Here is a 135,540-nt window from a genome sequence, read left to right on the forward strand (position 1 = left end):
ACAACAACAACTACTACTACTGCCACTAATAAATCAGTGAAACCAAAGAAGAAAGTAAATAAATAAATCAATAAGTAATTAAATAAATAAAGTGGCCAAATTTCCAATGTTAAATTAATGTTTTGGCTGATTAAGATAGCTTTAGGTTTTATTACTATGTGGTCTATTTGCTTTTTATTTTTTACATATTCTGCATACAAGGTTAACTATTATTTAAAAAATTAGTTCTTCACAAAGTGCTATTTCCTGCAAAAGAAGTAGACCTCCTTTTTTGTTTCTTTTTCCTTTTTTAAATCCGTGCAGCAGATGAAGTGATTTTTTTTCCATGTGCTGAATCCTCAGCAGGCGACAGCAGGGGGAGACAGCACAACCTTCCCATCAACTCTGCGTCAACTCGCGCCCTGATTGGCCCAGCAGCAAGACATGAAGAAGGGGAGGGGAAAAGAGAGAGGTGACAAGCTCAAAACCCGTGGAAAAAAAGGAAAAGTGCTTGTTGGAAGCTGAAGGGTGTTCGTGCGTGGGTTATTTCAGGGCCAAGGCGCGCACAGGTGCAGAAGAGGAGAATCTACTGCTCTGGAGGAAGAATGCACTGCAGGTAGGAGGAGGGACATTCTCCCACCAACTCCTGACTATGTATGTACAGCCAGTAGAGTAGAGAAACAATGTGAGAAATTTTAAGGAGATTAAACTACAAAGTGCCTCCAGGTTTGTTGGAGCTGTTTCTGCTTGTGCCAGAGTTCTCAGATGGTGGAAAGAAAAACATTTCTGCTTCTTTCAGGTTTGCTTAAATGTCCCTAAAGTCTGGCATTGCAAGATTTTCATCTAATAATGATCAATTAAATTGACTGTTGCTCAAACAGAAGTGAGCTGGACAACAAAACCTGAACAAAGAACGTCTTGGGATTGATTATTTGTGTGTGTTGGCTGTGCAGGAGTGCATGCTGCAACCACTGGTCATCTGAAGAGAGGCTTGATGGGAAAACAGTCATCATCACTGGAGCCAACACTGGCATAGGCAAGGAAACTGCCAGGGACTTGGCAAGGAGAGGTACAGTCCAGCTGCAATTTTGTGTTTACTTCAATTTAACGCCTTGACCCCTGAATTTATTTCCAGATATAAAAAAATAACTTTTTGCTTTCAAGTAAATGTTAATTAATGTGTATAGTTGCATCAATAAGCATTCAGAACATCTGTTTGTAGCTCTTTTGGTGACTTTAAAAGTATAAAAAGTCTTGAATTATTATCCCACTTTATGGTTTTTAAAGTTTTCAGATAAATGAAGGCGTCAAACATCAACAGTTTATGGCTTTTACCTAAATGTACCACCATGGAGATGTAAAATATGAGATGCTGTGTGGACAGAGGGGAGCATTGTAAGGAGGGGTGCTCCCCTCCTGAGATAGACATGCAAGAAAGCCATTTGGGAGGGGGAAGCCACACATGATCACACACACACACACACACACACACACACACACACACACACACACAGCAATATAGAAACTTGGCTCATTTACGTGATTCAGTTTGCCTATTCATCCATGGCGCAGCATGATGCATATAGCCCTCCAACTATATGAAAGCAGTTAATTTCTCTGTGATGTTGTTCAGTAAATTACTGTTTGTGTGCGTATGTGTGTGTGTAAAATCAAATAAAAGCAAAATGCATTGTGGGAGGTGAAAAAAAAAGGAAAAAAGGCAGTTGCACTTCTCTCTGGTGAACTCAAACAATAGTGTCATCTTTCAGTAAATGGGATTTCGTCCTGACACGATGACAGCGTGATCCGATTTGCACAGATTCATAACAGGCTGCATGTTACCCCCCCCCCCCCCCCCCAACAACACTGTCTAGTATCTCGAAAAAGTGACATCATACTACAACCTAAGTAGAAAGAATGATGACGCAATGATTGATTGCTTTCTTGCTGTTTGTACAATGCGACCTATACGGTTTATCTGCTATCTCACTGAAGAAAATGAACTTGAATACCCTGAAAATGTGTGTGTGTGGGGGGGTGGGGGGTGGCCATTAACGTCCTCTCTCATGAGTGAAGGAAGGAAGGCAGAAACAAAACATAGAAGCTGGGCTCCAACTAATTAATGGCCCTGCCTTAATTGCTAAGCAAAGCAGCGTATTTGGTGTGTGTTTGTGGTGCAGGAAGTGTTCTCTCTCTATATGTTGGGTTTTTTGTGCCTGTTTGTGAATGGCTCGGCGAGTGGGTGTGCGTGTGTCCTCAAAACCCCTTTCTGGGCTCATCAAGACAAATGCGTAGTAATTTGTGTGAGAGGCGATTGAAAATGACACAGTTGACAAGGTCTTGTGTTGGTAGCAGTGGAGTGGTGGGCTAAATGTGATTCTGAGTGGGAGCTTAGAAATCATTAAAGGGGTGATCAAAAGTACGCAGAGATTTAAGGACTTTTTTTTATACTAGAAGGTTTTCATGCCTTCATAGGAGGAAAACTTTGAAGGATTTGAACCTCTCTGGTGCCTCATTTGACCTTTTTGTTCTTTTATTGCATCGGTTTATGCGATCTGTGAAGTCTAAAAAGCCTGAATTCACACATTTACACAAACGAGCAGCTTTTTAAAGTACAATTTCTTGCTAAGCTGCTAAGCGTGTGGGTGGGAAACACAAACATTTTTCTTAGTTTGTTTTGCTTGTTTTCATAGGTGCTCGTATTATCATGGCGTGCAGAGACCTGGAAAGGGCAGAGGAGGCACGGACCGACATTTTTGAGGACACAGGAAATGAGAACATGGTCATCAGGAAGTTGGATCTGTCTGACACCAAGTCAATAAAGGCCTTTGCTGAACTCATCAACAAAGGTATAACCTTCAAAACACATAAGTTAAACCAGGGGGATCCAGACTTTCTTTAAAGAGGTGAAAATGGACGAAGGCCAAACAAATGGCCTGTTTTCTTTGAACCCTTAAGATATAACTAAATGCAAATGAATTATTTTTTTAATGGGATACTTTTCATTTCTTCATAGACCAGAAATGCATCTAAATACATGTTTACCAAATGACTGTAAAGTTGGTATTTGAAGACCTGAAATAAAATGAAGAAAATGTCAACGTTAAATCTGGCTTCACAATAAATGTAACGTATTATTCATTATTAAATGCTAACTTTAAACTTCTAAATCATGTAAAGGAGAAAATAACACAAATATTTATTTATTTAGGAGTATAAAACTCTGGATTTTATCAGACAAATACTAATTTTGTTTAGAAAGTGTCACAGAATGGTCCTGTGACTGTTTTGCCACAGAATTTAGCCAACCACAATCAAGAAATCCTCCACATAATTTTTTTAGAAAGTGTTGGGGGCTGCATTTTATTGATTTGAATGACAGAAACCTTTAGGCCAGGTAGAAATTTGAATGCAAGCTGCTTATAGCCCAGAACCGGGCAAGGGACATGCCTGAGATTAAAAATAGAGGTGATGAAATATATTTGGATTTTGAAAAATATATATATATATTATAGTATTATGACTGAGGAAGAAATTTCTGAGGTTGTAAGTAGCAAAGGAAAATTAAGAAGTATGAGTAATCAAAAAAAAAAGGGAACAATGTATTGAAGTAAGAAAATAAATGTTACCCAAAGGGCAAAGGGATGCTAGTCTGAATCTTACTGGGTCATTTTTTTAACTTTTTTTTTTTTATGTTGACTCTACATATTAATTCATTGCATCTCTGTTGAATGACTCAGTCCTTACAAGATCATTATTTTTCGCCCATCTTTTAACCGTCAGCCTTTTGTACATATTTTTGTGTTTGCAGAAGAGAAACAAGTGAATGTCCTAATAAACAATGCAGGCATCATGATGTGCCCCTACTCCAAGACAGCTGATGGATTTGAGATGCAGCTGGGCGTCAATCATTTGGGTAAGCTGCTCTGCACTATACAGTTTTCTCTATTTCTTGCTGTGGATCGGACAACACCTATGGTGATTATTTTTTGTAAAATCTGGTTAATTTTTTTTATTTTTTTTATTACTGCCCGAATAAACTGTTTAAAAATTGCATCAGCCAGAACACAAAGTGGAGTTGAAGCCTTTTCATTCTAACCTTTAGCACTTTCCCCTCTGCGTCAGACTGTGCCTCCTTACCAGGTGAAATTTTCAACCGAGTTATTTTTGTCAAAAAGCTGTCACTGTGAACAGTCTGTCCTAGAACACGGTCGCCCACATGCATATGGACTCCTGAACAGATACAGAGCACACAAACCTACTTGCATTTATAAAGGGCCTTTGTGCATTTGTTAAGAGTAAAGCAGCAACTGAAAATCATTTTTAAGTGCATTAAGAGAACTCAATCCTATTACATGGGATGCTCACATGAGAACAGCCTATTTGTGCTTTAAGCAGACATTCCATATCTCCGCTTTACTCCGTTGTTGGCTTTACTTTTAAAGTCCCACTTTGATCATCTTTCAATCTTTTGTAAAAGTGTTTTTCAATTATGATTAGGTCATTTTTAGCCAAAATAAAACAAAAAACTGTTGTTTTCTAAGACTTGGTTTTTGCAGAGTGGCAATAGCTTTTTAGGAATTGCCTCTAAATTTTGTGTGGGAATGTTGACGCAGAGCAACCCCCCCCCCACACAAACACTTTTCCCATTACCCTTAACTGAGCTATCTGTTTACACTCTTTCCCGCTAGCTTACAGCCACTTAGACCCCAACCTAACATTACCGGTGCAACAGAAAAAAAAAAAAAATGGCGAGCAATATTGGAGCCATGCAGACGTACAGACGTGCCCGCTCGGACGAGGAAAACAGAGACGTACATGGATCTATGTATGTAATGAACCGGAGCAGGGCGCCGCCGATTGTAGCTTCTACGTCACATCTACAAAATTTTTTTTACACATTTTTTTGTGTCCTCCTGATTCACAATAATCTGAAAAACGAAATAGTCAATTTTCCTGATATGTCCTCTGCAATTGTACAAAATTTTAGCCAAATGCCTCCAACTTTTGTCACGAGAAAAAGTGCTGCAAGAACATGTTCAAAACACTAAAAACATTTGTTCTCCATTTTCATGTGGGTTCTTAAAGTACTATATTTTGACTTGTGTATGGGTGATATTGTGTTTATTGCATCAACAGAAATACTTAAGCAGTTTTCAAGCTGAATAAGTGACTAACTAGGTTGTATCTGAGTGTCTTCAGATCACAAACTGTATGTGGGTGTGTGTATGTAATGTCAACTGGAGAAAATTATTTTTAGTTGTCACTGTAATGTGCAATCCCAGAGAATAAAAATAAAAATCCAGACCATGTTGTTTAGACATCAAAGCAGTAGCTACAACATTTTTGTATGATGACTTTTCTCAGGTCACTTCCTCCTGACCTATTTGCTGCTGGATCTCATGAAGCGCTCTGCTCCCGCTCGGATCGTCGTCGTGGCGTCGGTGGCCCACACCTGGACTGGACTTCGACTAGATGACATTAACAGTGCGAAGAGTTATGATACCATGAAGGCCTACGGACAGAGCAAACTAGCTAACGTGATGTTTGCACGCTCTCTCGCCAAGCGGTTAAAAGGTAAGCTTCTCAAGAAAGGACACAAAACATAAAGAAATATGAAACTTATTTTCCCCTAAGCATTTCCATTTTAATGAAGGATTTCGCCTTCAGAATTGAAGTTAAAAGAAGTTTGGATTGCGTCCTTTTATTTAAGTGAGTACCTGTGTTGCAGCAACAGGAGTAAGTGTGTTCTCTCTGCACCCGGGGGTGGTGCAGTCCGACCTGTGGCGGCACCAGCATCAGTGTATCCAGGTAGCTGTGAAGATCTTCAGGGTTTTTACCAAGACGCCAGTGGAAGGAGCTCAGACCACTATCTACTGTGCCGTGGAGCCAGGCCTGGAGATTCTTAGTGGAGAGTACTTCAGGTGATTTTAAGCCAATTAATATTTATTCTGCATAGTAAAGGTTCACCACTCATGGTTTCTATCTTCTAAAAATGAGTATGAAGCAAAGAAAAAAACACTGATAAAGCAACATGTAAATGACCCTCAATGTCTGTTTGTGTTCAGTGACTGCGCCCCTGCAAGGTGCTCAAGGGCGGCTGCTGATGACGCTCTGGCAGAGAGGCTATGGGAGATCAGCTGCGAGTTGCTTGGCATCGTTTGGCAGTGAGCGACTGGAAATCACCCGGGAAACAAAATCAATTATTTTCTGTACAAACAGGATCTTTGAAAAGCACTGTCAAGCACTTTCATAGACATTTCAAAAATACTTCAGTGACATTTCGGTATTGTATGACCTAATTTAATAGAATCTAAAAGTATTATGACCTTTAGTATATTGATTTATTTTTATTATTGCAACACCAATCAAGGGTTTAAGACAAATATTAGCCATACCTGTATGAAGTTCATTCTTGCATTAAAATGTTTTTTTTTTTTTTTTTTTTGCTTTTAGTAACAAAATCTAAATTTGTCACAAAGGTTTAACAGCATTAAAGCATTACATTTTTTTTAATTCATACACTTTGATTTTCATCCTTTCTTTGTGTGTTGACATGACCATAGTCATAGTTTGAAATGAAATTCTACCTTTAGGTTATTGTGATCTATATCATAATGAATGATGTTCTAACTTGTTACATTTTAGCCTTTTTTAAATGAAGAAAGGTTTTTAATATAAAACTTGTTTTTTTGTTATTTTAAATTAGATGTAAAGTGATCCCCCCCCTTATCATTCCGGTAGTGTTTCCCTGGGTTTTAATCTATTTTTAAAGTTTAGAAAAGCCCTTTAGAAACCAATTCTGGCTTGGTGTGTTTATAAGGAGTGTTGCAGGACTATTGTATTTGCCCTGAATGTGTTATTGATTACATTTCTACAGTTTCTGTAGTGTTTTGAATATTAGCTCAACGTTTAGGAGATTGAAGCCTTAAAGATAATATTTCTTTGTGTACATGAGAAAAGAGGTCAAAACTCTCTCTCCTGTGTTTTATTTTTAAATCCATTTGTGTAAATAAATACATTTAATTGGTTTTATTGAGTTTGGTTGGGTTATATGTTCTGCTGTGTGCTATGTTCAGATGCCTTTCCTCTTTACCTGGGAAAAAATAGCAACACTTAATGTGATGTTATAAGGTCACAAATTACAAAAAGTGATTAGATTTTGTTTATTGCATCTTTGGAAATGTGTTCTTTAACAGACTAATATCACAATTCTGCTTGTTTGAAACCTTACTGTGGCTATTTAAGGCATTCTCTATGTTTTCCTTCATGCAGTCTGCCTCGTGTGAAAGAACGTTCTGCTGCTTGGTCAGGTTAGACACCATTAAGTCTGTCTGGAATCAGAATAATGGATGAATAGGATGTATTAAAGTATTAGCCAATGCCACCCAAAGAGATGACTGAATTTTATGAATTAAATTTTAGTGACAAGCGTGAAATCTTGCTATCAAATCCTTTTGCTGGCTAACTTATCAGTGGGCAAATCAATTCAATGCCAAAGAAAGAAATGCCATAAGAAACAATCTTCATCACATGTTAATCTTCATCACATGGAAAGCATTTACCACCTAAAGAATGTGCTTTGACCAAATAAGGTCTAAAGAGGTGCAATATGTCAAACTTCATCTCATTTGCAATATTATTGTAATTTATTGCAACACAAAAAAATACATTTGTTTAACACAGGTTTCACACTTTTGGAAAACTTCATAGATGGATCAATGTTAATTTGCAGCATTGGTTTATTACCCTTTTGGGAAAACAAATTCTCCCAAACTCTTAATATAATAATGAATATTTTTACCTCAAGACTTAGTGTTCATCATGTATTTTTAATAGAATTTCAGTATTGCTAGACATGGTAAATATGTTACCTTGTAGTGAATACTGAACACATTACTTTCAAGACTAAAAGGATTCTACTCAACTTTTGTACTAAAATGTTAGCACATTTGTTATAATCCCTATTAGATTGTGAAAGGAGATTATATATGTAAAAATAAACTCAGATATACCAGTGAAAGAAAATACTGTGAAAATCCATCAATCTAATCCCACTTTTAATCTTATAATAAAACGCTGTTCAACCTCCGAACCTGACGGTGGCGCTGCAGACAATGCAAGCCATAATAGGAATAGGAAACAACACTTGACGCATGCGCCCTTTAAATCTACGTCAGCTCTGGGTTTTCTTCTCCGCAGCGTAAAGGCGACGTGTCCTCTTTTCTTCTGACTTCTCGTCGACTCCCCGTCGAAAAAAAGGTACAAATGAAATGATTTCGTTTTGTATTTATATGTTTTGGACTTTAAAAAGTAAGCTTTTGTCGAATAGTACTAAAGTATTTCAGATTTAATTTTTACTTGTTTGTTGAACAGAGCTACGTACGTCGGCAGTACATTTTGCTCTAAGATTATAGCATTGGCTAGATTTTATGAAAATAAAAACACGATAAATATATCTATTTATGTTTTAGATGAAATATTTCTACTGTATATTATCATCAACTCGCCAGTTTATTATGAATGAGTGTTTTGGAGTTGCTGTCAACACCAGAAGAGAAGTTTAAAGAAAACTTTCATCATCATCAAGATTATGTTCGTTGTTTTTATTGTCCGCAGATTGAACATCATGGATCAGGTTATGCAGTTTGTTGAACCCAGCCGGCAATTCGTCAAAGACTCTATAAGGCTGGTGAAAAGGTGCACAAAACCCGACCGAAAAGGTAGTTTTACCTCCCTATCTCCTTCGTCTCCCTCGTTTTTTTTAAATATTTTATTTCATTAATTTTTTTTTAGAATTGTTATATTGAAGTTTGACATGGATTATTTTTTTCCTAGAATTCCAGAAGATTGCAATGGCCACGGCGATCGGGTTTGCCATCATGGGCTTCATTGGTTTCTTTGTCAAGCTCATCCACATCCCCATCAACAACATCATTGTGTAAGTGAGCTTTACCTAGAACGACTTCTGAGCTGTTCGGAGTTCAGTTTAGTGTCATTGTTAAAACAATCTCATTAGATCTGATATCGGTGCTAAGAAAATAAAGCAAAAACAAGCCATTTTTGCCTTTTTTACCTCACTACTTGTAGCACACATTGGCAATTTGAAATTTAAGATTAACCCTTGTGCTATCTTAGATGACCCCACCCTAACATTGACGTGTTCTCCCTACCCTGACAAAGGTGGAAAGATTTCATGTAATCCATGGACACCAGTGAAGATCACAAATCATTGAAGAAAAAAGGTTCAGAGCACTGTCTAGTGGGTCTAGATGACCCAACTCCCAATGTTAAAGTGCCTAGGATAGCACAAGGGTTACAGTCTAAAATATTTAACTAATTTTTGGTTTGTATTATTTACATTTACCAAACATTCATTAACTTTTAGAAATGATCGTGTGCCATAGATCTTTATTGCAACTCCTGTACAGTATTCAAGTGTTGCTCATTTCCCTTTCAGATATCTTTTTTTACTTCAAACTGTCAGATTTTTATAGCAAATTCAATGAATTTGTCATCCTACTCCCAAAGGGATATTATTATAACTTTTGTTGTCTTGTTGTTTTCATGCTTTTTTTTGTGGGAGATGACAAAGAAAAGAAAATATCACCAAAAAAGAGGCAAAGTGTTTTTTATAATGGCGAGGAAGATCAGGCAGCTGTGATGACAATATAGAAGATGTTTACTTTGATTTATTATATTTCTTTACTATGCTCGTCTTTCTTTTGCTCATATTGTGACATGTTGTTGTGCTTGTCTTTCTTCTAGTGGTGGTTAAATCCTGGACAAGTAAAGACGTGATTCGGTTTCTATGGCAAAAGGACAAGTGTGACGGCATTTTTACATTCTGAGCTCAACATTTCTATTTTGATGTGTAAATAAATCAGTTGAAGCCAAACATCTGGGTTTTTTTTATTAAATTTTATTAGTAAAACATTCATTTCAAACCATAAAAGTGTAACTTTAAACTCTTTAAAGGATGTGGGTTGTTAGTTTTATTGGCATGCTTTTTTTATTCCTAAAATCAAGTTTATACTATTTCTTTTAAAAAAAAGTGGATGTCTAAGGCACACAGGAGGCTGGAAGGTAAAGCATAATTACATTCAAGTAATGTTTCAATTCTGATTCTATTTCATCAATTTAATTGTGACAAAGTACAAATTTTGGCCCAGCATATCCACACCAGTCCTCTCGTACCCCATAATGATCTAGTTAATATTGACCAGGGCGTGTTCAAAATCATTCTCCCTTTTTCTGGATGGCCATGGTCCAGAGCAAAGGCTGGTCTGTGGTCACAGTAACCAGATTCCTGCGCTTTCCGGGGGCAGTCGGCTCAAAGGAGTTGGAGGTGCTGACCAGGGTCCCAAATTTCAGGATCTGGTTATCTGGAGAGATGAAAAACCAGTTCAACACAACAATGCAATTCTATGCAAAACAATGAACGACTTTTTGGAAGCTTTATGTGGCTTGGTAACTTTTTAAGTCAAACTCCAGATTAAATGTTTGACATTTTGTGCCTTTTCCATTGCTGCAATGAGCTAAAGGGTGACACCATGTGGAGAAAATCCAAGACCACAAGACAAATTCTGCCATCTGCCGTTCTCCTGTGGGAGACGAGCCGGTTGTAAGGGATCCTGGCTTTATGCAACAGCGGGTTGAAAAGCAGCATTCAGAGCTCATACAGGATGCTTATTCAGTTGTTTTGTTTTTCTTAACCCAACTGTGCTTTCTAACAGAACATTGTTTTTCCTGTTGTACTGATTAAAACAGAAGAAATCATTTTTCTTACAAAATCCTGGGGAAACGGCACTATCAATTTCCTTTTCCGTGACTTCAAATTGCAGCTGAACCTTCCTTTGAACTCTAAAACTCCAAATGTACCAAAAAGGTCAGTTTTAGCTGCTTCGTAAATGTGTCGCTTCATGTTTTTTGCAGCAGTTCTTTGTACAGTTTGAGCTCACAAGATGACTTCACTATCACCAAAGCTCATGTAGGACACGCGAACATTTGCCCCCCCTTTTCTAAGTTAATTTTTTGTTTTCCAAATCACCATTTAAATGTCTTGGATTTTATTGGAAGTTCTATTTTCTTTCACTTTTCTCTATGGTGTCTCACAGGTGTCTTTCTTGTGTTTCATGATTAAAGAAAAGAGTATTGCTTAAATATTATGTTAAATGATTGCAGTATGCAGTGAAGAAATGCTTACCCCATTACAAAAGTATTGAGTAGAATTTGTCCTGTAAAGTGGCAAAAGAGTCACTGTGAGCTAAACTGTTGAAACAGAAATGAGTTGTGTTGGGTTAGCAATAATCCATATCCATGACTATATTGTTTAGAAGACTGTAAAGCTTTTGTACACACTAACTGATCTCCATACAGACCAGAATGATTCAAATGATTCAAGGATTCAAACGTGCAACTCAAATGGTCTTGTTGGACAATAATAAATTAAAAAATCATGTTTGAACGGCCGCAAATAACACAAGACTATACATGTCACCTTTTTCAGTTACTGTTTCCATTTCTTCATGTATCATTAGCTCTGGATAAACCTCCAGATGATGGGTCTGTACATTTGTGACTCATAAGAAAAGATCAAATTCAACAAGAATATTTTTTCTGGGCTTCTTTTTCATCTTCATGGTTTAACCCTTGTGCTATCTTAGATGACCCCACTCTTAAATTCACGTGTTCTATCTACCATGACAAAGGTGGATAGATTTCATGTAATCCATGGACACCAGTGAAGATCACAAATCATTGAAGAAAAAAGGTCCAGTGCACTGTCCAGTGGGTCTAGATGACCCAACTCCCAACCTTAAAGTGCCTAGGATAGCACAAGGGTTATTATCAGCACCAGTTGCAAACCAAACACTCGATCTGTGATTGAACATGTAAGCAAATCTGTAAAAGTCTGCTTCAATAGACTCACATCCCATCAGCTTTGCTTTATTGAATTCAAGTTTTCTGGAAGCCACTCTGTTTATGCTGAATTATTTCAACAAACTAAGAAGCTTCTTTTTTTTCCCGTCATATCTTTGAACTCTAATGATCTATTCTGGTTGTTTAGTGTCAGTGGGCCAGGTCAGGTTTAAACCCGTGTTAGAGACTATTTGTGTTCAGAACATCACCTTCTCAACCTCCACCCAAAAACCACAGGGAGCCTGTCGTGCAATCTGTTAATCACTTTATCATTAAAAAACTCTCCTTTTTGGTTTGAAATATTTAACAGACTGCAGTAACCAGGTGAATGTAAGGACAGTGAAAATAAGCCATCCCCTTGTTAATTAGTTTATAATTGTTTAATTTTAAAACTCTTTCAAGTGGTTGAGGGTTCATTACAAATCGTGTAGTACTGTAGATGGCCAGCAAGTGGAACGAGCGCTGTCGAGCTAGAATGACGTCATGCTAGAGCGCGCAGAGCAGCATGAATGAGAGGGAAGAGGTTGTTGCAATTGTTCAATAAAAAAAAAAAAAAATAGAATGAGAGGGAAGAGAAAAGAGATCTGAGGAGTGCTGAGAGTTCGTTTTCTAAAAAAAAAAAAAAAAACACATGTATGAGCTTGCATACGCTGCTGTACTTGGAAGAACCCGTGAATAAAACTCACAAAATGTTCAGTGGTCGGCTGTTCATTTAAAGTGTGCAACATGAACTTAGGTAACATGTCACTAGAGTATGTCACACAAACATTAACATCCACGAAGTCCAAAAATAAAGATCTAAATTATTAGGAAGATAAATTGCCTTAAATCAGACTGCCGTCTTCAACCAACATTGTAGAAAAATGCCCTAAAAACAAGAGAGAGAAATCCTTTTTTACTTTAACATCAAATGAGAAGAATACCAAAACAGATGCAAATAGATAAGAAAATGACAAAAAAAAGTCACCCCTAGACGAAGCCACTGTAGCTTTGCATAGGCAAAACAGTAGGGCCGGGTTTCTAAAAAAGAAAGAGCAGGACGCCGGCCTTTGAGGCCTGGAGCCCGACACCCCTGATCTAGATGGTCTCTGTAAAACTCTAGAGTGGCCTGGACATACGCTAGCTTTAGCAGGTGGACCTTTGGAGCTCTGCAGGATTTGAATTCATAAAGATGCGGTTTGGCCCCTACTCTCTTCAGGTCATTGACCACTTCCTCTGTTCTTACCATTCTCAAAATCATTTGTGCATCACAAGGTGAGATTTTACATAGAGCCCAATAGAAAACACATTTTCTTTGTGAACTCTCTCATTAAAATGCAAATAAAGTAGGCAAAAAAAAAGAAAAATCACAAAGGCAAAAATGAGCACAGAACAACAAAGATGGTAGGGAATGAAGTGAATCATTTGTCTACAGGCGCCTGCGTTCACATCAAACAAGGACAAAGAAAAAATCCTATTTTGCTTCAAAGACTCTCAAACAAGCAAGGTATTAGAGCAGTTTGACTCATAATGGGGAGGAAAAGAATTCTTCTGTGAAGTTTGGTTACTTAATCCTGGAGCACAGAGCTGCAATCGCTGTGACACAGGCGCCTGAGAATGAAGTGGGGCAGTACACAGTATGTTTTCACCGTGTTTTAGCTGTGTTTTTACCAGTGTGACACTATTAGCTATAGGTAGTACTGCATGTGTGAGAAAGCTTGAGCACTCTATGGCACTATTCCAGTGGGTCAAAAGTCTTTGACAAGGGTATAACAAAACAAGAGGGACATAAAAATGGGAAATTCAAAGTCATCTTAAATATATCATACTGATACTGAGAACATCAGGGTCCAAAGACAGCATATGATTTTCTGTTGAGATACGTCTCCACGTGTTCTCTGTACTGTTCCTAGTGCCAGGGGAACTGAAAAGCTCCACAGATGTGAAATTATCCAGAGATTGCTTCCTGTGAACACAGCAGTTATGATAATCAGAAGAGAGTCTACATGTCAAACTGAAGAAATCATACAAGGACTGAGCCAGGTTGGAACAATTCCCAGAACTACCACTAGAGGCACCCCAGCACAGCAAGAAGAGGAGCCGGTCTTTGCAGGATAGGAGAGTGTTATTTAGGTTCACACACATGCATACAAAATCTGTTTCCACATCCGTTTACAAACCTACACACACTCACCCACAAACGCCTGCTAACTTACCTCATCACAAAAGGCTTTCAGATAGCTTCATTAGTAATCCCCTCCTAAAAGCTGATAGTGATCAATAATGGCCCCCCGTAGCAGAGGGGACCGCGATGTGCGTCGCACCCTCCAGTGATAACAATGGAGATGTTTGCTGCCTGTAATTGCATTTCCAGCTCCACGGCTGAAAGAGCCCGTCAGCTGTAAGTAGGACCATATTTACACAGCAAATTACCCAGGAGAGAGGCAGGGCGAGCAGAAGAGAGACTTGCACACTCTCATGTTTCTGCGGACAGGTAGAGAGGGGAATTATGGGTGTTTGGGGCATTTTTGAGAGATGGAGAAGACTGTTGCAGCTCTATTTTTGCCTACTCTCAGTGTTGTGTTAAGAGGCTTTCAGAGAATGTGTTAAAGGTGCTGGCTGAAGCATTTCGAGGCACTGAAATATCAAGAACAAACAGGGCAATAGTTGAGACAGCTGCTGCCTATCTAAACCTTTTGCATTACACACAAAATAAAATGCAGACACTTTTGTGAATCTGTCTAACAGCATGCGCAAGAATGGTTCACATACTTTTAAAGATGGAATTAAAGTACTGTATTGTGAATATTTCGATGAGTAAAAAAAGAAATGCGTTTCTCCATCCGAACATTCAAGTAATTTACACTAATTGCCAATAATAGAGAACTAATAGTAAAGAAAATGTTCCGAATTATGTATTACTTTTTGATCTTCATAACCACAGCCTAATATTACCAATGCAAGAAAAATGACAAGCAATATTGGAGCTATCCACCCGTACAGTTTAGAGCCAGATGCCAGCTCAGGCGAGGAAAACAAAGACGTTCATGGATCTAGTCATCTAGAAGTTGATGCAAGGGACCGGAATGGAGCAGGGAGCTTGTGGTCTGCCCATTTTATGCCACAGAAACACTCTTTTCCAAACTGCATTTTTTTGTCTGCTCCTGATTCACAACAATTTGAATAAATGAAATACTCAGACAAACGATTTTATGTCCTGCATCATGAGAAAAAGGCTACCAGAACATTTTCAAAACACCATTTTCATTGCAGTGGGTCTTTATTAACACTAATCACTAAACATTTTCACATGAGTAAAACTAAAAAAGATTTATAATAAACTTAGGGATGGATTCTTGCATCCTGACTCTTCCCTATGATCAACAGTCACTACCAAACCCCCAATGTAAGTTGTATTTTTGGGCCTAAATGAATGAAAGTTGTCTTACAGCTCCCTGCCTAGAACATGTCAGATTTGATGGGTAGATAGTTCTGACCTGAATAACTTCTAACATGTTTCTTATTTGTTAAAGAAGCAGCTCAGCTGCAGGAAATTTAATAGACATTTAAGATTATATTGAGGCTGTTGAACTATTGAATGGGATCAGATCCCTCCTTAGTACTAAAAAACAGGAAACCTCTGTGAAATTGAACTCTAAAAAATGTGTCTAATTAAATTGGATAAACTCAGCCACCAAGTCTGCAGTAAAAATAATAAAATTCAAATAATATTTGTGTCCTTTGATGCAGAAGGATCATGTTCTACTTTCTGAATTTAATAAGCATCACAACCTCCAAGATATGTTACCGGGGTTCTATGACTCTGGAGTCAGCCTAGTGCTACCTCAAAAACATTTTTGTTGTTCTCTATTTTGAAAAAATTTTATTTATAGCTCTAAAAATATACATATTTAAACAAGTTATATATATTTTTAAAAGTCATGACCCAACCGAAAAGGATCTCTTTTTATTTTTATATAAGTGAACATGCTTATTCACACACGTCTAATCAATATAGCTAGTCACAAAAAGACAATTTATACTTCTATCAATTAAGTGGAAGTCCTTCCTTTTTGTCAGATGATGTTACTGACAATATTGATGGTACTGTCAAAATGCATAACAATTTCTGCTTTGTCTTTTAGCTGTTCCCTTTTTGGGGGTCACCGTACGCCACTACCCTCTGCATTCGACTCGCTCACACCAACCACCCTCATGTCCTCCTTGACCACATCCATGAACCTCCTCTTTGGTCTTCTTCTAGGCGTCTTTCCTGTTTTGTCCAACCTCTGCATCTTTTTGTTATGCTATGTCCACACTATGCTATGTTGGACTGTCGCTTCCTGATACTAACGCCTGCAGCTACTGTTGGAAGGGGCTTGGTGTAAACTCTCAATGGAGTGGAAATTTCGCCAATCCCTTTCATGATCATTTTTCAAATGGTTCTTAGAATTAAAGATGACACTATCCATATCTATTAACCAAACCTGAGTCCCTGATTGGTCAAAGTTCAACCCCTTCAATGCGCGTTAAATGGCTGTGTATTTTGTACGTGGAATCCGAAAACGGATTTGAACACTTGTGGGGCTATGCGTGAATGTAAGAGTTTTGAATGAGGAAGCCCGAACTACGTATTTACGCCTGTTTACATGGACTTTTTATAGGAAATGGTCGCTTGTACGCGTGTTGCCTAGGCCGGTGTGAATGTCACATTGGTTATCCTACACACCACTATTCTATGCTGTCTAGCTATGCTCTTCCCAGCCATGACTTTGCAGTCACTAATCTTTTTCATATTAAATCTGCACAAGATATAATAAACTTGTATGTTCCTCCCTCCCCTGTATGCCTCTCTGGTCCTCCCTTGTAGAAAAATGTGTTTGTCACAGTCATTCCTTTAGCAAATCACTGTTTGTCCTTATGCATTCCTGTCTTGAACACCAGACTTACAAATCGAGTCCTTGTTTCCTCTTTTCCTTCAACCACATGCCTGTTAATGTCTGCCCCGATCCCCATTCTCTCCCCTCTAGGGTTACCCTAACTCCCCTCATCCATCTCCCTTTAGAATTTCTCCCTCACCTCTAGCATTCTAACTGTGGGGCACAACCACTGATAACACTCAACATCACACCTTCAACTTCCTGCATCAGATTCATCACCCTATTTAAAACACTCTTCACCTTCCGAAAATTCCTGCTTTTGGTTTTCCATCCATGCCATAAGAAAACAGCTTGAATCTGCTCCTAATCGATAAGCCTTTCTTTCTATATTTGTCTCTTGAACACACAGGACAACCTCCTTACTTCAATTCATCAACTCTAGTTTAACCTCTCAAAGCCCCTACTTTTAAAAATTTCAACTGTTAATTCTACACTCCTGCCTTTCCTCTTCCCTCTCTGCGTATCAACACACTTTCTCCTCTCCTTCTTTAATCAACAGTGGTTGATTAAAGAAGGGGTTGTGTCCTTGATTTCAGTTGTAAGTTTTTATTTCTGAGGACATTATAAACTAAAACATTAACAGAATAAAAGTTAAGACAAAAAGCAGGCAGTGATTTTTTTAAAGCACGTGTGTTACAATAAACCGACCTGTGATTTTAACCTGTAGAGTCTGACTCATTTTATCCTCCTGACATTCCCTTTATATTCAAGGCTCTTTATTGGCCCTGACACGAGTTGTAATGAACTGAAGCCGTGTTGGCACCATCTGCTGTGGAATGATAGCTGCTTCCATTAAATTCTGTGGGGTTTTTTATAGTGTGAGTTGGCAAACCTTGTTCTGGCTGAAGACAACCTTCAGATAAGAAAAGTTCTGACTGCAGAGACACGGTGACAATCAGCTGGGAGACGAGCATAGAGACAGACTGCATTGCCTTTTAATGTTAGGGAGTGATTGCTGGAGACAAGTCATTGTTCTTGTGTTTTGCTCAGGAAGGATAAACAGACAGCAAATATGCTGGTATGGGGTGTCTTTAGTCTACTAAAATGACGAGCTTCAAATCTCTGGGGTTGTGTCCTTGGGCAAGAGACTTAATGCCCCATCACTATTTTTAATAAACTTTTAGGTCATTTTGCATAGAAAAATTAAGGCTGCAAACTCACATTTTGTTGGTTTTTCTGCCACATGGACAGTATTTTTAGTTTTAGTTAATCAGGGTATTTCTTTTGAGTAAAAATCACATGTTTGAATGCAATTATTAATTGTATATTGGGAAGTTAGATCCTTGTGCCGATGGTCTGATCAGTCAGTTGAAATCCTATTGATATGTTTATTTCTTGTTGGGTTATGATCATCATTAAGTAGCCTTGGGTGAGTTATGCTTTGTCGAACCCCTTTATGAGCTCAATACACTGTCATTTTGAAAGAATGTTTCAATTTAGATGAGATATGAAACACTCTATGCTTCATCTTAGTGCCTAACAAAATTTTTTTTTTCTCCTTTTTTTTTGAAACTCACTCCAATTTTTTTTCAGGATTCAAATGTTTGGATAAATTACATGCTGGTTAAGCATTGTTGACTTCTTTTAGGTAAATGATTATTTACCCAATATTTTATGTTTAAAACAGTTTTTTAAACTGTGGTGCATTCATAAACACACAATCCATCATATATCTACTTTAATTTCTATTCATGGCAATTATTACACAGATCATCATTCTGTTGTCTTTGCAATGTGGGTTTAGTTTCTATTAGTCTAACAGCACACTCTGCCTCCTTGCTACTGTATTTTGTTACTCCACTGGGAGTACTAGCACTAGTTAATATTATCCTCTTCATTTCCTATCACGCCTCCTGTTTGTGATGAGCACAGAGGCAGAAATCCTGTCCAAAAAAAACTGAAAAAAATTCAAAGTGAAGTATTTTTTCCCTCCAGCTGCTACACTATGCAACAGAAAACATACACATTTCATTTCCCCTGTCTAGAAACTTGCTGAGCTGGGGTGAAGGTGAAAGAGGAAATGAAAGACACAACATAATGTAAAAGGTGGCAACACTATGGAGAAAGGTACAGGAGAGGACGGCAAAGACATGGGTGGAATATGTTAAAGAAAGCAAGGCAGCTAAAGGATACAAAAAAAAAAATCTCGAGACTGAATCCTTTACAGAAAAAAACAATTAAAAAGAGTACATGCATAAAAACCCTGGGGAAATAGAAATAAAAGGATAACAAGAGAAGGTCAGAGTACATAACTCCATTATAGGAACCTGCAGGTTCCTATAACATCTGGCAGGAACACTGGATTAGACTTCATTGGCTAAACTCCATTTGTCACAAACTGGTGCAATATAAATTGCCCTTCTTTAAAACCAGTCTGTTAAAGTATTTAGAATGTTTCCAGGCTGCTTAAATATACAGATGCACAAAATATGTCATGCTTCATCAAATAAACCAAAGACTGTTCAGAAAAACAGTCTCAGATTTCTTTCTTTTAAACTCATCATCTGCTTTCTTAAATATTCTTTTTAGGATTCAAGTGTCTGGTAGTTCTTCTTGATAAAGACTTGACTTAACTTTTTTCAGAGCTGGGTCAAATGTCTGCATTAGATGAAGATAATTATCCATGAAGGCATCAGGGAATCCATTAGGAAATACCATCAATGCTCATCACAATATATGTGACAACAACAATTACACTAATTGGGCACATATCAACTTTTGCTGCTTGCGGAAATTGTCCAAAGTTTGCATCTCTATGTCATGTTTTTAGTGCAACAAAAAAATATGGAATGTGTAATGAAGCTCCTATTAAAACACTGTCTCATTTACATTCTGATGTGTTTTGAAAGTTTCCATTTCATAAACACCGTGAACTCATTAACAGTAGGGCCTGGCTTTCTAATCTAGCCCAAAGTTTACTTTTAATTAAGATTTTTCAATTGCTTTGGCTCTCTGAGAGACTTTGCTGCAGAAATCCATCTGTGTTTATGAATTGATTTGATCAAAAGCAGCACCTGTGGACACCGGATTGGTGTTCCATGATCTGTATCTGTGTGTGCTTTTAGTTGTGGGTCTCCTCATTTTTTTTTTCCAGAAGTCACCTTAACTATGTTGTGACTTGAGAAAGAAACGAGTACAGATAGAATATTGTAAATTACGGATGGGCGGTATCAGTGCCAGTATCGGTATCAGCCGATATTTGCATAATTTGAATTTATCTGTATCGGCCCGATATTAAAAAAAATCGACAGATATTGTTCTGACTGTTTTTAAATACACTTGTTTTTTAAATGTGTACTGCTTTCTAATAGATCCATGGCAATTGGAAGTGTATGGTTTACAGTTATGTCCGATAGTTAATAAATGGTCTGACTGTTTTGAGATCTATTTTCAAAGTTTTAAGACATACTTGTTCCTATGAGATCCCTTACTGTATATTTAAAACATGTGATTGTAAAGAAAATTGCATTTCTAATAAAGTAACAAAGGAAATATAAACTTTGGGTTATTCTAGATACTTAAATATTGGTATCGGCAAATATTGGAGTTATGGTATCGGCCTGAACAAAATGATATGGGCACATCCCTATTTCAAACGGTGAGTTTGAAGAGTTCAGTATTCTTAAAAGTAACAACATTATGACACATTTTTGCAAGTACAGAGTTTTGTTGCTATTTCTTGGTTCACCTTGTATGACATCTGTCCTTTTTTAACAGTGCAATTTTGCATGCTTTTTTTTTTAACAGCACATCATTCTGCGTCATGATTGGCTGTTGACCTTGTCAATCATTCTCCTCTGTGTCATTTCTCCTGTACAGAATGCGTGCAGCTAGCCAGAGTTACATGAATCTTTGATCGAGAGCACATCCTCGTTTTCATTCTATAATATTGGATTTATTTTTCTATGACGCTTTGAAATCCAACTTAGTGGATTTTAACTATGGCGTATTATTTAATGTAACCCCTGTGATGAAATAGTGAACACTTTATACAGCTTTGTCTTTTTTTGTCATTTAAAACGGAAAAAAAAAAGTTTTTCATGTTTTTCCCCTCAGCCACTGACATTTGCAACATCTATTTTAGTGTGCAAATTAGTCAAGGTAAATTATACAATAACTACATGATTTAAAAGGATGCTGTCTGTGTCCAATTAGATTAATTATCAGCCTCTTAAGACTGCCATCCAAATGATTGCCTTCTTTGCTATAACTTTGACTTTTTTCATTTTGAACCTTGACCAAGCTGACACTTGAACTGCAAACTGCTAACAAGCTGAACAGAAAAAAACAAAAAACAAAAAAATATTATTTTTTTTCATTTTGCTACCTCAACTCGGTAGTTTCTACAACTTAAAATGCATGTTTGTCATATCGGAATTTCTCTGCTGTTCCCACCTTCTACTAATGTGCAATGGGGAGAATGGAATAGTTCCAGTTCTTAAAAACAGTTTGGATGCTACTGAGCCATTACAGGACTACATTACTCAAATATGTTAAATGCTCATGTCAAAGTCTTGCTATATAGTTTATTTAAAACAATACGTTACTTTGTTTATTTATTTATTTTTAGAAGAAGGGTTTTAAACCTTGTGGAAACAATGCAAAACATGTATTAAGAAACATATATATGCTTAAAAACCAGATTAAATATACTAAATAAATAAATAAATAAAAAGCTTGGTTGAATATGAATAGGAGGATAGGAGCTATAAAGAACACATGTATTATTTGCACCTCAGCTTGAATGGAAACCCTTTTTTTCCCAGAGGTTTGGTCATTGGTTATTCATGAATAAAAGGGGGGTAAGCCACCTAAGTAAATACAAGGAAAAATAAGGAATTTTGCACATTCACTACAGCAACACACAGGAATATGTTTCTACATACCCATATTTTGTGCTGAGGAAAAACAGTTTGTTCAAATAAACTGTTAGAATTTGCAGTTCATCCTAATCATCCCAAAGTTTCACACCATTTCTTAATACTGCTGCTAACTTGTGCTTTTGCTCGTCAGTTCACTAGTCTGTAGTCACATGCAATGCAAGGTTACAAATGCTTTCTGTGAACATGCATTTAAATGCAGTTGAGAGTGAATAGGCCAGCTTGTCCGCAGTAATTTTTAAAAATAAACACAATATATCTCATCTTTTTATTGAATTCCAAAAACAAGACACATCTTCAAGTATACTTCCCATCAATAATGGATGAGCACTGAATAATTCTACTAGAATAATGCCCACTAAAGACAACAAAAGGATGACTAAAAAAGCCAATACTTGCCTCTTTAATTATTAAATAATTGTAATCACAATTATAATGCATTCTTTCTTTGTTTAATGACCTCAGCATGATAGCTTAGTTTTGTCTATTTGAAAATGATTGTTTATTTCCCTGGATATTTTGCATCATGGTGTTGGTTTACATGAAGTAATGGAGCATATTTTCAGTGTGTTTACTGCACATGTGGAGGTCTATGTTTGAGCTATGAGATGCACAAGCTGCTGTGGAAAATAGCACCTGGCTGTAAAATTGTGTGTCAGGGAACGTAATGTCCCTAGCTTAATCAGTTTGCTTCCCTTGTTTCTCATGGAAACGAAAGTGAATAAATAACACAGCCAACATTTTTGCTATTATACGCATTGCACAAAAATAAATAAGAAATTCCATCAACAAAAAACTTGTGAAGATGAACATTTCTAATCAGTGCAATTAAATTGATTAGACTGGAGAGTTGGTATGAAAATTGTAAGATTGTATTTGAGCATGCACATTATAGGAGAGTGTGTGCGCTGTGTGAGAGCTGAGTGTGGCAGAGGTTTCCAGTGGGTAAAGACATCTGCTGTTATCATTGCTGTGGTGACTGGATGATACTTCTCTGTGTCACACTAATGCTGGAGTACGTGTTTGCAGTGGTACTTGTTTCTGTGGGGTGAAGCAAAGTGTTGCACTGCAGGACAGAAAAAGAGGGGATAAAATTGCAGGCTATAGAACTTGATGCAAACAAAAATGTAATATATTGTCTGTTTATGTGTGCAGGTACGACTTGAGCTACGTTCACACTGCCGTCCAACACGTTCATGCAACCACTTCCAATAAAAAGTCTATGTAAATGCGTGGCAATGCACGTTTCAGGCTTCTGCATTCAAAACTCGTACTTTTCATGTATAGCTACGGACATTTTAACACAATTTTTGGGCTCAAAATACAAAACGTACGGCCATTAGACTCTTGTTGAGTTATACCAGGTCGAAGTTTGACTAATCAGGGAGTCGTAGTTGGTAATGACGGATGGATGGCGTCCACCTCTTTTTCATGGAAGTGCCAATCATTTGAAAATTGATCATGGAGGAGGAAATAATAATTGCGGTTGTGCCCAGCCGGAATTATACGACGTGAAAGCTTTCATATCTGAATAGAGCTGTGAAAGACAAAGCCTGGTACAAGATTAGCGAGATTTGCACCCCTTCAATATTTCGCACCAAGCCTCTTCCAACTGTAGATGGCAGACATGTGCTAGTAAAACAGTTGGAAAAGAAAAAGAAGAAGAATCCCCTTCCTGTGAGCCCAATGTAAACACAAAAGAAAAATAAACAGCAAACAGGTGACAAAAAAGCTTTTAACCCTAAACAGTACACCTGGGGTCCAAGCAGACCCCAGCACTACATTGTTTGCATTTTTTTGATGTGTATGTAAATATTTTTCTCTTGTATTTTAGGTAGTTGTCACACATCAAGTTGTCATCCTGCATACCAAATACTATTGCTTTCCTGTGTTTCATTATTATTTTATTACAATTTTTTTATTTGGGGTCCAAGCGGACCCCATCCAAACTGCTAAATAATCTTATATTTCTGGATGTTATATTTCTCACTTTTGTCAACTTTTTTAGTTTTTTTTCTCAGACATGTTTTTTTACATTGATGCACTGATTGCCAGTTGATAGATTTCCTTCCCATGTATTTTTTTTGTTCTGGTTCTAAATGAAACATAGCAAGGAACCAAGCAAGATATTCTGCAATTCAGGCTTTAGAGAGAATCCTTCAAAGTGACTCGGAACCTTCAGATTTAGACAATTCTGATCATGAAGATGACAATGATTATATACCTGGTTCTGATCACAATTCTGAAATTGAAGATCATGTGTCTGGTTCAGACTTGGAGGGAAGTGATGTTGATGCTAAAGACCAGGTTGAATAGCAGAATGTAGGCAGGACAGGTCTTCAACAACAGACGGTAAATATTGTACCAGTGAGAGATGAAGAGCACAGGGAGTATAGAGAAAGAGACCTCAAATGATTAATGACAGAAATAGCAAAGCTTGGAACATCACCCCACCAGCAATCTACAGAAGAGGTCCCCAAGATGTTATACACCACCATGTCGGTGTAACAGCAGGGGAAAGAGTGGACAACATCAAAAATGCCTTTGGATTATTCCTGACTAATGAAATCTTAGACATTATCATGAGGGAGACAAACAGAGAAGCTAGTCGCGTATTTGCTGAGTGGAATGCTGCCCATCCTGACCAAGTGAAGACTTGGAGAACTCTCAATCAGACTAAAAATTGTGCGCCTGGATGGCTTTTTCCTTTCAATTTCCTAAATTGGATAACCACAGATTTTTTCTGACACTGGAAAAACATCCATAGAAAGTTTTTTTGTTGAAATTCCCTCAAAAAATAAAAAAGTTGATTATTATCATTATTTTTTTTAACCTGTTTTTTTGAAATGAAACTACAAAAACTGTTTGATTATATTTTTTGCCTTCTGCTATTAACAAATTTAGCCAGTTACACCATCAAAACAAATTTGAACCAACCTTGCATCGATGACAGCAACAAAGCTCACAATAAAGTGTTGGGGTCCATATGGACCCCACGTGTACAGATTAGTCAGTCTTGGCACGTGTACGGATGAGGGTTAATGTGACATTTCTTTAAGATCACAGAAATTGAAATGGTTTAAAATTCCAGTAGAATCATACAAAAACAAATTTTTTAAGCAACATTTCTGTGAAGGAAAATAAAAAATTGAATATTTTAAAGAAAAACATGAGAATCAGGACTTTAATTAAAGTTGGAAAAAAAAACAGACGTTTTTCACTTTTTAAAAAATCTATTCTGGAATAAATTCATTTTCACTTTTTGTCACTTATCTGCCTTTTTCCTTATTTTATTCCTTTGGCTAAAGCAGTAATACACCGTGCTTACCCTCGCATATACAATTAAGAAATGAATCAAAACATGTGGGTAAACTTGCCAAACCTGAACAGCTTAACCCAGGGGTCGGGAACCTATGGCTCGCGAGCCATATATGGCTCTTTTGATGGTCACATGTGGCTCGCAGACAAATCTTTAATTATAGTTTTTTTTTTCATTAGACCAGTCCTTCTCGGACGCGATGCGATGCCAGAGGCGCGCAGTAGTAGCAGTGCTTAGAGAGAGAAATCTGCGCCAGCGCTATCAGTTACTATTATCTATTATTTCACAGAGTTTGTACCAGCCGTAAACCTGTGAATTGCCGTGCCTAAAACTGCGCCCTCCCGTCTCTGAGAAAGAGCGCGCAGATGCGGGGACGGGATGTGTGAGGGAGAAAGCAGAGGGTGGGGCTGAGGTGTTGTGGGGACAGCAGGTGAATCGCGCAGGGATTGTAAAAACGTAAAACCCGCTGCCCGTCACTCACTGCAGCGTGTGAGTGTGTGTTTGGCTCCCCGTCTGCATGTGATCAGTCTTTGTCACATCTACAGAACATTCAGACCTACGATGACGTTTAAAGTCTCAACGCCTGAACGAAGCAGAAACTCACCACGTATAATCAACCAGACTAGACCATCAGCAAAACTACCACGAGAAATACTCATCATTTATTAGCAACAGAATAACAATGTTATTAAAAAAGAATCCACAGACTTATTGTACTTTAAAAATGTTGAAATTAAATCAAATGCACACATTCATTTGTATATTTAGTTTTAAACAAATTGTCGCGGACTGAGTTGGACTTGGCTGTTGGGCAGCGTTAAAAGTTCTGGAGTTCATTGAACGCGTCAAGCAGAGATCTGATTGGCTCTCAGTTCTGTCGCTCAGGTGGTTGTTAGGTAGTTTGGACCAATGGGGTTCAGCTATGGGCCGAATAAGGGAAATGGGAGGGCTGCAGCGGGAGCAGGGGAATATAAAGTTGGGAGAAGCGCTCTCGTGTCGGCGGGAGAGATTCAGGAGTTGCTGAATTAATTGAACGGCGTTTGTTGCGGTCTGCAGTAATCGGAATAAAGAACTTTAAAAGAGGTTAAGTCTCCGTGCCTCAGTGTGGGGAAGGGACACTACATTATTGTATGGCTCTTTCGAAATTACATTTCAAAATATGTGGCATTTATGGCTCTCTTGGCCAAAAAGGTTCCCGACCCCTGGCTTAACCCTTTATAGGTTAAACACCTCTCACATTCTCAGCTTCTACTGACAACTGAGCTGTTTTCTATAGAAATTTTCCAATTCTTTTTGAAACTTTGGAGGTTGCTTGGAATATTTGCATGAATCGTTGTACGTTAACAACAAAGCACTTGACAAAATTTCAAATTCTGTGTCTGTTTTTTCAAGTCTACTGAACACGTCTCCGGGACTAAACTCTGTAGAAGCAATAAGCATGTAAGACCCAAAAACAAACCACAACCACAAACCTCTCTGTCAGTGGCAGAAAAAGAGTTTGTCCAAAACAACTAAGCATCCTGTCCTAGATTTTCAGATAAAACAAACAACAAATACACAAAAGAATACTCCTCAGCATAACCTCTGAGTTCCACTTTGTTCCCGGTAATTGAATAAAATTCACTAAAACGTACAAGTAGAGGTAAAACAGAGAAGCATCAGAGTCAAAGGGAGAGTGTCTCTCCCTCTTTTCCAGGTTTACCCCATTAGATAAAGCCTGGAGAGGGCTGTAGACCACAGCAGATGAGCCAAAGCCAAAAACAGTCCCTGAAGCGTATCAAGGCAGATGTCACAGGCCAGAAGAAAAGTGCTGCCATAGTCAAACCAGGGCAGCAGAGGCAGCACTGAGAAGAAACCATCCTTGACCAGAAGTAATCGTCTCATTTGTCTCATTTGAAAGTGGGGGATGGGGGCAACAGTGGTAGTCACAAAAAGGCATGTAGAGATTTAATATCCTTCAAAACATGAAAGTAGCCAAGATGTAATGTAATCTAATTAGCTTATCAGCTCCCAGCACTTTCAAGAACTATTTTCTTCGAAGTACGTACCATTGACTGGATTGAGTGACCCCACCCCCATTGCATTCCAAGTAGAAATAACCAGCTATTACTCAGTCATTCTATTCGTCAGTATCACCATTATTGGTCTTTTTTAACATGTTCTTGCTAACCCCAATTATTTTTCTTTTTTTTTCTCTATTGCAAATTATTTAAGTTATAAGCTGACCAATCAGATGACTCAAAAAAAAATCTAGGGTCCCACATTGAAAGTTCAAATGTTTTGATTGACAGATTGTCACAAGCCTGCTATCAGTGGGAGGGGTGTGGATTATTAAAAAGGTCACAGTGGTTGTTATAGAAATGGTGACTCAGACCCACTAGGACCAACCACAGTTAATGAACGCCCTAAGTTAGTGTCCAACATGGTCCATTTGAATGAATTGACTTCATTTGCTTGGAGCCAGAAGTAAGCCATTTTCTATCGGTGACGTCACTCTCACTTGGTCCAGTTCTCTTATACAGTCAATGGTACATACCAACTATGTTTGACTAAATTGCAGTGATTGTTAGTTACATTAAGTATATGAAGTTAATCTTACCAGAAATTAGGCAAAGATTTTGAGTTTTGGAAAATTGTGCATAAAACAGTTGTAGATTCAATGTGAAAAGCACATTTTTCATCAAAGGTTTGCAACGTATCTTGTTTAAAGATTAAAAAACCCAAATAAAATCTGTTCACATAACTGTACAGAAATAGATGGGCACTTTAAGCCAAGAAGAAAATGAACTCTGCTGTATAAGTCTTTTCAACTGCAAAATCACTTTCCCTGTAACAGCTACTGTAATCTAATACCAAATGATGGATCAGTAAAAATAATGAGCACAGAGGAACAGAGGTGAGGGATTAGAAAGAGGATATAAAATAGTGACGTTCAAAAAGAAGAAAAAAAACTTTATTTCACACTGACATAATTACAGCTACAATTGAATTTGTCTGTGCTCCAGTTTACAACCTCAACAGGCTTTGCAATAGCTTCGATAATCTGTCATCTCCTGCTGTGTTAGCATCCGGAAACATCAAATGAATAAGACACCTGGCAGGTCTCATTCTCTCCCTCTCATATGTCATCCCATCACAGCCTTTTTTTTCCTCTCCCTGCTCCGACGTCTTTGCCCAAATCCTTCTTTTATCTTGACATATTTCCTCTGACTCAGCTGCTGCTATGCCATCACCTCACCGTTTGTCTCGCACGCTGCCACATCCTTTTTAGATTTCCCTTCCGGACGCTCTGGAAGCTGCATTTTTATGAATGAAATTGGGTTGTTGCATGGCCTTTGCTGAGGGTGCAATACTGGATTACCAACTACTATCAGCTACATCATTTTTACGGCTATAGTCAGGAGTCATTTTCACTCTCTTTATCTACTAGATGTACATATTTATAAGGTAAATTCAGTTCACCAAAATCATTTCTTTCTAGAAATATAAAGTACTAAAAACACAAATGTGTGGCAAAATAACAATTTTTTAAAAGACTGATTAAAAAAACAGTAAGAACGTGATTTTTTAAATTTGCACCTCTAAAACGATATTATTTCAATAACTTTTAGTTTTAGATCCACACAGTAAATCTATTCTCAATCAAATTTACCACAAGCAGAAAAACACAAACTTAATTTAATTGGTTTTCTGTCTTTCCTCCCTATAAATCTTGACTAAAAAGTCTTCAGTAAAAGGTAAATCCCCATTGGTGCGGATCAATTTATACTTGGAGCCTTCCAAATGTGCATAACCATCATGACTTTACTGAATCCTGTGGTCCTGAGTCGATTCTCAGTCAATCTAAATGCATAAATTGTCCATGGTAATCTGGATGCTGGAATAAAATGACCTGAATTATCATAAATTGTAGATTGAGATTAAATCTGCTCTGTAAAGGACTGGTGAAAGTGTCTACGGTGTCCTCCACCTTCCCCCAACAGAACCTGGTTATGCTACAAGCCACCCTGTGACCCCAAAGGGGAATACAGTGAGTTAGGTGGATGGATGGATGGATGGATGGATGGAAACCAAATGGAAAAAATACTCTAATGCCCACACTTTTAAGCTTGTAAAGGCAACAGCAAAAAACAAAAAAGACTACACATGTCATAAGGCTTCAGTTGCAACACTGAATTCAAAGGATGAAACAAAGAAGAAGAAAAAAAGATTTTTGTGTGCTTTTTCTGTCTTTTATTATGACATAGTCTTCTGCTTGGCCAGAACACATAAAACTAGCATACTGCAGACTACTTTCATTCCATAAAAAAATATATAGAGGACTAAAATAACTTGGTATAACACAAGCATGATTTTTAAAAATAGAAACAAAGTCATTATGTGACATCGCCTGAAGCTAGCACATGAATCCCAGAGACCATCTTAGTATGCAGAAGTCAAAATACAAGAATATGAATGATGAATAGATCAGCCAACAGTACAACAGTTTACTGCATTATGGACATATAGAGATGATATTTCCTAGAGGGGAAGTATCATTGATAATTGAAAAATAATACAGTGCAGAATGTGATGAGCATTTAAACTGTCACCGTGTCCCTTAATGAGGGAAAAATGTTAGTAAGAATTTGAGAAGAGGACGAGAAGAGACTAAGTTGGACAGTGGTAAAAAAAAAAAAAAAAGGGTGGGAAATTTGACAGTTTCAATTATAGCAGTGTCAGTGAAAGCAAAAATAACAAATGCTAGATCCCTGCTAATTGACTCCCATCTATCTTTCTAATCAATGTACGTAACACACAATAATTACAGAAGTTACAACACTGTAAAATTGTTTCTTTACTGCAGTTGTATCATTATTTAGCAGCACTCACCTTTTTTTTTGTGTCATTTCCGCAATGCAGATGGGTCATTAAGCAGCAGCCACTACAGAGAGGCTTTCTCCTTTGCATCTGTTATCCTAGAGATGAATGCTCTGATTCTGTCTTGGTTTCCTCACTGCACAGCAAGCTTATGGCACTCCTGAACTGTCTGCACACAACCGGGATTTTCTGCCTTCTTTTATGATCCACATACATTGAAAGATTTACAACATATTTTTGTCACATTCAGTAAATATCCCTTCCTGAAGCCTTTACTATTAATGTTTTTTTTTTTTTTTTGCAGTAACAAGAGAAGTATCAGTAGACTGGTCTGGCCCTTTAGAGTTAAATACCTCACAGGGATCCAGTCATGAGAGCACCCGTGCTTGACACAGACTACAAGCATGGACAGCCTAATGAATCCCTAAATTCTGTCAGGATCCTTCTTTTTAACATCCCTTCTTTTTTCCTCCAGAGGACAGATCTCCTGCAGCACTAAAACTAAAAAAAAAGAGAGCTTGACAGATGGCAACTCTCCTCTCTTTGCTTTAGTTACCTAGGTCATGGTGGGGGTGACTCCTGTCACTTTGGCCAGCGATGTCCAAATGAAAGTTCACTCCATTAAAGAAATAATACATAGAATAGTGCAGATGAAGCTGAACTTCGCCACAAAAAGTGTTAGAAAAAAGCCTGTTCTGGCAGTGGATCCAACTTCTTTCATTCCATTCTCTTTTAGGCAATAATCAATGTAATGCATGAATGCAGTTTGTTTCTTTACCCGCCTAAATACAGTGGGTAAACCATTTGTTACAGGGTAAAGCATAGTCTAACATACAGATAAAAGACAGCTCTTTTCAACATAAAAACATTACAAATGATGAATAGAAATATGAAATATCAAGTGATGTTTCAGTAATCTTGGATCTAGTAGTTCATCGTGGGCCCATATGAAGCTCTGATATAATGTTACCAATCCTTAGACATGACCGGTTAACTGGGTGAACTGCTCTAACTACACTTTTATTTATTTTTGAACCTGCGCCAAGAAGAAAGTCGCAAGATTTCCCCTTTGTTGAGCACTCAGTTGAGACATCTAATGTGATCGGCAAAGCTGCAAGACTTGAAATATTCAGGAAAGTGGAAGTACATTCAATTTGATTAGCAGTTCTGCCAATTGTCCAATAAAGCTGTGTAGCATCACAAGAAATGGGTAGTATAGGTATACAAAAAACAAATGCTTTCCACACAATTGCAGTACAAGCCTAAAAGAGCAAAAACCTTTCCTTAATATGACATCTAATTAAAGTTCTGTTTTTAGTAATTAAATTCACACATGAGGGGATAGAGAATGCTACGTGTGGTCAGAGTGTTGGAAGTGTAATTATGTAATCTCCACTGATACATTGCATCAAGAGAAATCAGAATTAGATAGCATAGATGTCGTTTTGTTGGTTTCTTCCCCATTAATACCCATCCTACGCACCAGCTCATTAATCTTAACAACCCATGACATTAAGCTTATTGTACATAGCTAAAAGAAATTAAAACCTTATTTAAACATATGGAAAATACACCTCATCAGGATACTGACACAGAGATTTCACAGTAGATTTGTTCAGGCCAGACATTTGTGACCTGGATTATCCCATTGTGTCTGAAACAATTAAAGACTAAGATATGTTTCTCGCTTCATTTAGAATAGTTTGTGTCTAAGCCTGCCCTTTACTAATACAGTTTTGAAAAAAATGTATAAACTGTGTTCTTTTTTGTTGTTGTTTCATTTGTTTGTTATATACCCTAGTTTGAGGTTTATTCTGGGTTTTGATGTCGTTTATAGTATTTCTATAGTTTTTAGTTGACTTTCTGCTTTGTTCAGCCCTAACCTGGTTTTTCTGACACACCTGCTCCTTGTACCGTCATTCTCTCAGTCAGTCTGTTGGTGGCTGAATATGGCTCTTAAATAGTGGTAAATTCTCATTTTACACATGAAGTATTTTTTCCTGTGAAATGGAAAGATCATTGGAACTCTGCATTATTGCATCCACACACATGTTGTAAAAATTATGAGCTTGTCACCACTGACCAAAGCTATTTTTGTTATTGAATATAAAATAAATAATAGCCAGAAACTAAAAGTTTTTTTTAATTTTATTTTTAAATGTGATAATTTATCTTTCTACTTTTACCCAAATAAAAGTAATATGAGAAAAATACATTGATTATTTATAAAATGGCACCATTTTATCACGTCCCTCAGTTTTGTTCAACCATGTTACAGCTTATCAATCCTCCCCAGTTTATTAACAATGGTTTAGTTCAAATGTGTCAAACTCAAGGCCCGGGGGCCAAATGTGGCCCTCCATGTCCTTTTATGTGGCCCACGAGAGCATAAAAGCTTTTGATTTCTTAAAATAAAAATAAAAAAATGGTGTGTATCTATTCATATCTAGGGGGAATCAGACTTGAAATATCGAATTGGGCAACTATACATTTGGACTTAAACACTGTCAATATCACCTAACCTGACAGAATCAAATTTAAATGGATTTTTGCGAGAGTAACAAGCAAACACATGTTTTCTATGCAACTGCAATTGTCATGTAAAACAGTTATATAAATAAATAATGAATTATTTAACAGTATTTAACATGAATTCATTACATTTAGTTACATGTATAAGTTATACCTGGCTCTTCGAAGACAGCCACTATGCTGATGTGGCCCTCAGTGAAAAAGAGTTTGACACCCCTGGTTTAGTCCAACTTTCTAAGTACCCTGGAACTGACATCACTAAATATTTTTCCCACTCACACTGTAAAGACAGGTAAGTGTTTGCATATTTGCAAAATGTATATTTACTATTGTTTGGGGAACATAAACAATTGTCTTAGAAAAATATATTGATTTCTTGTTTTTTCTCCTTAGTTAACTCTCCCCCACTCCGATTCTCTGCTCCATTCACACAGTCCTGTATCATGTATATTATTTATCCATTGTAGCAGATTTGCTCATACACAAACTGTAAATATACCTTTTTTTTGGTAAACTTTATCTGTAAATTCATACATGTCTTCTTTCTCTTTCGGCTGTTTCCCATCAGGGGTCGCCACAGCGAACAAGTCGCATGGTAAACTTGGCAATGTTTTACGCCGGATGCCCTTCCTGACGCAACCTTGTCAAAGCAACCGGGCATGGGACCGGCACAGAAGTAGAGAAGGGAACAGGGAGCAGCCCGGATTCGAACCCTACATGTACATTGTGTAAATAACTTTGTATATTGACAACAATTTGTATATCATGTTCTTATTATTCAATGTCACATCTACTGTATGTATTGTACTTTTTTTTAACAACTATAGAACGCACATTACTGCTAATGCACTCTGGTTAGACCAGTAATGCATTTCATTGCCTTGTACAATGTAATAATAGAACAGATACATTGAATCAAATAGAATCGAATGGGATCTAATCAAATACCAGTCTATCAAAGCATTTAAGATAAATCTAACTTTCATTTTCCATCTCAGTTGTTAAACTTAGCAGTTACAAAATTTGGAAAAAACAAAACCAGGCCAGCTCAACAACTTCCTTTAAAATTGAAGCTTAGATTTAAACATTGTCAATTTCAACAGAATATCCCTATTTGAAAGCAGAATTGAATACAACCTCTGGAAGCAAGAAATGAAAAGGTGTCTTCTGGGCCAGAAAGTCGCTGCATTGGTCCACAGCCTACAACTTTTTCTATAGAAAAAGATATAGGCTTCAGAAAAGCTTTGAAACCCAAGTGAAGGGTATCATTTCAATGAACTTCTAAAAAGCTTTAGTGTCACTTGAATGGCTCTGCTCTGACTTTTTCAAGTAAGTTGGATTTAAATTGCTGCACATATTCGAATTTAAACAATCAAAGCTAACACAAAAACTAGTAGAAGGTGGTTTGGCACTATAGTTACACCAAAACAGATACTGTGCGTGCAGAAGTCAGATATGAGAGAAGAAAAAGAGATATTCCTCATTTTTTGTTTCAGATTCTGGTCCTTCCTTCAACCCAGAGGGAAATCATTACTCCAAGCCAACTAAATATGCATGTGGTTAATTATGCATCTTGTTATCACTGGCTAATCTCCATAAGATTCTCGTGTGTTCAGTCCCACTCATTACTATTCACAAGGCCATAGCACAGGTGGGGAAAGTAAACATACTATACAACACATTTTATCTCAACACATACACAAACAACAAGCTGATCAGCAGAGTTGGAAGTGCACGGACATGCGCGTCATTAAACACACACAACAACATGATCAAACAAGCGTGCTTGTGCTCGCTCAGGCGCACAGATTCCAAGGAACATGCAGAAACTGACAGGAGACATCCACACATTATACAGTTCCACTGACAGAAGGTCCAGGTTTGCTGCGTGTGGGTGGCAGCCTGGTCTGTGCCAACTCATTAAGAGCACAGCTGGCCTTATGGGCTAAAGTAGGGTGAAACCTCAGGGGCCCTCAGATTAGCGTCCGATAGGATTACCTCATAACGCTTAAGAATACGGGGAGCTCCTTGGGGTATGTAATGTATCTTCAACAAATAATACTCAATTTTTTTGGATTTCATTGGGAAACATTTGTTAAAGCAGTTGAAATGCTTCACTAAGGTAATAAAATCACTGCGGTCTTCAAACCTCTGCGAGAATATCAGACTTGTAACACCTCACTGCATCTCTAGATACTGTAAGATTATGTATAATGAGTCTGCAAAAGAAGTGTAGCAAAAGAAGCTGGAGACTAATAACTGGCTGTGAAGGGACTTACTCAGGTTCCATTTGAGCCCCGTGGTGACTGTTTGGCAGGGACCACCCACCGGAATGAGGCCACACCAGTCTCCTTCAAGACCTGTGTTCACTGCCAGTCTGTGGCTGCCCTGCTGGCACAAAGGATGAAGGTGTGAATGGATTAGTGAGGGTGTGCTCGTGTGAAAGTGGTGTGATAAATGAATGGGAAAGAGTGCAGAAATAAAAGTTTAAGCAAGGAGTCTTAAACTTTTTCTGTCCTCGGTGAAGAAACTGAGCCTCTGCAAACAGGGAACAAGGCTCATTTGATTAAATTATTGCTCTTGTCAAAACACCAGCCCATTTTCAGGACCCTGCTCTAACAAAACAAAAATAAATAAATAAATAAAACCTGTTGTCTTGAATTATAGTCCACTGTAGTGTGTGTGACAGAAAGTCGAAGGAATTTTTGTTCTGACACAAAGAGCTACACTGACAACCGGGTTTAATGCAAAAACACTGTTAAAAATATCACATATTAAGAGTATATTGTCACATATTCCAGTGTCTTAAAAAGAATAGAAGTAACAATATAATAAATAGCTGCAAGTATGCATGATTCCCGGTGGTGTCTGAAAGGCAGATGAGCAAATCTCTCTGGAGGAAGATGCCATATATCAAGAAATGATCTACACAGAAAGCAAATACTAACAAGCTTCTGAAATGCCACATTTGCTTCGGAGAAACTAGGCCTAGGAAACAAAAAGCAAAAGCAAGTATCTGATGCATTAAGCTACAAAATTACTTTAATCTGCTAACACCAGAAGAGATAAATGACATTGTTTTGACCAAAAAAAGGCCAAGGCACAATTTCCCTATTTCACAATACACTGAAAAAAGAAAAGAAAAGAAAACAAAAAGAAATCTTGAAAATCTTAACTTGGGAACCATTGTGGCCGCAAATAACCTGGAAAGAGCATCAGTGCCATCTGCTATGCCGACTAATGCAGATATCCACAAGATGCATCCCAATATTGAGCTAGAAACATCCTGACAGATAAATACTGGGTAACATTTAGGTCTTGTGTTGTGTTCTATACTTTTGAATAGTAGTTTATCCTTCTAATGTCAAACTAAAAAGAAAACAAAAACAAAAGTACAAACCATGAAATATAAAAATGTCTTTAATTTGCTTTTTGCTACCATATATAAAAAAATAAAGCTTTACAAAACGCATACCTTTTAAACACTGTAAAGTTATAGAAATTTTACCATTTTTATTTTATTCAGTAGAATTAACATTTTACGGATTTGCAGCAAGTTGCCAGTCATGGTAATGTGCATTTATGTAGCCATAAATGTTTAACAAAAACAGAAAACAAAAAACAAGGAAAATAGAAAAATAAAGAAAAAAAGTACACTTTAAGATCTATTATAGGCATGAATGCAAATCAGCATCCATTTATTATTTATTCTTTAGCTAGAGTTAAAAATATTTGCTATCAGTTTGCTGGTCTCAAGCATTTAGGTACAAGTTAACACAATATCAAGGACGAAATGCACACTCAATGATTTTAGATGAGCAAACGTTTAAATGCATTACAAAATGGATTCTTTACTGTCAAACAAAACAACCCATCTATACAAAAGACAGTGAAAACATACAGCATATTTAATTTTTCCATTCTTGATCATTTATTTATCATTTAGTACTCAAAGCCTCTGTTTGGGCGGCCGTGGTGCAGCGGTAGGGCGGTCGTCCCATGATCGTAAGGTTGCAGGTTCGATTCCCGCCTTGCACGCCCATGAGTCGAAGTGTCCTTGGGCAAGACACTGAACCCCACCTTGCCTCTGGTGGTAGGCGGGCGCCTGTGTTTGGCAGCGGAGCGACCACCAGTGTGTGACTGTGTGTGTGAATGTGTGTGTGACTGGGTGAATGGGTCTGTGACTGTAAAGCGCTTTGTCCTTGTAGGAAGAAAGGCGCTATATAAGTATACGCCATTTACGCCATGTTTGGTGCATGGCATTCATGTGGTGTCCCTGCCGCTCCCCCGGAAGGGAGTGGGAGTGATTCCAGATTCCAGTTGTTTCGTCTTTGCTCCTGTCCTGGCCGTGAACCTCGCCTCTCGTCTCACACCCCCAGCCATCCCCAAGTTCCATCCTGATGAAGCTCATCTGCTGTACTATTCAAACATGTAGTTGTAGAGTTAGATAAGCTAACTCCTATTTAACAGTCCTGGTACATCGCCTGTCTGTCCTGGGAGAGGATCCCTCCTTCTTGTTGACATCCCTGAGTTTTCTTCTTTATTTCCTGGAATCTGTTTTTTTTAGGGTTTTACTTACCAAGAAGGAGGATCTAAGGGAAGGGATGCCCAGTTTAGCTTAGTCTGTTTAGTTAAGTTTAGCCATTACCTATTGAATTCTATGACTTCTTGATTTCATGTTCCTATCCAATTACCAGTATGAAGCCCATTGAGCCAACTATTGTTGTAATATTGGGCTATATAAATATAATTGAAATGAAACTGAATTGAATTATTGCACATTTAAAAACAGGAAGAAAAAGAATGAACTTTTTAAACCTCCCTTTTCTTCTGAGTTATTTAAATCAAGGTCAGATCAAAGGAAACCACAGTGCAGCAATTTAGTTTCTTAGTCTCTGTAAATTTAGCATTGCTTGTGCTAAAAAGATGAAATTATTGAAGTTACTAAAAATGTTTAAACTGTAGGAGTGAAGAACAACGATTTCCTGGTTATTAAGTCTATTTCAGATGTCAACAGGTGACAAGGACCCCAAATGCGAATGACTATGCAGTCAGTTAAGAATAATTTAATAGCCTAACATGCATTTTTGAATCAATTCCACATCAATGTGGTGTTTAGCTAGGAAAACCTCTGCAACCTATTGTTTTTTTTAAATGTTATTTACCCAATCTTTTGCAGAAATTAATCTGTATCATTTTTTAAAACTAATTTGTTTAGGCCAATTCATTATCTAAATTAAATGGGAATTGATTTGCGCTGCTGTGAAACAGGTGTCAAAGCATGTTAGGTGGAACCGTGGCTACCATTTCTGTAACCCTGCTATAATAAAGCATCTAGAGAGCCCGGGGATGTCTCTTTGACCCTCTGGAGTTGCTTGCAAATGAAAAGTTGATGAACTCCTTACAGTTCCTTTCCTGTCTTTTTTAGGATTCAAATTGAGTAAATTTAGCACTTCCCAGGGACTCAAACTGATTAAAACATTCTTTTGTTGAGCGGGGACTCTAAATCAAAAGAACTGCAGTCTTTAAAGTGTCTCTACTAAAAATTTAAATAAGAGATTTGAGAGTCATGCAGATCCCTGAGCCAGGTATAGAAAATACATGACTTCTGTGAATCTCCCCGAGATGCCACATTAATGCTTTGACATCTTATGCGAGAAACACGCAGTAGAACAAACAGCTGATTTAATCAGAGCTTATTTAGATTTAGACACGCTACAGTTCATTCAAAATGAGGAAAAAATATCCTATTCATTTCAGTAAAATGAGCAGGTCTAAAGGAAAATTAAAATGTTAATTCTTTAAGGCTTAAAGCAAATTTTGAGAGACTCTTGTTTTAGATTAACCTATCTCCCAATGCCACTTTTGACAAATCTACGGAAAAAGATGATTATTTGAGCTTTAGTTTTATTTTGTTAACTCTGACTGTTTACACTAGAGCATATGCTCTGTTTGTGCCAATAAATCCTGAAACAAATAGGTAAAGAGCCTGTGATTGGATGCAATACAAGTGGTGGTGAAATCCACCAAAGTTGTCAACACTTTAATTACAGATGTAACTTACACAAACAGCACCGGGCTTTTCGAAGGTTGCACTCACCTTCATGTACAAGTGTCTGCGCTCATCAGTCGCCGGCGTATTGCAGCTGCATTGACAAATGAGCTTAATTTACCCTCACTGAAGTAAGATTAATTGGAGGTGTCGAAGTATGAAGCAGCAAATGACAGCACGCTTTTGGAATAATGACAAGATGTATGTAGAGGATGCAGGAGAGAGGTGTGCCTATGGTACAACAAGGCGTTGTCAAGACTGTGACAGTCAGTTCCTTGCAAAAGACGCACCATAGGTAGAAGGTAGTACGTGTTCTTAATGAAGGACGTTCCGTTTACTTGTAAACTCAATCAACAGAGTGCAAAGAGAAAGTGGCTGGCATAGAGGAAAAACAATCTGGCAGCTCTGAAAGAGAAACTCCAACATTCACGGCAGCAAATTGGGGCATCATAAGAGCAGAGAAGTGTGTGTGCTCCTGAAGTGATTACTTTATAGGAACAGAGTCTTCAACACTCCAATCAAGGTGAAAGTAAGGGGAAAAAACAGTTCAAAGTGAGAGAAGAAATGAAAAACTGAGATAAGGAAATATGGGTTTAGCAAAGAAACAAGAAGGTGCTGGTCTGCTGGAATACTTCAGAATACTTCAAAACTAACACTATTAGAAATTAAATTTATTTTCCGTTTTTGTTTACGTTTTTGAGTTTTACAGGGGTTTATCCAAATGTTTTTACTTGAAAACATTGATGATTTTAGTAATGAACTACACTGAAATCCATTGAGTTAGATGTGACATTCTTTGATGTTTGATGCCTTAATCTGCTTTTCATGGTTTTAATTTGATAAAACGCATTTACCAGGTAATATGGCAACCCATCAATCAGAGATCTCTTCTTTTCAAGCCATAAATTAAGCTCTACGTGACTTTAGTTAAAGATCACTATATTTAATTAAGCAAATGTGACTTAAGTGTGTCTTTGTTCCCCCCCCCCATTTTTTTAACTATGCATTTCATCATTTCTGTAATGAGTTTAATAAATCTGTGTGAATTCTTTATTGTTTTGACTACAATGCTTGAAATCAACCAATCAATCAATCAATCAATCAATCAATCAATCAATCAATCAATCAATCAATCAATCAATCAATCAATCAATCAATCAATCAATCAATCAATCAATCAATCAATCAATCTCTTCTTGGATTGCTCATAACATTCTTTTACATAATAGACAAGTTCATTAACCTCCTCCAAGACATTGTCCCAGCAGAAATGACCTTGGATCAAAACAGTTTTTTTGTTTTGTTTTAAACCCTAATTTGATAATGTCAAAGGGTGATAGAAACAAATTAGTTTAATTCAGCTAATATCATATGGTTACAATATTTTGTGTGCCATTATTTCCACATGTTGGGAAATAACTAACATTTTCCTGAACATGTATCTGCGGCCACTAATGAGGAGTTGAGTTATTGAGTTTTTTATTTACTCACAGGTCTTAGTAGATATGCCAAGCTTGTTCCCTGTATGACCAAAACTGGGAGTTGTGTCATGTAAAGAGCATGGTGAAGGGTTTCCACAGAAGCCATGATCTGGTCAATTCTTCCTGCCAAACCTCCAAGAGTCACAATTGTGTCCACCTGAAATGATAAACAGATTTCAATAAGGTACAGAGACGTACCGCAGGGCTCAGGTGCTGCTCTTTGGTTTACTATAAAAATGACAGACATCTGAAAACAAAGAGAAATCATCATGTAAATCAATAAATATAAGAAGAATAAATGTTCCAGATGAATAATGCCTAGACTATAAGGAAATAAAGCTAAGATTTCCTGACAAATGGAGCTTTTGTTATTAAACTGTAGTAAAATGCATCTCAATAGTGTACAGGGAAAAATAGTTGTTTAATGCAAGCACATAAAAAGACCAGGTAGAAAAGTACAATGAAACTTATTAAATTGCTCTCAGGCTCACCGAGTTCAATAAACCTTTAAATGTCAACATACTTCTGTTAATATCTTTATGTTGGCATTAATATGAGTAGTGCAGTTTATCTTTTGAATTAGGAGTTTCCCTTTAAAATTAAGCAGTAGCTACTTAACTTTTGTCTCGAGACACAAAAGTATGAACAGTAAATCTAATGTCACAAAGCTATATTGACATATCAAGAACAGCGAACTAAAAAAGCTTATCTGCATTAACGGAAGCACGAACGCACTCTATTAAATTTAGAGTAAACAAAATTATGTCTCCAAAAATGAAGGTGAAAATAATAAATGTAAATCAAGTGAGCTTAATGGATAACTCAGAATAGAAGTATTTCCCAAGACTTTGCAGATGAATTTAAGACTGGCTAAACTTTCATCCCACCCGGTACAATATTTACAGCTCTCAGCTGTTATTTCTTTTTAAGTCCCCAAGCAGCAAAGTTGCTGACAGCATTAAACTCTTTTAACAGGGACTCCAGAGCAAAAGTGCTGTCACACACTGAGGACTGTCAATCACACAGATGCTGAAATTCCAATTTTATATTATTATTACTTAGGTAACCTGTATTTAAGCTGCAACAAATATTTACATTACCTATGTTTAATAAGATTCACTGTGCCGCAGTATTGAATTAAAACACAATCATATCGAATTTTGCAAAAACAACTGATATTCCCCTTATACCTTGATAGTTCTGGCATAACTTTAAGTGTAAGATCTGCTAATGTAATTATATTTTTAACATAAAATACACACCATCACACATATTAAGATTTTTCCCACACAGATACCTTTTTGAGTTCTTCCATGTGTCACAGGATGCAATGTCAATTCAGATTGGTTCATTCCCTAACCCTTTAAAGTTTTGAGTTATTTGTCAGTGGATGTGTTTGTGCACAGAGGGCGTGCAGAGAGGTTCATTATCCTGCTAAGGAGCCGTCTACCCGCTTGAGTTCGACCTACAGACAGATGTTGTGGCATCATCTTCAAGATCTCTTCGATAAACTGCAAAATTCATGGTTGAACCAATAGAAGCGGCTCGGAACCCGAGGCAACAAAGAAAACTGGAGCATTTCCACTGCAAAGCTTCACTACTCAAGTGAGTTTTTTTTTTTTTTGAATCTGTAAAATGTTGCTTAGAATCAAACACATATACCAGGATGAATATTCTGTCCTGTGCAAATAATTTCAAACAGCTGGTTTTTGCATATAAGATTAGGTCACCTTTTCTGTAGTTATTGTTCTATAACCGAAAATTTTGTGTTTTTGGAGACGTTCTTCACATCAAACCAACTGATCTGAAAATTGTCACATCTTTTCCCATCCTTTCTCCATGGGCATTAAAAATTATTTTGAGGGTGTCAGAGAGCTTCTTGGATGAAAGCATAATGGCACAGACATTTCAGCAGCAAAGTATTAAATATGTCAAACGTTTGGATAAGGACAGGTTGCAATTAGTGTCATAAAACTTTAAATTTTATAGATAACAAATTCAAAGATCTTTTTTTTTCTTTTAAATGAATAGGGTATAAAAAAATGTTAGCTCTATGCATTACTTCTCTATGCATGCCATCATTATAAAAAAGCAAAGATCATCAGGCAGTTGTAAACAATAAAATACTATTCTTCCTTTAATTTACCAGCACAGTTAACTGTAATAAAGCTGTTTTTCTTTGTAATGACAAATGTTAATTTCCGTTTTTATGCCTTGCCATCTTTCAAACCATTTTAAATAACTGAATAGCAACCTCCTGTGGTGTTCATTTGTCACAGTTATTTCTATTTCCTGTTGACTTAACTTCTCTGAGCTACACTTCAGTGTATTCAACTTCTTCCAGTTCATAAAAGCTCAAAGTAAACCTATTCTTACTTCCTTAGAACAGAAATAATTCTCTCAAGTAAATGTGTTACAACTTCCTGTCTCTGGAGATGAAGGTGGAAGAAAACTGGAATGATTTACTTTAACATCTAAATGACATCCCTTTAAGCAGAGACTGATCTGTAAACAACAACAGTTCATAAACAAACTCACATCAGTGAGAGACAGACTTTGACAGAGTCAGATGGGTTTTAAAGTTTGAAATATGCAAATCTTGTCATAGGTTGATTTAATCCTATAGAAAGCTATGTGAAATGTTCTTTACTCTTTATACTGTAGTTTTCAATATTTGTCCTTTAAGTACAACTGCCTAGGTGTTGTTCCAATTATCTTGCTTCATCACTCCAGATTCTGCACATCAGCCCCGCAGAGGCCTGATAGTAAGTCAGTCAAACACGCACTCGTGTTGAACTTGTTGACCAGGACTGAGAAGATTGGTATGATATGTAGCAAAATGTGACAGGAGGCTAAAGTGAGGGAGGTTGTGGCCACCGGAGAAGAGTTCAATAGAAGATCTCTGAGTAAGATACACCTTCATCGCCCACTATTCTACAGAGAAAGCAGGACCATTGAAGCCCACATAATGCTGTCTGTCTTGTCTTCCAAGGACTGAACCTTAATAGTTCTTTTAAGAGCTATCCACAAAACCATTTGGAGGTTGATGGACTTTTGTCTATCTATTCTTCAAAGTTCATAGTCATAACTTTTAAAGTATTACATCAGTGTAGCAGTTAAACCTTGGCTTCAGGAACAACTGTGTGGTTTTTGTCCTTGTCGTGGAACCGTGGACCAGCTGTACACTGTCTTCTATTTCTGCTTCTTTTCATCATTTTTATGGACCAGAGACAGACTGGGGTTGGGGCAGCGGGGTCTGGTTTAGGGACCACAGCATGTTATCACAGTTTTTGGCAGACACAGTTGTTCTGTCATGTTGACTTGATAAAACCAGGACAACCACTTTGCATTGGGGCAGATCACAACTGATTACGAAGTGGCTAAATGAATGTCAGAAAGGTCAGAAGTATGTCCTGGATGGAGGAGTTTATGTATTTTGGGGTTAAAGGTAGACTTGAGAAAGAGATAGACAGGTAGATTGGGATGCTTCTGCTGTCTAATGGTCATTTCACCGGACAGTTGTTGTGAAAAGGGAACAAAAAAAGTGGAAATTTCAATTTAGTGGTCAGTCTTTTTTTCTACCCCCATATATGGTCTTTAGTTCTGGGTTAGCAGTTTTAGCTCAATTCATTTTAAATACAGACCATATAAACCCTAAAATCCAGCAGAAAAAAATCTTTAGCATAAAATTCAACAATCAGGCAATTATGTTATACTATCCCAATAACAGGTAAGATTAGACCAAAAATAATTGTAGGTAGAATTTTCAAAACAGGATAAGACTTTGTTTCCTATATGTAAATGACAGTTATCTGGTTCTAGTTTTTCAACATTTGTTGGAAATAATAAGATAATATCTCTTTCTTTAATAGAGGCAGTGTTATATTCATTCGCCCACACACGCAGTTACATACAGTCAGACATTTCTGACCTCAGAGTACCTCGTAAAGCACCTGAAGAATAAACGCCTTTGTAGAAAACACTAAAGACTAAGACAGCAGATGAGAACTTACTTCAAGCTACTTTTAATGACTATTGTTCTAGTACTGAATATTATGATTTAGATTAGGAGCATTTTTATGACATTTATATCCAGATATGAACAAGAAGGAGAAAAAAAAAAGGTTTATTGTTGTAGAAATGATTCTTTCCCTTTCTATCAAAACTGCTGAAAGGATTATTACCTTATTTATGCCAAACATTGTTAAAGTAAAAGCCAAAGGACAGTCGGCAAAGCAAGTTAGGTTCATAAATGAGCTTTAAAATTCATGGAAACCTATATTACAATCCAATAAAGATGGTATGGTACTGTTTTCCATCAGACAAATATATATGTTTGTTCTTAAACGAATTTCAGGAAACACTAGATACTCAAATGGTGTCAAATAAAGCAATGACTAAATATTATTTTTTATGACATGGTTTGGTCAAAATTTTCGGATACAGATTTGCCTTTTAGTGTCAATCAAAATTTTTAAGAATTATTGTTTTTTTTGTGTTTTTTGCACCCTGTCAAGCATTTGTTAATGATTTGTGTGTTTCGGGACATCTTATTACAAATTACCTATTATAACTCTAAGTAAAGCAAAACCCACTGACTTTTGCAGCTATACACAAATCACTCCTGAACCAAAAAGGAGATGCCATGGAAGGAAAGCAGCAGTTAAAAAGAGAGATAAAGAGAATACTAGGTTTGCAACATATCTTCCTGCAAACATTATGTGAATAAACAAATCTGTGAAGACATTCATTTAGCTGTTGAAGAGATTGACAGCATCGGCATGGTGACATTATGCGTTTCGCAGAGACAAGAAGAACATGTTCCTAATCTAAGTGTCTTTCGAACTTGTCTTTGGACTGTACACGTAGCCAGAAATGTGGTGCTGGTAGTTTAAAAAAAAAGGGGGGGGGGGGGGGGTATTATACTTTTCCTAACAAACGGACAATGCTATCCTCAACATAAGGGGTGGGATTAAATAAGTCTGCTTCCTCCCACTGCTTTTAAAGAAAATATTGAATCTATTTTTGCCAAACTGCACATTTGATGGATTTAATGTGTCAGGTCTGGTAGGTACAAGTACAAATACATCTGTTTACAGTTAAGTGTAATTATAATGCCGTCTTTTACATGTGGATGCCTAAACAGGTATATGAAGATGTATCTTCATTAACTTTTATTTGTATTTTTTTTCCCAATCAAGTCATGACTAATCATCTGAAGTTTGATATATGCATGTATAGATATATATATATATATATATGGTGAGGTTCAAAGAAGCCAAACAAGCAGATAATCATGAATGCTTCTGAGAGGAAATGAGTTTGAAATTTTTAGAACAAATTTTAAGAAAAAAAGTTACATAAAATACTTGTTGACATTATAAAACCTCTGCATAACTGAATAAGATGCTTCCTTTCTGCAGAAAATATAAGCTCTTACAAATAAGAGCTTACATTTTCTGAGCAATTAATACAAGATTTTAATGACTTACTAAAACAAAAAACTGAAAACAAATGCTTCTTTAATGAATTTTAAGATGAAAACAGGCAAAAAGGGTTATGAAGCACCACAAAAACAGAAAATTAGGCAAAATCAGAAAACCTTTGCAAAAACAAGGCAACACAACCCTTTTCCGTGTCCAAAATAAGCCTCAAAGAGTTGTTGGAGTTGGATGACTCCAACGTTGCAGGACTTTTATTCTGAAAGTAAGCCAGCAGCAACAAACTATCCAGACAAAAGAAAAAAAACACTAGACATGTGCAGGTTCCTGCAGAGGTATTGGAACATTTTATCTGTTCCCTATTGGCTTAATAACCACACCAGCCATCCAAAATCAAATTGCTCCTCATTTGCATGCATGAGAAGAAATTAAACACAATTTATCACTCTACTTTTTGACAAAAACACTTCATTCTATACACACTGTTGTGTGGTGTATGCTCACTAACAAGATCGTTCTTGGACACTCTGCTGCTAAACCAGTAACTGTCTCTATTGTCAATCTTCAGATTATTTTAAGAAACCTGCAGCTTTTCTTTTTTGTGACACAGTTGGAGCATGTTGTGCAATTTGTAGTATGTTTTCCTCTTTATCTGTAATTATCTCTTTATTTCCTTTTTTATTCAAAGAATATTTGAACTAAATGATTCTTATGCTACGTTCACACCGGGCTCGGCAAAACGCATTTAAGCAACCCATTTCAATGATGGGTCTATGCAAACGTGCATTTCGTGATTCCGTGATCAAAACTCTGGCGATGATGCATAGCTATTTAAGTTTTTAAGGCATGCATGCTCACTGAATGCTCATTGAAAGGTAAGCCAGCTGAACTTTAACCAATTAGGGACTCCGATTTCGTGGTGACAAATGGATAGTGTACTTTTAAATTCACGGAAGTGCCAACCGTTTCAAAGTTGATCATAAAAGGGGAAATTTTTAATTATGGTTTGTGTCTGGCCAGAATTCCTTGACACCAAGTCTTTCATATATCTGTATAGAGCTGTGAAAGGAAAAGCTGGGAGCAAGATTCGGAAGATTTTCACCCCAATGACATTTGGCACCGAGACTCTTCCAACTGTGAGTTCATGCCAAGTATCAGGTCCAGTGTGAACATCGTACACATGTTCAAGAACCCAGGTACACACATGCCCAGTGTGTACATTAGAGCTGGATCTTGCATAGTGGTACTAAATGGTCATGCTTTATAGAGACACTGTATGAAAAGAAATGCTATGATGCATTTTAAATGCAATGTTTTCGTTTATTAAACCAAACAAATGATGAGACTTCTTCAGAAACAAATATTTTAGTTTTTCATTGTAGGTCAAACTGTCTGGTTCAATGACTAAAGCATAGTTTACCTGTAACTGTTGGTCCTTAATCTTCTCCAGCATAACCGCAAGACATTTGGTGAAGTCTGTTAGATCCTGGTCTGCTGTTTCTATTAGCGGGCAACCCTATGCACACAAAGAAAGGTAAAAAAAAAAAAAAACATCATGCAACAGCAACAAACACAATACAGCATTTGTTCATGTTCAGAGATAGCAAAGCAAAAACCCAGGCTGAGATAAGGATTAGAAGGACAAAAGAATAGCGGGATGGAGACATAAAGAGAGGCTAAATCAGTGCTTTAGTGTTGTCTAGCTGCCTGCAGGTTGTGTTTTTGAATAATGCAGAGTTTCAAGCCAGTGGCCCCAAACCGCAACATGTAGGTAAACAAGGACGCTCTGGCTTTCTCGCCCTTTATCTCTTTCTTTTTTCAGTGTCACTTTCCTCCTAAAACACACAGACTTCCCTTCATCAATGACACACACACACAAAAAGGAACAGTGAGTTCCCACAAACTTGTTCGCTCTGCTCCGTTTGATCGCATCCATTCGTTTCCGCTTTATCCTTCTCTTCCATCATCTCTCCATCCCTTTTTCTCCTTCTCTCTCTCTCTGTCCCTTGTGAATGCTTTGCAGTTCTCTCGATTTTCCATTTATGCAGAATTATTCACCGTTTGCAGCAAATCTCTGAAGGAACGCCTCAAAACTTTCCCTATTGTTCTCATTCAAAAGAATTACCATAGTAGTCCTTTCTCTCCCACAGAAAAAAGGATTTGCTGCCCCCCCCCCCCCCCCACCCCAACAACCTGTGTAATATTTATGAAAAAAATTAGGATGACAAAGAAAGATATGCAATGAGAACATAAAAAAATAAATAAAAGTAACAAAACTGATGGCACTCTGCAATCTGTGATGTCTGTGCCTCATTGTGGTTAGGCGTGATAACATTATGGGAATAGTGGTAATATCACATAGTTGTACAAGATACAAAACCCCTCAAGCTTTATACACACATGGGCCTTTTTAAAAGGTGGTCCTACAAAATACCGAGCGTTTGATGCAGGAGCTGACTATTTTTTTAGTTTTTTTATAGGCATTTATTAATTGGTTTTTAATTTAAAATAAAATAAAAACATGATGTTATGCTGATTAAATTAAATTAGTGTCTTGGGAACATTATTTTTTTCCTCTGTGTTGTGTGGGTGTGCACATGAGCAGCAATTTTAATTTAAAAAAATCACTACTTTGGCTTCAAATAAATGAAAGGATTAAAAAAATCATGCAAAATGTATTAATCTTTTTCAGTCATAATTGGTAGCTATTTAAACTTTGAATTTATTTATGTTGAAGTTAAATTAGAAATATTTTATAAAAAATATTGTACAATGAGAACTATGAGCAGATCTGTTGGGAACATACAAGCCTTCAATGAATTGCTAGGATCATGTCCTGTTTGCCATCCATTTCTCCATCTTTTAAACCTGTCTAATCCCTTTTTGGGTCACAGGGTTGCTGGAGCCCATCCCAGTCACCATTGGGCAAAAACGGGGTAGGCCCCAACAGTTCGCCAGACTGTCACAGGGTCCCACAACTACACACTCTTAGATTCCCACTTTGGGAGAATTTAGAGTCATAAGATCCCTGTTTTTGGAGCGTGCAGGAAGCTGGAGTGCCCAGAGAAAAAATAAAATAAACATGAATGGGAGGAAAACACGCCATCTTCACACAGCTGGGATCTCAACCAGGGCCTTCTTGCTGTGATGCAAGATCCCTAACCACTACACAGCCCCATAGTGGAATTTTGTGGGGCTTCAAGTACTGTTGTTATGTTTAATGCGGCAAAATGTCAAAAGAAAGGTGGATTAAAGAAATTTTATTCATAGATAACACTAGATGGAGTTTTGGGTGATTGTGTCTCAATGTTCTTTTGAAAGAGTGCAAAAAGCTGAATCTAGTTTATAACTGAAATTCTGTTTCACTCACAGCTATTCAGCACGACTCAGCTTCTAACAAAATGCTTGAAAAGTTGCTTTCAGATGTGACATTTAGCTTTTTCCAGAAATCTTTCTTGTTTGCTCATGGGTGAGCCAGCATAGGATCACAACATCCCTTGTGTGCAATGTGTTCTGACAACTGAAAACGCAACACACTGGCACCTGGGTAAAACTCTAAGGGTAAAATAACAGTGCAAGAGAATGTGGAAAGGGCTTTGCTTTGCTAACATGGCTGACAAGACTGTCACCTATCCATAATATTGATGGATTTTATAAAATGACATCAATACACACTCATCTGAATGACAGCACAAAGCGCCAATTAATAGGAACAGATCTGCAGGGAACATGCAAAATCTCAATAAATGCCTCAGAAATGTTCCTGTTTTGACATAATTTGGTCATTTTTGGGACTTAATAATAGCAAACTGTTCAAGTAGACAAAACGTTGAATGTCAGTTTTTGCACTCTTACATACAGCCACAAAAAAAACAAGAAAAAGGTAAAGAATTCACTGATACACTGCATCTAAAAAACAGTTTCAAAAACAATAAAGTGAATTGTGTTGTGAGAAACTTATAACTTTGCTGGATACCAGTGACAGTTATTGGCACATATCTATATTAAAACTTTCAATCATGACATTTCAGTCAACATAATCGTTCCAGCTCTTGATTACAACATCCCCTTGAATAAATCCAGCCGCCCCAACTGGTATAGTTACATTAGATGGCTGCAGGTAATTGAAAAAGCTTTGCACAGATATCGGTATTGTCTGCTTTCTAAGTGGCATTTGGTAGAACAAAAGCTGACAAAATGGAAAACAAACCTAAATTCCTCCTCCCTTTCTTGGAATGCAATTTAAAAAGAAAGTCTACATTGTAGAAGTTGGGAAGAAAGTAAAGTTTCTGACAAGGAGCACATTTGTTCATTTGAGTCTTTTGACTTATTTTTAGATTGAGTTTGACAAGATGTTGAAGCCCCTGGCTCTTTAGTAGTTACAGTGCTCACCTATGTGTGTAAGTTTAGCTCCACTCACCTTGTCTGCATAAAAAGCCTTGACCTCAGCAGTAATGGAATCAAAATCCCCGCTGATATAGTCAGGCAGGAAGCTGGATATGAGGATAGAGTGACAGAAGGAGAGGGTTCAGATTGAAAGAGAGGTAGAGATGGAAGAAAGAAGGAAAAAAAGAGAGACGACATTGAGGCATGTGGCAGTTCTTTGATCTATGGAGCAGGGGAGAAGAGTGACGCCGCAGGGGAAGACGAAGAGACATGGAAACTGACAGGGTGATCCTCTGTGGCGCTGATCTCTGCCCTGTCACACTCACATGGCAGACTGCAGACACACACAGACTGATAGGGAAGCAAACACTGCAGCATACATAAACAAAGCATCATGTTTTTTTGCTCCGATAATTAGCTACAGCCTAATGAACTCAAACATCAACATGGTAGATTAATTAAGGCTGTGGGTTGGATCGCTGTCAGTTGCTATGTGTCTAAAGGCACAGACACAAAGCACATGGTTGCAATATGGTAGCTTAAGCAACTGTGAACAGAACTAACTCTAGGTGCAATATGATGAGTCATTTCAAAAAGACAGTGTTTAGAATTACTCTGTAACACGGCTGATAAAAATTGTAGACTAAAATAAATTAGCTTTAAGTATACAAGATGGGAATCTATGTGCAGTATTTCTGGATAGTAAAGCACAAACATTCAGGCCCAGTTGATGTTGATCTGGTATTGATTTGTTTCAGTTCCTCAAGTTGGTGCTTTCCCAATTAAAACCAAGCATCAGAAACTGTTATGTGTTTTTAAGAAAGTATGGGCATAAAGAAAATCAATACCTATTTTGACACAGTTCAGGAGAACAACAAATTCTATAGTAAAAAAAAAAAAACAGAAAGTAGGATTGCATTTAAATTACTCACTGTATACGAGAACTAAAGAAAGTGACCCTCCTTCTAAATAGGACATACATGCTGGATCCAAGAGGCCAAACTCCCATTGACTTCAATTGAGAAACAAACAGCTATTATAATTGACAGAATAACCAATCTTTCTCTGATATATTTTTTATCATGTTCTTGCTATACCTGATTTTTTCCCCCCATATTTTTTCTGTGGTGCAAGTTATTCTAGTTATAAACTGGCCAATCTGATTCCTCGATAAAAGTATGGCAGCATCTGTTTTGTGAAAAAGTGGCGAGTGAATTTACTTCATTTCGGTTGAAACAAAAATATCTTCAATCATTAAAATGAAATATCCATTGATAAAGAAGCAGAGAAAGAAATGTGTTATTGGTATTGCAACTTTTTCAAGAATAACTACAGCGGCTAAAAGTATAAAAAACAACAAAAACAAGAGAAGAAAACAGAAAGATTTATGTAACCATTCGTTGTGCCCTGTCTACTCCCTTATGGCGCTAGATGAGTGTGTTATTGTATGTCTTTATGATTTTAATAAGTGTAGTTATTGCTATCTGGTGGAGGCTGTGTCTAAATTGCTTTGTCCTTGAATGTATTCACTTGCACTTATAAGAGCTTTAAAGGGGTTGTCAGACAGTGATTTTTTTTTCAACTTTCCTTTTAGACCTTTTTAAATAGATGAAAAAATGAAGTTCTTCCAGAAGTAGGAGTGGGGACCAGACTGCTGTTAAGCCTGTCCAAGTGGGCTTTGATTCTTCTCCTGGAATCAGAAGTGTCCACTCTCTGACTCCTTTTTTTTTTTTTCAGGTTAGGTTGAGCCGTGCTGTAAAGATTTTTGCTTGATCTATGATGTTCCCGGACTCTTTGGGGTTTGGGGTCTTTCAGCCTCATTCCTTCTGATGCAGATCATCCACTGAGGATTGATCAAGTCCTAGATCACATTTACTAAGTACACTAGCAGTTGCTTATGTAAAGCTGCTGAAGATGACTCACTGTGTTTTAGAATCTAAAAAAGGTCCTTTAAAAATACATTCCTTGAGAAAGAAAATTTTTTTTTTTAAAACCTACGTTATAAAAAACGTTGCAGAATTGGGGTTATCATTTCTGCTGCAAGTAAAACTGATAAAATGATGGTTGAGATTTTTTTTAAAAGAGATGAACACATTTATGTCCCCTGCCTTTTTAGTTTTGTGTGTGTGTTCTTGTATAAGAGGCTGGGCCGTGTGTGGTTGTTGCTATCTAGCGGCATTACAGGTTTGACATTATGATTTTATGGTTGACCAGGTGTTCTGCTTGTGTGTTTGCTTGCATGTGTGTGTGTGTGTGTGTGTGCATTCCCCAGAAAGGTGCCAAGCCTGCGTTCCTGTCAGTTTAAAAGTATATGTATAGGGAATATTTGATCCCTCTCTGTGTGTTCCCATTAGCACCAACACGAAGCGTAAAGACCAACAGAAGAAAAAAATGCACATCATCTGTAACTACATGTGCCCACAGAAACAGACCCCACAAGACTCATTCAAAACAAAAACAAAAAAAAACTACCACCTGAAATAAACAAAAACGTAAGCATTTTAGTCTAATGCTGGCACACATTTTAGGGCAGTTTGCACAAAAAAGCAAATATACTGGAGCAGAAGCACTGGTGCATTTTGCTCCACTTAAAAAAAAAAAAAAAAACAGACTGCCACATTTGCATCTCCATCCTTTCTTGGTTTTGTGACCTGTGAGCGTGACACTATTGGCATCAAGTAATCGACCAAGCCTGAGTTTAAATTTTGGTTGGTGTTTGCAGCTGTGACTTCCGTTCTGTTTGTGTGTCTGAATGTTGTGTGTCTGACAGTCCTCACTTCCACATTAATATTAACTGACACTTTAATTTGAATGGGAAATGGAGCATTTTACTACCAGTAGGTCTGAGTAGCAATGGTGGGAATGGCAGTGTGACCTTTGTTGGTGTTTGCATGATTGCTTATGTGTGTATGTGTGTCTAAAAGCTGCCTGCTTGTCTGCATCCTTTTACTCTGCTTTCCTTCACGTTATCCACCAGTTTACCATACTTTTCTCCATTATAGCTTTTATTTGAAAATGTTTTCCAATTTGTCTAAATTGCTGCGATTTCCTACTTTTTCATACATCGTTTGGAGAGGAAATTTGCTCTTTCCTATGTGCTTTTGCTTTAAACATCTATTTCTAATATGCAGAAGACCCATATATCCATTTAATTCAAAGCAATTCCCTAAAATGCTCAATTCTCCTACTTGTGTCAGCAATTTCAGCCTTACAAAAGCATTTCTTATTGCTTCTCCTGTCTTTTTTTCTCAATAGGAGAAACACCTCTGATTATTTCTTTCATCCATCTCCTCTTTCAATGTAATCAAGAGAGAAGAACCTGTAAAAGTGGAGAAAGAGTTTAGGATAATGCAATTACAGCTCATACACATAACATAAAGTTTAACTCTTGCTCATAACAGCTTATTTGAGCACCAGGTACCAGGACTAATCACAAAATCATTTGTCTTTCATATTTTTGTGTGAAACATCCCAATAACTGCAAATAATGCTTTTCATCACGTCTCTTTAATTTATTTTCTTGTTTCTGGGCTGTGAAGAGCAATGACACAAAGCAAAGGACAAAAAAGTTAAATCTTCTGCATTGTGCATTTCTTCATTCGAAGCCCCTCTAGGGGGCTGCCCTTTTCAAATCTCCATGCATTTAAAAAAGCAAAAAATATACTGCAAAATTGCAAAACCAAAGACTTCCATGCTGTGAGGAGAGAAATGACATGAAGTTGCAAAAGTTTGCAAAATGAAAAGCACCTCATGTAGTCGCGCCAGCATGGACAAGTAGGGTAAACAGCATATTAATGTTTGACTTAAAATACAACTTGCACAACTCCTCGTACGCAAAATGTTAGCTTTTATGCAATTCTTTTGTTGAACCGCATAGTGCTGTGTTCATTTGATCAAACCGTTTAAAAAAAAATGGGATCCTGAGAAAGACATCTTCAATGACAACTATTTACAAGATTCACACAGACAATGTTGCTACCAGTTTGCATTTGATCAGTGATCATATCTAAACAACAAAAAGCATGGGCACTTTTTATGATTTACAATTAAATTATAGTCTGAATAACATAACTATGCTTTTACACAAACTAAATTGTACAACAGATAATGCAAAATAGATTGTGTGTTTTAGTACTATGTTCCACATTCTGAAACAGTAACACATTGCTTAAATCTGACTCTTCAATATTTGTCTCATGACTCAGCTTTCTTCAAAACATCCAAGTGTAGTTGGTAAAAGTGGGACTGCGAGGATCAGCTTTGAACTTCTTGTTTACTGCGGTCATGGACAGACTGACAGATGAAGTTAGACAGGACTCTCTGTGGACCATGATGTTTGCAGATGACATTGTCTTTTTTTGTAAAAGCAGGGAGTAGGCTGAACAACATCTAGAGGTGGAGGTTTACTCTGGAATGAACAGGACTGAAGGTCAGTCACAGCAAGACAGAGTATGTCTGTGTAAATGCGAGGAACAGTGAGGTAACAGGGAGTAGAGGGGGGGGGTCGAGGACTTTAAGTACTTAGGATTAACAGTCCAAAACAACAGAGAGTATGGGAAAGAGATGAAGAAGTGTGTGTAAGCATTTGGGAATAGGTGGAGGAAAGTTCCAGGTGTGATTTGTGACAAGAGTGTCAACAAAACTGAAAGAAAAGTTGTAGAAGGCTGTGGTGACAGCAGCCATGGTTTAGAGACTGTTAGAGCAAGAGACCAGAAGAGGAAGTGGAGGCAGGAGAGATGAAGATGTCGAAGTCCTCTTTGGATAGAATCAGGAATAAAAACATTATGTTTTTACGATTATGTTGGTAAAATGATGCTGAGGTTGGAGATACCAGGAAAGAGACTTAGAGGAAGACCAAAGAGGAGGTTAATAGATGAAAATACTGAGGGCATGAGGGTGATTGGTGTAAGCAAGGAATATACAGAGGATTGGGTTAGATAGAGAAGAATGATTTAGTCTGGTGGCCCATAGAGAGAGCAGCTGAAAGACAAAGAAGAGTAGGTTTGGGTTTAATTGATTAAGCAAATTTAGTCTAATGTTTAATGTATACATTTTTGAATAAGCACCTGACACAAAGACTCAAAGATTGACACTCAACTCCCACATCATAGGATGAATGCCAGTGCATTGGCTGATGCAACAGAGCAACACAGAGCAGCAAATTTGAGGGTTTCACTCATTTAAAGGAAAAGTGAGAAATATTCAGAAAAACAGTGTCGTAATGTATCACCATGCACAATGCACAGGGTTCACTGGTTCTTACATCTTCATACTTTGCCTGTGCTGAAAGCTAGAGTTTGAGAAACACTTTGCTAAGGGAAAAATCCATTATATTTTGGTTGCCACTAACAGCTCTTTCTATTCCTCAGATTATTGTGGCACAGTAGCTTCACTGCCTTGCTATTGTTGAATTAAAAAAACAAACAAATACTAATTTAATTTAAATATATATACACATATATTGTCTATACACCATTTTGTGAAACAACGGCAACAGGAAACCATCAACTTTACTGAGCTACAAAAAAAAAAAAAACACATCACACATCCTAGTACTTTGTGGGATACATCCAACATATATGAAAATGTGTGTATTTTCTGTTTAGTTACTAAATCACTCCGTGTCTGATCAAACAATGTCTAATTCCCCACTTAATCAGGTACCTTTGATTAGTACCGTAAGAGCCACATATCGTCAATATTCCACTCACCTCCCACAGGCAAAACACATTTGCTAAGTTTATTAAGCCTCTATTATGCTTTGGCCTACAAGGCTCACCACTGAGAGCAAGGGAGAAGAAAAGAAAAAGACATGAATGTAATTTTAATTTTTTAATTAGGCCAATTTTAATAAAGGAAATTTAAACACAAAAAAAGTTGCAACATGTTACGAGAATTCAAAAGTGCAAAGCCTTAATGGAAATTGGCAGACCCCAGTTCCCCATGCTCATCAACTACACTTTGCATGTCACTTTCAAACACAAAAGCACTAAAGAAAAATATTTAAACAATAATTTTCCAAAGTACAAAATTTATCCGACGTGTGTTACAATTTCATGTTGGAAAAACACAAGAAATATTAAAAATAATGATTAAACAAAAGGACAAGAAAAAAGCACAACTTTTAGAGGTATTTCCTTTAGTTCTTCTTTGGAAAATTGCCCTTGAAAATGATGTTTACTGAGGGTTGACAGCATTCTCTCCTCCAAACCAGGATACAGACAATAATATGCTGACACAACTGTACTCTAAAAGCCTCTTCTGCATAAGTACACCACAGCTTAGTCAAACACTGACACAATCACATTTGCTTATGTTTGCATCTCCCTCAAATCATACACTGTAAATGTTATAAGACCTGCTTGAATAAAATTACCTCCTCCCACATTTCCCACCCTCTTATCCATCTCCTCACCCTCTCGACTTCTCAGAGGACTTGATTAAGAGTGATAATGAGGCGAAATACAGTTTTGATTTGAAGAAAGAAAAATGTAGGTCCAGTTAAAAGTAGGATGATAAAATGAAAGGCCATGTGAGACATAAGTCACTCTGACCCTCTCACGCACTTAGACTCTCACTCTGACATACGTATAACCTATAATTTTCACACTTATTGCAAATACATACTGTTTCTTTACATAGACATGCATTGTCCTCACACATAGACATTTTTTCTATTTACAAATAGTAACAATTGGTTCTGATATTTTCATGTTGTTTTCTTTTATTGTTTTTATTAACTATATGAGAGGGTTAGAATAAAGTCATAAGATTATTCAGGAACACGAGTTCTAACATCGTTCTTACAATCCAATCTCCTTGTAGATTTGGCTACTGCATAATAGGACAAAGGAAACGTCAGAAAAATGATGATAGAAGCAGCAGTTTTGAATGCTAAAAACATCCTGATGCCTGAAAATTCTACAAGACATGAAAGAAAAACTCAAAACAAGTTGAAGCTGAAACTTGGAATTGCAAAACTGGAAGAGTGGGTCCAGCAGATTCCAGAAACAACATCAGAAATCTTCTTCCAGCAGAACTACTTAAGAACAGTTAAAGAAAGGTGCAAACATTCTGGCTCCCAAGCTTCTAGCAAAGCAAACATAAAAGAGGAGTCCTTTCCTTATTTTGTTTTGATGTTTCTCAGGAATACTAATTAAGGAAAATGTCTTGTGTGAGACAACTGGCTTTGGATTTCTATTTGCTAATGGATGGTTCACTTCAAAGTCTCAAAATAAATAAAATATACTTAGCAATTCTTAAGAAACAGACAATAATATTATAAATATTTACAATTAGCTCAGTTTCTGAATTTATTGCAACCTTGTTGACGATATAACCTAGTAACATAATGTCTTAAGAAATTATGACTGTATGTGATCACTGTAAAAAGGGGGGGAAAAAAGAAATACTCATCTACATATGACTAACACTGCTATAGAGCTCAAAATACATAAAACTCCCTTCTGATACTTGGATATCAGGCACAAACATCACTCTGCTGCTTAGTGGTTCCAAGTCAAAGAGTTATTTAATACAGAGAGTAAAAATGAATCAACAAAACCTAAAGCACAAAGAAAGAAGGGTTGGAGCCATAAATGGGTGCATTCATTAGAATTCACCAGAAAAAGAAGCAAAAACAGCATTCGGAAAGAAATAAGTAAATCCTAAAAGAATGCAGTGTTCAAGCTTAAAATGGCATAGATTCAAGCGGCGTATCATCAAAGAGCAGAATACTCTAGAAGTATTAAGGTCTGAACAGGGCGGCGAGAGAACAACATACACACAAACCGAAAAACAAGCAGACACTCAATAACTTCTGCATTAGATGATTATGTCACTGCTTTAAAAAGGGGTCTTTTTTTTGCAAAGAAAAAGGATGAAGCTTTTATCAGGATCAGAGAGATAAACTGTGTTTTCCTTAGCACACCTCATGGAGAAGTGGAATCACTGTCACTTGACTTGTAGTAGGAAGCAAAAAGCCTTTCCCCTGAAGCGCCCTTTCCGCTCCACATACTCTATATCTACTATTAAGGGTGTTTTGACAGAAAATTATGTGGCACCTTTCTTTTAACAGCAGGAAGCCAACCACCCACTCTGTTCTTGTGACAGCACCAGTGAGTGTGGAGGCTGAGCAGAAATTTTTATTATCCTCATTATTTTTTGATGCACGCAGTGACAGGCAAACATGAACAATTTTACACTGCACCTAGTACCGGCATGCTTTTTTTTCTTCCCCAAATTCTTGTCATTATTTACATGATTTCCTTTGAATGGAACCGAAGCTACACTAGATATTTTTAGGAAATAACATAGCTTATCTTCACGAAACACATATTAAAAACGAGGTTTGAATGACGACAGGATGTGTGGCATTTTCTTGACTTTAGGTATTCAACTGATCCTGGACTTCATGTATATAGTAAGGCAGTGGATCATTACTTAGGTGGCTATCTCTATTGACAAATTCAGAGACTATTTAATATAAATATATCACAAATGTACCTTCATTTATATCATTATTTAGAAAAGTAGATCAGAGTCAGCAAAACATAACAGGTAAAAACAAAGTTTTTTTAAGAAAGAAATGGTATTAGTCACTAAATAATTTCACTCAAAAGATTCTTTGTCAACGTCCGGGTTAACCTAAGCAATAAAAAAAACATAAATATCCCTATAACATCTTACAACGAATCCTGAAAATGTTCTCACTGTCCTTTAATCTAAACTGACAACAGTGTTTGCAACCAACATGTTTTAAAAACTGATTTTATCCATTATTAGTGGAAATACCAAAAACGTTTGAGTATCATTTACAGGAACATTCTGGTACAACTTCTCCACCATGCTAGCAGAGAGTCAAAGATGTCACATTATAGATCACAAGATTTTAAATATGTTTAAATTTGTCAACTATATTTAAAGCTATTTTTTTCAGAAATTATTTCAGTAAACAAAACTGTAGTCTCAGTTTTCTGTGTACAAGAAACACTTGATACCTTTGAAGATTTATTGACATCCCGTTAGAGAAGCACATTTGGTCTGTTTAGTTTATGGATATAAAATAATTCAGCATTTAAGAGCAATAATTACAGCACCTCGACTGTGTGTATTTATAAAGATCTCGGACATTGAAAATATTTGTCCTCAAATGTACAAATCCCAAATATCCAAGTATTCAGATACCTGTTACAGCCTTTATGTATCAAACATCAATTTAAAACACAAAGAGTCCCTCCAACCAAATCTAATTGTTAAGAGAATGCCAAATAACTTCTTACAACCCATTATATTGCTTTTAAGCATCTGTAAAAACATTTAAGTGCAGCATCTAAAAATGTTAAAAGTATACTAAACCGTGAAAAAAACAGTCTTATAGTTTTAAGAAAAAGAGCTCTGGAAAAAATATAAATGTCCCTGAGCACTGAGGCCTAACATCTTTTTGAAACACTGTGCACTGATGAGATCTTTATTGTAGCCAATACCAATTAGACTGTATAGAAATGATGGATGTAGCAATCATTGTGTCATCAACTTGTTTGTCAACTCCAAATTTGCATCTTGGAGTTCCTTGATTGGTCCATCAATATCATTGTGCTATTTTAAAAAAAGAACATTAACAGCAGAGCATAGATGGCATTTTTGGAGACGATCCATTCCCATGTAGCAACATGTCAGCCAGAATGATGCCCGACCCCACAACAGTACCGTTTCTATGGTTTATGTTAGTATCAATATTTGTTATTGTAACATAGCTTATCATCTGCTTTCATTTGATTTGATTTTCTATTTGTGTGTTCAAAGCTGCAATGAAGTTGCACGGATTAGCACTGCCACAGGTGAGAAAGCGTCTAGTTTTTAATCAGACACTTTTTAGGGGCCGAAAATCACAATTATAGATGGATAACTAAAATCCTGGTCCATCCTGCATATCTTACAGTCAGCGATTCCGATTGTTTTTCAGGATCGACTGATCACAAATCAGCTACGAAAGGCAGCGTTTCAAAAATCACTGCTCTGTTTTATAAAATGAAGAAACTGTTAATTAACGCCCAATCACTGATGTCTCGTACTTTTCATGACACAGATTTGTTGCAGTATACGGACCAAACCGTGTAGCTTTCTCATTTGTTCAGGTGAATACGCAAATCCCCTTTAAAGCATTTGTAACACAAAATGGCAACAACGTCATTTGTTTCTGTCCGATTGGAGAAGCCTGTGCCCGTTTTTAGATGAAAATATAGGTGAAGCGTAAGAAACCACATCTATGTGAGAGTAATAACTGAGAACAGCAACTCGTAACTTCATGCTGTCAGTGGCATCAGCCTGCTAACTCTGCCAGGGCACAGATGTAAGAGACTGAGGGATTTACAATGACAGACTACTGAAATTCCCTGTTCAACCGTGAGCTACACTGTGAACCAGCTCTAACACCTTTCTTTCATTTCTCCCCTGACTTACTTAACTTCTTTTGAGCCCAGATCACACAACAGCTTCAAGTGTATTGTTTAGCTCATAAACTCAATGTTTTTAAAGGGTCTATGCCATGCATGATCATTTTTGAGCTTTTAACTGTATTATAATGTTCATTTCTCAAAAGAGAACCCCCAAAGTAGTATTTTGATGGGTTCACGCATTTCTAAGGATTCTACTAAAAACCTGCGCTCTCAGCCCCCCCAAACCCAACTCACGAGCCTGATGATGTTGATGTTTGTTTTCAAATAAAAGACAAACCAAGGCTACTGTCCTGAATTGATGGTAATCCATATCCAGCATTGCACAGACATTGGTAATGAACCGAACCGTTTCCGTTTGGTGCCCAAATCGTGAGATTTGCACCGCATCGAAATTATTCACCAACCCTCTTCATACTGTAGGTGGCAAACATGTGCTACTAAATAGTAGAAGAAGAAGAAGAAGAAGAAAGCCCTCCCTGCTTTTCCAGTGTGAACACCATGGGCATTCTTGAACGTGCCTCAAATCCCCGGTGTGAGCGAAGCTTAAGGCCAAAATAGGCTTTGTGCGCAATATTTAACTACTACTGTTATTTTACAGTTTTAATGAAATCTGTGTTCCCAAAGAAGATATAATCCTTTGGTAAGATTGCCTATCTCAAAATGACACCAGCAACACAATAAAAACCACAAACGTTCAGCAAACAGTCCAGCAGAACATTTTTTGACTTATTTGTCTTGCTTTTTTAAGAAATATTTCATGCAAATTACCCTCCCTTTTGTTGTAGTCTTGCTGTTTTTGAATTCTTTCTTCTCTATTTCCACATTACCAGTAGTCTTCAATTCTTCAATTGTATTGAGGTGAAGAGGTACTGTTTTGTTCTTGTTTCTGCTCCAATCTTATCAAACTTGATAAGAGTTGATTGATTACTTGAAGCACTTTCCTGCTTTTCTGTATCCATTATTTCTCTTTGGCCCATTAATATTATCATTTGTGGTTAAACACGTTTTGGCTTGTTGATATATTAGAACATCCCCACCCTTTTGTGTTTCCTTTCCCCTTCTCCTTCCTCTCCTCAAGCCTCAAATTGTTATACAGAACATTTTAGAACATGTTTGATTTTGGAGTTTAAAGAAAGAGCTGGCCTGACAGCTCCACTGTGCAGACTGCTGACAGAGCTCAGACTACAGAGGTCACAGGATGAATCTACAGTGTCACACAGCATATGAAAAATGCCTCTACCATCAGACCAAAACTTATCCGTGGTATATATGCTCAGTTCATTTGACAGGCTAAAATGTATTATCTACTTTAGTTTTAAACCATCACTGAAAATACACATGCTCTTTTTTTGTCCGCAAACAACACACTTACTCAACTCTCCCAAATGTTAATAGAAAGATATTGCTAATTGCTAAGCAATTAGATTCAAAATCTATAACCAATTACTGTGAACGAGAGAAGAGTTTTTGATTTTTCAACTATTATTGCAAAAAAAACAACAACTTTCTCACTACTTAACTCAAAAAGCACTTACTGTTTCATTTTAAGCAATTACACTTTGTTTTGGACCAGACTAGGATTGTGTGGTATGCTATTTTTGTAAGTCTACTTGTAGTTTTACCTAAAAAAGATGAATTATCACTTATTTACTGCCCAGTTTTATTCCGTCTAAACCATTAATAATGTTTATTGCTATATAGAATTAGGTATACAATCCCCCCCCCCCATATCATGCAGCCCTAATTCATGTTAATACAACCCAACGTCTATCTTACCCATTAGACCATGACAGGTTGAGCATTTCTTCTCCCTCATAGGATGACCCAGTCTCCATTTTCCCCTGTTTTTGTCACAATAGCTGTATACTTGCTGACAGCTTCTCACTGCTGCCAACTTTGCAGTTTTCTCAAAGTATTTTTTTCAAAAAAAGAAGCAGTTTTGTAAAATGTTGCAGTGTCTAGTACATTAATAAAACATTTTGCATCAACTTGAGGATATTTTTTCCCCCTTCGTTGCCATCTTTTGTAAGTATACTAAAATAGCATTCTCTTAATTATTTTTGTTTGCAAATATGACAAATACCAAAACACAGATGTTGCCAAACATGTTATTTACAAATATTTAAAATATGTGACTGTTAGTTATCAAGTCTTTAAGGGCATTATTTCAGTCATTATGTTGTGCCACGTTGAAAAAAAAAATAGCAAGAATTCACAAAAAGTGTCCTGAGTACAAATTAAAAGACAAAAAAAAACATGTTATATAATATTGCATGTTGTTTTAAAAAATTGTAAGATGAATTCAAACACTAGTTCAAGATACAAATAAATGTATCCAGTTTTTTTCCCCAACTGCCTTAAACAGGTTATTATTATTTATCCGTTTTTTTAACAATTTAAACACATATTGAACCATTTTCTGTGTAGTTTTATGTATTATTCATTATTTTAATAGTAAGTTGTTTACCTTTTTTTAAATGCATGACTGCTGCAATGACCTGTGGGCACTTTTAGTTTCATTGTATGTGTGAAGATGACAAAGATCTATCTATCTATCTATCTAATGTTTTTTTTTTTACAATATCTATAGTAAATTTATTGTAAATCACGAATTCTTGATAAAATGCAGAGCTGTACATTTTTGTCACTTTAAAATACTCAAGAATTACTAATTTAAGCATTATCACAGTAAAACAATTTAGAACATATATGTTTGTCTCACAGATTTTCTCCAAGTAAATGCATGATAAAAATTTCACTTAAGTACAATTTTCATGAATATAAACTAGCTACATAGACCCAAAACATGTTTGAATAGTAGACTTTTGTTGAGTCTGACCTTTTTCTATTGGATTTTAGCTTTGGATTGTCATTTTAAACTACTGGTTAGAATTTCTTTGTAAGGACATAAATGTGTCTAAACAGTGTCACTTAGCAAAAATGTGTCCTAAGCTTTAATGTGGAACATTCATAATGGTTGTTGCGATGAGAAAAATCACAAGAATATGTTCACAGACAAAAATAGAGAGCTCCAACATCCCATTCACACCCTGGTGAAAATGCTCACTCAGGCTCATGCTCTGGGTGTTAATGTGAAAGTCTCGACACTTCAGGGACCCGATGATCCCCACATCCATCTGCTGTCCTGACAGGAGTCCTCCATTAGTCTGAAAAAGCTGCTGCTACAGGTAGTACACCTACACTTCTTCATCAAAGTGCACACATAAACGGGTTATCACTCTGAATCGCACACGTGTACAGTCACAAACATGGAATTAATTTAGAAAACTATGGATGGACAACTCCGGCTTCCTCCCACAGTCCAAAAACATGCTTCATAGGTTGATTGGTTACTCTTAATTGTCCTGACTGTAGAGTGTGGCTCTGCGACAGACTATCAACCTGTCCAGGGTATACACCGCCTTAGCCAGACAGGAGCCAGGTTAGGCTCTGGCAGCTCCATGACCCCAAAAGGGATACAACTGATTAAGAAAATTGATGCATGGATGTGGATGGACAGTATGGTTCAGAAGCTTCCACTGTCATACCAAACTGTTTTACAAATTATAATCAGTGACTGCTTTTTTTCTTGGCAAAGAACTATGGGTGTGAGTAATCAACCAAATCGATGAGTCGATTTATTGTCAAAACTCAAGCTTCTGTCTCCCCGTCCGACCACCAGAGGTCCTTTTATGTTAGATGTTTGCCTCCTACGTCAATGGGGTCATATGGAGTATATATTTTTTTAAACTGTTGCAATGATTGCATTGGTTGTTTTGCTATTTGTTTGTATACCGCAAATTATATCGTTATCGCAATATTGATCACTTATATCGCATATCGCAAGTTTTGCTCATATCCTCCAGCCCTAATGTGACCATAAGGCTAAGTTACCTGTCATGACATCCAGCAGTTACTTCATACAGATGATTGGCAGCTCCATCAGCACATGCTTTCAAAAGCGCTGAGGAAAGGGAGACAGGCAGAGAAAACATTAGTCTGAGCACCACAAAATTATTTAACTCTACCATTTTAGACAGTTAATCCCATAGTGAAAGTCAAACTTAGAAAGGAAATCTATGGTTTTCCAATAAAACAGCTGGACATGTTTAAGCAAAGTGTGGTTTCTGAGTTTCAGCTTTTAAATTCAAATTTAAATGTAGGCTTTTCTGAACAGTTGTAGGTTATAGCAGGAAAAGGTGTGACAGTTCACAAAACAACACTTTCTCACCAAGTAAAACGAAATCTATTATTTTCTACCATTTCTAATGCATTTATTTCTGCCATGTTGTTGAAAAGCCCAAAGTTTGAATAAAGTCCACACTGGCTACCCCCTGGGTAAACGGTCCAAACAGGTTGTTATTTAAAATGATTATTAAGATGTTATTCATGTTGCCATAAATGACATGCAAATGCATGCTCTTTCATGGTTTCGATTCGATTCATGCTGAATAAGAAGCTTATTTTTTTAAAGTCTGCTTTCTGTTTGGGGCTTTTGTGGTGCACACCGGGGAGAACTTCAAAGGACCAGCTGATATTTTCTACTCGTACCTTGTTGTGAACTAACTAAAGCCTGCACCAAAGAGACAGGCAACACTTGCAAATGTGTTTTTTTACTTTTTACCAGCTCGGTCCATTCTAGAAACAAAAGCCTTTCACTATCAGAATATGATGCTGACTTTGAGTGAAATATGTATGAATATATAATGTAAAAGTAAATTTGAGCAAAACAAAACTTTGGTAAAAAGAGTTTTTTTTTTTTTTAATTATTGGGAAAAGTCATTATTTCTGACATTGATTCCAAACATGGTTTGTTTCGTCAGTCTGCTTGTGCCAAGTGGGAAACCTCACCTGAACTCTTGTTGACTGCAAGACATCAAATTGTTTGTCAGATTGTTGGTAAGTTAAGACCGAGAAAATAGTATTCAGAGAGTATTTATTTGAAAGCAAAAAAAAACATGGTAGCATTTGCCTCAATCGTTCTTTTTTAAAGAAAGATCCCTATGGAGGTGCTGTCCTTTCCAGTCAGCAATGAAGAGAAAAGTAGAGACTATTGTTAGTCTGAGGTAGAGTCATTGATTTCCTTAAAGACCCACTCATGTTTTTGATGTTTTTCACGTGTTCTTGTGGCATTTTTCACATGATGGAGGACACATATAAAGAAGATTAAGTTCAGAATTGCATTTCTGAGTATTTCTTCATCCAAATTGTTGTGAATCAGGAGCAGGCAAAAACTGCTGCTCTGCAGACGATATAAGTTGTTTGATTTTGGCTAGAAAGGACACAATCATGATTAAAAGACCACTAGGAGATGCTTTTTCAGTCACTAATAAGATGATCAGAGTGAGGCTGAGCAACACTAACTCAAAAAAAAATGTTTATTGCAAAAAGTCAACCAAAAAAACAAACAAATGTGTCATAAGGTGACAAACTTTAGATGACAAAATTAATTTGCAACTGCATGAAAATTGAGATTTATTTTAGGATCCTTTTTCTTCTTTTAGTCAAAAAGCTCTAAACTTGAACATAACTGTTATGGAATGTGCATGCATAATCTTATTAACATGACTATGCTGTGATGTGAAATGTTCATTAGATTTTTATTGTAAGGATAAATATTATTCTAATCCCTAAAGCAGTCAAATTGGATTTTACCATTATTCTGACAGATGTTCTTTTAAAAATGTGCTTGGAACAACAGAATAACTATAGAAAATAAATAATTTCTTTTTCTATTTGATTTTCTTACTGAAACTGCTGAGAAAATAATCCGAATCAGAATCAGAAATACTTTATTGATCCCACACGTGGGAAATTTGTTTGTCACCATAGCAACTGATAGCAGAGGGGAAAAAAAGACTTAGAATGAAATAAAAAAAAAAAAAAACAAGAACAAAGAAAATGTAGCATAAATGCAAACATCAAGGTAGTATAATTTAAAAAGCTATTTACAGAACAGTGCAGGTAAAAAGATGTGCAAAAGAAATGTGCAAAATAGAAAAAAAACTAAATAAATAGATAATAAAAATGTGCAAAGGTTATCTTTTGCATTGTGAGTTGTTGTACAGGGTTATTGCACGGGTTATTGCAAATAAACAAATGTTTTAGCAGAAACTAATGCCTGAAGCTCCTATCGCATGTGGATGTTCCTTTGAAAAATAACACAGAAGCCAAATGATGCCATGCAAAAAAATAAGCATTCACAAGTGTAAAGTGCTGGAAAGATCCACTTATGTCTCGCAAACCAAAGAACAAACACACACTTTAGTAACTAAAGTGCAGCGGCAAAACTGCACAAAACATTTCCATAAATGTGAAACGTTTAAGTCACATATGCAAGACTTGAACAATGTTTACAGGTGGATTTCGGGTTGCGGCAGATGCAGATGCCTAATGATTGATGGCAGTATGACAGCGGGTTGGGACAGCGGGAACAGTTGACAGCGATGACCTTGTAAGTATACCAGTCATCATAATCCCTCCCAGCAGGTTGCTGAACACTCTCCTTGTCAATCACTCATATCCACATGATGGATAATACATCTCCAAGCATGTGGCTAAAAACTGTATGTACTCTTTTTGAAACACACCTTTGGATTTTAATGTAAAAAAGGTAGATGTGCACACTTACCGTCACTGCTGAGAGGCTAATCTAAGGGCAAGCTTCTATTGATGAAGTTTGTGGGGAGGATTAATGCCTGTCAAGATGGTGCTTTAGCGCTGAACAGGAGAGGGCAAATGGTCACAGAGAGGTGTAAAAAGTTTACAGCCATTATGATGCCCTAATGCACACTCTTCGTTTATCAGCACACATCTCTACCCTATTCTCTGATACAATACATATCGCGATACAAAGCACCACAATCCACACTTTTGTATGGTACTGGCAGCAACGTGGCACAGAGTTTCGATTTGGTACCCATGCCCAGAAAAAACTAAGTAGTACACGTCTCATAAGAGACGTGTACTATTTAGTTTGTGGATCCTGCCTCTGGCTCATCTCTGGCTCGTCTCTGCTCTGTGCCTGACCGAGTACCTCGTCTCTGCTCCTGCTCCTACACCTGGCTGTGGTTCCTGTCTCCGGCTCGACTCGCGCCTTTGACTGTCCCCACAACCACAGCTGGATGAAGCTCGTCTGCTGGACTTTTATATATGTAGTTGTAGATTTAGATAAGTTAATTCTTCTCTAAGATTTCTGGTAAATCGCCTGTCCGTCCTGGGGGAGGATCCCTCCTTCATGTGGGCACCCCTGAGGTTTCTTCGTTTTTTCCGGAATCCGGTTTTTTTGGGAGTTTTTCCTTACCGCGAAGGGGGGTCTAAGGGCAGGGATGCCAGTATAGCTTAGTCAGTTTGTTAGTTCATTTTAGTATTTTTCTATTGAACTCTTTGTATTCGTGATCCTTTTGATTTCATGTTTTACTTTGAAGCCCATCGAGACGACTGTTGTTGTGATTTTGGGCTATACAAATAAAATTGAATTGAATTGAATAAGAACAAAACTGCAAGGCTGACTGAACATTAAGCATTTAACACAAGCTGTTTCTCGCAAGATCTTGTTTGGCTGTGGTGCTTAAAGACGCCCAATGTGCGACGCTACGAACTAGCAGTCGGTGTTTTACGTGTTAAACAAGAGTTAGATGCTGAATGACACCCATAAATAATTAAATAAAGTCTTGACAGCGTTTTAAATACGTACCAGTATCGCCAAATGGAATATCGCAATATACTGCCGGATCAATTTTTCCCTACACCCCTATTCTTCTCCACTTCCATCATCATTTCTGAACTTTTCCTTACATGGTGCTGCAGCATTATCATTTTTCTCCAACGGTTCTCTAATGCTTTATAAGGCTACACCAGCCTTCATCATTATTCTGAGTTAAAGCTACTTCTTATGCCTCAGTCACATACATGCGTGTGATGGGCTGACCAGTGCAGGTGCTGAATGTTTTTGGGTGGTCCAAACCCGTGGAGGGTCATGGACAGGAGCGGCTACCTCTTAAAGGGAGCGCAGATAGAAGCAGTTCCCTATAGGCCCATCACCTCAAGTGATGCCATGGCAATTGAACTTACCATTGTTGGGCATGTAGTAAGTGTGTTGTGAAGTATTTCTAAGACGTAATATAAGTTACAAGCACTTATGACGTATGGGTGATGCCCTTACGCCCCACTCTTGTTGTTAGTGAGGTGGGCCTACTGGCCTCTTTCTGACTGCTCACAAATGCTGCATACACGAAGTTTGTAGGTGATAACCAAGTGCCCATAGCATGTCCACACAAATTTCCTCTTTTCTAACAGTCAGGCTGCAAACACAGAGTGCGCAGTTATCACTAGTACAGTCTTAACAGGTCCCTTGCACAGTGTGCAGGATATGGGGGATTGAAAATATTGAAAATCTGTACAATATACCTGCGTCTCACATACTTCACCCTTACTTACCCCTTGCATGTTACGTTTTCGCTAAATGTGTATGAACATTTTGGCTCTACAGGGTTCACGATCCTAAAATGTTGTGCCCACAGACAGCCCATATCCACCCATAAGGGCAGTTTTGAAAATGTTGACACCTTATTCATCTAACTCTACGTGGTATGTCTTCTTGGTGTAGGAAAGTAAAACATTTGTCCAACTTTTTCAGTGACATGGCTGGTGTTCGTCTTGCAGTTAAGGTGAGTTCTCAAACTTCAACTCCAGAAAACAACTCAGCATCATTAAATGATGAATTGAGGCACTTCTAATCAACAGGGGCGCATTTTGTTGCTTCTTCTGCAGCGAGGATAATCTTGACTGATTGCTGTATTGTACTTCTTGTTTGTGCTGTTGCACAATGAGCAGGTGAGGCATCTCAAGGTGATTGAGTGAGAAGGTGAGTGAGTGAATAAGCATCTGACTGATGAACTCAATAAGTGAGAGGGTGCATGAGTGAAATAAGCAGCATGATTCAACTGAACAACACCACACTCGGCATCAGTAAATGAGTTTTCCTTTGATCAGGGTTGCGCTCTTGTAGCTCCAATCACCCCCCCCTGTGCACCCTGCTGCTTTCCCTCTCCCCACAGGTGAGGAATTGGGGGCCCAGGGGCAGCACATCAGAGGTTCGTGTGAGACGGGTAATGTCAGCGTCTATAAAGATGGAGACTTGTTTGTGATGCCTCCAGGTGAACAACCATCTGGAGAGGGTGCGCGCACTGAGACATCTTGAGAATGCCAGCATCTGCTTATCACCCGTGCACCATTAAAAAAAAAACATGGCTTTTCAAGTGAGGAATGATAAACTTGCTACAAGCATGTTTACTACCAAGCTGTGAGAGATCTGAGATCTGCCCAAAACACACAAGAAACAGTCTGTCAAAACTTTCTCAACTCCCATGTGCACTGATGGCAAAAATGTTTAAGCCACCATTTTTCAAATCTCAAGGAAGCTGCATTATTTGACGCAGCTGGGTAACCAATATGTCTTTCATGATAGAATAATATTCATGAAAATATGTAAAACCACCAATGGAGCACTTTAAAATAAAAAAAAAGAGAAAGAGGGTTGTAAAGGAAACTCAAAGTGTTTCTGTCTCTGGGGGCAAACAACCTTCAGCATAAAATCTGATGAGACCATTTGTTTTTGTAATGACATGAATGATTTTTGGAGGTCCTCCATTCTGACAGCTAAAACCAAGAGAGCTGTTTTTATCTAACTGCACGACCGCTGTAAGGTGGAAAGAGCTCAGGTGCCTCCTGGGTCTTTTGCTAAACTGATAAGAATATCAAAGGCTTGTTCATTAAAATTCCATCTGAAGTTATTATAATGACTCCTAATCAGTTTTCCTTGAAAGTTATTTGGGTTATTTAAAATTCTTTCAAGAATGCATCTTATTGGTGATAAGGTCTATAATTAGTATGTGTGCAGTTTTTATTGTTTTTTTGATCCAGATAAAATGATTAGAATCTTTGCTTGTGTTTGGTATTTTCCCAGTATGACTTCTTTTTTTTTTTAAATCAGCTACCAAAGTGGCACATTAGCCTCCAGCACACCTAAGATCAGCAGGGTGCAGATAGAAATTGATCAAAGTTCCAGCGTCCTAAACCACAACCATAGAACTGCCCTCAGGAAAGATTAATCTGCTATTGCAAAACAAAGTGCCATTCATTAAACTTGCACACCTGAATATGACGGTCAAGCTAAGAGTTTGCAGTGGATTCTTTCAACAGTCGTTTTCAGAGTCCTATGGGTTATTAACTGTCTTCATTCCAGAGTTATTCAACTGTGAGAACAATTTTAGGGTGTAGTGCTGAAGTAACGGCCTAGACAAGCACACAGTATTTGCTTTTTATGTTGTCTTCTTCAGACTAATTGCCTCTCAGTAAGAATGGAACAGCAAAAAGATGAACAGATGTAGATAGAGTTCTCTTGGACAATGGGCCAGTACATGAACAACCATGTACATTTCTAAAAAAAATGATATTAGATATGCATTTAGTTTTTAATTTACTATTAAAGTGCTTTGAAGCTATCTTGTGCTAGAGCATGTTTGAAGATTATACAGTGCCCTTCAAATAACCCTTGTGCCTTTGACTTCACAACTCTAGAAGTGTTGAAAGAGCCATGTCTTGCAAAGAAGACCCTTTGTCCCAACGATCGATTAAATCTTCAAATTCAGTACAATACAAAGAGATGTGGAGCAGTGCACACACTTTCCAGCTTCACCGTGTATCTGCCTGAGGGTTACAACTTTTATTAACTTTTTGCAACTCATTAAATCCTATCTGGTTAAATTAACCACTTAACACCTGAGCTTTAGCTCCAATGTTTGTCTTTTTCTTTCGACTACCGTAACTCTTCAATCGTTTATGCAATTAATGTAGTTCCAGCGCAGAAAAACAGCCTTGTGCTGATATGCAACACTTCACAGCAGTGAAATGTTAATGCAATCCATGTAAATCAGCTGACTCTGGCGCAGAGAGAAACAAATTAGTAGTAAGGTGCTGCATAATGATGCAAAGCCGATAGTTTTTGTATGCATCATAATCAGCTGATTCACAAAAGCTTTACGGTATGTCAAAGTGCAACATCTCCAGTGTTACAGGGTTAAGCAAGAGAAAACTGATGCAGCAGTAAAACTGGTATTTAGCATCTCAAACCTTACAACACAAAAGTACAAAGCACAACACAATAAATCCCTTCAGATGTATTTAAATGTTGTAGTTCTAATAAGACATTTACAGGTGGTTTCATTTGGTGAGAAATGTCATTTGGTTGATTTGGTTTGATTTGCTTTCCCATTGAACTTTTTGGGGGAAGCCCTAACAGGGACATAGTTATCACAGCAGTGTGATTCAAGAAAAAGTGCCCACTCTTTTACCACAGTGATTCATTATAGTCTTTGCCAAATATGAAGACACCAAACTCTGATATTTCCAAAACTGGGCAAACAGGCGGAACGAAAAACCTGAGCGTTCTTGTAATTAAACTACCGGTATTCTTGTGGTCTGGTAGTTTGACTTTAGTCAATCGGAAGATCATGCTATAATCCTAAGCATAAAACAACCAGAGTTTTCTGAATTTCCTTTCCAGAACAGGTATTTTAGACTTAAATCCAAACACAAAGACAAAAAACAATGTGTAAGATGTGAGAGTTGATGGGACTTTCATGCTTAAGCCGAGCGGTGACCTGCTGACCTGAGATAGCCCCAGCTACATTTGTCTTCAAAACCAACCTCGAACAGGAAGTGCCGTTATTGCCCCGTTTTTGTTTCACACATATCTTTGACCAAGTCGGCCCTTGACTGTAATGAATACTCGTGAATTGTTTGGTGATTTGACTGTTGATTTCAGTCTCTAATTTCCCAAATTCCTCCCTTTTTCTTTTTTTAAGACTTTGGTTTTGGCCCACAACATGCCTAAAATGTATCCCTAACGTCAAGCCAGCAGAAAGGTGCAGAAATAATTTGTCATTGTTTCTATGACTTTACGCTTTAACTAATGGGTGCACACCAACATTTGAGAGGTCATCTATCTCTCAAATACGGCACGATAAAATTATAACAAGAAAAAGCGCAAACAAGAACAAAGTCATTGAAAAAATATATATTGTCACACACTTTTCCATTCAAACCCAAGACAGAATTTAGCAACTGTGTTTAAAAAAGATTCGGAACTTCTAATACTTGTACCTAAATGATAAAGTGGGTCTTCAAGCATGTTTTAATTCGTTTGTAAACTGACAGACAGCCCCATGACATCCTTCATCCTCTTCACTCAGTTCAGTCATTACATTTAGTGTAATTAGCACTTTTCTAGAGGTTGTTCGTCGCAATTTTACATCATAACAAGCACCATATGGCAGCGATCAGTTTGTCTCCAGATTCAGCGGTTAAATATATCACGTCTGCAATTTTATATTCTGCTTGTTCAACAGGCGTTTGAGAAATAATGGGTTTTATGGCAATTATGGATAACGAGCATTCCTGTCAAAAAGATAAAAATGTAAAATCTGTTTTGTTCTCTTACTCTCAGTAGCACTCGGCATGTTGTGTTTCTAAGAAGTGCAATACTGTCTTGTTGCAAAAAGGCAGACACACAAAGGGGGGGAGAGAAAGGTAGGCAAGAAGCTCCTCTCATAAATGAGTGATATCCTTGGCCCAAACCCCCTGCTCCTCATCATCACTCATCATTACTATCTGACATTTCATTATCAAAATGAACAATAAATCCTTTTTTTCTAGTCAATTCATAATTGTTTAATACTTTATTTTCCCATTTCTAATGGCAATGCCCATCAGTTCAAATGATCTGGGGTTTAAATGTAATAAGCTTCCAGGTGGAGGGGCTGCAGAAATCATTACAAAAACAACAAAGGTAACTTCAGAACGAGGCTGCATATTTCTTCTTTGTAGAAATCAAAAGACAGTGGAGCTGAAGATGCAGATGGAGAAGGAGCACTTTCAGCAACATGGCTGCAAATTAAAGTTTTAAGGAGTGTAGGCTACACAGGCAGCCTCACTAAGTGGGGATTTTCTGCTCAATGCAAACCAATGCATTGAAATAGGATTTTGGTGCCATACATTTGTAAAAAGGCCTTGTCTGATCTATTTTTTTTTTAAATAGCAGGAAGATGTATACCTTTACTCCAGAGAATATGCAGGTAGTTTTTATCCAGAGGCTGGTTCAGAATGATCAGACAGATTTTCTGTGTGCCTGAAATGACAGAAAAAAGTGGATACTTAGACACAATAAATGGCAGCATCAACACAATATATCTAAAAAAAATCAGCACAGTTTTACCAGAATCACACACCTTCAAACAGTATCCTTAAAATACAGAGTGAAAGCTGTTGTTCATGCCTCTAGACAACCTCAATCAAGAGGAAATTGGAACAAATTAATTAGATTGAGGTCACTATAACCCTCCACATGGAGATGGAAATTAAAAAAAAACATTAGAAAAGAGGTTTCCATGCAAGTCTTGCTTTTCTGAGACTTTAAAGCATTCCCCATCGGATTTTATGCTTGTACATGCATCCCTGTAAAAAAAAAAAAATTCCCTGGACTAGAGTATTTTCACTTACCTCGACCAGTTTCACAAGATCCAATTACTTATTAAAGGGAAATGTTGTTGGATTTCTATTTTAAATTATTTTTTTAATCTGGGTTACACTGACCCAATCCAAATCTTATCAAACCCTACTTAAATTACTATTCAAACTAACTGACTCACCAAGTAGTGTTTGAATGAAAACATGTGATTTATTCATTGGCAATAGATGTTCAACTTTCTAACCTGTCTAAAACAAGTATTTCTGTCAGAAAATAGTTTTTTGTACGTTAAATACGTTGTGTTTTAGTTTCATTTGACTAGAAATTAGATACATATACTTGGTAAGACTTAGTTTTGCAGAGTGCACACCAGCTGTCACTGTGTGACAAATGACAAGCAGTCATTGTGACAAATGACAAACAAAGACAACAGAAGAAGGACTAGAAGATGGAAGATTTATTTTTCTCTTTCCTAAGGCAGCATATTTATTACCTCGCCTACCTTTTTTTGTTGCTCTGTTAGTAAAGCCTTTGCCACAAGCACCTCTACGGGTGTTGACCCAAAGATGCTGCAGGTTTTTGGGTTGTCAGGGCCCAGACAGGGTCGTATTAAGGTGAGCACAGGTGTGTCTTGCAGTTCCTTTGAGGACACCTCAAGGGACGTCATAAAATGGAAGAAATAATTGTTATGTGTGGTAAGTGTATGGTGATGTATAGTTTGGTGATGTATAATGGAAGTTGCACATACTTATGACTTAGGGGTGATGCAGTCATATTGCGCCCTTTCGTCACACTCTAACCATTAGAGTCTTACCCAGGGGCGTTCATTACGTCGATCGTGTGGGTGGACCACGGACCATCAAAGATAAATAAACAAAAAAAAAATTATCATATTTTTAGAAATTTGCAATCAGCAAATAATCATTCTCACCGTGAGGTATGTCACTTGATTGACATGCAGAATGGCCGAACACCCACTGAGACATTCATTACTGCAAATGCATGTTAAACTACACTGAGCGCACATTCTTTCTGCCATCTGCCCCGCAGTGCCCAGGTCCCCTACGGATGACCACTCCGGTTCACTGGAGCGTTTATTGAGGCCCGGGCCGGCCAGCGTGCCGGCTCGATTGGAAGCGAGACAGAGACGCACCGTCTGAACCAGCCGTCCTGCCATAGCGCCTGCTGCCGACTCCGTGGTCCACTCAGGCAGCCGCGTCATCCAGAGGCACGCACTTCTCAAGCCCTGCCCACGGAGCTGGGGCCGTTAGCTCAGCCGTGGTCACGCCAACCGCATTTTAGAAATCTCATGCGCCCCCCCATTACACAGTTTACAGTAGAGCATGAAACTCGATTGTCTTCTATGTTTTTATAATAAAACACCATTCTAATCATGTATTATTAAAACAATATCATTCATACAGAAGCCAAAGTTATATCCTCGCAAGGATTTGTGTATTCTTACTGTGTAGCTTCTAAGTTATTAGTACATAAACATAGTATTTTTCACTGAGGACATAGTAGAAGTTCTCAACTTTGAAGTTGGATAGTGACTTAGTTCATAATTTTAGACCTTGACAAGCACATCCGTCCTGCACTGTCACCGCTCAGAGACCTGGCCTTACCATTAGTAAGGTGCATTTACTGATTGACCCCAAAGTTCCACCAGCACAGGGTGTGCTGAAGATGCCCACACAATCTGATTGTCAATTTTCTTATTTCTAAAAGCCAGCTTGCAAACACAGAGTCTGCAAGGGGCATGACAAGAGTGCACTCTTATCACCTGAACAGCACTAACAGGCTACGTTCACAGTGCGTAGGATTTGTCGGGGTTGAAAAGATGAAAAGCCTTACATGCCTGTGTCTCACCTACTTCACCCTTAATTACTCTTACGTGTTGTCTAAGTGTCGCCGGCGACCTGCCGTTCGCAGGATGCCTGTAGAAAACTGTGTGAATGTTTTCCCTCTACAAGCTCACAGAGTTACGTTCACGACTTTGATATTCTGAGCGGGTCACCTACGTGCTCCATCAGGTTGTCAAGACAGCCCCTATCCGCCCATAAGGGCAGTTTTCACTATGGCTTTATGCAAATGCACTGACCATTCCTTTGGAATTGTCATTTACTTCTCTAGATGGAAAACAAAAAGAAAGTTTTCCTCTACTGAAGACTAAAAGAGGAGCTGCTAACATATGGAGCAGTTTAAGCTTATTTTTTGAAATATGTCCTCCATACTGATAAAAAGAAAAAAACAATTTTCATTGGAGTGAATGAGATTTTCTGAAGTCGAAATTAAAAAAAGAAGGAACTAAAGGTCACTTCAAAAGTCAACCCCACCCAAGTATAATAAAAGAAAGAAAAGAGAAGGATATAACAGCGAAGGAGAAAGAAAAAAAACAGGAGGACATGGGACGGTGAGGAGAGAAAAAGAGGAGGAGCAGATTTGTCAGTCTTGTCTCTTAATTGCCCGGAAGTGTGCAGAGAACAAAAGACAAACTCAACCAGCCGTGACTTTTCAGATAACCCTTTGTCACACAAACACTCACATCCTCGCATCGAGAATTGCAAACACAAGGAGGAGCGCGGCCCTCCGTGCTCTCTGTTCACAGAAATGTCACCTTGGGATCCTCTTAAAAGAGCCAGACAGCATAAATACTACAAACACAAACTAAATCCAAGCCCATAAGCTAACACACACATATATATGCCAGTAATAGGCATTTAAAAATGAAAATGTTGAAATTTAAAAGGCTAACAGTGCACACGAGGGATTTTTAAAATGCAGACATCCAGGGGGTGTTTTTATAATCTCCTCTGGGAGTCTAAATAAGAAGATCCTGCAAAAAATGAAACTGAAAATGCCGAAATATATTAAAAATTCATCAAATACAGAAAAAAAAACCTTCATTGAAAATGTGCCTCACTATTATGCAGGAGTGAGTGAAAGCATTTAACAATGCACTGACTGAACCAGTATTTTATAGTTGACTCCAAATAAGAAATCGAAGGCAAATTCAATGAGTAAAAACTTTTATTCTACAAAAAAAAAAAGTCTGTTAGTTATTTGGATTACTCTTGAGATTTTTGAAATATGGAAATATGCAACAAGCCTTCCCATGGAGACACATGGGGACAAACCCTACTGAGCCTTTTGTTTGCTCCACAGGACAAAATATTAAGCGACCTACTTCACTTTGACAGAACTGGGAAAAGCTCGTCCTCTAGCTCTACGCAAGCTCAATTTCTTCCTCATACAAACACATAAAGGTGAAGCTGGATTATTATGCATACTTAAATTGCCTAAAAAAGTCCAAAAAAGTAGAGAAACAAACAAATATACTTGCCGAAAGATGAGGACTAATACGCACATTTTAGCATCCTTAAGAAGCTCTTCTATCCTCCACTCTTTACATGTATATAGGCACCTTTGAACTGGTTATCAGTTGTATAAAAGACAACTGTCAAACAACCTTAAATAACACCCAACCAAGTGTTGGGCGATTTGACGATACATATCTTTGGGATGATAGAAAAGTGTCTATCTCTTCTACTGTTTCTGTTGTTTCTAACCTAACTAAAACAATTATTACAGCAAATATATCAATATAACGGTTTATTTAAGCAAAAATAAAGATGGAAAAAAAAGAGATTTTTCGCAGAGAAACTGTCTTGTGTTTTTATGACAAGATGCTGATTTTTGTTCTTTTATTTGTGTAGGTTTGCGACATATTTGACTCATGAGAATGGGAACCATGGGCGTGCAACAGGCTGAACTTGCATGCCTGGAGTTACAACAGACGCAGTCCAAGAAGAAGCATTTTTACCAAAAAGATGGGGGATGGCTGTGATTTGGTTTGATTTTTGGTTCAAGAAGTCCAACATGAAGCAGAAGACGACCATATGCAAACTATGCAAGACTTTCCACCCCATGCTAAGACAACAAACATTTTCTATCACCTAAAGAGTTCTGAGTTCAAATACACTGCGTTTTGACAAGTCGTTATGCAACACACAAAGCAGCTTTTCTCCACGTCATAATCAGTTGAAATGACCTTAATTGCGCAACGGTCAAAGAGTGTGTGTTATTTTGCTGGCAACAGGAATTCTTTGGTATAAACACCACTTGCCATGTTTGGAGGGTGAAGAATGCTGGATTGCATCCCAAGAACACTATGCCAACTGTGAAGCATGGGGGTGGAAACATCCTGGTTTGGGGATGATTTTCTGCAAATGGGACAAACGGGACAATGGAATAGATGGGGCCATCTATGGTCAGATTTTGTTCAAAACTCTGCTTCCATCAGAGAGAACATTGAGGGTGAAACCTAGCTGGATCTTCCACCATGACAATGATCCCAAACCCATCTCTCAAGTAACAAAAAACTGCCTTCGTAAGAACCATTTCAAGATTCTGGAGTAGCCTAACCAGTTATAGCATTGAAATGTAAATAAACAACTTACAACCAGTTGCTTCTCCAACTGTCCTGTCTTACTTTTAAATGTAGTCGTCTTTTTAGTGTAAAGGGCTTACCAGAAGGTAACAGGCAGTCCAAAGGTACCCACTCCTTATCCATGACGAAGGTTCACAGATAAATGTCCTTTTTAGCAAACTAAGACAAACCTGGAAGAGATTAAAAAGAAAAAATACAGACTGTGATGCAAGGCAGTGTAATACAATTATAATAACTTCATAAATGTTTTTTTGTTTTTTTTGTTTTAGGGTTAGGGTTTAAGAGATACACAAGAGACAATGAACCTAGATGGATAAACAGGCTGTTTGCATCTCAACCTGCAAAAATGTACGCTCAATACATGGTCATAACAGAAGACACAACAAGACTGTTATCTGAACAGTACTGGAAAAGTATATGGGAGAAAGAGACAGCACATACAGTAACAACAATGCCCAGTGGCTGGTTTCTCTGAGAAAAGAACATAGCAACCTCCCTGAACAGAATCCAGTAACCATCACAGTGGCAGACATCCAAGAGAGAGCCTCAGGTATGAAGAACAGGACACCACCAGGCCCTGACATGATACATGTATACGGTCTAAAGAAACTCAGCAGCACAAATAAACCAGCTGCTAAAGAGATGGGACTCACCCAAAATGGTTAAGGGAAGGGTGAACCCGTGCACAGCCTGGACTGATTACAATAAAGAAGAATTCCTATGACCTGATGCCACACACATGGATCACTGAGTGCTTGGAGCTGTACCACATTAACAGGACTCTTAAAGCCTTCGTAAGAAAACCAATGAGGTTGTGGAAAACCACCCTTATAGCCAATGGAAACCACTTGCAGAAGTGATAATCAAATGCGGTAGTCAGAGCACCTGGGGACAATAATCCCTAAACCCATAAAATGGAGGAGTGACTACAGCAGATCCCTGGAAAAACATCAGACATCTCCGTCCAGATAATTCCAGTACTAGGAACAGTTAAGATACTGCACAGAATCCTGAAGCTCCCGGGCCTCTAGTAGAGGACCAGAGGTTGGAGGAGAAACCACCCACAGAGGGTGAGAGGGGTTAAAGTATAATCCCGAAAGAAGCAACTCAGAACAAAGTGAAAAAAAAAAAAAAACGATAACCAGGTTTAGCATTAACTGAATAGATTACGTTTTAATGATTATCTGAGCCCCTCAGACAATCTATGAAAACTTACTGAAAAAGAGTAGCATACTGTTTATACCAAGTCTCTATCCCAAATGACCAAATTGTTCATATACATATCCTTGTTTGTTGTAACAAACCAAACACAAATGTTAAATAAATTCAATGTATCGAATTGTAAGACTATTTGTCAAAACAAAGACAACTGAATCCCTTTTATCCATACAAACTATTTGTAAAGAAAAACTAAGCTGCCTTTTGCCACAAAACGTCAACCATTACCTCCCTGAGTGCTTTTTAAGAGAAACATAATTCTAATAGAAACTACTACTTTTGGGTCACAAACGAATATCTTGTTAATATTAGCAGCCAACAGTTCTTTAATATTTAATATTCAACATTAACGATTCTAGAAAACAATCAGTCTGATCAAAATAAAACATGAACTCCACAAGTAAATGTGGCAACAAATAAATATGATTGAATCTATAAATGAATGAATAAATAAATAAATACTCTGTTTCTTTGTATTTTGAGTCAGAAAAAAGTTCTATAAGTTTAGTATTATTATTAATATTATTATTATGTGACTTTAAGACATTTAAATATGATGAAAGGAGCTATGCAGCAAGTCTGAAGTATCTCTAACTCAAAAAATAAACTATCAATAATTTACTGAGTATTTTAGACAAATTTTGATCATGTCACACTCACAGCAGTCAGATCACCAGGTTGGGGCAGCAAATTCATTCAGTGACGTGGACTTCCTTTGAAACGTTAGCTAAAGGATAACGACGCTCAATGGGGATTATGTTCTTTCTAACTACACAGACACGATAAGAAAAAAGATAAATATGCGCCAATAATGTATCCCGAAACGAGAAATCCGACATCGCTGTGCTGCTGGTGATGAATGGATTAATGATCCCCCCAAACTCCTTAGCTGCACGAAAACATAACGGAGCGGAGAAAAACAATTTGAGTCTGAAATGCTATGACAAAAATAGAACATATTAATCTGTATTTTATCTGAGATATGCGGACTCCAAGCAAGTCGGTTTTCCGACAACTTTTCCTAATATTAGTGCAGCGAAAACTTACAGGTTGAAGTAACTTCCGCCATAAATATTGAAAACAACCAACATGTGCAAACGAGGATCCAATAGAGGCGACGCAGCAGAGGAAGAAGTGTCTTGTTTTTCTTATAGCGACACCTAAAGGTCAGGGGGGTTCTGCACTTCAGATTTCTGTTCAATAGAAATTGGTCTTTCAACACGACAGAACACATTAAAATTAATTTAAATTAATAAAATGAAATTATCAAAATAACTTAAAAAATAATAAATACATAAATATAATAAACATCACAGACTGTACCAACCATGATGTGTCCTTGGCTTTTTTAAGTTTGTCATTTTTTAAAGATGATTTAACACTATTAAAAATGTTAGTGTTTTGAAATGTAACCAAACACAAAAAAAATAAAAAATAAAAATTAACTATAAATACTTTCACTTTTAGGGATTGGAACTTTTATTGCATTGTGCTAAGACTGCTGTAAAAATGAGCAAAAAATAAAATAAAATAAAATATGATTTTACATGTGATAAAATCTGTTTTTACAGTGGTTCATATCACTGTGTTATCTGTTTAAGTTTTTTCTTCCTCTGTCTTTCTAATTGGGTTTAATGGAGCAATAACAGTTAGGCAATTAACTGCTTCATTGATCTTTCTACAAGAGGAGACCTTTAACAAGGTAGATGAACCAGAAACCATTTCCCCACAATTCCTGCTACTGTCCCATCTGGTGGTGACATGAAACTGTTTCAAGAGAATAATACGCCCTTATCAATATCTACACCTGATTATTTTTTCATTTACAAATTTCCACCACTTTTCTTTGATACCTACTGGATCTTTCACAGAGAACGCTAAGTCAAACACTGTTAATCAAACTCTTTTTAACTGTATTCTTTTTTTCCTCCTAACTTTGTACTCCTTTGTTGGAATCTTTTCTCGCAGCACTTTACATCCTTTCAATGGACCCAATCATCCAAGGCTTCTTGTTTAGTGTTACACACAAAGTGCCATCTTTGTAATTTTGACCCCCACTTCTCCAGTAGGATTCTATTTATGGCACACAGCCAAATGAGAAGTGGGATTTTGCCTCCACACACCATTTGGCGGTTGTGGTCTCCTGCTGTTTAGAAGGCAGCAAAAAAGTCTGGCTTGCTCCATGTGTCAATAGGAAAAAGCCTCTACAGATCTGCTTCGGGCTGAACAAGTCCACACTATTCTGCTCTGCAACCAAGCAGAGGCGAAGGCATGGGATGAAAACTGAGGTTTTGCTGGTGGAAAATACCTGGAAAACATACAAAAAATTGGAAAAACATACACAGGTGTTAATCTGTTTAAGAATCTATAACAAAAAAAAGAAAAAAAATATTTCACACATTTCTATCTACACTGGCATTTCATCTCCTTACACTTCTTGTAATGTCACTTTGCATTACTGGTAGCTTGCTCTGTTATCAACTTTATTTGTTTCACCTGTTCTGTGCTTTTGGGCTTCCTATTGACTCAATTATTTTTTCCCAGTGGGCTTATTGACTCTGTAAGTAACCTTTGACTCACACTTTTTGATCTGTCTGTAAATTTTTGGGTGTTGTATAGTGCATATTGGACCAGGTAATTCAAATGCCTTCATGGTTTATATCCAAAAACTGGATAAATTGCGACAAAAAAATCATCACTGAAACTATTCATTTTTAACAGGATTCCTAATAGAAGAGGACTGTGCAGTAAACAACAGCTGATTCCTCTCTGTACAACCGGGGGGGACATCCAAAGGTCAGAGGGTTTGATCTTTCATTTTCGACAGACAACCGTGTGGAGAAAACTGCTTAACATCACTTAGTTCCACTGTGAAAGGTCAAATGTTAGCTCCACCTGAAAAACGGAGGGGATTAACCTTGATAATTCTGTGTACTCCGGTCCGTTGTGACTTGAAACTTTGACTCCCTCAAGGAGCAACAATTGCATCATTCTATTTTGAATTTCCCCATCAAAACAGTAAACAAATGTAGAATATAATGATTTGATTGACCTTTAATTGTCAGTTACACATACTGTCTCTTACTGAGTATACTTGAGCAAATTTGAACCTTGTTTATCCCACTTTTTTCCCATTTTCAGAAAATCTCAAAAATCTTCTCAAGATATTTAATTCCCATGTAATTAAATTTAGTGATGTTGACCTTTTTGCAAATTGTATGTAACACTCTAGAACTCACTCTTCCAGACACAAATGCTGTCACTCCGTTCTTCCTCAGCTGTGTCACGAACGCTTCCAAACTAAAAATGCAGGCACACCACACATAAGCAAAACACACAAGCAACCCATAGGTATACAAACACACAGGCAGCAGACTGATGGTGTATGCTTCACATATCATCAGACAGGAGCAGCATAAAGTGAGAAAGCAAATCTCTCTCAGGGTGAATCCACTTTGGATGCTCGTTAAAACAAACATGCTCTCATCAGTCAGTGCTTGTCCTGTCTGGGTGAGGTTCCGCACAGGTATGCATGCACATTTTGGCCAATGTAGGGGGGGGGGGCACACACATGTGCATGTGTGCCACACATGCTATGAAAAACCATTCATTCCATAGCCATGTTTTATGAATACATCTATAAATAAATTCTGGACTCTGCACATTCTTCATTGGCAGTTTTTTCTCCATTTTTTTCCCTTTCTTTTTTCCATAACACCCACTGAATGTTTGATCAGATCTGTCTTTCCTTCTCCCCACATCTAGCAAGCCTTTGTAGTCCATTATCTTTCAAATATTTACCGCTCATCTTGTCATTTTTTTTTAATCATTTAATTCTTCATCTGTTTTCCTAGTTTCTTCAGTTTGGAATTTCCAAGGAAGCTTTCTGCACAACTGTTTGCAGAAGGTAATGGTTATTAGGCAATACCTGAAAGGATGCTGTCAAAGGAGAAAATGTTGGGGGAAATGTAGATATATTCACAGATACAGAATTTTTGACAGCACAGATAAAAAGTGGATTGATTAAAATTAAAAGATTTTTTTCTATTCATGGGCAGAGCTATGGGGGGGGGGGGAGGGGGTGCTTCCTTCAAACAAAAAACTTTGCCCCCCTAATTTTTTAATAAACATTAGTATCATTATTGACAAAGATCACGAAATCATCAATATAAGCTTCTTTGAGCATTGCAACAATAACAAAAGCAATATTTAGAAATGAAATTTTGGGGCCCTTTTCAAGTAGCTTTTTTTTTTTGCCTGTGCAAACCAGCTATTGTTGTACCTGTCAGTACAACAGGAAGTAAACACTGCTTTCCAACTTTAATCCTTTTTTAAAATATCACTTGTGCAACTACAGCTGAGAAATCAAGCCATTTTCAGTATTGACAAAAAATGTGCAAAAGCGCTGGACCGCTTAGTCATCTTTGTGAAATAGTGTGCTGCAAAACATAAAAACTGTTGCCTGGAACTCTCTCAAAAATAAGTTGAGCATTGTTTTTGGTGGTACTTAAATAGTTAAATTTCCCATTGTTCTTGAACTCTTTATTGGAAATGAATAATAAAGTTTTTAAAGAAACTGTTTTGAGAATATTTGTGTATTTATATATTTGTTGTTGCAGTTGTCTTATTGTGCTTGAATTCCACATCATCCTCTAGAATTTCTACAAATTTTTTGTATTTTCTGCTATTACTCTGATAGCAGCTCATTGAAAATAACTGCTGTTTTATTATTAATATGAAGAACAATAAACAGTTTAAATACACATTTTTGATCCTTTCATTTGTAATGGCCTTCCATCTGCAGTTCTCATTTACCACCCTTCCATAGTCTGTCCCCCTCCCACCCCCATACAAAATGTTTTGCTCTGCCACTGGTTCTATTTAAACCACTTTGGTCAAAAACATAACATAGTTCAGCAAAAAATGGCAATGTTAAATAAACCAAAAATATCAAATTTCCTTCAAAACAATTTGAATTATTGAATCACCAATTTATACAAGTTTAATTCAAATACTGGAATTGTATTGTCTCTCATACTTCCTCTTTGTCCTACTAGCTTATCAATTTTTCAGGCTAATATGCTCTCATCAAGAATCTGTTGATTCTTTTTACTTTTACATTTGCTCTTTGCATTAATTCAGCCGTTCCCTTCTTTTATTTGTACCCTGTCCTCATAACCTTAAAGTACATCAGCTCCTCAATCTGAGCAAACGCATTAAGTTGTGAGAAAAGCCCCAAGTTTAGGCTCCTACATTCTTATTTAGAATTCACTTTCATGGCTCACATCAATAACATTATTTGCATCATAGATTTTACCTGTTTGTTCAGGTGTGGTTCCTTGTGATTTACAAAAACTGGTGACAAAAAAAATTTAAAATCAAAAGTTGAGCAATGAAAATGAATTGTCAATTTTATGTGACAAATGAGCTGTCTTTAAAAACCTCCAATTTCTGTCACTTTTGACCAAAAAATACACATAAAATGTCCACATTACTTGACCTCTTCTAAGCATATTTTAGTTAAATAACTGTATGAAAACTTTTGTTGCGTTTAAATTTTCCTTTCTTGCAACATTCAATATTCCTTTTTCTTTTCTTTACATTTTTAGCTCTCTCATTTGCACTGCTAATCGCATTTGCTCTTTGATACTTCGAAGCCAGGAGGGCAGATTCTCACCTGCAAAAAAATAAGAGAATGATTGGTGATAAACACCAGTGTTAACTTCCGTGGCTTAGATTCTAAGACCTGTAATTTTTCTTTTAAATTACCACCTGCTTGTAAATAGCTCAGCATGAAACTTCTGCTGTCAACATCTTGATTTCCTTTTCTTGTCGAGGTCATTTGACGGTGAAACGGGTGTTTGTTTCTGCTTCAATTGAACACTGTCTATCCGTGGGTACATGTGTTGTATTATTATCCTTCTCACGCCTTTCTCAGAACACCTGTCATTGTGGCAGATAATGAGACGGAATAGGAGACATAAATGGCATGTAAACTCAAACTTTTTCCTGCTATCATGGACTCTCTGTCTTTAATTCACCCTATTATTATTTCAACTTACATTGTCATCTCTCAAAAGATTCCTCTTTTTTTAACTATTGGGCTTCCCTTTTGTCTTGTTTAGAAAAAAAATCTTTTATCTAGCATAACCTCGTATATATACAGAGTGCACCTGATTTATTTTATCCTTTACTCAGAACTTGGCCAGTTTGTTTCCCTCTTTCAGGCTTCTGAAATTACTTTTCATGCGACATTTTGTTTCACCTCTGCTGATTTGTTTTTTATGGTGTCAATGATTTCAACAATCCAAATCAAGTGCCATTGGGGAGTACTGCTCAGTTTGGGGTCAAATCCTCAAGCTCGTTTTGATGCAGTTGCAAGAGGTATGAGCATCTAAAAAGGGACTAAGTAGGCCACTTTTCGTTTTTATCTGCCAAAGAATCTGACCCATCTTTTTATAGGAACGGACCAGACACAAGAGCGATACGGGGCAGCCATTTTCATCTGTCTTTGAAATGAAGTGTGATGTGATGGCGAATCAGAGTGTGGACAACACAGCCATAAAATCAGTTCCTTCGTTTTATAAAGTTAAGAAACAACAGGAATGTTAAATAACTGCTAACACCCTTGAATCCTCAAACAGTTTACAACCACTGGATATTCCTTTTTCTTGTTCATTTTTAGTGCATTTGCAATACATCTCTATTTCTTTAGATGTAGTCATTAAAAAAAAGTTGAAGTTCAATTAGTTGTCATGCATAGTTGTTCAGTGGGAGTCATGGAAATTTGTTCTCTGCATTTGACTCATCCCCTGGGGCAGCAGTGAGCTGCAGACACAGCTGCACTAAGGAGTCATTTGCTGGTTTAACCCCCCCACCCCCCAATTTTCACCTTTCGTCATATCCCTTCAGGAGTTGCCACTGCAAATCACCTTTCACTGATTTGTGGTTTGACAGAGAGTTTCCCTTCCTGACACTACCCTGTATTTTATCTGGAATTGGGATACTTGGGACCTTGTGGTGACATTGTTAGGCAGTAGTGCGAAGGGACTTGGATGGAGCTCATCGCACCCTCTGGCCAATCCTGAATTTATCCAACTGAGCCATCCAGCCAATGGTTTAACCCCCCAATCCAACCCCTTAATCCCATTTTCAGTCTTTGGTATGACTCTACCTTGGATTTGAACTCACAACCTTCCAGTCTCAGGGCAGACACAAGGCCACTGAGCTTTTGATGATTAAGTCTGAACTATCTAATAGTACTGGGTCAAAGGCAGAGATGATGATCACCCTTAAATGTTAGATTTGCAAGGGTCGGCAAATGTGACGACAAATCCCAGCCATTGCCAGATTATTGCTGGACGGAAACATTTTAATCTAACAAAAAGCCAATGACCAATTTTACACATAATCAATTAATAATGCTCCTGATTATACACAGCTGTCCTGGGGTTTGCCTCACCCTGAGGTGTAAAATAGCAGATAGTGTAGTGAACGTGTGGGTTGGTGGTGTAAGACTCTTTAACTGAAAATCATTTTATTTTTTCACCAGGGCATATCACACAGATTTGTGCAAAACTAGGCGCCACATAATTCTCACTCATCTTGTTTCACCTCAGAAAAAAAAAAAGAAAAAAAGAGAGAGAGCCAGGGTGGATTAAACTGACCTGCCAGAACTGGTTGGAAGAGTTCATGGGAGAGCCACTGTGGGACCTGCCAAAGCATGTGAAGGATGCTGCACATGGTGCCTTGTCATGCCCCTGGGGGAGATGTTTCTAAACTCCCAGTGGTACCAATAAACTGGGGCTTGGATCAAAAGTGAAGATAAACTTTTAGTGGTTATTTTGAACAGCTAGATGGAAAGGACTTTTGCACACCATGTATCAGGGTCAAAAATAAACTGTTGCTCAGTGTTCAGAAGTCATAACACAATAGTCGGCTTAAACTAAATCTAAATTTCTTGTAGATTTAGTACACATGCATGTTTTTGTTCTTCACTGTTTATAAAATCATTTCCTGTCTGCATGTCATTCATACTGATACAGTTTCTGTGTTGTAGACACAGAAACCTCTATCAATCTCAATAAAAATCTCTCCTTTGTTGTCTACCTTTTCCTTTTTCCTTTATTCTTCTGTCAAAGTTTCATTGATCTTCCTCACCCTCGCTTTCCCAGGCTCTTGGGTTTCTGTGTTGTCTAAACCCACAGATCAACACAACGTCTGACAATGAATCAATCAGTTTAATGAATGGATGGTCTTATGTTTCACTGCCACCATTCTTCTGTCAGTTTATTTGTGGACTCAGAATAGCTCTTGTCTTGCCTTTCTTTGGTTTTTACTTTCTCCAGAGAATCTTACAAATTTGCAAACCAAATTTAGACTCTTAGGCATAATTACTTTTTTATATAAAAGCTTTACACCCAAGAACCCTCCCCTCTGCTTTCTGTTTTTCAATTGTTGCATCAGTTTTCAATTCTTTTTCAGACAATTAACTATTTTATTAAATTTTGCCTTCAGGGATAAAAAAAATGTATTTAAATATTCTAAAAAGTTCATAAATAGATTTTTTGAGTTTTGTCCTGTGTTTTACAGTACAATATCTAAATCAATTTATTCAGTTAAATGTTGTTAGTTTTAGTCCAAAATCTACCGGTACACATAATGTGTTTTCAATCTTGATCTTAACCAATCTCGATTTTTAAATCCATAATTTGTCCTTGTTTTTTTTCCCACTTACACATCAAAGTCAATATTACCATCATTGTGAAAACATTCATGACCTTACAGTAATCTTAGTGGGAAAGTCTGAACACCATTCAATATCTAAAATCTGCCACAAACACTGAACCTTGCCTCTGTCCTTTAGCCTCGACTCTGTTTCTCTTCACTTTTCTGCTTTCTTTAAAGAATAAATTTCCATTCTAGTTCATTATTGTCATGCTGAAGCAGACACTTTAACCTCACAGGAAGGTCTTTTTCAGGTTAAGTGCCTCAGTGGTGCCGGGTTTTATTTTTATTTCCTTTTAGAACACTTCTCTCTGTTTTTGAGGGAAATTTACAAATTTGAAAAACACAGCCCTTTAAAAAGGAAAGATGACTTAGTCTACATCTTAGTCTATATATGATTTTGAATTCTATTTATCAAATCTATCCATTGAATTACATTCTATACATTCATATATTTGTTAAGAATTTTTTATCGAAACATTTCAAGTGACAGTTCAAAACACAATAAGGAAACAATCCAATAACCCTATCCCGCTCTCCCACCCAGAGGCCTCCAGACAAAAACATTAACAATAAATCAAAACAAATGTGTTTTACACTAAAATTAACAACAATACATTACGTTGAAAAAAAAACTGTGATATATGTATACAAAGAAACAAACAAAATGAAGTAAGTAAATGAGAGTGCAAAAATCATTGGAGGGTAAAATACCCCTACATTCACCTTCACACAATTTTGATCTACAAATGACTTGATGGTTGAGCCAGTTATAAAATAATTAAATATTAATTGTGCGTGTATATATAAAAAACTATATGTGTGTGTGTGTAGGAGGGGGGAGAGGCTGTTGGCATTGTGCCGGTTTTTAATTACATATTTGTTTGTCTCGTCCTTTGTTTTTAAATTTCATCTTGTAAAACACTTTGAATGGCTTGTGTTTTAAAGGTGCTATACAAATAAACTTTGATTTGATTTGATATGTACATATATATGTAAGTGTGTGTGTGTGTGTGCGGGGGTGGGTGTGTGGGTGTGTGTGTGTGTGTGTGTGTGTATTTGTATATGACAGTATTCTGTAAGCACCCTTGAAGTTTAAAGGCTGTATTTTGTCCATGAACAGCACCTATTGTTGAGACTGGGCCAAATACACCTTGGATATTTTTGTAGTAATTGAGTGTATCGTGGCCATCTTTACAAACGGCTGCCATTTTGACTAACATGCTTCTCTGTAAGAGGGGATCCAAAAGTACATCCATGCCAAATCTGGTGCTTTTACCACAAAATGCACAATTAGTCTGAGAGATCAAACTAACTGGCTCCGCTATCACCACATGTTCAATGTCAGAGATCTTATCTCGGCATTTTAACAGATCCATATTGCATTTTGAACATACATAGATATGACTAGAACAAACTTGTTTATGTCCCTAATATATCTGCTTTTTCAGAGAAGTTAATTTTTTGCCTTTTTTTTTTTTTTTTTTTTTTTTTGATGACTGAGGTTCAAAGCCAAACTGATTTCAAAGATATAATGGTGCCATTTTGAGTTCCCTGGAACACATCAAAACCCTCAATCATCCTTATGATTATGTAAAATTACTTTAAATACTCCCATTTCTGAATTTTTTTTCCTTGTTTGTCAAAAATGACACTTTCATTTATTCATTTATTTATTTATTTATTTATTTATTTATTTATTTATTTATTTATTTATTTATTTATTTATTTATTTATTTATTTTTACGTAGATATTTGTTAGTTATGCCTGGCTTTAAGTCACCAAGCTTTTAGTCTTGACCATGCTTCTCTGATTTTTTGGATACTAGAGTTTACATTTATAAAGATGGAATTTTAGTTTGATGAGAAAAGACATTACGAATTCCCTCATCCTTGCAGCACAGATAAACCGGGGAAATACATTTTCATAACCTACGTGCTCAGGCCATCTTTAGAGGATCTGCATTCATAGGTTTTTAATATCAGTAGCGTATACATAGTGGACATTTTTAGCTCGGTGTAAAAGGTAAAATCTCAACTACCATTTGCAGTATTAATTCTTCATCTTTAAAATTCACATTTGCTACAGTTTTTCTGAAAAAGAAAATCCATGCACAAAATATTGGATGGAACTTTTCTTTCATGCCCTTTTAGGGACATGAAGATATTTCTTGTACTTTAATCTTTCAAGCCCTCTCTGATATGTGAATGCATTTTTTCTGTTGCCTCATCACATTAAGCAAATAGTAAAGCTCTACTAGTAAAGCTCTAACATAATTTTTTTTATTTCATTTAAAAAGTGGCTTTCATTTTTAAGCATATTAAAAAAAGATTATTTTTCATATTTTTCATCTTATTTCATTTCTTTCGTTAGAATTTAAATTGAGCATAACTTATAGACTGAAAAATAGATAACCTTTAAAAATAGCACTTGAACGCAAGACCACCTCTTCTAAATATTAATCCATAAGAAACAAAACCTACTTTCACTTTCTCAAAAGTAAAATTCTGTGTATTTTATCACAAACAAAGTGGACCACAGAATCCATGTCTGATATTTTTCTGTTACACTGATGTCACCATGGGATCTCATGGGTTAAGTATTTTTTAATTGTGTTGATGTAGTTTAGTTCAAATTTCAAGATATTCCCTTTTTTTCTCTAAACTGATGATCCTAGACTCAAATACTCTTTCACATTGTGACGGTTTTTGGCACACATGGGAAAAATGCAGTTTTTGGCAGGACTGGGAAGACCCTCAACCTAAACTATTCTGCAAAGTTTGTTGATTTAACACAACATTTACATCTTAATCGAATTATGTGATTGTACATCTGTTTGAGATCAACCGTTTGACCAAAATTATTATTTTTTTCAACTTAAAAAATAAGACTTATTACTCTTTTTAAAAAAGAAAAAGAAGAAACTGACATTATTGAAAATGTAATTTCTATAGTAGACAGGTAAACAAAAGAAGACTTTAATTGGTTTTTAGTTGGTGTTGTGTCTGAGAGTGTTTCTGGAAGCTTTTATTTCTGAAGTTGTAGGTTCTTTGAAGGTCTTACACTGAACTTGCTTTCTCTGCTTTTTTGCCTTCTGTTTTTCTTATCGATGACAGCTCTGCTGCTTCTCTGTTGTTCTATCTGCTGGCTGGAGATTGTTCTCATTTTCTGAGCACAATGGTGTCAATACATGTGAGAGAGCAGTTGAAATGATCGAGAAGCAAACAGTAACCCAGACATGACTTTAGTTCAAGGGAACAATGGGTTCATCCACTGAATACTAATTATAAGGATTGTCGTAGCAATTTTTAGGTAAAATCATACAATTGAGAGAGTGTTTTAGAAAATATTTGCCCACCATCTCTTCACTTAAGAGGTTTTTGACAGCATGGGAGATTTTGGAACATGCATGCTATTTTTCCTAAACTGTGTTCTGCATTCTGATGGGTGTTGACCTTGTCAATCAATCGTTTATCTTTCATGTGCTCATATATTTATGGCCCGCAGCACTCACAGAGTGCAAGGACCATATTGTAACTGCTACGAGGGTCGAACACTCAAAAAGGTCCAAAACGTCAAAAAAACGCGTCAAAACGCCAAAAAATGGGGTCAAAAGTCGCCCAAAGCACACAACAACACGACAATTGTGTAACGCAACAAAAATACACACACACACGCACAACACTAACGCAAAAACGTAAAAATTGTAGTCGCAAAAATGACGACAAAAACACAAAAAAGCCCCAAAAAGCCCTCAAAAGACAGGTTTAAAGCCAAACAGACATGCCCAGCCTATAGTAAAAGACAGGCCGCATTGAAATACATAGGAAATCCTAACCGCAAAAACTTCTATATTGTTTCTGCTTTGTTTCATTATTATTATTCCGCTTTCTTATCGCGCCTTTGAGCTCAAATTTGACCCCCGCCACATACCCGAAAACTCACCAAAATTGGCACACACCTGGGATAAATTAAAAATGAATTTTCGGCAAAGAGAACGTCACCTCCCCCACAACGATGACATCACGGCGAGCGTTCCCGTAAAAAAAATGAATGGGCCGAAAATCGCTTATGGGGCCAAAAAAAAATATTTTGAAATACAGTTACGAAACCAAAACACGCGTGTTGGATATATCCCAGAGAAGTTATGAAATCATTATGGGATGGCCACACGACCTACGGCTTGGCGGCCATTTTGTGGCGAACACAGAGAAATGGCGATTTTTGTGTTTTTTGACAAAATGGGAAAACGACCCTTTTCTTTAAGCGATTTTCACGAAATTGCACACACATGCCAAGACCATGATTCTACAACTACCAATGAAGTTTCGTTGACCTTTGACCTTGGGAAGGGGCGGCCATCTTGAATTTTCATAAAAAAGCACCTTTAGTAACGGATACAAACGAAAACTCGTCCTAGGGATTTTTATCGATCTTTTTGAAACTTCTCAGGCATCAATGGCAAGCTACTGTGGACAAAATGTTGGAATTAGAAGTTGTAGAATTTGAAACGCGTGCGCGTGGCGAATTCGCAACCGTCGCCATTTTAGCTAGCTCGCACATATTTTATCGGAATAGCCTGAAACTGAAATATGCGATTCCCTGACCCACACTGAACAAAACGATGTCACATACGACAAAATCGATAAAGGAATGTGGCCGTGGTAAACAAAAAACGATCGCAAAAAAAAGTGCTGACTCGGCAAAAAAAAAATTTTTCGGATTTTATTTTTAAGAATCGGCTAACGAAACCCAGATAACTTTGTCGGGTATATCCAAAGAAAGTTTTGAAATCATTACGTGATGGCGACACGACCTACGGTTTGGCGGCCATTTTGTGCCAAAATCTACCATTTTGAGTTTTTCGCGTTTTTACACAATTTGGAAAAATGAACTTTTTTTCGAGCGATTTTCACGAAATTTGACGCGCATGTCCCTAGCGTAAGTCTACAATCACCTCTGGAGTTTCGTCGACCTTTGACCTCGGGAAAAGGCGGCCATCTTGAATTTTCTATAAAAAACACCTTTACCACCGGATTCAAACGTAAACTTGTCGTTGACATTTTCATCGATTGTCTCGAAACTTTTTGGGCATCAATGGCAAGCTACTGTGGAAAAAATGTTGGAATTAGAAGTTGTAGATTTTGAATGGCGTGCGCGTGGCAAGCTAGCAAAGTGGCGCAGTGTTATAATTCCCATGCATTTCAATACAATACAGTGAAAATTGAATGCATGCATTAATGCCTGAAACTGAATACATTGAAAAACACTGGATCTGGACATATAAGGAATGTGGGCGTGGTTAGCATAAAACCACTGTTGCTAAGGACAACAAAAAGTTTACTTTTATCGATTTGTCCGAAACTGACGTCAATCTGTTCGTCCTCCCGAGGGGACCGAAACATAAAATGGTTGCTATGGAGATAAAATTAACAGAAAAGCCACAATTTTGGAAAAAGTGGGTTTTTTATCAACTTATGACATATAGCTCTCACCAATGGAGGAATGTGTTTTTCTGAGTCAGTTTATGATGCTGATCGCTATGCTAGCACTTTAAGCTATGTTAGCATAACTAACATAGTTAACATAATTAGCATTTTAAGTAATGTGTTTTTCTGAGAGAGTTGATGCTGATCGCTACGCTAGCACTTTTAGCCACATTAGCATAGCTAGCATAGTTAGCATAATTAGCATTTTAGGTAATGTGTTTTTCTGAGTCAGTTGATGATGCTGATCACTATGCTAGCACTTTTAGCCACATTAGCGTAGCTAGCATAGTTAGCATAATTAGCATTTTAGGTAATGTGTTTTTCTGAGTCAGTTGATGATGCTGATTGCAATGCTAGCACTTTTAGCCACATGAGCATATCTAGCATAGTTAGCATAATTAGCAAATGCCGTTTTGTCTAGCCTTTATGAAGATTGGGCAGTGAGGGCGGTGAAGGAGGCGGTGGTGCGTAGAATTGGGCGTGGAAGGCGGGTTGCGTCTGCGGGCCATACAACGCCGCTTGCGGCTTTAATTGTTTTTATTCTTTAATACTGGACACTTTTTTTCTGCAAAGGTTTGAACTTCTCAAAGTTTTTACAAGAAGGAAAAGCATGAAAATGTTCATGCCTTTCTGATAAGTGTATAAAGTGTGTAGTGAGGGGCTTACAACTTTTGTAATCCTATTTCACCGATTTCACCTGTGGAACATAATAACCCCTGCAATAAACGAGGGAACTCTCTAGGAAAAAGTTACATAAAAAAAAAAAAACTTATTTTATTTTTTATTAGTTCAGACTCAGAGTCAATTGACAATGATATCATTCTCAACTGCAGATCAGTGAACGTTGCACACTGAAGGAAGAGAAGGACATGGTGACTAGATAAGGCTGTTGGACCGATAACATGGAAAGGGTGTCTCTCCAATGACACAGACAACTTTCATTGTGAATTTGACTTGACCTGGCTATTTGCTAGTCTTTTACAGTTTCTTTCACAGGCTTGTGTCTTTGGTGAGGATATTACAGGTAACAAATAAAACATGTTCAGGAATATTCTATTTAGCAAAGCTCTCTGAAGCAAAGTCAACAATGTTGGTGAAATCTACTTCAAGTCCACTTCATATGGACCAAAAAAACCCCAAAACATTTATCTCTAATAAACTGCTAAATCTGTTTATTGTTCTTCTTGATCTGCACATTCAATTCTCAAAATCCAACAAGCTTTCTTACTCAATAATTAGCAGTCTTTTACATTTTAAATTGTTTTCCATCATGTTTTTGCCTCCATGTGCAAAATATTGTTTTATAATCAACTATGCAGCTTGAATATATTCTTATTGACAATTTGTTTGGAAAATCAATGTGAAGGTGTTTGTTATAATCCTTAAGAGAAAAGTTCACCTCATTAAATGTCTTTTAGTTTTTTGCTTTCATAACTGATGTTCATAACTTGTTTAATCTGGAAGGGTTTTCCATGTCATCCAATAGGGACTTTTTGGTCAAAAAGCAGTGGTCCCCAATCAGTGTGTACAAGTTCTAAGCTTGTCAAGGGGCTTTGATCCCGACTGGCCTTTGGAAATGTCCACTGCCAAGACCTGTGCACAGGGATTTGATGAGTCACTCTATCCTGTTCAGGCCACACTGTAGCATTGCAGATGTCGTGCTGCAAGGCTCTGCTTAGCACTTCCATTTTTGTCTCGTAGGGGTACAGTCTTTCATTTTGCACAGATAGATCTGGGGAGGATCCTAGAGACATGTTTTTGGCTGCCACATTTAAGGGTAATTTGCAGGCTTTGCGCTTTCTTACTAGTAAGGGAGTTACCTTAACATGTTTCTATCGCTGTTGACTTAGTGGTGGGGAGGATTTAACTCCCAGAAAGTCCAACTCACCACATCAGTAAAAAGTTTTCTTTCTAGAATTATGTTCCTTTGTATAACATTCAGAACGTCTTTCCGTCGTTCCTTTTCATTCCTTTCTTTGGAATCTTTCAGATTCTGATGGACCACAACAAAGAAAAAATGTTTAAAATTGGGACTGGTGCTTTTTTTATTTTTTATAAAAAATAATTAGACACAAATTAATATACATTAAATAATTGCCAGATTCGATTTTTGGTTCATTTAATACAATTGTTGCTATTATAAATTACAAAGTTATGTAGAACATCCCCATGCTGGCATTTTAGAACTGCTAGAACCATTGGATTGGATCAAAAATCTCATGTATATTGTAAACAGACATGCACATGAGCTGAGACAACCTTCCCTGCTGTTTGGCGTTTCTCCCCCTGCGGACTGCTCATCTGATGCAAAACCAAAACAAGGGGTGCGGGCAACTGCTGCTCAAAATAATCAGCAAATTGTGATTATAGACTGCGGTTAGAATCAAAGTAGTTCACTTCTTTAGTGTTTGATGTTAAATTAATACGTTTTTTAGTTTGGATAATGGTACATCAGGACTATTTTTAAACCCTAAACGCAGTCCTACCAGGTACGCATCCACATTGTGGGCTCAATCAAACACCAGGCTTTTAGCCTTGTGATTTTTGTTTTCTCTTTGTTATATTTCTATTTGTGTCATTGCTTTTTTTGCTGTTGTTTTGTTTGTTGAACTATTGTCATTGGGTTTTATCCAATATAAAATCTAAAACAAAAAATAAAGCATTTAACCCTGGTGCTATCTTATGGGGTCCAGATGACCCCACCCTTGTATTGACCTATTTTCCCTACCATGACAAAGGTGGATAAAGGTGGAGAGGATTTCATGTAGTCCATGGACACCAGTGAAGATCACAAATCATTGAAGAAAAAAGGTTCAGAGCACTGTCTAGTGGGTCTAGATCAGTGTTTTTCAACCAGTGTGCCGCGGCACACTAGTGTGCCGTGGGAGATGGTCAAGTGTGCCGTGAGAAATTGCCCTCATTAACTGATCTAAAACATTTTCCATCTCCAGGAAATCAGCTCTTTGTTCATCCAAACAGACCCTGATAAAACACTGAGAAGTTAAGAATGTGAAATATCATAAAATTATTTTTTCTTTGTGTTTATATGATTCTATTAAAGACATTTTGATTAGAATAACGGGATACCGCGATTTAGCTGCAGCTATAAGTGTGTAAGGAAAAGTCCCGCCCCTTTAACTGTCTCCACCAATCATTCTTGAAGGCTAAATCACATGTCATCAGTCTGACCAATCAGAAGTGGTTAAAGTATTCACTTCCTTGTTTCGATTTAGCGCAAAAAAGTCTCTCTGTTCTAACAAAAATACCAAGTAAAGCTCGTCTTTAGCGGTGTAGCTTTCCACAGAATCTGGTATCAGACTGGAACAAGTGAACAAAACAATGAAGCTCAAAGACGCTGGTCTTTCTACGGTCGGCGGATTACGGGCACTACATCTCCCATGATGCAGTAAAGTGACTGTTTTAGCGCACAATGAGTCTCTCCTCTTAACGTCTTAAAACAACGAACACACATCAAACAGTTTTTGAATCTTTTGACTTAATTTTTAATACATCTTTTAGAAAAAACAGCTGCAGCTTCCAGCGTTTTCTGCAACAATTATCACAAAAATGCATGTGAGATTGCAGAGCGGCTGTAGATCAATACAGACTGAGCTTTTTTTTTTTTTTTCATTTATCTATTTTTTTGGATGCTGGTGTGCCGCGGGATTTTTGTCAAGGTTAAAGTGTGCCGTGGCTCAAAAAAGGTTGAAAAACACTGGTCTAGATTACCCAACACTCATCGTTAACGGGCCTAGGATAGCACAAGGGTTAAATTCATTTAGAAAAAGCAAAGAAAACCAAATTCATTTTTCCTATTTATTTTTGTCTCTAAACTTCCACTAAGAAATGTAAAAGTGAATATAGTAAAATGTTAATTAAATGTACAGTAAATAAAAATTGAATATTAACTAACCATGTCAAAACTCAATTTTACATTATCATAAATTTTTTTTTTTTTTCACTTTTGGAGAAATTAGTTAAACTTTCACTTGTTATTGGTGGCAAATTATGCAAATGTATAAAGTTCCAGCTATCAGAGTGGTATCTATATTTCTGTGTAACCTACCGAATATGGGTCATGAAGTCTAATATCTATGTTCTGGACTGTTGCATTAGTAGGAATCTGAAATTATGGGATTGCTTCCCAGTGGTTCAGGTTTGCAGGATCTCATGTTAAAAGCTATGTTTTGGTTTAAATGTTGATCCCATAATTTAAGTATTTGGGACGCTTAATGCATATATTTAGTAATGAAAATCAAACATCACACTTAGGAAAAGAGACGTCTAACAGTGAATGAACATCTATTTTCTTAGCAAGCAGTTTAGCGCACCGGTGTAATTGCATCTATACTGTTGTCAAATTAAAGGCTTGCAATAACGCAATATGACTGTCAATTTCTAACACCACATCCAAACGGTTAATGTAACAGACAAAGAATAATAATAATAAAATTAATAATAAAAGTTTAAACATTTTTTTAAATGTATTACATAATTCAAAGATTTTTTTTTTTAAACTTCCCCTTAAAGGTACATAAGTTTCAAATGGTTCAACAAGAGAGAGAATGACAATTCTAACAAATACATGGTGAAACATTTAATGTTTAACTTTTTTATAAACTTTTTTTGGAGCAATTCTTTTCTCTCCTAATCCCGGTTGTTTTCCTCTGCATCTTGGCAATGTTTATTATCTTTTTTTTAATGAATTCTTGCTCATCTTGGGCTCTCAAACGTCAGATATGGAGAAAAGACAGAATCAGCCAGGCGTGAAGGAAATACAAGACACTTAGAATGGAAGAAGCAACGGAAGGAACAAAAAGAAGAAAATGGAATAGACACAGAGTGGAATAGATTACCCTGCAAGAGCTGCTGTTCGGGCAAGATTTAACCTATAAGCAATCTTCCCCCTGAGTGCCTGTGTGCATGTAGAACACTTCTGCTGTCTCTTGGAGCAGAGCTTTTATACTACAGCATAACAGACCTCACAGTCTCGACTCTCACGCTGCTGATTGTAGAATAACACACTAATTCACAGCCGCTTCTCACATTCTTGTACTTTCTATTTTATTTTTATGTATTTAGTTTTAAAACACAGGGTGGCTGTGGATCCATATAAGTCTTAAATGATTTTACATTTAATTGAACAAATAAAAAAGGCCCTTAACAAGTATTAAATTGGCTTGAATTCTGGTGAATGAGCATAAATTGTTTTCTTGTCAATGTGATGTCACTTAAAAAAACATTTCTAGGATTCACTGTGTCTTAAGGTCATGAACTAGTTGCAAATTGTTCAACTTCAGCTGACAAATCAGCTCATGCCTTTTGTACAGGAAAATCGAAAAGTTCAAATCTACGAAGAAATGGCTGGAAAATATGGATAACTCATAGTGGTTAAAACTGGTTAGTGGAAATCCCCTTGAAGCAAACTGCATGGTTTGTTAAAAAAACCCAATAAAACTTAGTACAATGGGGATTATGGCAACCAAATCATGTGTAGAGCAAGAAATTACATTCTCTGGCTGTTTGTTTCATTCTCTTTGCTCATACCGACCTAAATTAGATTTAATGTTTTAAATTCTTAATGTCTTAATATTCAATTTAAAGTCTCAGTGGGATCTTCTTTTGATCTATTTTAAAATCACTTCCAGTTATCAGTTACATTGGCATTAATATGCAGTTTTCAAGCAAAATCAAAATAACTTGTCGTTTTTAGGACATTGTTTCTGCAGAGCAGCAGAAGTTTTTTTTAGATATTCGCCTTCGAGTTGTGGGCAGAGCCGTTGGCATGGAGTAAGCCTACCTCTACTTCCCAACAGCCATTTGTTTACACTTTTTCCTGTTAGCTTGCAGTCCCTCACAACCCCAACCTGACATTAACAAAAATGGTGAGCAAAATTGCAGCTATCTGTACAGTGTTGAGCCAAAATTAAAGACTCGTAAATGAACGTTTCGGGCTTCCACATTCAGGACTTTTGCGTTCACGCGTTTCATTGTTTAAAATTGACTTCATAAAAGAGTAACACTTTAAGTAAAGTGGGTGCTGCTGTTTATAAAAAGAAAAAACTAAATACCGTATTTTCCGGACTATAAGTCGCCCTTTTTTTCATAGTTTGGCAAGGGGTGCGACTTATACCCCGCAGCGACTTATATTAGAAATAAATGGAAATAAATACATTGTTAACCCTCCTGTTATGTTCATTTGTGAGGAACAGAGATGATGTTCCTGGGTCAATTTGATGTATGAGGTATGTTAAGTGTTAAGAGTATGTTAAGTGACTCAGAGAATCAGCAAACTTTTTTTTAAAGTAAGATCTTGAAGGCTAACAACATAATATTCTATTTTCCAATGATTTCATAGATTCAGAAATGCAATAAAAATGACAACTGTTTCTACAAATACAGGATGAAAACAGAGTATTAGTTGGCCAATGATGCTTCATGAAAGGAATAAATAAATAAGTTTGAGAAAGAATTACTGTGAAATTATGAGATAAACAGTCTGCTATGATTGTGTCATATAAGGTTGTGCAAGTTAAAATGCGACTTATTTTCCAGTGCGACTTATCTGTGTTTTTTTCTACTTTATAATGCATTTTTGGGCTGGTGCGACTTATACTCCAGTGCGACTTATAGTCCGGAAAATACGGTAATTCTTTTTGACGGTTTCCTCTAAAGAATATTTAAAAACATTTTTACCCCATTTGAACTGTTGTTCAAATGGGGTAAAATGTTGAAACAGGAAACAGAAATGGAATTAGACAAAAACTTCATGCATCTCTTTCTTACTCATCAGAATGCATTGTATCCTAAAGCAAAAAAAATGGAGCTTTTAACTTGAAATCTAAGTCTAAATGGGACATAAATCTTCGCTATTTGTTTAGCTCATAGAGGAGGACATCTGTGTTTACTCTCTCGATGAATGTAATATAATACTTATTGATTTTTAGTTGTTAACTGAACTGAACCCTGCATTCAGTGATCGATTTTTCCCTGGCATTTTGCTCTGCAGCCTTGTTAGAATAATGATGCATTCTTCTGTTTCTATGTGACTGAGAACAATTTTACAGTGGCTATAGCTGATTATGCTATTCTGCTGAATTTTTATCACGTCTCCAAAAAGCAACACATTCGCAAAGAATTGTTTATCTGAGGGCCTTTTTTTCTTTTAAAGCAAAGAAAAAAACTCCAAACTTAAGACAGTTTTGGTTAATTTAATGGCATGTTGGGTCCGTTTTCCCATCTCCATTGCCCTGAAGGTAGAGAAAACATCAGTTAAATGGGGAAATGCTGTGCCAAAACTAAAAAGAATACTGTAACATTTTTGGTCTCTAATAACAATCTATGAGATAACAATTCAATATCTCATATATAAAAATGACGTTGTTCTAAACTCATCATCTAGCTTGAGAGTGATTGACTGGCCCGCAGAAGAGAAGCTTTGTTGGTTGGCAGTTTGTCTTCACTGACTGACTTTTCTGAATTGCTGGGCACTGAGGCGACACGCCAGTAGCAAAAGCCCTTCAATGTGGGAAGAAAAATCGATAGTCATTGAAGGCGTGTAAACAAAATAAAGCTTAGAAAAGTGTATTTTACCACCAAATGGAGTTTGTTTTGTCTTTTAATCGTGTTATACTTATGAGATTAATTAAATACAAATGCACAACTAAAAACTATAACTAAAGGAAGTTGGGGTTCAAGATTCATGCCACTGACACTGGAGAAAGAAAACAAAATTATGAGCACAAGCACCCAAAGCAATCATCCTTCTGAGCCAAACTGGCATCGCCAGACAGAAGACTCTTCTGGGACGTAGAAACTCTATTACTTGAACCATATATTTTTATTGTAAAGGTCTAGTTCCTGGTTAAATTGCACAGTACGACAACTTTATGTGAATGTTTTTTTTTTCTTTATACCCCTCCCCCCCTTTTATTAAAGACCTCGCTATTACAGTTACTGGCATTAAACTGTTGTTTGAACTTTACTAAACCTAACTTTTTATTTTAATGAAAAACATGAGACACACTCTATTAAACACTTTACTCTTAAATTAGCATAATTGAAAATGTTTGAATGACAAAATTGCTTCCATTTGGGAAATTTGAGCCAATTTCAAGTTAGAAAAAAGTGTTTTTTTTACCGAACAGATACAAGTTTTAAATGTCTTCTTAAAAGCTCATGCATCAGTCCATTCTTTGCTATTATTTGCCTTGTACCCCTATGATATTGTTAGTCCAGAACACTGGGACTAACAGCTAATTTTAATAATATGAAATAATTTTTTAAAACAAAAGACAAGCTTTTTTTTTTTTTCTATGAGTTCTTTTTCAGCATGACTAATTTGTGACAGAGTTCAAGCTGTGGGGATAAACCTTTCTACAGTCCCGCATCTAGTTTGCTGTTTAACCGTCTTCTGTGAATGCTCATTGATCTTTATGTGCTGCATCGACACAAAAAACAATGGGAAACAATTAACCACAAAAGAGAAAATGAGAAAGAGGCTGACTGTAAACATCAGCATCCTTACTGCCACTGAATTATTCACAAAATTCTGAGTAAAGTGTGACATCTGACGGCATGCAGTACGACAAAACAACTGTAATGGCAAAACGAAGAGGTGACACAGTTTGGGTGAGCGCTTTCAAAGTTCTTTCCCCGCTGGCAACCTCCAGCAGTTTCAACCTTCACATACTTGACAATTTTAGAAGAAAATAAAGTGTCTTGTACTGTTTTCCAGACATAAACATCTACACCATTGTTTTTCAACCGGTGTGCCGCGGCAAACTAGTGTGTCTAGGAGATGGTCAGGTGTGCTGTGGGAAATTACCCATTTTCTCTGATCTAAAAACATACGTAAAACACTTTTTTCTTTGTGTTTATTCGATTTTATTAAAGACATTTTGATAAGAATGATAGTACCGCGATTTAGCTGCAGCTTCAGCTCTGTTTTCGGAAAAGTCACGCCCCTTAAACTGTCTCCACCAATCATTCTTGGAGGCTTAATAATACATCATCAGTCTGAACAATCAGAAATGGTTAAAGTCTTCACTGCCTTGTTCTGATTCTGCACAGAAATTCTCTCAGTTCCAACAAAAATACCAGCTAAAGCTTGTCTTTAGTGGTGTCGCTTTCCGCGGGATCCGGTGTCAGACCGTGGAACAAGTGAACAAAACGATGGAGCTCAGAGAAGCGAGTATGTCTGCCATCGGCAGCAGTTTTCGCACTACATCTCCCATGATGCATTTACTTAAAGTGACAGCGTACAATGATTTTTCCCTGTTAAACATGAAACAGTTTTTGAATTTTCTTGATGAAATCAGAGGTCAACAGTTTAGTTCTCCTTCAAGGTTTGTGTTTATTAACAGCCAAACATCCCAGTGTTTGGTCCAAGTTATCTTTCTAACTAAAACACTTTTCTAATGAAATTTGGATCATTTTATGTTAAATTTAAGAAAAAGTAATAACAACATTTAAGAAATAGGATTAAGGCAAGGTGCCAACAAAAACAATTCAACTATATTGAAACAATTTAATCATCTAAAAAGAAATAAAACATTTTTCAAAGACTTCATCCATGATAAAGACAAGAGAGCAACTAATAAAACGTCAACATTTTCGCTTTTTGTGTAGCTACAGAAAACATAAATATAATTTTAGTTTTTTTTGTGTAAAATTTATCAAACATATTGTGATCACATAATTGTTTAAAAATTACGGTTGCCTTTGTACTAACATTGAAATAAATATAAAAAACATAAATCACTACTTAGAATATATTCGTTTTTTTGTGAGGTTACATAAAATTGCATGTTAATAAACTGGAGGGACAAAACAACTAGCGGGGTAAATTTCAAATAATTTAGTTGAAAATTCAGTTTAGTTGAAAAACAGCTGCAACTTCCAGCTTTTTCTGCCACAATTATCACAAAAAGGCATGTGAGATTGCAGAGGGACTGTACATCAATGCAGACTATATAGGTTTTTAATTTTTTGATACTTGTGTCCTGCGGGATTTTTGTCTAGGATAACGTGTGCCTTGGCTCAAAATAGGTTGAAAAACACTGATCTACAGTACATAAATATGAATATCTTCTTACGGAATTATGCAAATAGTCCTGCATAAACATACACTGAGCATGTTATTCTTGAAAATTAGTAGTAGGTACTAAGAGATGACTACTTGAGCCTGTAATACCAAAGTTCTGTGTAATTACACAGTAGGATATTTTAGTGACCATAAATTAAAGTCCTATCTTTGAAAGTACAATATAATTACAGGTTAACTACTGCAGAACATTTGTCTATTTTTATTATAATTGCATATCTCAGTCTTACAAGAATAATTATAAGTACCAGGTCTCTCTGCTCTTTTCACTGTGGCTAGGTTCGATCTGAACACACTCACACACAACATGCTTAGTATTATTATGAGTGTTTCATTTTCAAATTACAATACAGGTCTTTTATAGTTGACATCTTGGAATTGGAAGGCCCAGCGGTCTTTTTATGAGGAGTTGCTGCAAGAATGAGACCATATAGAGAGCCCTTTTTTCCCCCTCTTTGACTCAAGTTGTCAATGAAAATTGTGCAAAGGTTTCTGTGGATTCTCTATTCACTGGCTGAAAAATCTTCTTTTGTTTGAAACAAACATTTCTCTTGTTTCATAAACTAGAAAATTACCTTTCATGTATAAATGCAGAGAGCTCACATGGCCAAATGATTCATTTGGAAACTAGTTTATAAAAGTCACTTTTTCGTGGCTAACTGCAGGAAATAAAGGTAAAATTCAAAACCTTTAGCACCAAAAGGAAATTAATTTATTAATGTGTTGGGTGTTGCTCTCTCAACACTTCGAAAAAAAGGTTTAAAATCTCATTGAAAGGTAATAATTTAAAAAAATTGGAGGAAAATCAGTTGTTACAGGTGTTTTAAAACCCAACACTATTTGCACATCTGGAGTGTCCAGTTTCATTGTTAAGTCAATGTACAGACGCAATCAGAAGTCTTGAAGCACGGTCTGGCAGAAGTGCGTTTTTGGCTGTCATGGCATGATTCTGGCATTGAGAGTTCAAAAGCCTGAATTTGGCGTCAACCAATCAGGGACTCAGCTTTGGCGCGTGACATGTTAATATAAATGTCATATTTCTCAACTTTGTTTGCCTCTTCCGTGTATTATAAATGACATATAAAGTCAATGCTGCCATGTAGCGACGAGGCTGCAAACTTTAGGCGATTGCTGCTCCCACATGCGTCTGGAGCATCAATTTATGACCATTTTCTTAGGGGAAGAGTTGCAACAAATTTTACACTAAAAAAAAAAAGGTGTCCAAAGGGAATTTGATGCAGACGTTGCGTTGGGTGTGATTGCAACATTAGGACATCCCAGTTATTTCCCCTAAACCGCCCTAGCTTTACATAAACAAAAAAATAAATCTGTGAAAATCTTATTGGATAGATGTTTATCATAGAAAAAAACAAACAAAAAAAACAACAAAGTTTCGCAAATTGTAGCACTCTGTTGTTTTCTGACCAATGGTATAAGAGTGCAGTGTGCATTGTGTTTTTAGATATAAACAACTGACCTCTGATGGGAGTCAAGGGCTGAGTATATGAGGAGCACAATTGATTTATCAGATGCAGACTTTTCTGAGCCGTGGGCTGACTGACTTATTGATTGCTTGGATTGCTGGCAGTCGAATACAAGTTCTGTAACAAACGGCTAGTTTATCCATCCAGGAAACATATTGATCAAGGGAGAGGGCTTGAAAATCTCTTTCTCTGACCAACATTGATGCCAAGAGTGGCATCTCTTCCCCATGAAAGGAAGTTTCAGTCAAAAAAAAAAAAAAAAGAAAAAAGTTGCATTTTTGACAGGGCGTCCAAACTAATTTATTTCTTACTTTGACAATGTCAGGATAGACTACTGTAGACTTTCCTCGGACGAAACATTTTAATGTCATCATGAGCTTTAGGCCTGCCTGATGGCTTTGAGTTTTATGGATTCTTTCCAGTAAACGAGCAATGCAGCAGCAAAAAATAAAAATATAATTTCGACTTAATTCATTTATATATATTTTTTCTGTTTGTTATTTTGACATATCAGTGTGGGGAAATAAGATACAGAGAAGGCATAGGTAAAAATTCATAATTTGAAAAGAGCAATATAAGCTATAAGCTCTATTATTTTAGCCTTCTGCAGCTGCACAATGTCATTACCCACTGTTGAGGTATTGACTCCCCACAGATTTAGCCAAAACAGAAAAAAATTATCATTTTTACACAGACTTATAATTTACTTGGGGTTCTGCATCATCGCAATGCTCTAAACTTGATATGCACCATCACCATTTCCCACGAGGAAAATAAATGGCAGATCATTAGAGCTCTGGGAAGATGAAAAATAGGAGAAAAGAACAGTTGCCCTCTCCAGACTGAACACAGAGCAAAGATAAACAATATGCAAAAATAAAGAAAAAGATATGCAATATAAGAGTCTTATTTGCAAACTTGGGGGCATGAATCATTACTGTCAAAATATGCTCCCATGCCACAATCAGGCAATAAAAAAAACGAAATATAAGAGCAGTTCTTATTGATATCAGTTACTGATGCCCCACCTCATCATTGCATGTTTTTTCCCATTCACTTACGCCTCCTAAAGTTGGCCCTAAGGCATGTATGTAGCATAATTAGAGTGCTCAAGAGATAAAAAAAGTCAAATTTGTGGTTTTCTCATCTGAAACAAAAATATGAAGAAAAAAAACGCCCATGAAGATAGGAAATAAGTAAGAATGGAGGAAAATGTGAAATAGGAAGACCTCATGATAGTCAGCAAAGTATGTGTTTTTGATCCCGGGGATAATGACATCGGCTGGTGTCCGAGGAGTCCTTCGGAGCAGACGGTCCTTTCACCCTGAAAATAAATAATGCTACAAGATACCTCTAATGCCAATCATAATGAGATGTCCCATCCGGGAGAATGCCATACATAGAGAACTGGATCCTTCATTGCAGAGCAAGAAGTCAGGAGGATTCTTGTTTCCGCAAAATAAAAACCTATATCTGTCTGTGAGAAACTGGAATCTATAGGAAAGAAAAAGTAAGCTGGTGGGATAAACAGTTATGCTAAAGTAACCAAACCTTTATAATTTTAAAGCGCAAATAGGGAACAATGTTTCTCAACGCTGACCAGTTGATTTTTTTTCTATTTATTTATTTAGCAATGTACATCGTAATGCAGCAAATGCATTTTTTTCATTTGGTCTTGTGGGACATTTATTAAGATGGATTTTCTTCACTGAAAGTGGGTTGTGTTTCATCACTTCAAGCATCAACCAAGTTACTTCAGCTAAACAGGCTGCTTAATTTGTGAGGCTAGAAACTTGTGTATTCTACCAGGCTATAAATACTTAGTTCAGAATCTGGCAATAATGTTTTATATGCACCTTTTAGCTAATTATCTTGTAATGATGATTCCTGTAGACCTGCCTACAATGTGCAACAATAAAAATTTGAGTGTGCATTTGTTCTGACTTGGGGACAGCTGCTTAACTCCACCTAGTAGCGTTCTTTATATCTTTTTGATTTGAGCACTACCTCCATAGGACATCCAGTACCCCAAATGTCAGTAACTTTTGCAAGGCAGTAAATAAGCACAAGAAATGGTGACACAACAGGGAATACAGATGATTGTCTTTGGCTGTATCGGTATATAAAATTCGAAGACCTTGGACACAATGTGTCAGTGATAATTTTACGTACTGTGTTATCTGCTGGTGTTAGTCCACTGCTCTTAAACGTCTGAACACTACAGTCAATTCTGGAGCACTTCTGCTGACAAGCTGGAGAAAGATTTACTGGATTTGCGACACTTCAACATTTCCCGTTCTTGAACGTGCATCGCACACCGTTCATGGTATGTACATAGCATGAGGCTTGTGTAGAAAAATATCTTTTTTGATTGATCTTTTAGGATATTCTGTTTCTAGTCATAACATTTTAAACTTTCATTGTCAATACAAAATAAACATAAAAAATACAAGAAATAACACATTTAACTAATTCAATCTGTGTCATGATTCTATGAAACATGACTTTTGCATTTTAAAACCACACATTTTTATTGTTTCTTTTCAATTTTCATAGTTTTATAGACATAATTCCTGTTTTCAGAGCCCAAATTATGAACATATATAATTGTAGGGTAGTTACATTTTATTACTGTATCCATAAGTGTTTCTTTTTCACCATCTTGAAATGTGGGCTTTGAGCATTTCTTTCTAAAATAACTCACGAACACCCTGTTTGATACACAATTTTCAAAGGTGCATGAACTTTTAAGTATTTTGGTGAGTTATGTGAGAGCCATGCAAATGCTAGAGTGATCAAGATTTAAATTAAAAAGGCTGTACGCAAGCTTATAATATCTTTTTTTAAATATAACCTGCCCTGCAGCCACCATATATAGAGGTACCTTTTAAATTCAGAAATGTAAAAGGGTTTTGGCGAGATGCCCATGTAGACGCTTTCTAGTTTATGGGCAAGGGCCTTTTTTGAGATCCATTTAGTTAAGACCTCATCCCAAATTTGTATGCTTAAGTTTTCTGTTAGTATTTGAATGAAAGAATAAGAATGCTCACTATTATAACAGAGGTGAACACTGTCTGTAATGTGCAGAAGCAACCATTAAATTCAAATTTAAATAAATATACTTTTCCTTTTACAGAAGGATGCATGAAAGCTTTTTAAAAAAATAAATAAAACATCTCTCCAACATACTTTAACTTCCAGCATGCATGAGCAAGCCCACAGCTGCGCAGTTCACCTGGAACAAACAACAAAATGATGGGGCACGATTTTCAGGTTAAACCCACGGTAATGGGAGTTAATTTGAACTCTTTAAATCTCCCAGCTCAAAAGGAATGCTCTCATATTCAGCTTTGTGATTTTAATTTTACCACAGCGCTGGGAGGCTTCAAATGCATCACAGCTAACATCTCAAAATGCTTTGCATCTTCATGTGAAGACAAACAGATATCCAACAGGGTTCCTGTAGTCAAAGCAAGGATTAATAGGATTTTGGTGGTCTTTACAGTTTCAATGTAATATTCAGCTTTGTTTGTGGTTAAAATTGGTAAACTTTTGCCCTTTTTTTATGAATACTTCAGCAGCAAAAACAGACCACAGGCTTTTTAATGCTGTTTAATCACAAATGAAATGGATGGTTTAAGCTCAACCTCGCAAGCGTATACACACGTTACACTGAATGCACTAAGAGATTGTGGATAGGTGGGTTAAATATAATGAAATAAGACAGAGGCTGGCTACTTTTAAAATCCCATCTGGGACTCAGTCAAGCAGTCGTGACACCAAATTAGCATTTACGGCAAGGAGCAATTACTGGGAGAAAAGCTAACTGTGCTCAGCGTTCTGCAACTGCACCTGCCTTTAAAAGCTGGGATACCATCTCTTTCTGTCACACAAACACTTAATCTCTTTCACATGAACACACTCACTAATAAATTTGTCCTCTTCACCCCTTTCAGACTTTCTTGCTTGCAGTCAGATTTACCAAATTTCTAATTTATCGTCACTTTTATCTCATACCCAAAGTCTTGCTGCGACATCAGTTTATGGGCTGCAAAGAAAAGTGCATAGAAACAACACATTGGCTGTTGCTATTCATAGGTGAAATGGAGGGAATTAGACTGAATGACTGGCAGGCAAATTGACATGGGTAAGAAATTCATTTTATGCATTAAGAACTACTAAGCCAAAGATTCCCTTCCCTAGGTTTTCTTTTGAGTCCCTTATGCATTCGGAACAATATAAGGTCACCCCCCCCCCATAGACACTAAGCCCCCAAATCTTACCATGTGTCTCTTGCTGCTTTTGTCTGTCCACTGCTGAGACAGCATGTAGTCACCCACAAGGGAACAGTGGAGTATTAAAAAGTATTAAAAAAGCCTCCGGGTAGAAATTGGAAATGATAAGAAATTAAGGTTTACATACAGACGAGCTATCTTTGAGGGATTACTGAAAGGCGGAGGGGGGGTTGCATTAAAGAACTAGACACTAATCTAAAATTCTTGTGACACTGTGGACTTGTGCAAACTGACTTGTGATAGTCCATAAATGAACGTATTGTGGATTTCTATGAGGATGCTAGTCTGCCGAACTGCCATTAGCTGACTTTTCAATGAATACCAGGTAGAGGTAAGTCCACATATCTTCCACATTTGCAGAGAAGAACTGGTGATTTCGATGCCACATGGTGTTTTATTAAAACTTAACTGTGCCTGCAATAAATAAATAAAAAATCCTAATGTGCATTTTCAGTGACGGATAACATGAAAAGAACCAAGATAAGTTCCGGCTTCTTCTTCCTTTTCCAAAAAACACAAATAAAAACCCGCCTGAGTTCTGTGTTTTCACATATTAAAATCAGACATGTTTGAGAGTTTCCATAGCTATGAGTCCATTTCTTAGCTCAATGAGTGTTCTACGAGTCGGCTAGATAAATTGCTTTTGGCGAGTTTCTAGGACATAGTTTCTGCGGAGCTGCAGTGGTTTATTAGAAATTCATCTCTGAGTTGTGGGTAGGACTGTTGGTGAGGAACAAGTCCTCCCTCATTTCCCGTCATTCATCTGTTCACACCAGGGCTGCTCATTCCTGGTCATCGAGATCTACGACCCTGCCTGCCCTGGTTTACACTTTTTGTCCCGCTCCAACCTCACAACTCAGACCTAACATTAGTGGTTCAACAAAAATGGCAAGCAAAATTGGCGCTATCCAGTCGTACAGTTTTTAAGCCAGATGCCAGCTCAGATGAAGAAAACGATGACCCACATGGATCTGTTTGTCTACAAGTGGATGCATCAGAATTGAGCAGAGCGGGGAGCTTGTTGCAAAACAATTTTCATGGCCAATATTATTTGGCCTTGCACCTCATTTTTTTATTTTTGGTGAACAGATAATGATTTTAATCCAGCAGCCAGGCATAAGACTTCAACACGTTTCTCACTTTTTCAGATAATGAAGGAACCCAGAAAAAGCTTTTTAAGAACTTACTTATTTGGTAGGTTTTAATTCCCCCACTGAAATTTTTTTTTATGTCTTTAAAGGTACGGCTGTAATTCTACACCTTTGCCTCATTTAGCATTCAGGCTCCATGAATATGTAAATTAGCCCCTGACGTCCATTTGCCTCTTGCCTGCAGCAGACATAGAAGTAGGCCTGATGAAAAAGTTTGTCTTCTCAGGCCATTAAAGCCACGACCTGACTGACACTTCCTCCGATTAGTTGACACTTTTACCCCAATCCAACCCAGTCTGTGATCATTTCACCCAAACTTCATCCATCCCTACTATCATCCCAAATGCATTTGGCCTTTTGCAGCACCATCACACTCGTTGACCTTCCTATATGAGTGGAGACACTAGACCTGTCAGCACTTTCCCGAATGTGTGCTTTTTCACCCTAGACAAAGACAAACTTTGATCTGTCTCCCAAAAGTAATGCAACAAAAAGATTTTTTTTATATTTCCATATTCATATTTACAGGTACTTTTGTTTTGCTGCAAAAACACAAAAAACTGATATTTACGACACCTCTGCTTCGTCTCTTTCACCCGTCTTCACAGTATGGGTGTGCGTACCTAGTTTGACTCCCCTCAGAGGGAAGAAGGAACACCCAGCACTTTTGCATTGGCTGGCTTGGTCTGTCTCAAAGGGAAAATCCCACACTGAGAGCAGACATGCAGTAGAGGTAAATCACCGCTGAGCTGCATAGTTTATGAGGACAGCAGGTGAGAGACAGATATACATGAAACAAAAGGTAAAAATAGTTAGGCAACACAGCACTGCAGACTTTAACAAAAAGTGAATGGAGGCAGCTCTCCTCCATTTACCTACACATCAAATGTGCGGTTTATTTATGAAGCTGAGGTTTGCTACTAATTACACTACAGGGGCAACAGCAATTTCTTTTTAAAGAAATAACTTACTCAAATTTAAAAGCAATTCTAAATATATCATAATTTACTTATTTTCCCACTATAGGTCACACTGGATTAAAAAGTGCATGGTCAATGAATCGTGTATTCAAACTTATGTCATGCAAAAAAACTCACTAAACTTTAAAAGTATGTTCTCACCAAGCATGTGACACGCGTTCAAGAAAGCGCTGAACACGCCTTCATGAATGCATTGTTAGTATATTCCGATATATGAAAGACTTGGTGTCACAGAATTTTGGCCGCAATTTTTAGTTCCTCCTCCATGATTAACTTTCAAACAGATATAAAGGGATGACATCCATACATTACTATCAAATCCGAGTCCCTGATTGGTCAAAGTTCAACCTGGTTTAACTTTCAAAACTTGCGTTCAATGGCTGTGGGACCTGAAAATGGTAGAAACTCCCGTGGTTGCACTAACGCAAGAGATTTGAACGTGGAAGCCCGAAATATGCATTTACGCGCGTTAACAGAGTTTAGATTGAAAGTGGTTGGATGAACTCTCATGATCGGTGGTGAGTTTTGTTTTGCATGCTCTCCATTCTCACACTCTCCATCCGTGAGCCACAGTATTTGGGATTGACAGTTCAGTCCACTCTTTGCCAGTTTGTTGTGCCTTAGGTCATATTCCAGGGTTTCACAGTTTTCATAGTTTTGCTCTTCTGTTTTTTGACCTGTTTTCTGTCCCTGATTAGGATTTAGTCTGTCCTCTTGGTGTATCGATCTGTTCTTTTTGCCTCTGTGATTTGCCTTTGGATTACAGATGTTGGATTGGTTTATCTTCCTGACAGGATTCCTCCTCATTCCATGACGTCTTCAGTGTTCTCCTTCTCCCGTGGGATCTCGATGTTTTTTTTTTAAAAGTCAAGAGACAAGAGTCAGAGATGAGTCCGTACGTCTGTCAGACTTTGATTGCATTCACAGTAGGCTAACTAAACGTTTTTGTAACACTACACATTTTCCACATTAGACTGAGTAAACACAACAAGAATGAATCCATATAATGCACTCTGGATTATGTTTTTGAAAAAAACATTTAAGTGCGTCTTATAGTGCAGAAAATCCAGTATTTACTTACTGTCTTGGTAATTTTGAAAAAGGATCGGTGCAGGGGGAAATATGTTGTTATGACAAAAACAACAACTTTACAATCAACAAAATATGAACTGCAATATTAGACTCCAGTGCTTTATTACTTTTGCTGTACTGTCTATTTTCATGGCTAAATAAATATGATGCTAGGTAACTCCTGGGTTGTTTGGAAATGTAATCCTATTATTTTATGCGTTTCAATCTGCATTAAAAAAAAACACGTGTCACTCAAGTGAAGTTTGGCCTTTTCGGCATCATTTTTCCCAAAAAGAGGTCTGACAGGATTGGAAGTATCATCTCAAAGCATCAACCAGGTGCTTATGATAAGAGTTAGAAACAAACAAAACAAAATCTGTGCCTCATAACCGCTCTAAATATCTGTCTTTCATGACAATGACTGTCACCTTCAAAGGTAGTCAAGCAGACGGAATTTATTCAGTGAATTCCCTGTGGTGCATTTTGAAAAGCAAGCTTTTGTACTGTCTCTGCTTCCTTTTACCCTTTGATATCATAATGACACGTGTTATTCAGTCATCCAGTCAGCCATTCCACAGACTGTAATTGCCTTTCTTTTAGCTGTCAACACATTTTGAAACAAGAGTTTGTCTGCAAGCTGGTTCCTCGGATGCCTCTCTGCATTTTCACTCCCCATTTCAAATTTGAGGTTGTCTCGTATCTAATCGTGACGTGTTTAGGATTTTTTTTTTTTTTAAGTCTTTGTTCACTCGTTATCCAACTGCTCAGCAGCTTGGGCACCATCAAAATATTGTGCAGTTTTTTCTTTTCTTTCCCTGATTCAAACCCATGACCCCCAGAACTTGCGTAATACAACTACCCCGACCCCAGTCCATCACTGCCAGACTTCTAAATGTGATCACCGTCGACCTTTGAAACCTCACTGTGCCACAACGTAGTCCAAGTAATTTACAACATCTTTCAAATCCGTCTTTTTTTCACCGGGGATTGAGCCCCAGTCCTTGTCCAAGCAGCAGGCATTTCTACACCACAGGCCTGTGTCGGCTCAGCTGCCTGTGCTCTACAATTTGCCCATTACATCTCCATCCTCCTAAATTCCTCCCAGTCACCTTAGAGCTGACAACAATATAAAAGATCTGACAGGAAATGTATCCCATACCTCCAGGCAGTGGTTCAACCTTATATTCCAGCTTTGCTCTGTGTAGTTAATAGGTGCTAAGCATTCTCTTCCCTGTGGCGGCCAAGATATCACAGCTCTCTGTCTGGACCGCGTTCTCCCTCCCGGGACCTGGTGGTTAAACCTTCCACCTGTCAGCTGCAAGAGCGAACAAATGCACTTTATCATCTATTATGAAACGAAAACTTCTTTTCAGCTCACACTATTCTTTTACCATTTTTCTTTTCCTACCGTGCTTGTTCACAATGTTTTAGGGCCTTTTTGATTAGCTTGAGTCCTTTCAGTTTTTCTGAATTCCTATCATTAGTGCCCACACTTTCTTTGCCTACCAAAGAAAGTGCTATGGTAGAACCATACGCTTTCAAAAACCTGAAATAAACTGCAGTTTGGTTGGAGTAAAAGGGATTTCTATCTATCTGAGACATCTTGGAATTCTGAAAAAAAGCTATTTTCCCAAAAATTTTTTTTTTTTTTCAAATTTATTTTTTATTGAAAAAGCACTTGATAAATTGTACATTGTTTTGACGGATTACAATGTTCTTGCTTTCTCAGTTTTTAATGAAAAAATAAAAAAAGAACAAAAAATAAATAAAAAAGGAACATAAGGAAGCAGGGATTTTTAAAACATAAATGATATGACATGATTTCAGTGAAGTTTCAGATGAAGTCTGATCTTACAGGCTTAACATATTCTGTCCATATAGACCAAGTAGCGTAAAAGACATCCAGCCGTATTTGTAATGAGTGCGAGATTCTTTCCATTATACAAATTCGTTGTACCACATCAATCCAGTCCTCTGTCGTTGCTTGCTCAGGTTTAAGCCATTTTCTGGTTATTGCTTTCTTACTGGCTGCCAGTAGAATGTAGAGCAGTTTCTTATTTTTGTTGTCTAGGCCATCAATTTTACTCAAAAACAGACTTTCAAAGGACAAGGGGAAAACAATAAAAAAAATACATTTTGCAGATGTTCATGTATGTCAGACCAATACTTATTGATAACTACACAGTCCCAAAATCCAAAAAGTTATTTTATCGCATAGTCTGATGAGTTGTCTTCAACCTTTTTCAAGCCAAGGACTGGTTCAATATCAGACAATATTTTAATAGACCGGCCTGTATGAGGTGCCAATTTTTCTTTAGCCTATAGTTTTGTTTAAAATTTGGGGGTAACATTTTTTTTTCATTTGCAGCTGGTTTAAACTTTATTTGTGCTCAGTAGGAACCTTAAAATGTGCTACAGCAACCTTCAGCCTAGTCCAACTTTTAAGGTGTAATGGGTCATGGTCACTAAAACTGGTAGTTTCTATAATGAATGAGAATGTAGCATGTAAGCAACTTTATTAGCAGCAGGTGAGGTCTGGAAATTCGAGTTGTTTTCCAAAATAAAACTTTCTTCGGAACCGGAATAGAAATTCAATGGAAAAAATGACCAGTCCTAGTCTATGACCTGGAGGTTGAGGATCACTAATTTACACTACTTGTTTCTCCCTTACCCAGATCTTTTAATAATTGTCTATGTACAAAACAATGTATTGAACCTAGTCTTTAAAATTTAAAGCTTGTAAGTGACAAAAGTTTGATGGCACTTGAAATGTAGGACTCTTTATAGCGTTTGACTGCCAGATGACGGATATTTGTCCTACAACCCCTGCCATTTCTATCTTCTTACGCTGTGGGGAGCAGAACAAGTTATTTCCCAAATGCTAACCAAGATTAGATCAAGAACCACCCTGGCAGCATTAAGCCTAAAGTGCGGTATGTATTTGTTAATGTGTACGGTTGGTAAAACCACCAGAGAATCTGAGTTAAATAAAAGCAGGTCGTCCCATCCATCCGTCTCTTCCCATCACTGGAGATGACAGGAAAAGTGCTGACATTGCCTCCTTGCTAAATTGAATTTGAGATATAATACATTCCTGTTTTAATGTGAGTTGTAAATCATGTGTGAACAACCAACAGTCACTCACTTTCTGTTTCTGTGGATCAGTGGGAGGGCAGATGAATGAACGAGAGTTTGATGTGATTTGATATAAATCTGCCTTTTTTTTTTTGTATTGCACTCAGCCAAACATGAGTACACAGAGAAGTACACGTCTAATCCTGTCAGGAAACCTCTGACAGTATCGCGCACACTTCTCGGTGAAGTGCACAACCTGAGTTGTTTTAAAACTTCAAAGCAGCAGAAGCCGAACACTGTCTTCTGTTGGAAGTTCCAAAACAAAACTGCTGTTGCACTTTGAAAGTCCTACCGCTCTTTTTATATCACCCATGAATCAGCATACCAAGGCGGTTTCTACTGCAGCCACTTCAGGAAAAATCCAGAAAGCAACTTTCTTTCCAGACAAAGTCCTCCGACTGTCTCTGCTCGCCGCCACTCTTTGCACCATAAGGAGGGGTGACTTCTTTCTTTAGTGGTAAAAAATGATTGTAATACGGCTCCATGGCAAAATAGCTGAGGTTATATACACAGCAAACAAGGTATAGTCAGGACCATAAATATTTGGACAGAGACACATTCTTTCTAATTTAGTTTCTGTACATTACCACAGTGAATTTTAAATAAAACAACTCAGATGCCATTGAAGTGCAGACTTTCAGCTTTTATTCCTTGGGTTGAACAAAAAGATTGCATAACAATGTGAAAAACTAAAGCAATTTTTAAATACAATCCCTTCATTTCATGGGCTTGACTGCCAGATGTCGGCAAGCCCATTTTATCGCATAGTGTCCCAGTGCCACTAGCAGCCATGCACGCCCAGGCCATCACACTGCCTCCACAGTGTTTTACTGATGATGTTGTGTGCTTTGGATCATGAGCTTCTCCACGCCTTCTCCATACTTTTCTATTGCCATCATTCTGGTAGAGGTTGATTTTGGTTTCCTCTGTCCAAAGAATGTTTTTCTAGAACTGTGCTGGCTCTTTTAGATACTTTTTAGCAAAGTCCGATCTGGCCTTCCTATTCTTAAGGGTTATGAGTGGCTTGCATCTTGCAGTGTACCCTCTGTATCTGGTTTCATGCAGTCTTCTTTTTATGGTAGACTTGGATATTGATACGCCTGCCTCCTGGAGAGTGTTGTTCACTTGGTTGGCTATTGTGAACAGGTTCCTCTTCACCATGGAATTGATTCTGCGATCATCAACACTGTTGTCTTCTGTGGACGTTCAGGTCTTTTTGCGTTGCTGAGTTCACCAGTGCTTTCTTTCTTTCTCAGGACGTACCACACTGTTGATTTTGCCACTCCTAATACTGTAGCAATTTCTCACATGTTTTTTTTTCTGCTTTCTCCGCTTAATGATGGCTCCTTTCACTTGCATGGAGAGCTCCTTTGACCGCATGTTGTCTGTTAACAGCAAAATCCTCAAAATGCAAGCACGAGTCCTCTAATCAACTCCAGGCCTTTTATCTGCTTCACTCATAATGACATAACAATTAGAAAGAAGGTGTCTCTGCCCAAATATTTATGGTCCTTACTGTATATAAAACAGTAAATTGCTGTATGCAATTCCAATTCACTCGTAATTTATCATATATTTCTGACTTATGGGTTGCTCTGGAGTATACGTAGCAGATGCCAAAAAATGCCTAAAAATGAATTTAAAAATAATATATATTATTTGCACTTTTGGGAGAAATTTAACAAAATATGGGACCAAGAGCAGACATTTAATTTTGAAAGGCAAATCATAATCCCAGAATAGATAATAATATACTGAATAAATGTGTCCTTAACCGTAGCACATTGATGCTTATTAGGCTTCATAAAACATAGAAGGAATCGTATGTTAGTGCAGCATATGAACAATTTTTAAGATAACCATAGCTTGCTAACAAGTCAAATATACTCTTTACAACTCCAGAAATCCCTGAGTCTGTTGAATTCTTCATCCTCCTTTTTTTTTTTTTTTAGAAAACCTCCACCAAGCCCGGCGTAGTGCTACGTTCATACCAGGCTCGAGTGACCGCTTTTAATAAAGAGTCTATGTTAACACAAACATGTGCGCCTTTTGGCTTCCGCTTTCTAAACTCTTGCATTCACACGTCACTATTAACAATGATTAATAATAATAACAATATCAAACAGCTAATGTAACCTTAATAATAAGACTCAAAAAAGGCTGCCACCTGCTTTAACACAATGAGGTTAGCGAGGACAGAAAGAGACACAAATGAGCATGCAAAAAGTTGGAAAAAAAAACTGTTGTTTTGGGACACACATACAAGTTAATTTTTGAATGTTTAGCCCTAGAGGGTATTTTTACTCAGAAACTTAGCAAAAAATACTGCAGTCCTTTTTTAAAATTTTATTTATTATATTTACTGTTTTATCCAGGTTGCAATGATCACCAGTGTTTAGTTCATTTAACAGAGATATCCCCTTAAGCTGAAGTGGAGTCATGATCTTTGACCTTTCACTTGGCATCCCTTTTCTAAGAAACAAAGCTATGTAAACACCAACGGCAAAACCCAATTTGATTTTTAAACAGCAGTGTATTGTGGCATTCCATATCCTAGTTATTGAGAGGTAACAGATCATTTAACTGAATTCAGGACTGTTTTAAAATTTTAGGGATGAAAAACCTTCTAGGTAATTCATTTGTACTAAAGCACCAATGAACATATGAGAATTATGTTGTACTTGTTTTTCAAATATTGCAGTACAACAGACGGCGAATATTAAGGTAATCTGAACTCACTTGGACTAAAGGACCATAGATTAGTTTGATTACCTTTTAACTACTTAACCTTTAATCTATTAGCTGCAAAAGGTCAAACACTTTACAACAAAAAACGCCAAAACCACACAGAGAGCTGCAGCTATTGGTATTGATTTGCCTTTAAAGTAAATCAGCACCACACACTAGTTTCCAGCCAGTTTGGTTTGTGAAAAATGTTATAATTTGACAGCACACAACAAAAACACATTTGAACTACTAGTACTTGGTGGATAATGACATATATGAAGATTCTTTGGCTCTTGGCTTTGTGTCTTGGTTGCATCCAGAAAAATCAATGAGCTCAATTAAACTAAAGTAGCAAGATCTGTTAACATCCCAAACTGATGTTCTGACAGCAAAAATACACATCAACATTTCTCTCAATAAAAACGCTGGATTTGAACATCCTAACCTCTTGGAGATTTTTTGTTAAACTTGCAACAAACATATTAGCGATAAAAGATATTTGTGCCCGAGCTGCAGAGACAAATATTTTTTTTGGGTGTTAAGAAATATGGTCTTAACATCCTCCGCATGTGCTGTTACTGAGTATCTTTCCCCATGTTGTGATAATTACTGCAGGCAGGGAAATCAAAAAAGAAGCTGAAATGTGATGCGGACACAGTTTTACTGGCTTTCATTCCTCTCAATAGAGTTTTTGAAAACAGGCTGAAGTCTTTCACTGGAGGAAGCATCTCCTTCATGCAGGAGAATCTTCTAGAGATGATGTCTGTAGTGTAATTGTAAATTTTCTAGAGGTGTAACGTTTCATTTTAACGATGCTTCGATTCATACCACAAATGGAGGTTTTCGATAAAATTGATATTAGTTCATTTTGAACAATCCCATTCTTTGACCTAAAATCGATCCAGAACATCTTTAGACAAAACTTCAACTACTGTGACTCAGACATAAATACCTGGGTACTAAAGTGCAGCTGAAGATTTCCATTTCCTGCAAGATAATCAAGTGTAAATTAAATATGTGTACAAATAAACAAGAAAACAAAAATAAATGGCAAATCCATTCACATTTTCATAAAGTTCAGCCCACTGGCTAAATCATTTTTGGTGCCCTCATATGTGTGTCTTCCGCTGTGATGGCACATGGTCCTTTTTGCATTATTGTAAACTAAACCTACCCTTCCTCAATCCAAATAAATTTTCCAATATTAATGAGATCCATTTATTTTATTTTGAAATTATTTAATATAGATCGATTCAATAAACAAGTTGTGTCAAACAGATGTATCAGGTGGGATTGCAGGGATATTAATCAATTCTTCGATTGAACTGATTTATTATTTACACTCCTAATATATTAGGTGCATGTGAAAGTCTTTTAGTGCTATTGAATTTTAGAGAATTACTTTTAATAATGTTTCCTTTTTAAATAAAATATTTGTTGTAATAAAAAGAGGACAAGAAAGCCATTTCATCAAATTGGAACAAGATGTCTTCTTATGATGTCAATAAATGTAGCTGACAGTTTTAACACAGAGGTTATGGAGCTGCACCAAATGTTTTAAAAGGTCCAAAATCTATTAAGAGATCCTTCTGAAAAAACCTTGTTGTCCTCTGTGTGGGTCATTGGCTTTGTGGGTTGCATCTGTTGACATATCTGGGCTTAAATGGCTCCCTAGGTTTTCCTACATTCTCATCAATTTGGATGGGACTGGAGAAACTGTGTCAAGATGAAACAAAACGGCAGTAGATTTCATTTAGTTTCAGAATTTTTCTTGAGTCCTTGATGAATGAAAATCTCATGGTTGAAAAAAACATACTGATAAAAACTGTAACTGGACTGAGTGACTGTGACGTTACCCCTAGAAAATGAAAAAAGCTCCAACTAAATGAAGTCAATTTATTCACCTTTTTTTCGCTGTACGGATGTCGCCATGTTTTAAGCAGAAATTGTCGGTAAGCTGTCATTAGTCCCAGTCTGTCCGAGTCAGCATTTCTATGGCAACCACTGTTGCCAGTCAGGAGTAAGCTTGGTGGAAGACCACACCCCCACCACTAAAAGTGGGCTTGGGAGAAACTGTCAACTGCTTTGAATGTTTCCACGTGAGATCAGCTACTTTTTTGGGGGGGAATCTGATTGGTCAGTCTATAACTTAACTTGCACTACAGAAAACAATTTATAATGAAAAGAAAAATTAAGATTTACAAGAACATGTAAAAAAAAAAAAGTATCAGAGCAAGAACGGTTATTCTGTCTAATAGAATGACTGAGTAATAGCTATTTATTTCTCAATAGAAGTCTGAGGGATTTTGGCTTTTTGGGACCAGTGGGCACTTCCTGTTTCGAACACAAGGGAGGCGGCGCCACTCAGTCCAGTTTTCATATACAGTCAATGGTCAAAACAAAGAAAAGGTATGAGTTTATTATATAACATAATGCTACAATATGAACCAAATGTTTAAAATTACTCTAAATTTGTATGTTTTTAAAAATGTGATTTAAAAAAAAAAAAAGCTTTTCATTGGATGCAAAAATCGATGCATTACCAAAGCATGTTGTTTATGTTGTTTTGCATGTAGATTTTTATATTTGTTCAGTGTAAAGATTTGTACATTTTCAATGTTTGCCATTTGTCGTTATATGGAAATATAAATTTCACTTGAGCACAGGTGTTAGCTCACCTTTGCACTAATAGTTTGCATGATTGAACTAATGAAATATTTCACACTAGTTGTTTTAAAGGCATAAGTATGCGTGTGTGAACACTATCTGTTTTGTGTACATGTTGACATGTGGACATTTTTGCAGCTAGCAGGTGTGTTGATAATATTTGAGTGTGTGTGAACAGGCCCCGCCCTTTTTGTACTACATTTGAACCTTACCGTAATGATAAACAACCAGTAAACTTGCTGCTCTATGCTGCTTCATGGTCTTATCCCCCCCTCCTATTATCACCCTCCTACCCCCCCCCCCCTCTCTAAAATCCCTCTTTCTTCTTCCCGTCTTTCCTTTCCCGTCTGGTCCAACACCAACGTTTTTCAAACATGATTGAAATTAATAAAGTTTGGCCTCAATTACAAAAGGGGTTTATTCAGACATACCTTTGGTTTGTCTGAAGATTAATAACCCCTGTTGTTAAAGTAAAATATGTCCAACACAAGAGGCCCTCAGCTCTCATCTGCATGCCCAGCTGTTGGACAGGACAAGTTAAAAAAAATAAAATAAAATATATATATATATATATATATATACATTTAAACAACTTTTTATGCATTCCATACCTCTAGAGGCAGAAAATATATGCCCAAAAATGTTTTAAATATAGAAAATAGAATATTGTTGCAGTGTTTAGCTGTAGCCTGTATTGATGCATATTTTTGATTACATTCAAACAGACCCATTAACACATTTTTAGTGTTGTAAATGATAAGGAAGTGAGTAAAACACCCAGTGGTGATATTTTTCACTTCTTTCCATTACTCTGCAGCCTTTTTTCCACATGAGCTGGTCTGAATAGATTTTACACAAAAAAGGGTTAAAATGGTTTTTAAAGCAAAGTGGTTCTCGACACTTTCAGCACACGTGTGTGAGTGTGTGTCTCTTGCAACACAAAATGAGCCACTCTTAAGAAGCATTTATCATGATTAGTCTTTCATCAGTGGACCAGAGGAGGCTTTTAATATCTCTGGCAGTCATTCCCTGCTTTTTCCCCCCATCATGATTCTTTTTTTTGGTCCCAACTCTTCTAGTTTCAGTGTTTTAAAAAGAAAATCTCTTTATTAAAAACCTTTAGAAGTTCACGAATGACTTTCCCCGTCACTACTTGACATAACATCATCATTTGATTTCATCTTTTGGACAGGACTCATCAACCTCTTTTGTCAGTGATGACAAAAATAAGGATTAAAAACCTGTTTATGCCATTTTCTAGCTTTATTCCATAGTCCGAGTGAATTCTCGATTCTGATTGGCTGCTGGGTGTGCATTAAAAAGTGATAACACACAGGGATAATGAACACCTAAAAAGAAGTTCCGGTCACATAGCTTAAATGTTCTATATAATTGCGGTAGCTTCTTTAAAACAAACTTTAGCTTCATCATCTGGACAAAAACACACAGTAAGAGGTGAACTTTCTCTCTGAACTGATGCTTTATTTATACACATCGTGATGATCAGCATTTATATCGCTTTCCTGCGGTCAAGATCGGAGCGGCGCATTGCCACGTTACTGTGACAACGCGCCGCACCACATAACAGTCAGTTTTTTGTGAAAACAGCAATCTAAACTGAAAAAAGAACAGGAATAAAGTACTAAAAACTGGTTGAATATTTATTTCTTTTGTAGGTGGCCATGGTATGCATTATTGGAAGCAACCATCCTCCGCCTTGGTCGGGTGGTTCAGGCTTCCACGGCATGCTTTAATTTCTGATAATGCACACTTGAAGGCCATTAACCTTTACTTAATGCACAACAGTGACCTGGTTTCCAGCCCTCCACTCAAAAGAGCCTCGTCTTCCTTTTGATCTTTTTTCAAAACTGGGGGATGGTTTGAGAGAGGTTTGCTCTCCATCTGAAACTGAAAGTGAGCCGACTATGTGTTGGCAACCCAAACGATTATTAAAGTGCACCCTCAAGTAATGGAAGGTGCCCCGTCTTTTCCCACATAAATGCAGGCCTTTGGAACAATTTTACCAGCTCTGACCCGTGAATTTTCCTATAACCACACAACATTTTCTAACTTCACTTTTGATCTCGGGGGAAGACAAAGAGGGAGCAGAACAAATGCCTGACAGTGGTTCTGTTCCTTTCTTGGGAGGCTGAGAAAATCAAGTGCAGTGTTCAGTTTGATCCTGTCGCTGCAGTCGACGGCTAAAGGGTACTCTATAAGAGGCTTTATTTCAGCTGTGGTTCTGTTGTCTGTGGGATTTTTCTTTAAATGCTAAAGGAAAGGCAAAGATAGTAGGAGCTTGCAGATGGATCGAAATTCCTTTTTTCCTCTCAGAGGACAAAAAAACACCCCTAAAAACATCAATTCTTGTTTGATTTTACCTTATGGTGCTTGGTTTTCTAACAACAAAAGACACTGAACGCTCGCGGCATACAATATGAAGTCTCTAAAAAACATAAATCCACACAAATTTACACAACAGCACATGGATGTGTGTGCTTTTCTTTGTTCCTTTTAGTCCTTACTACAAGGTGTCCTTCCTCAGTGTTTGAAAAACTTTACGCGTCAGCGCCAGTTTGTTTGTTGCTTGTTTAATAAAATGTTTGATGGTACGAGAGCATGTCCTGTCCAACTATAGCTGCAAGAGTAACAGGCTGGGTAACAGATTGTCCAGACAATTGCTTTTAACAAGCTGGGAGGAAAGTAGGCCAGAAATACTTGCGTCTCGCCTCAACGATCCATTCCACCTCAATACATATTTTCTTTTTCTCTACATTATGTATAAGTGGAGCTTCTGTCCCAGAACACAAATTCACACACCAGTGTGTACAAGCAGAAGTTGCATTATGGTTACCAGTAATGGAGAGAAAGAAGGTATTTTATTACAATTAATTAAGTTTGATTTTATAAAAACATTTGGCTCATGATTCAAACAGTTAATTGTGCTTCAAACTTACAGCTTACCTTTTCAATTCAATTACAATAAATAGAAAAAAATACAGCTTTTTTTGAAAACAACAACCCACTGAAACCTAGGGATGCAATGATTCATATTCTACAAGATTCCATTCCGAACTCACTTTTTTGTGTTAGAATTTTGTTTACATACAGTATATGACTTGGGTATTACAAAACAAAAACAAAAAACCCTCAAAATTCAGAAAAATCCTTTTTTTAATTTGCTATGAAACAAATAACAATGTTCATTTGTATAGCTCATTTTGTGCATGAAGAAAATCAAAGTGCTTATAAAAAAATGAAAATACATATTTTAAAGAAATATTAAAGGGTTGGTTATTGAAAAATTATAAGAAAGTAAAAAAGACATTAATTTATGGTAAGCCTAGTAGTAACCGTGCAGAAAGCTAATCAAATGCAGCTGAAAACAAGCTATTAGTTGGCTTATTTTAAGCCTGGCACAATAAATATATAATAAATCATCCTTAAATCTAGCACAAGACCTTTGTTTGACACTTTCAACAGAAGCATATGCAAACGTGTGCAGTAGAAATGTACTTTCTCCATGGTTCAGGTCAATGGTGTAACATATAGTTCGATTTTAAACCGAGAATTGGTTATTAATCATTAGTAAAAACACAGATTACAAAGAAAAATAAATTAAATAGATATAACATTTTTAATTATAAATCCAAATCAAAGAATATGTTTATTTGTAGACAAAATAAATCAAAATGTAACCACTTAGCATAATGCACTTGCCAAATATGCAAACTTTTTGTTTGAATATTTGGCAAATTTCTCGCAAACTTCTGTTCAAACTTTTTCATAGACGTGATGTCTGTAAATGGGCCACACAGTGTAATAAATACTGTAATCGTCTAATAGTTATGAATTTTTATATGCAAATATTTTCATACAGATCAGCCCAGTATGATCTAATTCAGAGCTAGTTTAGAAAGACCATGATGATGGCTGATAGTGGAGTCTACAAAATGCAAGGATGATTGATGGCATGCAGAACCTCAAGCCACCAAGAAACAAAATTTATCTGTTACTGACTTTTAGATCCCAATGATATGACAGACAGTTCCGTATGTGTAAAAATATTTATGTGACAACAACGATGTGTTTTAAAGAAGACAAGTAAACACAAAAGACGAAGAAGAGGCACTGGTGGATTGTGAGGCAGGGTGGTAGAGTGTTTTCTCTATTTTGTTCTACCTGACAAAACAGGAAAATTAGTTATTGACTTGTGAATAATGTTTTTCGTCTGTGCTAACACAGACATAATGGTGCTGGACAAACCAACACCACCATAAACACACATGCACACAAACATAGACGGATTTAACTTTCTCCCTTCATACTTATGTCTGCATTTGCCCATTTCTTAAGTTACTTTCCATCGGGAATTAGTGCAGCACAAATTAAATTGAAAAGATGGTAAGTGAAGATAGCATTTGATCTGAGAGCACATGTGAAGTGCTTTATGAGAGCAAAGAATAACCTTCATTTGAGTCATGTAGTGAATCATAAACCTCTGAGCTTTTCATTGTCCAGCAGGCAGTTAATATTGAAAAGGCTTCTGCTGAGCACAGTTACATGGTGAAGGCAGAACAAGGGCTTTACTAATGACACCAGTGGAGTTCATTCAGTACCGCACCAGAAAAAGAAAAAAAACACCTTTAATTAGAATGCCGGTGAATAGCAAAAAAATAAATAAAAAAATACACGCTCATGCGGAAAATTAATAAAAGACATCAATTGACCGATAATTATTCTTCCAGCACTTTGACGACCTCTTGACAACCTAAACACAAAACTTGTTCTTTATGAAGGCAATTAGCAAAAAAGAAAACGTTCTGGATGCCGAGACAGTTAAAATAATAATAAGTAAGACTTTGTTGTGGTTAGAAGTTGTGGTTAGAAGTATTCAAACTACACACATGATGAATGTGCAATGCATGCAAAGATTGAAAAGCTAAGTTAATGGATGATATTTCTTGGAAATAGTTGAGTTGAGTAGAACATCTGATATGAAATTTAATATCAGGTCTGTAAATAAAAGACAAAAATAAAAGACAAACAAAATCGAACACAGAATCAGAAATGTTGTTACTTTTAAAGACCTAGTTCAATGAAAATTGTGTATTTAACAAGTTCTTGTTGCATTTCTCTGATGATGGAGGGCATGTACAAATAAAATTAAACTTAAAATAAAGCTTCTGAGTATTTGATTAAAAAAGATATATTAATATTTAAGACATAGAAAATGGACAATCTCTCTGCTTAACACCAATATGATGAATCCACTTGTAGACGACTACGTTCCTGTACTTTTTTGCTTTCCTCGTCTGGCCTGGCATCTGGGTCAAAACTGTACAGCTGGATAGCTTCTATATTGCTTGCCATCTTTGTTGCAATGGTAATGTTGGGGATGTGAGGTATCGAGAGAGCATGTAAAACAGCCAGGTGATGGGATGTGGGGGCGGGGTTGCTCTGTGCCAGTGGTCCCAACACAGAGGCATATTCCTCATTTCATATTTTTATTGTCACTCTGCAGAAAGAGTGTCTTCAAAATTGACAGATTATTTTTTTCTCTAATTTTGGCTAAAAGAATATGTAATACTAATTAAAAGATCCATGGGAAAGCCTTTACAGTATATCAAATGATGATCAAAGTGTTTATTTAAATGTTTAGAACAAGTACAACCAAAAGACTGGATCCATTTTAAGACACGCAGCCAACCCAAGCTGCAAAAGCTGCACAGGTGTGAACTACTTCAAAGAATAAATCCAAATAACACAACGTTCTGCTGTATCTTAAGGAACATCTTAGTTCTAGCATATTTATCTCCAGAACAAAATTTGTGCTGCTCCAACCACTTGCAGAATAAAGTCTAAGTTCTGAGAAAGCCTAATAGATGGGATCACAAGAGCACCAACTTCCTTTAACTTATACGATCACGACATAACAGTCTGTTCCTCTCAACTAAAGGCCTGCATTCACACTTTTAAAGGTAAATAAAGTGACTAAAGTTGATTGTTTTTTTTCAATCTACTATCATCTCTTTCTGGAAGTAAATTACAGCTCAGCACATTTCTGTATTCTGTCCGTGGAGTCACTCTTTCCTCTGAAATATTGGGAAGAAAAAAAAATCTGTCAATGTTTTAGCCTTTTCCAAAATCAAGCAAGCGTGTGCAAATGAGCAGTATGTAGAAACTAAAAGGAAATGATGACAACCAAGTGAGTGCTGATGAGTCAGTTTATTTTGATCCAGTTTTCACTGAAATTGCCGTTAAAAGAGGAGACCCTGTGCCATTCTGCATGGCTTCTTTTCATTATGCATAAGAATAGCTAAACTAAAAGCTAATGGATAACAGATACAATAAATGGCAGCAATTGTGTTTGAAAATGTTGCCCGGGTTTAACCGACACTCACTCGTTATTCTGTTAGTGTTTTCCTATGTAGGGCAGATTAATGAGAGCCTCACTATCCTAAGATCTGAAAAAGATTTCGATGCTTTGGCCCAATGTGGAATACCTGATCAAACAGATGATTACTTTGCTTTTAAACAATAAATAATTGATGGGATTCTCTTGTCACAAGTTTGACTGCAAAGTTTTCAAGCTATTCTATTAGAAATCTCTCTAGAGGTACTGATGGAAAAAAAACATTGCAGGCTTGAAATAGAAAACCATGGAGATGAGACAATGTAATAATCCATAGCTACAATTTTACTAAGCGTGGAAAAGTCATATCTATATTATGATGTCAAGAAAAAGAATCTGTTGTTTACTTCATTAGGTCTCTGCGCAGCTATTATCAAACATGAAGCGTGAATAAATTAGCTTCATATTTTTGTTATTTTAATACTGAAGTGAAGTGGAACTGTGTTCATCAAGCTGCTTAAGCAGAGGGTCATCAAGACACTTAATTTAGCTGCTTAAACTGAAGGGCTTAAATGTCAAATTATGTGGAGACATGAGGGAAGTCACTGCCTTCATTAAGCTTGAAAAATGATGGGACTTACTTTAGCATGTTAAGTCAAAGACACACATTTCCTCTTGAAGAATTACAAGAAAATAATAAATGAACATGTAATACATTCTTTTTATTTAGTCCTATGTTGTGAAATCCGACATCTCAGGTTGCAATCTGAATGTTGTCACAATGATCTAAAGATGCATTTTAGTGGGTTAAAAAATCATATGGAAGAGGGGTGCCCAATACATCGATCACAAAGGAATAGATTGTGGGCCATTCGCCAGTCATCATCCTTGCCATGACGGGCATCCCTTGATTGACAAACAGAACTGCCACTTAACATATTGTAAGTCACTGCACATGCCTTTTTTTCCTCCTAAACTTTAGAAAGTTGTGAGCATTCAGACCCTGTGAATGTGATGTGCCTTATTTTTTCTCGAATGACCAAGAGTCAGCGCATGTTGTCAGTACAACATGCAATACAGAGGCTTTCACAGAAAAATTAGTGTTTTTTTTTTCATTGCAATGTTGCATATTTATCTAAATGTATCAATTTACTTCAAAATATTAGTCTTAACCAAGGTCAAATTTTTTATAATAAATCTGAGTATTTAAGTACATAACTATGAGATTTTCAAATGAGGATTTATATAAACTCACTGGCCTCTTTTTTGGCACACCGGTCCAACTGCTCGTTAATGCAAATTTGTAGTCAGCCAATCATATGGCAGCAACTCTATGCACTCAGGGATGTAGACATGGTCAAACAATTTGCTGCATTTCAAACCGAGCATTAGAATGGAGAAGAGAGATGATTTAAGTGACTTTGAACATGAAATGTTTTGTAGTGCCAGACAGGCTGGTCTCAGGATTTCAGAAACTGCTGATCTACTGGGATTTTCTTGCACAACCATCTGTAGGATTTACAGAGAAGTTCTGTGATCAGAGGTAATGGCCAGTCTGGTTCCAACTGATAGAAAGACAACAGGAACTCAAATAAATACTTGTTATAACTGAGGTCTGCAGAAGAGCCTCTCTAAAGGCACAACATGTCCAACCTTCAGGCAGATGGGCTACAGAAGCAGAGGACCACACCAGGTGCCACTTCTGTCAGTTAAAAAAAAGGAAATTGATGCTACAATTCATACGGGTTCACCAGAATTGGACAATAGAAGATTGGAAAAACATTGTCTAGTCTGATAAATCCGGATTTCTGCTGGGACATTCAGATAGTAGGGTCAGAAATTGGCGTCAACAACATGAAAGCATGGATCCATCCTGCCTTGTATGAACGGTTTAGGCTGGCGGAGGTATAATGGTGTGCAGAATATTTTCTTGGCCGACTTTGGGCCCCTTAGTACCAATTGAGCATGGTTACAACACCACAGCCTACCTGAGTATTGCTGCTGACCATGTCCATCCATTTATTACCACAGTCTACCAATCTTCTGATGGCCACGTCCAGCAGGATAATGTGACATGTCATAAAGCTGGAATCAACTCAATCTGGGTTCTTTCAATAATCATAATTTTTGTAATATAAAAATAAATTTAATTTTCTTAAACCATACTCAACTTTGAATGATTTGGTCATTTTACAAAATCAAACTCATATTAAAGAAATGCTTAGTGTGAGTGTTTTTAATATTGAGTTTAAATGTGCAGTTTATGAATTTGTTAGCCATTATAATAAAAGCTCTGTAGGGATAACTACCTTTATAACTAAATAAAAATGTTCTGCTTTGTTTTGTGAGAGCAGAGAGATCAAAGTTTTACATTTCAACCACTATTAAATATATGAAATATACGATAATATTTTAAGTTGAGACACTTTTCCAGACCTCATGTAAATAGGAAATTAAGCTTTTTTTATTTATTTCTTATTTTTAAATAAATAAAATAATATATGGCATTTATAATGATATCCTGGACATTCTTTCTTGAAATTTAGTTGAAATGTTGACACAGGCAAACAGACAAGCCAACTGTCCCCATTTACCATCTGGTATAAATGCAAATACAAATACAGTGTTGAAAAATAGCCCATCTGTTGAGTGAAATTGTTTTCGATAAGGCACTTAGAATAGATTTTCAACTATTCCCTACTTTCTCTGGGTGGGTCTGTAAGTCTCATATTGTCTCGCCTCTACAGAATCATCCATTTTAATCATCACATGTTGTTGCATCCTTATAGTCAGGATGTGATTTTCACCTTCAGGGATTAGGGAGGTGCTGCATGGGAGATGGGCAACACTATATTACACTTTCTATGGCAGCAATATCCCGCTGTTGGGTGATTTAAGAGAGCTAGGTAAAATCAGCAGGTATACATCCATCTGTTCTGTCTTGTGTCTCATCTCCAGACGGTAAATCCAGCACTGTGAGGATCTTTGAGGTGTTCGTCATGGGTTTGTGCCTTTCAAATTGCATGTAAAGTTTGAGTGACTGCTTCTTTCACTCACTTAATATTACCAAGGTAAAAATAGGGAGTAGAAATACTGCAGATAAATAAATTCATGTTTGTATTTTGGGGCTGCAATTTTGAAAGAAAAAACTCATAAACAAGGCATTTCAACTAATGTAAGCAGACTCCAGCTGATTAAAAAAGCTGCAGAGTTCTTAAAAATGTGTCACTTGTTTGCAAATGAAGTCAGTTTTGATTAGCTACAAATCCAGAATATAATTTAATTTCTTCATCTTCATCTATAAAGCTTAAAGAGTTCAAAGTTCATAAATATTCCTATATCATTATAGAGCCACAGGGCATAGGTAGATTTTGGATTGCGCATAAAACTCCCAGGTATTATGTTCTGACTGTTTTAATTAAAAGGAAAAGCTCAGATTTCAGCAGATAGTCCTGGATAAATTAGAGCAATAGTTTAGGTTTTGGCAAAGTTCTACAACTCTAAATGTTTTGTGTTTTTAGTATATTCACATTAGGGAGGGTTATTAAACCTTAGTTTCAAGAAGAAATGTCTAGTAAGAAAAATAATCTTATCAAGAAACTTTTTCAATAGTTAAATATTCTTGGTTTAAACAGAAATGTCTTTGTGACAATCATTCTTTTCTTAAAATAATATTTCTCTTTAAGACTATTTTTCCTATCCAATTGCCAGTTTATTTATTTTTAGAAAACAATTTTATGACTTTCTGACTTATTTATGTGGCCTCTTTTTTTCACTGTACCTGTTGAAACAATGTTCCTTGCCGCTACTGGATTCTTTTTACCTGCATTTACACTGGGCGTGTGACGCACGTTTACTAACGCGCCAAATGGGGTTTTATGATCATGCATTTCGCCCATGGTGTCCGCACTGGGCAAACAGGCAGGGGCTTCTTCTTCTTTTCCTTTTGTTACTGATTTATTAGCGAAATTTTGAAGCGGTCCAAGTCTCACAAATCTACTATTAATTCCTTTCACAGGTCTAATTTGGTGTCATATATTCACAGCCATGCACAAACCACAATTATTAATTTGTTCTTCATGATCAAGTTTCAAATAGTTGTGATTTCAGTGTGTGTTCAGTGAATGGACATCTTATGCGTAGATCCCGTAAATTGTCTTAAAAGTGTGCGTAGTGATGCTTGAACACAATAGTTTTGATAGTGGAAGCCCAAATTGCACGTTTGCATACACTTTTAATTGGAAGTGGTCGTATGACCGCGTGTTGTAGCTTTAGTGACCAGAATATTTTTCTTAACATAATAATTCTTGGCAAAACCATTTTCTTATCCAATTGACAGATTTTTTTTTGCTTATTTAAAAATACATTTTTGAAAAGTTGTATTATTATTTCTAGGGGGTCTGTTTTTGCAGTGTACAAATTAGAGCAGAGTTCTTTGTAGAGGCTGGATTCTCTTAAAAACAAATACTTCGGATTGCAACAGAAACTGGTATTTTACACTTGTTCAAATACCACTTTTGTCTTTTTTTAAAGACGTTTTTAAAGCAGGGGTGTAGTTGCAGAGGTGATGACTCAAAGCCATTCAAATAGCAGTTTGTCCCTTTGTTTTAGCTTTAATGCACCGTACTGTAAAAAAGGAGGAAAATATGATTATAAATCCCCTGCAGCTGTATTTATCGGATCCTCTTGATAACTTCTCTTACAAAAGGAGCTACTGGTCAGAACATTAGTTACACCTACTCAATTTGAGGCAGACATCTCCTCAGCCAATCAAATTGCGGTGGGTCAGTGCATTAAGGCTTTTGCAGACACTAAGTTGTGTGGTGAAGTTCATCTCGAGTATTAAAGTAAGTGGAGAATTGATTAGAACAGGTGTGACTAATGTGTTCTGTAAGTGTGTGTCTTTGATTAAGCGCATGTGCAATGGGGATATTCATGGCGGTTAAAATAAAATAAAAAAAAATCTTTCTTTAGAAACTTAATGAAATAAAAGCTGTGAAACACATTTAACAATACCCCCCACCCCCACCCCACCCCCAACTATCCACGCACATCCAGATACGTCGTTTCTCAGACATAAAACCTTGTGATCTGTGAGCAAGGAAGTTTGTCTCTTGCAAGATAAAAAAGTAGCTTACTTTATCCTTTAAGGTTCTGGTAATGGTGCACAAAACCAACCAAAATCCTTTCACTTATCCAGATGCACCGTACTGTAAAAAAGGAGCTTGAAAAAAGCTTTAAAAAAAGTAAATTTATTTGGCATTTTTGGCAAGAAAAAGATGCTTTAAGTGCAATCCAACAAGAACATGAAGCAGATTTCTTTAGTGCTCCCTGTTACCCTTTAAAGACCCACAGCGATCATCTGTTGATCTACAGTAAAAGCATTCCCAGTGGTCTTTTAATTATGACAATGAAATGTTTAGGCAAAAACAAAAAACCTGTCTCATTTCCCAGGATACAGTTTCTGCAGAGTGACAGTAGTTCATTAGAAATTAAGTAAACTTTGGTGCTGAAACTATGGTGTATGTCCTCCATCATCTTAAAAGAAAATCACACAAAAAAAACACAATTTCTAATTTTAAAATGACTAGAAATTATTCATTGCAGGTTCATTGTTGAGATGATGGTCTGTGTGTAACCTAATCAGTTAAAATTGAACTGCTATAGAGTGTGTTGCAGTCGAAATCTCTCCACAATCTATCAATAGGCAAGTATAATAGAATGAATTCCTGAAATAAATAAAGATTTTGTAATGCTGATTTCAAGAAGCTTCTGCTACACATTGCTAAAAATTCTTTGCCAATTAATTGATAAATACGATCAAGAATTCTCTGCTAAGGAAAAATGTAAGCCAAAATTAAAAAAAATATGTATATATATGTGTTTTGAGGATACTAATTTATTTTTGTCCCAGAGTCTCATCAGTTGTCCTTTTTATCTTTTCTTATTTTCTTTCCTGATAATTTGACCGCCACCCCCCTCCCCCATGTTCCTTTCCTTTGGCTGTCTTCCACCTTTTTTCTTTAATTCTACTCTTATCCAACTTTATTTTTATGTGTTATGAAAGGAAAGGAAATACTGAGGACATGGAGGATTTGTCTTTCCCATCAAAACACTTTCATAGTAGACGAGTGGGCTTTTTCTTTTGTGTGCAAAAGCTGCTTTTAAGATCTATTACCAGATCAAGTTATTTAGGAGAAAAATACAAGCAGATTGTATTTGCGAGTTTTTGTTTCTCTGTGCATTTTATCCTTTTTTGAATTATTCTGCACATCTGCCTTAGGTGCTCCTGTCTCACTTTGCCTGAAACGCACATCTCTGTCTGATAGTGTTTCAGTCAGCTGTAAAAACTGAAATTGTTTCTGCTAATGGGGCTAATTTCTGGAACAAGCTCGTTCAAAAAGAAGCCGGGCCATCCAACCTGATATAACACTGTTTGTTTGTCTGCATTTCTCCCCATTGCTGAACCCAAGTCAGCAAGAATTGGCTCTGGGTGATTGCAGTCTCTGCAAATCTCACACAATGAAGAAACTTAATCCAATTAAACCACATGTTTAGAGGTTCTACCATTGATTTTTTTTTTTAATTCAGAACTGAAAATTGTCTTAACAAAACATTAAATGGTTCAATTACTTTAGCCCAGTTTAGGTAACATTGCTGAAGAACAAGTTTTATGGTAGATTTGTGAGATTAGAACTTGAAGCTGAAACGTGACATTTATGCAATTATTTGTTACATATAGGGCGGGTAAACAAAACTATTGCCATTTGGTGTACTTCATCCCGTGAAGATTCCTCTGGAATAATTACACTTCAGCACAAAGGAGCCGATTTCAGCACACGGTTGCTCTCATGGGGATAATGATGGAGTATCATCTCACCTGTTTAGCCCAGTTGCTATGAAAAGCATAAGTGCATCCCATGAAACTGTCTTTAAGTGACATTTGCATGTGTCTCTGGGATAGGAATCGGAAAGGCATCATATAACTATTTAATGCTTGGTTACCACCTATTTAATGTCTAACTGAGCAAATTAATCTTTAAATGAGAAGTCAGTAACTTAAAGGGAAACTAGGATTCCAGCAACATACCTGGTTCTTCTGAAACCTTTACTAAAATCTATTACGATGGAAGTAAGATTTTTAAAAAGATCATCAGATATTTGCCTGTTGGGGGAGCCGGTTTAGCTCGTGCTGGTTTGCGGCGCCTTCCGTTCGTGAAACCAGGGTTCGACTCCGGGCTGCTCCCTGTTCCCTTCTCTACCTCTGCCGGTTCCAAGCCCGGTTTGAGAAGGTTGCATCAGGAAGGGCATCCGGCGTAAAACATTGCCAAATCTACCATGCGACTCGTTCGCTGTGGCGACCCCTGATGGGAGAAGCCGAAAGTGGAAGAAGAAGAATCAGATATTTGCCTGTTGAATCATAAGCCTCTCCTTCACATTGAATTTGTGTAACTCAACCATAGCTCATTCATTAAATATCAAGGCGGATGTTAAACTTTTCTGTTTGTCTACATACAATTATCACATCTAAATGGTGGCCCAACTCGTCCTGATCAAACGTATGCAATGTAATATTTCAGTGCTTTAAAATTTCTTGTGTATAATTGTATAAGTCACAGGCCGCCATATTTGGTCCAGTTCTCATATGCAGTCAATTATCAGACCTTAGCAGCCAAATGACCTAAACCAAAGGGTGTTGACTTCACACACTCAACCAACGACAACTCATAAAATGTGTGTTCCTTCATGTCTGAAGGAACAATCCCAGCTGGTTAGTGTGCTGGGTCGGGGCCATGCAACAAGGTCTCCCACCCACCTACAAGATCAGATCTCCATGCCTCACAGCATCCAGTAACCCCCCCAGCAACGAAGGGCCAACTGCATCCAGAAGCTTTCAGAGAACAGTGCGTCATTAAGATTGGGGTTGCC

The 135,540-nt window shown here is 37.0% G+C and overlaps 3 protein-coding genes and 1 long non-coding RNA gene across 10 annotated transcripts; 2 read left to right on the top strand and 2 right to left on the bottom strand.

Moving 5' to 3' along the window:
- Positions 1–466: 466 nt before the first annotated feature.
- Positions 467–7,372, top strand: zgc:112332 (retinol dehydrogenase 12). Of its 2 annotated transcripts, none has more exons than XM_023950064.2 (7): positions 467–595; positions 933–1,048; positions 2,673–2,828; positions 3,791–3,895; positions 5,347–5,556; positions 5,711–5,903; positions 6,048–7,372. In XM_023950064.2, exons 1-7 carry the CDS (start codon positions 585–587, stop codon positions 6,148–6,150), a joined length of 894 nt encoding a protein of 297 aa, XP_023805832.1. In that variant the 5' UTR covers positions 467–584; the 3' UTR covers positions 6,151–7,372. The 2 variants fall into 2 exon arrangements, with proteins under 2 accessions (XP_023805832.1, XP_078795097.1); XM_078938971.1 differs by having other exon boundaries at positions 477–595; positions 918–1,048.
- Positions 7,373–8,086: 714 nt separating this feature from the next.
- Positions 8,087–9,877, top strand: sec61g (SEC61 translocon subunit gamma). The gene is made up of 4 exons (XM_020712749.2): positions 8,087–8,241; positions 8,599–8,702; positions 8,818–8,920; positions 9,748–9,877. Exons 2-4 carry the CDS (start codon positions 8,609–8,611, stop codon positions 9,755–9,757), a joined length of 207 nt encoding a protein of 68 aa, XP_020568408.1. The 5' UTR covers positions 8,087–8,241; positions 8,599–8,608; the 3' UTR covers positions 9,758–9,877.
- An 88-nt stretch (positions 9,878–9,965) lies between these two features.
- tpk1 (thiamin pyrophosphokinase 1) lies at positions 9,966–80,577 on the bottom strand. Of its 6 annotated transcripts, none has more exons than XM_004080990.5 (9): positions 80,472–80,577; positions 78,287–78,376; positions 73,343–73,417; positions 64,123–64,192; positions 49,806–49,878; positions 46,806–46,901; positions 39,955–40,101; positions 34,691–34,799; positions 9,966–10,364 (listed from the first exon to the last, which is right to left on the bottom strand). In XM_004080990.5, exons 2-9 carry the CDS (start codon positions 78,327–78,329, stop codon positions 10,219–10,221), a joined length of 759 nt encoding a protein of 252 aa, XP_004081038.1. In that variant the 5' UTR covers positions 78,330–78,376; positions 80,472–80,577; the 3' UTR covers positions 9,966–10,218. The 6 variants fall into 6 exon arrangements, with proteins under 6 accessions (XP_004081038.1, XP_011487137.1, XP_011487138.1 ...); XM_011488835.4 differs by having other exon boundaries at positions 34,691–34,802; XM_011488836.4 differs by having other exon boundaries at positions 34,691–34,802; positions 80,085–80,510.
- Positions 74,354–77,181, bottom strand: LOC144988516 (uncharacterized). The gene is made up of 2 exons (XR_013652446.1): positions 74,505–77,181; positions 74,354–74,408 (listed from the first exon to the last, which is right to left on the bottom strand). It is a non-coding gene; the product is annotated as an uncharacterized LOC144988516 (long non-coding RNA).
- Positions 80,578–135,540: the final 54,963 nt, after the last annotated feature.

The sequence above is a fragment of the Oryzias latipes genome, chromosome 20 (assembly GCF_053564925.1).
Source record: "Oryzias latipes strain Hd-rR chromosome 20, Olatipes_Hd-rR_3.1".
Classification (NCBI taxonomy): domain Eukaryota; kingdom Metazoa; phylum Chordata; class Actinopteri; order Beloniformes; family Adrianichthyidae; genus Oryzias; species Oryzias latipes.

Bases quoted from the DNA above. Each gene is read 5' to 3' on its own strand.
- zgc:112332 (XM_078938971.1), top strand. The intron at 2,829-3,790 runs GTATAACCTTCA...TTGTGTTTGCAG, and splicing joins TGCTGAACTCATCAACAAAG to AAGAGAAACAAGTGAATGTC. The intron at 5,904-6,047 runs GTGATTTTAAGC...GTTTGTGTTCAG, and splicing joins CTTAGTGGAGAGTACTTCAG to TGACTGCGCCCCTGCAAGGT.
- sec61g (XM_020712749.2), top strand. From the start codon at position 8,609: ATGGATCAGGTTATGCAGTTTGTTGAACCCAGCCGGCAATTCGTCAAA. The intron at 8,703-8,817 runs GTAGTTTTACCT...TTTTTTTCCTAG, and splicing joins CACAAAACCCGACCGAAAAG to AATTCCAGAAGATTGCAATG.
- tpk1 (XM_011488835.4), bottom strand. From the start codon at position 78,329: ATGGATAAGGAGTGGGTACCTTTGGACTGCCTGTTACCTTCTG. The intron at 49,879-64,122 runs GTAACTTAGCCT...CCTCATATCCAG, and splicing joins ACTGCTGGATGTCATGACAG to CTTCCTGCCTGACTATATCA. The intron at 40,102-46,805 runs GTAAACTATGCT...TTATCATTTCAG, and splicing joins TTAAGGACCAACAGTTACAG to GTGGACACAATTGTGACTCT.